At 45.4% G+C, this 132186-nt stretch overlaps 1 protein-coding gene across 1 annotated transcript; it reads right to left on the bottom strand.

Annotated features, from left to right (window-relative positions):
• Positions 1–14195: 14195 nt before the first annotated feature.
• Positions 14196–63701, bottom strand: VANGL1 (VANGL planar cell polarity protein 1). Its single transcript, XM_074318608.2, has 8 exons — positions 63570–63701; positions 54035–54238; positions 45767–45899; positions 41601–42208; positions 24104–24237; positions 22543–22675; positions 21367–21601; positions 14196–16010 (listed from the first exon to the last, which is right to left on the bottom strand). The coding sequence occupies exons 2-8, from the start codon at positions 54103–54105 to the stop codon at positions 15750–15752; spliced, it is 1575 nt and encodes a 524-aa protein (XP_074174709.2). The 5' UTR covers positions 54106–54238; positions 63570–63701; the 3' UTR covers positions 14196–15749.
• Between the last annotated feature and the right edge of the window lie 68485 nt (positions 63702–132186).

Genomic DNA, 132186 nt, shown 5'->3' with positions numbered 1-132186 from the left:
AAAGCGATCTTTGAAGCTAATCTTTCAAATAGCCAAGGAATGTGGTCCATCATGAAAGTGTTCTGTTTCCCAGCCCAGGAAAATCCCCTTCTTTTCAGAGGCGTGAGTAATATGCATGACGTTTAAACCATGTGGTTTTGCTCCTGTGTTAGAAGCACCGAGCATTACGCTGCTGCTGTCTGTAAGTAGCAGTGCTGTTTAGTTATTGGTCTAAAATTTCCTAAGCTGATATTTGTCCAATGTTTGGTCTGTGCCTGGACCACTGTGCTATTGCGTTACATGTATTATCTCATTTAATCCTTGCAAAGCAACGGTCTTAGGAGACAGGTCTTGTTATTATCCCCATTTTACAGATGAAGAAACTGAAGGAGACAGACACCTCAAGGAATTTTCCCAGGTCTCACAAACTCTTTAAAGGAATGTGAATGTAACCCCACTTTTATGCTTTAATCAAGGATTTAACCTACATTACATTCCTTAAATAAAAGGGTCAAAGTTTCCGTTTCTTTTCCCCAGACAATGTCCAAAGATGGACTCAAGTGAATTTCCCATAATCCTTTCTCCTGGTTAAGCCAAGAGGCCCTTTCTCCTTTCATTCTGGAGGCCATAATCAATTTAAACAGTATTGGAAGTGTCAGCTAATTAGAACTGCAAGATCCAGTCATCCCAGCAGGAAAAAATAATTCATTGTGTTACTAAGAACGCACAATCATTTTCAATCTGTTTCTTGAAAAGATCACCTCGTAACGTGAAATGAGCTTGACGTTTCTGTAAAAAGACTGTACGCTGTTCAGGCCCTAGTTTGTATTGCCGGGAAGCCCATACTATTCATACTGTCACCTGTCATAGGTCATTATGACTGACAATCCTGACACTCCCAGACATACACGGCTCTCCTACGTGCTGGTGGGTCCCATGGCTCTATCCCCAAACTTGCTCTCACCAGGTTATCTCAACCCTGCTCTGTGAGCATCAGAATTATAAGCGTATTTTAGAAAACACAGACACCTGTCACCAGCCCATTTTAGGCTGGGGCCTGGCCATCTACATTTTAAAAAGAGTCACTGGGGACTGACCTAAGCCAGGATTGGGAATCATTGCTCTTTCCACTCCCCTGGGTCGTCTCATCCAGCCTGGAGCTTCCAGTGCCATCTGTGTCTAGCCAAACCTCTCCTGAATTCTAAACCGCTCACTGCAACTGTCTCCCCTGGACAATTTCGTCTGGATGTCCCATAGGCACCTCAGATCAACATAACTTTGGGGCTCTATAGGAGCACCCTTAAAAAGTAGCCCTGTTTTCCTGACTGAAATCTGAACCAACTGAGAGAATAGGTCTAAAAGTCAGCAGTCCAAAAATAGCACCATTATCACAGAAAAGCAGTAATTTGGAGGCTAGAGCTGAGGAGAATGAATTTTCTGGTTTCCTGCCCCCAAGTGCAGGCCACCCAAGGGAACTGGATGTGTGGAGAGGACCCAGGCCATTGCCTCTCAGTGGTCAAGGATGGAGAGGGAAGAGAAAAAGGCTGGACTCCCACACACTACCTTCACCCTAAGAAACACGAACAAATAATGGCTGTTACCCACTAACCGGATGAAGATAACTCTCTCCATCTCTGGACAGAAATAAGAGCTGGGCAAAAGGCAAGGTCCTTATTCATAGAAGCAGAGAAATCGGGAAGATGCCTCTCCCTTGGGTAGTGCTCAAGCCAGAAACTTTAGAGCCTTTTCATTGTCCCCTATCCCACATCTAATAGGGGCAAGTCCCATCCTCTTTTCTTCACCCACTCTTACTGTGCACTTGAGGCTTTTACATTCACTCACCTGGGTTACTGCAAGGTTCTGACTGCCCCCTTATCTCCAATCCAGCCTGCACTCTGAAATCAAGTATATATCTCTAAAAGTAATAACTAACCATGTCACACACATGCTTAAAATTCTTCAAGGGCTCTCTATTCCCAATAGGTGTTAAAATTTATTTTAAAGACTAAGAGGACGACAGAGTGAGCTATGAATGAAAAGGTTTTTGACTGCTGAATGCAGAGTCTAGGCTGTGGGGTAGGAGGTTGGAGAGGAGAAATGGGGTAGGTCTTGTAAAACCAAAAGTCCTTGAAGTGTGTCTCCTCCACCTGAGGAATGCAAAGTCTGAATAGTGATGATGATGATGGTACTATCTGGACTCAGGATTAGAAAAGCACTGGACTAGCTGGGGTCTAGTCGCGGACGGGGAGTGTCCAACTTGGAATGATGGCATTCAAAGGTCTCATTTGGGATAATGGCACCCAGATGTTATTTTAGCAGAAGTCAGATCAGCACCACTGGCAACAAGCTAGGGGATCAGGTCCAACTTTGACATGGGGTAAAAACCAATATTCTAAAAATAAATAAATAAAAAATAAAAAGTAAAAAAAAGAACAAAAAAACCCCACCAATATTCTTTGCAAGGCACTGGAGGTCTATGTGAGCTACATTTTGTCTGCCTTACCAGCCTTATCTCTCATGACATCTCTCAACCACCTGCCCCCTTTACTCTTAGAACCTGAAGTTGGTGGATGCTACCTAGCGGCTTAACACCTTCAAGCCCTGGCTCATGCTGTTCCATCTACTGGAATGCCTGTCCTTCCCCACTTGTACGAGCTTCGCTATGTTATTTTTTTATTTATTTTATTTTTTTTAAGATTTTATTGGGGAAGGGGAACAGGACTTTATTGGGGAACAGTGTGCACTTTCAGGACTTTTCTCCAAGTCAAGTTGTTGTCCTTTTCAATCTTAGTTGTGGAGGGTTCTGTTCAGCTTCAAGTTGTTGTTCTTTTCAGTCTTAGTTGTGGAGGGCGCAGCTCAGCTCCAGGTCCAGTTGCCGTTGCTAGTTGCAGGGGGCACAGCCCACCATCCCTTGCGGGAGTTGAACCGGCAACCTTGTGGTTGAGAGGACATACTCCAACCAACTGAGCCATCCGGGAGCTCAGCGGCAGCTCAGCTCAAGGTGCCATGTTCAATTTTAGTTGCAGGGGGCGCTGCCCACCATCCCTTGCGGGAGTCGAGGAATTGAACTGGCAACCTTGTGGTTGAGAGCCTGCGCTCCAACCAACAACTGAGCCATCCGGGAGGCAGCTCAGCTCAAGGTGCCGTGTTCAATCTTAGTTGCAGGGGGCAGAGCCCACCATCCCTTGCGGGACTCGAGGAATTGAACTGGCAACCTTGTGTTTCGGAGCCCACTGGCCCATGTGGGAATCGAACCGGCAGCCTTCGGAGTTAGGAGCACGGAGCTCTAACCGCCTGAGCCACCAGGCCGGCCCTTCGCTATGTTATTTTAAAGGTAAGGTAAGATACACTCGATGACTCTTTTCCAGTCATGCCCCAGGCAAATTGGTCACCTCCTCCAAGGAGCCCTCACTGTACTCCCGGCAGAGTTCTCTTACAGAACCTAGTTTATTGTACATTTACATGTATGTCTGCCTCCCTGTTAGTCTGAAAGCAACCTTAGGGAAAAGACTTGGGCTGATTCTGTTCTATCCTCAGTGCCTAAGTCCTGATAGGTACTTAATAAATCTTGTGTGACTAAATACTCTCTAAGCCCTAGGCAAAGCTAATTTAATAGCTATTAGTACCATTAAGAATATGCTGGTAACTATTAACAGTCAATCTTATTCCAAGAAGTTTTGGCAACCTAGTGTCATCTGTTCAGATTTGCTTAGGATAGCCAATTGCTAAAGAAATAGGAACACAGAATCTCTTGGCTCAGTGAGAAAGTTTTCAATGTGGATATTCTCTTTCCTCAGGTTAGCAAAGTCCCCCAGAAATATAGCCATCATGATAGGAAGCAAAGTGGGGAGGGGATAAGAGCAAAAACGCTAAGTCCCACTCTTTGAGAACAGAATGACCATAGCCACCTAAATTCCAGTTCACTTATTTTAATGCATCTGCAGACCCAAATGTTTGCAAGTTAAAGACCCTTTTGAATTAATCTGGTATTTTATCATTCTGAATTCTTTAGAGCAGTGATAACTGGAATTCTTAATGATAACCCTAGGATTCCATTACATCCCAATGATTCCCCTAAATTAATTACATATGATTAGGTTATGGCCAGTAGTGTTAGCGTTAAGTGTGCTATCATGTTCTCATTCATTCATTCCCTCATTGAAATAGTCTAATCACTGGACCTTTAAAACCTGTTACCACATGAAGATCACAGAAGGCAAAAATGAGTAGGTAAGGGGGAGAGCTGAGCAAGGAGCTAGAAAAGGAAAAATGTTTAGAGCACTTCATGTCAGTTCTACAAATGCATCATCATTTTGTCTGAAATATTATGAGTTCTCAGAGCCTCAGTAATACATTCAGATATAAACACAGAGAGCACACCCAAACATCAAGTAGGTTTGATTCTCCATGTCAACATTAGCCTGTACAGCTAGAAGATGCTTGCAGGACACTTGGACACCAATATGGAAAGACCAAGTCTCTCTTAAAGCAGAGATTGCCCATTCCCACACCACTAATGATGGGCCTTGTTTCCAGCACTGGGTGAGCAGGCCATGGCTATGTCTGATGCCATCCTGATGTTCCTCACTCCACTTCCATAATCTGATAGTTTATCATCTGATAGTCTCAAAACTCTTCTAAAATTCAATAGCTATTCCACTGGTAATGAATTAAAAAGAGGAGAATCTTTGGTTTATGTCTACATGCAGATTTCATCTTTTCTCTAGTAGAGTGTTTATACAGATATAAATTGTGCACATCTTGGCTGATGGCCCAGACAAAGAGCCCATCAGTAATCTATGCAATGAATATCTTCCACTCAATTGCTTTCTCTCACCTCTGTTCATGCCACAGATAAGAATTTGAGGGCTATCGGCACTCTGTACAGGTAAAAAGATCACTGACTGTAGCAGAAAAAAACTCTAATATTTCGTTGTCATACAGTCAAGTTCCCTTTAAATAGACCCATCTAAAATAAGTCATTAATTTAACGTGAATTTCAAAGCTACTCACAAAAACAATCCAATATTCACCCCCCACACAAGCCAGGGTCTGACAGTTTTTCCCCTCCTTACTTGATTCAAAGATCTTTTCTTCACTTGACGATTTACTCAAAAGGCCTCTTTCATTTCCAAGTTTTAGAACCTAATAATTTAATTTTCAGTAATCTTTTCATTTAAAATATTCTCTTGACTGGTCAAGGTGGCAGAGTAGGTAAATGCTGTGCTCACCTCCTCTCAGGACTATATCAATTACAACTAAACCACAGAACAACCATTATTGAGAATCACTTGAAGTCTAGCTGAACCAAAGCCCTGTAACTACAGATACACAGAAGACACCACCTAGAGACTGATACTATGTTTCCCCGAAAATAAGACCTAGCCGGACAATCAGCTCTAATGTGTCTTTCAGAGCAAAAATTAATATAAGACCCAGTATTATATTATATTATACTATATTATATTATACCCGGTCTTACAGTAAAATAAGACTGGGTCTTATATTAATTTTTGCTCTGAAAGACACATTAGAGCTGATTGTCCAGCTAGGTCTTATTTTTTGGGAAACACGGTAGGAGGGGCAGAGACATGGAACCAGCTGGTCCCACCCCACATGTGACCATTAAAAATTGGGAGGGATATCTTGGCTATGGAGGTCCCTCCCCTGAGGAGTGAGGGGTCCCAGCCCCTCCCCAGCCAGCCCACGGTTTCAGTGCTGGGGAGGGTAGTCCCCACAATTTCTGGCTGTGAAAATCAGCAGAGATTGCGGTTGAGTGAGACGGAGGGCGGCCGCTCTTTCAGGTGTTCCTCTTAAAAGAAGTTTTCCCTGAGATTGAATTTACCCACTGATGGATTCACTCACTCTGAGCTGCAGCACTGGGGGAGCAGCTTGAAAGACGACAGGGACTTACAGGGATGAATTGAACTGTCTAGCTTCAGGGTGAAGGCTGGAGCCACAGCTTTCTTCCGGAAGGAGGAGCTGGCGGAAGCCAGTTTTTTTGTTGAGCCCTCCCCCTCCCATGCGTGCAGACGCAGGCAGACGTCATATCTGAGTCTCTACGTTTTTCTGCCCCACCCTAATGAGTCCCTGAGACCACGCCCCACCCAACTTTCTGGCACACCCAACCCACTTCCAGTGGCTTTTCCATATAAATGGCCTGCTGAAGTCTTTCTTAAGATCTTTCAAAGATTCACAAACACCAAACAAGCAGCATCTGGCTTTGGCATATCCCGTACCTCTGGCTGACCACCCCTAAGGCTGGCACTAGCGATAGCAATAGCCAGCCTTGGTTCACAGCTTGGCTTCTCAGGTCACCTCCAAGCACAGTGTGGGAGGCAGCCATCTCTGGATTGCTTTGTGGCTCATGCCAGGTAGCCTCAGGCAGGGCACAAACTGTGGTTGAACTTAGCCTGCAATGGGTCCCCTTCCAGGAGGCCCAGTGGCCAGCTTTGGACTGGGCAGGAGCATCACCTGGCCATCTCTGGGGATGACACACCCAAAGGGCAGACTGGGAATGCACCAAAGCCCCACTAAAGTGAACCCTGCTCTGTAGGGTCAGCCCCTGCACAACAGTTTCTCCACTGTAGTCCCAGCTAGTCCTAACTACCAGTCAGCCTGAAGGTCAATCCCTCCTATTGTTGTGCAAACAATCAAATCTCAACTACAAAAGGAGGGCACACACAACCACACAAGGGACAAACCCAGAGCACCTGGCTCTGGTGACCAGGAAGACTGCACCACTGGGTCCCACAGGATACCTACTACATTAGGCCACTCTACTAAGACCGGAGGCATAACAGTCCTACATAGAAACAAACACAGGGAGGCAGCCAAGATGGGGAGCCAAAGAATCATGTCCCAAATAAAAGAACAGAACAAAGCTCCAGAAAAAGAAGTAAACAAAATGGAGACAAGCAGCCTACCAGATGCAGAGTTCAAAAAAATGGTTATAAGCATGCTCAATGATCTCAGGGAAAACTTCAACAGATAGAAAACATAAAAATGGAGATTGAAAACACATAAAAAAGAAACAGTCAGAAATAAAGAATACAATAACTGAAATGAAGAATACATTACAGGGGATCAACAGTAGATTAATGAAGCAGAGGATCAAATCAACGATTTAGAAGATAAGGTAGCACAAAACAATCAGAACAGCAAAAGAATCCAAAAAAATGAGGAGAGTTTAAGGGGCCTCTGGGACATCAAGTGTACCAACATTCGCATCATAGGGGTTCCAGAAGGAGAAGTGAGCAAGGAATTAAAAACCTATTTGAAGAAATAATGACTGAAAACTTCCCTAGCCTGAAGAAGGAAATAGCTATACAAACCAGGAAGCACAGAGAATCTAAAATGGCAATAACTACATCTCTATCAACAATTACTTTAAATGTAAATGGATTAAAAGCTCCAATCAAAAGACATAGGGTGGCTGAATGGATAAGAAAACAAGACCCTTACATATGCTGCCTACAAGAGACTCACTTCAGATCAAAAGACACACAGAGATTGAAAGTAAAGGGATGGGTAAAAGATACTTCATGAAAATGGAATGAAAAAAAAAAAAAAAAGCTGGGATAGCAGTACTTATACCAGACAAAATAGATTTTAAAACAAAGGCTATAACAAGTGACAAAGAAGGACCCAGTAATCCCACTTCTGGGTAATTATCTGAAGAAACCCAAAATGCTACTTCGAGGGGACATGTGCATCTATATGTTCATTGCAGCACTGTTTACAATGGCCAAGATGTGGCCAAGCCTGGGTGTCTGCCAATGGATGAATGGATAAAGAAGAGGTGGCACATATATACAATGGGATATTGCTCGGCCGTGGAAGGGAATGGGTTCTCACTATCCGCAGTGCGTGGATGGAGCTGGAGGGTATTGTGCTGAGTGAAACATGTCAGACAGAGAAAGACAGATGCAATGTGATTTTGTTTCTGTGTGGAACCTAAAGAACAAAACAAACAAACAAAACATAAACAAACTCATACAGAGAACATTTTGATGGTTGCCAGATGGGAGGAGGGTTGGGAATGGCTGAAAAAGGGGAAGGGATTAAGAAGTACAGATTGGTTGTTATAAAGTAGTCATGGGGTTGTAGAGTATAGCATAAGGAATATAGTCAATAATATTGTAATAAGTATGCATGGTGTCAGAGGGGTATTAGATTTATTGGGGTGGTAGATGGGAGGGCACTGGGGGACAAGGTGAAAAATGTGAAGGCATTAAGAAATACAAATTGGTAGTTACAAAGTAGTCATGGGGATGTAAAGCAAAGCATAGGGAATATAGTCAATAATATGGTAATAACTATGTGTAGTGCCAGGTGGGTACTAGACTAGTTTGGGGGATCACTTCTTAAAAGTATACGAGTATAAATGTGTAACCATTATGCTGTACACCTGAAGTTAATATAAAATAATATTGAATATCAACTGTAATTGAAAAATTTAAAAAGGGAGTGGGGAAGTGAAAGGGCATAAGAGGTCCAAATTTCCAGGTATAAAACAAGTAAGTCATGGGGACGTAATGTACAGCATGGGGAATATAGTCAGTAATATTGTGATAGCGTGGTACGGTGTCAAATGTTGCTGGACTTATCATGGTGGTCACTTCCTCAGGTATCTAAAGGTTGAATACCTATGGTGTACCCCTGAAACTAATATAATATTGTATGTTAGCTATATTTTAATTAAAATCTTTAAAAAAATATTCTCTTGACCATAAAATGATTGCAACCAGTAGTTTTTGTTACAGTGGCGATTCTAGTTTCCCACTCAATCTATCCGAATTGTCTTGGTTTTCATAGAAACTTGACAGGTTGCCTTGAAGAGGGTATGAAAATCATGCAAGAGTGAAAATGTTTCCTAAACGGTAAAACAGTTTAGATGGAAATAATCACATGAAAACAAGATACAACTTGGGATTTCGGTTTATTCTCCAAGTTTTACAGTATAAAAAAATGTAATGTGTAAAATGTTTTACAGTTCATTTGGAGGGGGGACCCAAAAGGGAACACAATGACTTGGATGCCAGGTACACTCTATCTCTCAGAGACACTCTTGTCACTGATGTTACAAACAGAGGAGGTTTCACAGCATAACCTTATCATGTATATAAGCCTACTCGCGCAGATGGTTGCTGCTATAGCCATTCTTCATTTACTTGTTTGCAATGCCCCAGTAGAGCCCACCACCAGTTTGTGCAGGAAATCCCACTCAGACTTGGTCATACACGTAGGGGGATACCCAGGAAAGGCTGGGTAGCAAAACTGGCCCTCCTGGTTACAAAGTGCCATATTGACTAACAAGTGAGAACACAAAAGACCCCAGGCCACAATTTTGCACAAATGGTTATGGCTCCATCAGATAGAGACAAGATGGTTTCGTCACTGAACTTTCTAGGTTGATGTTGGATTCTAAACTCAGAAATGTACAGTTCTTTCAACACAAAAGCGACTGTCAAATAAACATCTCTGAAGAAGACCTGGCCCAGGCCTCTCTGGCCCTCTCACCCGCATCCTTGTAGAGGAAGTGGGTCATCCCCAAGGGACGTTACATTCACCTCCAGGGAGCCAGTACCTACCCCCTGCTCTCATGCTGGCTGGACGCGCTACGTAATACTTAGAAACAACTGCTTGGAAATCCTATTTGGTTAATTGTGTCATAATTTAGGGGTCCCAGAGGAGTTTGCTATTTATTGAAGCCCATAGTGAATCTATTATAAAAATAAGGAATTATCACCACAGTTCGGATTTTCTTGCACTCTCTTTAAAAAAAATCAGAGTGACGATCAACATGAAATGAATACTCCGTGATTTCTATACCTCAGGAGTGCTATTATTTCTATAGCCTGGCCCGTGGAAAGGCAGTGACATGCAACTGTCAAACTTCCACACAACATGAGTCCTCTCACAAATTCCCTGAGCAACATTCTCTGGTCCTCAGAGATGTAACTTCCCTAGGCTTTGGGCGTTGGGGGCGGGGTTAGAAGCTCTTAAATGATAAGCTCCTTCAGAATGAAATTTCATGTCACTAGGGAAAGCTCAGATAAATATAAGCCCAAACAAATCCAGACAACTGTACATTCAAATATGTTTATCCAAATATTCAGTGCCAAAAGAAATACCAAAGACATTCAAGGAAAAAGCCTGGGGGGTTGTCACATTTGTCCCCAAGGCTTAAGAGAGTTTTTATTCCATTAAGACGAGGACGGAACACTGATGTTTTCAAGCTGAGAGAGACATATAAGTTATAGATTCTTAGCGCCATCCTGGAAGATTTCACTGTGCTTCTTCAGGTGTTAGGAATCTGTTATCGTGTTGGGGAAGCTTGAAAACAACCCTTCCAAGAGGTTTATTTCACAGGTGAAACAAATGGGGTTATCTAAGCAGAAATGAGACAAAGGCCTGGTATAAGGGACTCAAAGAGTCCTAAAATCTAATTTTATTCAGTAGTTTTTGATTTCTTATCTACCCTTCGAAACTTGTCCTAATTCCTAATGAGTAGCTGTGCTGAGTGGTATGAGTGCCATCTTTCCTTTCCTGTCTTCCAGTGAAAGCCAACAGCAGGCGAGAAAAAGGTAGTTTATGCACAACTAAACCAAACCTTTAAGACTCTAGAATAGAGAAAAAACAGTGTTTTCAGAGTCCTATTTTGTGTCTGTTCTTTAAAACTCTTGAGGGAAATTGTGAGGGACACCAGTGGATGCAAAGAGCTTGCTGAGAACACGTTGTCGGGGAGGTTGCCCACGGACTCCAGCTCCAAACTGTCCAAGCTGGGTCTGCAGGAAGTCCCTCCCACCCCAAACAGGGACACATGGTGACCTAGCATGGGAAGAGGCTTCCTCAGCTCAGGAAGAGGCCAGGTCAGCCCCTACACCCCTCCCTGTGAGCAAGGCCCAAGGTGCCTACCTGCCTAAGCCAGCAGGGAGGGTCAAAAGCAAAGGCTGGCTGTCGGAGCAACAACAGCTGGGTCTTACAGCAGGTGAGACACAGGCAGGGCTGCTTTTCCTGGGGGGCAGGAGGCATCTCAGGTACTTTTCTTTGAAAATCCTAAGAAATCTGCCAACCTGGTGGAGAAGCTTCCGATGGGACCCCCCTGCGGGGCAAACCCAAAGTGAAAGAGCAGCAGCGATTCCACCTCTAACGAAACACCATCTCAGGTTCTGATCCAAGGTTGTGTCCTCAGGCCCCTCCTCTACATCCCCAAATGCCAAATCACTTAGATCAGACCTCAGGGGACCGAGGTATGGAGGGACTGGAACAAAATATTAGATGTGAAATTCCATTTACCAGCCACGAGACCGTGGGCAAGTCTCTGAGCAACGTTTTCCTCACCTGCCAATTGAGAGAACCCTACCTTAAAGGCCTATAAGGATAACAAGGCTGTCTAGAACAGTACTGAACATACAATGCCTAATAAATATATGTTAGTACCCCTCTCTTCCTTCTTTGGCTAGAATATGCCTTGTCCACAACGTGATCTGAAATCTACATTTTCTGACCATCCACTTGGTGAAAGCTCAATTCGGTGATTTCCATGCAGGGTTTAACTAGCTCAATTCACTACTGCACTGAGTACCATCCAAGAACTGTGCTATGGGAGTAAGAACAATTCATATTTTATTTATAATGGGATACGACCACAAGGTTACATAGCAGTAAATTCACAGTAGTGATCAATTTTTTTTTGGTAACAAGATCCATAAAGCACAAAGCCTACCCAGAAACGCTTAACATCACTTTACAATCACAGGGTCTCTGCTGCAGGGCTATTTAAATATTGTGTTCATATTTCTGTGCTACTTTCAATAATCAACCTTCTTTTTTTTAAATCAAGCTCGACTTTTAAGTTATATCGAGAAATAGACAGTAAGGCTTCCAGGGTAGTGAAGTTGGAGCAGTAATTAGCATAGAACTTGACTGTTCGTTCTCTGTTTCTTGCTATTTGCAGATCAAAGGGTCCTGAGACAACAGTCTAACAGACCTGCCTGCAGGACAGCAGGCTCTCCAGAAGCCATTGACTCCCGGGGAGAAGCCAGCTTAACTGAGGGGAAAGAATAAAGGAGGAGAGGAAAAAGTCACTGGCTTTAGAGTCACCTCCCAAAAGATGGGTGCAATTAGGATACCTCTCAACATACGGCGTACGTAGAAACACACAGACCCTCACACACTCATAGAAACACACAGACCCTCACAGACTCATCCATATAAACACACACGTTATCTATGGAGATACACACTCATCTGCTATAGAAAACACAGATGTTCAGATGTCTAACACATAACCATGCCATCCATCTGGTAATATACCCTTGAGAGGAATGCTCACATATATGAAAACATATAACCACAAGCAAATAGGCACCCGTTTGGGGGAGCCTTACACAGCAGGGATGGGACAGAAGAGAGCAAACCAAGGACTCAATTTTGTTGGTTTCACAGAGTGGCTGTAACACTCCCTCTCCCAGGGGCAGGGGTGAGGAGGGGGAGGGGAATCAATTTCTGTCAGCCCAATAAGCTACAGCTTTATCTAAATACACGCACTCAGAAGTGAAGAGGAGATACAAGAATGAAACATTCGACTACCACTGACTATGGTGACAAGTGGGGAGCACCTCATTCCTTTCCCACACACACACTCACCCCACAACCTCCCCATGGAAAAGGAGGTCCAAGCTCCGGCAATGAGCTGTAACACGGCAAAGACACACACACACACCTTTTACCATTTGCTGTATAAAATTTGTCCTGTCCATAGATTTAGAAAGGAAGGACAGAGAGGGAGAAAAAAAGATGATGATAGTTGGGCAAAAAACTGATGAATTATTTTCTCTAGGGTTTCCTTTATGATCTTTAGCAAAAGTATTACGTTTTTCGACTTAACAGAAAATGTAAAGGATGGCTAGACTACAAAACCTTAAAATCTCTTCCAACTCTCAGAACGCAGACTTAAAGATTCAGTTCATGGATGATTAAAAATGGTCATTCCTTTCAAAAGGACATACTTAAGGACAAACGTTATCTACTGGTTAAAACACTGCCAGGGAAGAGAGCAATCTCAGACATGTATTCCTCATTCCATTCTTCTACTCTCTAACATTTACCATTCACATTTTAATAACTTAGGTTAAAAGTTATAGAAAATCTATAAACATTTAAGGCAAATGAAATCCTGTCTCCTCTAATGTGACCATATCCATACTATATACTCCTAGCCCCAGGGTACAGCTATCCCCTTTTTAAAAGACTAGCTTATTGGTTCCAAGAACTGAAATAAAAATGCACTGTGTTCAATTGTGGGATGCAGCTTTCTGAAACCTTAAACATTTTCATACCATTTACATTATTCCCACTGCACCAGTAACTCAAGCTAGGAAGAGTCTGAACATGCAAAGCCTTTATAAAGATCCTGCATTTTATTTTGGTATTCTTGCAAAAAGGACTCAATACAAAGTCAGTGTAAAAAATACTGGTACTCAATTTAAAACAAACAATAATTTCAGAAAGTCTGACATTATCCTATGCTAAGACTGGGCAAAGGAGAAAGGGGTAGAGAGAAAACATAATCCTGAATTTAAACCTTTCTTCACCCTGCTTGGGGTACACACACCAAAGCAACCAATCCACCTTAACCCCTTCTGGACTGATAACTTACGACAGGGCTGCAAACGCAGGATTTTAGAATGCTGACAAAGAGTGTCATTGTGAACCATATGTAGAGACTTTTATGGCACTTCTACTGCTGTGTTCCTGACGCAGTAGCCTGTGACACATTTAGTCTGGGACATGATAAACTTTATGCAGCTAAAGTCTCATAGACATTTACCATCCCTTGCCCTATCTCCCAAAATATATTTCCTGAGAAAGACATTATCCTAAGGAATGTGCAGTTTGAAGGGACCTACAGGCAAAAACTATAATGAGAGGAACAAAAGCACCATGGTTACATGGTATGTGTTTTTCATCAACGGAACCATGTCGTGAAATAGTACATTTTGGCTCCATGCCACACTGACTGGTTTCCCCTTCCTTCCTAACACATCTTCTTTTTGACCTGAAGGCTGTTGATTCAAGAACACTGTTTACTTTTTCAGGTACAGATGTATCGCAAATACCCAAAGCCAATTCTGGTTTAAAAAATGATACACTTGCACGACCCCACCTGTGGAATGCATAAACCAGTAAGGTGTACAGGAACACAAAGAGCATTTTGACAGTGTCATCCTTTACTAAAGCAAGGAATGGTATCCTAATTACCTGGTTAAAGCAGGAGTGAATACTTTATACAGGTTTGTTGTAGATACAGGAAGGCAAACAGAGGCACAGGGACCCGCCCCAAGGTGTTGGGATGTGGCTCACAACCCAGGCCAGGGGAAAGCCCACAGGAACCAGCTGCATTTAAGAAACAGATCGTGGATGAATCGTTCTGAACCCTAAGACTGGCTCCCTACTCTCCTTTCCCCAAACTCTGCAGTTTGTCCATTCTTTCTCCTCATTTGACCAGACTCTGCAAGTAATTTCAACACCAGGGGCCAAATGCACCCTTCCCTGGTAGTAAGTGGCAGAGGTGACGAGTTGCACAGTGACGGTGGTCAGAAATCAGGGACTGGACAGCACCAGCTGTCACTGCGGTGGGCACTGTTTGGTCTCCCACTGCAGGCAGCTTGCTGTGAAGCTTTGGGAGAGATTAGAGGCTCCAAGATGAACCTGCCAGTCCCAGAGTCAGTGTCAGCCTTCCCCCTGGTCGATGGGGGAAGGAGAAGAGAGTGGGGAGGAGAGGCGGGAGGGGAGGGTTCCCGCTGCAGCCTAAAAGGGACATTCCAGCTGGCTTGCCCTCCCTGTGATCTACCTGGTGGGCACACCATGCTTCCCCACGCAAACAATCGGTGGGACCGCCTGAGGCTATGCAGAGCCCGAGGGCACACGCGCAGAACCAGGTCCCAGGCAGTGCTAGAGAAGGCTGGGCTTTCTGGGCCAGGCGGGCGAGCCAGGGGGCATGAGTGTATGTGTGCATGTGCGCATGCGCACACACTGGGGAAGGTGGGGTGGGTGGAGCCAGCTGCCAATCACAGCAAAGGGCTACCTGCTCCGGCCAATAGGGAAGCAAGGTCAGAAAACAGGGCAGGCGGGTTTTCTCTTTGGGAAAAAAAAAACCAGAATCAAATCATTAGGAGCCATCAACTGATAGTGCACATTTTTTTTTGTTGTGATCTTTCTCTGCAGAACCTAAGGCAACAATGAACCAAGATGAGGCCGGCAATTCCTGAACGGCACGTGGGCGATGTGGAACTGGACACGTACATACACAAACACGTACGTGGACATGTCGTGTCTGGTTTCCTGGACCAGAATAAAGATGTGTCCCCCAGAAGTCTACGAGTGGGTCGCCCAGAAGCAACAGGAGAGTGGGGGTGCTGGACGAAAGGCAGGGTCCACTTGTTGTAAGGCAAGGCTCCCAAGAACCACCAGCTCCGCTTTGGTTACAGCTGTCACAGGAATACCAGGGAACAGATTCTTGAGAAGTCCCGTCCACAACACTCAGATGTCCTCAGTCACTTTTTTCCAGGGCGGACATCCCCTGCTTCCTTCCAAATAAAGTGCAGATGGTCAAAGGACACTGGCCTGTCATCTGCCAGCCTCAGTCAGCAATGAAGAACCATTTAAAACAAAGGCGCCCCTCTGGTATACATATATCTCTCTCTCTATATATATATTCTTCTTTTTTTCTTGTTGTTAATAAAGCCACAAATATAGAACTTTTACACCGACGTCTCAGACTGTAAGCGGAGGACAAATTTGTGAGATTTGGGGTCTATGAATTCTTCCGAGAGCACGATGAATGGAATCTTCTTCACATTGACCACGAGGCTGAAGTCCAAGCATTTAAGGACGAACACGATTCCATCCCGTAACCCGTTCGTCACAGCCTCGTCACTAACGAGTCTCCACTGCGTAGACAGCCAGCGTTCCTTGTCATACTGCAGGGTGGGGCCCGCGCTGAAGTAACGTTCTAGGAAGGCCTGAAAGGAGAGGAGAAAGGCTGTTAGGGGACCGACACCCGGCTCCGAGGGCACTGCTCCCACCCCTTCTTACATCTATGAAAACCACTGTCCCTTTACACCAAGACAGAGCCCAGCTCATCAGGCCAAATTCCCATCAGACCCTCACAGCTGAGTTACAGCTGGGGTGCAAGACTCCCAGACTCCCTCATTCTCCTTTGCCAACTTCCAACCAGAGGGTGAAGATGGCAGTAAGCACAGAGGTGGCTGGTACCAATTTTGGCCCCGAAGCCATCACTGAGGCACCAGCCCACTCCCAGGGCACGGCCCCTGCTTGTACCTGTTTGCAGGTATGCCTCCTCCTACACTGAAAGCTCAGGCCATAGGCTGAGCACGGAGAAGCACCTTGGAAATATGAGCTGAAGAAATAAAGGTATGTACCTGCATGCACAAAAATGCATGCTCAGTCACTTACTGGTTTGTGACTTTGGACAAGTCCTTTAACCTCTCTGTAAGTGGAGAAAAACAGCACCTAACTCACAGGGGCTGTTGTGAAGATGAAACGGTTAACGCTAACCATCTAATGGCACCAGGGAAATCCAACCAATGAGAGCGATGGTTATTTTATGTTGGATCGAGTGTGCACGTGACAAGTCCAAAGGATGGCCAGAACCAAGGGATGGTTCACTTCCCTTCGCAGGAGTTCTCAGATCCAGTCATGCTTAGCTCTTTGGAGTTCTCTCTCTCACACACACACACACACACACCCCGCCCACCCCCTTTGCTGTTTCTCCTGCAGATGTGGTCCCTCAGCAAATTCCTCTTTGCCCTTTAAATCTTCTTAGACCACACCCTGAACCTCTCAAATTAATGAGCCCTCCTCTAAGTGCCTATAATTATTGGCAGGACTCCTGTGTGACATTTCACTTTTTGAACAATGACGGTTGACTTGCTTATCTGCACCCCACACTAGATTTTATTCTCCTGGAGGGCAGGAATTGTTGTTCAATTTGAATTTCCAAGGTGTCTGGCACATTCAAGAAGCTCAATAGTGTGTGTATTATGTCAATAAACATACTGATTTAGCTGAGAGAAAGAATAAGCCAGTGATACAGACAGAAATCACTATGGTTCTGGATAGACAGAGGTCAAGGACAGTTTCTAAGTGGTACCCACTTCCACCCACCTGTCACTGCAGCTCCCAGGTACAGTATCTCTGATCTGTAAGTATACATTTTAAGGCAGAAAGTAGAGTTGTGCCTCTAGGACAAAACACGCTTCTAATATAAAAATGTATTCTAGAGTTGTACACTTGAAACCTATGTAGTTTTGTTGACCATTGTCACCCCAGTAAATTTTAATTAAAAAAAGAAAAAAAAATAGCTCCTATTAATCATAAGGAAAACAAACAACTCAACGAGAGAAATACAATAAGATAATTTATGCAATAGAAAACTAACATAGGAAAGATGTTCTATCATTAATAATTAAAGAAATATTAATTCAAATAATAAAAAATGTATTTTCCAACTCTTAGATGGACAATGATTAAAAAGAACGGTAACACCTAATGCTGTGACGTGTGTGGGGAAATAAAAAGTCTCAGATCCCAGAGGCAAATGTGTAAAACAGTCACACTCCCTAGTAGGACAATCTGGCAGATCTATACCTTTGATCCAGCTGTTCCTTGATTAAAAATTTATCCTTCAGAAATACTTGCACAAATGCACAAAAACATGTAAAAGAGATAGTCACGTCAAGACTGTTTAGGCCAGGGATTGGCACACTTTTCTCTAAATGTAAATATTTTCAGTTTTGCAAGCCATACTCTGTCACAACTACTCAGCTCCACCCCTGGAGAAAGAAAGCAGCCAGAGAAGATATGTAAATAAAAGGGTGTGGCTGCGTTCCAATAATACTGATTAACAAAAACAGCCAATCCTCGGTTTAGACTAATGCAAGATCTTAATCCAAATGTGTATCAATAGGCAATCAGTTAAACAAATCACAAATTTGTATTCAGTGGAATGAGATGCAACTATTAACGGGTATGTTATATCTGTATACTAGCGATCCGAAGTCCTGACATGGAAAAATAGCCAACAGAGAGCTTAGAGTGAGTGCTTCCAAACTATACGTAGGTATGACATCCCATTTTCCCCCCATTTCTGCTTTAAACATACACACACACACACACACACACACACACACACACACACACCCCACTCCCTATTAGTAAGAACTGTTTGGGCTAGGGGAATGAAACTTCACTTTGTACAGAATACTTTTATTTAATGTTTGGATTTTTACACAAACAATATTATTTTTTAATTTTATTAAACTTATTGGGGTGACATTGGTTAATAAAATTATATAGGTTTCACGTGTATAATTCTATAATACATCATCTGGATATTGCATTGTATGTTCACCACCCATAGTCAAATCCCCTTTCATCACTATATATTGGACCCCCTTTATCTTTTTCTACCTCCCCCCACCCGCTTGCCCTCTGGTAACCACCATATTGTTGTCTGTGTCTAGGAGTTTCTGCTTGCTTGTCAGCCTTGTTCGTTTGTTGCTTTCAGTTTTATACCCCACATAAGGGTCAAATCACATGGTTCTCGACTTTTTCCATCTGACTTATTTTGTTTAGCATGATATTCTCAAGATCCATCCATGTTGTCGCAAATGGCAATATTTCAGATCTTTTCTCATGGCTGACTAATATTCCACTGTATATATATATGCCACATCTTCTTTATCTAATCATCTATCCAAGGGCACTTTGGTTGTTTCCAAAAATGAACCCACATACATATATATTGGCAAATAACTTTCGATAAAGGAGACAAAAACATACAATGGAGAAAAGAAAGCCTCTTCAATGAATGGTGCTGGGGAAAACTGGAAAGTCACATGCAAAAGAATGAAACATGATACAAGTGAACTGGCATCTTAAGATGCTTAACCATAGAGCTGGGAAGACTATGGGTGGAGCGGGGCCCCTTGTTAACTCTCTAGTCTTGACTTCCTGTTGAACTCTGTGGTAACTTCCGGGAACGGATGTGAATAAAGGGGGAAGCCATGTTGGGCTCTGGGCCTTGTTCTATGTGGGTGGCCAGACGGGAGAATGGCTGGTGAGTGTGCTCACACTCCTTGGTGGTTCTGTTTCTTTTTTTCTTTTCCTGAAAAAACCGTTGTCTTTTGGTGGATTACCTGGAGAATTATTGGGCCAGTCGACAAACTAGACTGCTATTTGTCTCTATACACAAAAATTAACTCAAAATGGATCAAAGGCCTAAATATAAGACCTGAAACAATAAAATACATAGAAGAAAACATAGGTACGAAACTTATGGACCTTGATCTTGGAGAGGATTTCATGAATTTGACCTCAAAGGCAAGGGAAGTAAAAGCAAAAATAAATAAATGGGACTATATCAAACTTAAAAGCTTCTGCACAGCAAAAGAAACCATCGACAAAACAAAAAGGCAACCAACCAAATGGGAGAAGATATTTGCAAACAACACCTCCGATTAGGGGCTAACATCCAAAATATATAAAGAACGCATATGACTCAACAACAAAAAACAAACAATCCAATTGAAAAATGGGCAGAGGACCTAAACAGACACTTCTCCCAAAAAGACATATAAACGGCCAAAAGACATGAAAAAATGCTCAACTTCACTAGCCATCAGGAAAATGCAAATCAAAACCACAACGAGATACCATCTTACACACCTGTTACAATGGCTATTATTCTCAACAAGACAAGTAATAACAAGTGCTGGAGAGGATGTGGGGAAGAAATGAACCCTCATACATTGCCGGTGGGCATGCAAATTGGTGCAGCCACTATGGAAAACAGCATGGATGTTCCTCAAAAAATTAAGACTAGAATTACCATACGACCCAGCAATCCCTCTTCTGGGTATCTACCTGGACAATTTGAAAACATTTATTTGTAAAGATGCATGTACCCCTATGTTCACTGCAGCACTATTCACCAAGAATATTATTTTTAATTCAGAAAAGTACACATTATTTAAATGAAAAAGAAAACAACTGGGAAACTTCACAAAGTCTTGAAAAAAGGAAAAGAACTGCTTCTGTTCGTGGTACAAGCTATCCCTTTGCACGTGCAGACATACTGTACTTATTTGCAACCACAGTCTCCACACTGTTTTGCATTCTGCTTTTTGAAACTTAATAGTCTAACAAAGATTCGTCCATGTTTCAATCAGTGATATACCATAATTTGTAAGCCACTGTTCTATCTTTAAGTTATTTCCAATTTCGAGTTATTACTGATTATTTTGCAAAAATCTCCTGCATGTATATATCTGACTATGATGAATATTATTTCTAGGCGAGTCAAGGAGTATGAAAAACCTTATGGTTTCTTACTGAATATTTCTGTATTGCTTTCCTCAGGGTTGATTCTGGTTAGTGACAATGTAATCAGCAGTTGTACATGTATAGGACAATGTATGTACACAGGTCCATACTAATATAACAGTAACATAACTAATAATGTTACATGTGTACTATATGCCAAGCTCACTTACTCTCTACCACATGATTTCTATGTCATGTTGCCATATGTAATATAATTCTCACATAACAACCCTGAGGTTGACATTATTATTATCCCCATTTTATAAAAGAGGAAAGAAGTGTAGAGTAACTTACGCAAAGCCACAAACCAATTAAACGGTGGAGCCAGAATTTGAACCCACTTCTGTTTGAAGAAAGGTCATATGCAAAACTCTTACTCTATTTTGCCTCCCTGACCACACCCCTTTATGAGATACAAGGCTGTTTCTTGTAATATCCCTAGAAGTGTACTCATCATACATGAAAAGTCCATTCAGTAAAATGAATTCCACAACATCCAAAAACAAAGAGATGGCATCATTTGTATCGCTAACAATAATAGCCATTTATTCAGTCCTTACCGTACGACAGGCACAGCTTTCAGCACTTCACGTGAATGAATTCAGTTCTCACGACACCCCAATGAGGCATCAGTATCATCCCCAATTTACAGGTTAGGAAACTGCAGCACAGAGCCGTTACGCTACTGGCCCAAGGTCTCCCAGCTAGCTAGCAGAGGACCCAGGTTAGAATGTGCCAACTTGGCTCCAGAACACCCGAGTCCCCCTAACTACTACCTGTACAGTCCTGAAGCTAAATGCTTTCCTCTGCTTGACTCTAGAGGCCTTCAAACGGCATATCTAAAAAAAACAACTGCACCAAAACACTCTAGAAGAAGTGTGAATTGCTCATTCTTACTAGTCAGTGCTTTAGAGAAGCCTCTGACTTTATCCCCCCCACAACGGGACTCCCACACGCGGTGGCAAGGCGCACCTTTGGGGTCATGCTGTTGGTGATGCAGAAGGCCAGGTGCTGTAGGATGCTCTCCATGCTGTGGTAATGCTGCTGCCGCGTGGTTCGCAGGTACTTCTGCAGAGCCCGGGCCATGGAGGGGAAGATGGCCTGGGCGGCCTCCCTGGGGTCCATCACCTCCCCTGGCGCCTTTTGCTGCTCCTCGGCCTGGAGACGCTGGATGTGGATGAAAGCCTCCTCCACCGCAACCACCAGCCTGGGGACAATGAAACATGGTCACCAGGATGGGATGTGTGAATAGAGTCATCCTGGATTTGGAAGGACTCAGGCCCGCCGGCTGTGTCCGAGCCTGCCACCAGCTCCCCCAGAGCTCACATCCTTAGCTGTCACTGCAGATGGTTGGGAGGAGAGGGAGGGAGAGAGAAAGGAAGGCAAAAAGGCAAAAAAAAAACACCAAAAAAAACACACACCGAAAAACAAAACACATGGAACTGGGAAGAAGGAGGCCTGCCTGGGGCCGGGAGATAACTTCTGTTCTCAATCCCACCCCTAACGTGCTTGGGAGACTCGCATCAATCCTTTTCATCTCTACAGTGAAGGGTTAGTGAAAAGCATTCTAAGGTCTCTCAAACTCTGGCTACAAAAGGCTCCGCACGCACTGAGAGGAGGCTGGTGGTGCAGAAGCAGCCTCACCAAGCACCACAGCTGTATCCCCATCCATCCAGCGGCCATGCCAGCAGCCCCTGGGAAAAAGGAAGAAGGTCAGCGCGTATGGTGGAAACCACCTCCGTGCATTTCTGTTAACAGGATCAGACCTTGAAAACCAGCAAGGGCCGGGGGTGGGGGCGTGGGGGGTTGGGGGGTGAGCACTGTAGGATGGGACCTCTCACAGTGCAGGCTCCAGGCCAGCAGCTCAGTGTCAGCTGGGAATTTGTAAGAAACGCACATTCTTGGGCCCAACTCCAGACCTCCTGAATTGTAAGTGACCTTTGTGGGTGGAGCCCGGAGGCTTGTGTGTTGACAAGCCCTCCTGGCGATGACTATGCGTGCGAACGTTTGAGAAGCACTGGAGCAAGATTTACTCCAAAGGCCCAGGCAGGTCATGTGTATAAACGGAAGTTTCATTCTAGCGGTTCAAACACAGAAAGTGTGCGACGGGAGGGTGTTAGTGTGTGTGTGTTGGGGGGGGCAGTATACCTCGCTCTCCGCTTCTTCACCCGCCGCTCATGGTCCGCCTCTTCGTAATACAACTCGTTGTGGCTTGAGTCCCTGCGCCGGGCAGCTGCGGCAATCATGGCCCGGGACTGACCGGTGGCGTTGTTGGTGGGCCCTTTGGGGAAAGGACGGAGGAGGAAGAATAGTTTTCATGTCATGGGGCTGCAAAAGGGGGCTGAACACTAGCACCATAGTCTGTCAGGACCCCCCCTCCCCGCGAAGCACACAACCCCCCAAAGTGGCTTCCCAGGAGGGTGAGTGGGTCCCCTGCTGCACAAGAGGACGACCATGTCCCTAAAGCCCAATCTGATCAGTGTAAATGGAAAAAGAATTCAGAAGGGGATGAAGAATGCTCGACAATTAAAATGGTGGCCACAAGTAACACACCGAGTGTGACGATGGGACTTACCATCCATTATAGAAAGTTTCGGGTTGGCCATAAGGGCAGTCGGAACGTCACGTTTCAGCAACAAGACCACGAGAGAGAATGAGAGGGATGGGAGAACAAGGACGGAAAAAAGGAAAGTCAAGGGGGACACAGTGACGTGACTGCACACAGGAAAATGAGGCATGCTGCAAGGTCACGGCAGCCACAACTTGTGCAGAAAACCAACACTTGAGGACTTGCCTATGGCCCATTTGTTAACACAGACTTGGAACTCCTGGTCTCGTGTCCCTGACCATTGGCCACCTGGACTTCTCAAGAGGACGAGGCCCATCTCATGCTTTCCTATAAATCACCTACGTGGAGAATGACTTGCCTTGGCTAGTGGGAATTTTCACTGTTTTCAGACCCCAGGCAAACTTGACCAATCTTTCAGGATTCCCCAGAGTACACATCTCATTCACCAAAAAACAAAACCGAACAAAAACGGGGAGGGTATTGCCACCCAAAATTGACACCATCTATAAATCACTTGATTTGCTAACAGCGTGATCCTCTCTTCTAGGGTTTGCAGAACTCTTGCCCTGATCAAGCTGCCCAGCAAGAAATGACACCGTGTCCTGTTTCTTGCACTTAACCATCTGATATCCTGAAACAGCTCTGACGTCCCCAGCCTGGCCTCTGGCCTCCTGCCACCCACTCAACTCCAGCTCCCAGCCAGGATTGAGAAATGCCTGTACGTATCTCACCAGATGCCTGAACCACTGAGAGGTTTAGTCTTAACGGTTTTTGGAGAGCTGCGTCTTTGGGTCATTTATCCAAATTTTGAAAAGCAGCCCTTTCCTAATAGTTTTCATTAAGATGTTCCCAGCAGGAGGCAGGAAACACACATCACTATTGTTTTCAATCATAAAACCCCAAAATGAATGAACCTCCCACAGATGTAGACTGTAAATCAACATTCCTCTGCAACTATGTTTGCCGGGGAGAAAAACAAAAGAGAGAGAGAAAGAAAAAAAGAAATTGTTCCGAAATGAGAATGTCCCATAAAGACAAACACCGAGAGGAGGCAGAACCAAATGGACGGTGACGGTTAAGCTAAGTCGGTGCCCACACTGCTCCCTACCCCCAGCACAGACATCATTTCAAGGCACGTACCATCTACGTTGTAGACTTTCAGCCCCGCCATGTGCTTGGTTGCTCGGAATTTGGAGGCTGTTAGGAGACTGGGGTTATAGATGGTGAAATCTTTATAGTAATTTTCCAGAACCACCAAGGCTGCTCGCTGGATACTGAGAAAAGAGGGCAAAATTAATGCAAAGCTTTTTCACTGAATAGTTAGGTCCTAAGTGAAAAACAAAACTCCTTTTGGAGTCAGGTAACATAACCAAGGAACACATCCCATAGGCTACTGGGTTTCACCACACCTTCTGTCTCCAGGATGAGAATTTAAAGATGAAACTACGACCCGTCGTCAAGCGGCTTCTGTGCTCTCTCCCAGGCACATGAACCATATCCCATGTAGCCAATTCTTGAGAAAAGAATATGTCATAACTTAGAATTGTTTAGGGTACCCATAACTTTCCTATTTTTCGGAGTTTATGAAAGAGGAAATGGAGGACCCCAAAATGGTGAAGAGACTTATAGATGGTTGCCGAGCTAACAAGGGAAATAACAAAGTGTGGATCCAGGCTTCTCCAGGTCCTAATGCAACGTACCCCCCATACACCTCACCGCCCTGGTATGAGGGACGCTGGGTTTTTCATTTTCTATAGATCAGAGCTACACCACACAGGGCAGAGCGCACGTGAAAGAAGCCGCTACAGATATGAGCTAACCCTGACTCCTCCTCTTCGTTCCATCCCATCCTGCCCAGGCCAGCTCGATGCCCCAGTGCCCTGCAGCAAACTCTAACCCATCACCTGCTTGGCCCCTCGGAGAGCAGCCCAGGAGCAGAGAAGCGGGAGGAAGGTCTGGGAGGGACGGTGCCCACACTCAGCAAAAGAACTCGCTCTTGGTCTTTGGAGGCAGGACGGGTTTTTACACAGCTCATCTCATTTGTCCCCCCACAATCATTCAAGATAAGAAAACGGAGATTCAAAAATCTATGACCTGCACAGCCGCCTACATGTACTGAACGGCAGGGCTGGGGCTCCAACCTGCACGGACAAACCTCTAACTTGTGTTCTTCCCTGTGACGTGTGGCCTCCGTGGGACAGCATACGTACTGCCACCAACCACCAGTGTGCTAAACTCCATCAAGTGGTTTGTATCTTGCCCTTATGTTTTCCTCCTGGTTCCCTTCTAAGTAGATGAAGTACCAAGGATTATTTACAGTAGCTTGGGCACCATGACGGGGCTGCTTTCAATTCCTAGATGACCCTGCTCCATTCCACGGCTCGCCGAGTGGCGCAGGCATCTGACAGCCCCTAACCTATCAGCAGGACACTTTGCCAACCTGCCCCTCAGCTCCCCTTGGGACGCTGCCCCCAGAGTTTAACACAGAGTCTAAAAAGCGATCTAGAAGTCAGTCAGCTAACCTCCCTGAGACAGAGTCATGGCAAAGCTGTCTTACTTATCCCCGCGCAGTGCCTGGGTCTGTGATCTGCATTCAGCTGGTGTTTAGTATCAACCTAGACATGCACACCCACGGGGGGCTGGGGAAATCTGGAGAGACCAACCTTATATAATGGAAGTATTAGATTCCTAAGAGCAAATCCCCATTTTGAAAGCCCCAGTCATTCAGTTACTTAGTTGCTCACTCATCACTTTCATATTTGAGTACCTACGTCTGCTGAGCCCTAGGAATGCAAAGATAAGATGGAAGGAGCTTCTCCTTAGACAGGTGTACATGGAACAGAAGCCCCGTGACAACTAACTGGAATACACAGGCATGGCGAAGCACACAGAACAGCTTCTGATGGCCCGGGGCTTGGGTGGATGTAGGGACAGCCCCCTGAGGAGGTGAAGTGGTCATTGAGGTGAGCTTTGTGGGTTCCAGATCTTTGCTCACACTGAGAGCCTTGCCCAGTGGATCTCTAGCTCAACACGGCCCCATCTCCTCCCTGCCTGTCTGTCTGGTATCTCAGAAGGGGGCAAATGCGTCTTCACCTCCCACTCCATCCAGAGACTGACCATAGCTCTCTCTCTGCTACACACACAAACACTACCTTCTCCTGCATCTTTACCACTTGGTGCCTGGGGCACTGCTTTGCTGGAGTCCCTGGGCTTGGGGAGACAAGGAGTCACAGAAATAAGTCTCAGTTTATGACACAGATATGCTGGGGTGAAAATATTCCATCCCACGCTCCTATCCTGACATGGAAACAGCTCTAAGCACTTGGGATTCCAGCAGAAAATTATTTCCCTGATGAAAACTTGAAAGTTAAAAGGCAACCCAGAGGTTATTCTCAGGCTTGTCTTCAAAGCAAACCTTCTTGTGGTTGATGGGTTTAGGCTTTTCTGTTCAGCCAGGCCACAAGGAGGGGCCCAGGGGATCACACAAACTCAGCCCCGGCCTGCGAGGCAGGAGAGGCAAGGCTGGAGCTGAGCCTGGCGGCCCTGCTTTCCAACTCTCCACCCCAAATCACAGACCGTGCACTGGGCTGCCCCAAGGAGGGGTGTCTGCCCACGCGGGAGTGCACAGCCCACACCCTCCCACCTGCCAGCACACACAGCCCACCTCACGCTCATCCTTGCTGGCCCTCAGGGACCAGCGTGGGATGCTGCAGGTAACATGGGACAGGAGCCCCAGAAGTGACCTGCGTGCGTCTCCCAGTCTCCCAGAGCTCGAGAACCTTCGCTCAGAAGCACAGAGCAAGGGGGCAAGTTCAGACAGTCTCTCCTCCTCCAGCACCCTCATCTCCACACAGGCACCAGAATGTTCCAGACGCAGCCGTGCACCTGGCTGACCGCCCAGGCTGACCAGTGAACGTGGGAGCTGAAGGACTCTCAGGGAAGTGTGGAAATGCCTCTAAGAGCGGGGCACCTCCTTGCCTACAGAAAACCATCTGGGCCACACTTGACATATCCAGCCATACTGGGGTGTGAGAATCTCCACAGAACTGAAAACAACAAACTGCAATGCCCAACTTAAAAAAAAAAAGGTTGTGAGATTCGGACTAAAATCCAATATGCCTTTCTTCACCTTTTTAAGAGAGTAAACTATGTAATATAGGATGTTAAGTCTTGTTGGTGACTCGGGATGACAACTACGTGCGTTACGGTCTGTGCCACGTGTGGAACACAGTGAAGACGGAAGACCCCACCCTACACTGCGGTCTGAGGACCCGAGGCTGTCTGTTCCCGTCTCCTCTATAATCTCCTTTACTATCAAAGTCATTCCGAGTTGCTGTCAACCTACCTGCCTCAGACACTCCCCTTTCTGTTCTCACACACCCTCCACTCAGGTACAAACAGAGAAAATGGGCTTCGAGAGACCCAAGGAAGGGGCTCTGCTCCCGTGAAGAGGTATCCAGTGCAGCCCAGGAAGTCGTGGCTATTTCAATCCAAAGTCTCCGGTCTTTTTCATTTCTGTTCTGATTCCTGATTCATGCTTTGGACTGGTTGAATTTGTTAGGTAACTGACTTTAGGTTAAAAGTAACATACTACTAATACACCGTTTGGCTTCCCAGTGAAACAACAATTTAGCATCTACTGAGGGGACATCCTGCAGGGTACCCTGGCATCCGCCCAAGTCATGCATGACCCCCAATGCCAGGAGGCAGGATCCTTTTCCTCAGCCAATGTCAAGGTTCCGTATCTTCCTGCCTCTCTTCCTTGGTAAGATACAAGGTCAAAGCAGGACCAGTTTCTTTTAGGACGTCTTTTCCAACTGTTTGGTTGCCAGTGATCTGTCCCTAAACTCACAGCATCGACAGCCACACATGTGACTGGTGACGTCCTCAAGCACGCTAGTCTCCTCCTCAACAAGCCGGTGAAAGTCCCCATACAAGGGACACCGCGTTTGACTTCCCCACTGGTCCGTAATATCCACTGGATCGACTTGCTCACTCAGGAAACCTGAGAATCCCACAGGCATAGGGTCCATTCTCAGCATATATTTCATAAAACCGCAGAATTCGAGAGGCAAAAAGGGCCTCAGAGATGAACAAAAGCAAACCCTTTGACTAGTGCCCAGTCTCCCGACCAGATCATCTCTGAGAAGGCGGATAGGGGTGGAGAGAAAAACCACGGTGGTGAGAAATCTGTTCTCTCTCGTCACCATCATCTTTAGAAACAAAAGGTAGTGACTAAACAAGTCTTAGGCAGATACCCTGTATCATAGGCAGATGAGATCTGATGCACACGTTGGAGGTAAGACCCCACCAGAAACCCCTGGCAAGGAGAACTCTCCCGAGAAGGACACCTCTGAATTCAGTTAATACCCCATTCTATACACCCTCCAATGCTACTGTTCAGGGAAATATCCTTCCACAGACCACAGATATCTGTGGAAAACACACACAAACACAAATCCCAGATATGCATATGGAAAGACAACATGGATAATGGAATATTCAAGATCAGAAGTTCTTGCTGTCACCACTGGGAAAGTAACCCCCTCAACTCTGCTAGGTCCAGGATGGTCCACACTTGAACTCGTGGAAAAGGCAGGGCAGCAACACAGCGACACCAATGTCGGAGGGAATTCAACAGCCCCTTTTAAATCTGAAACTCACTGTTGACCACGTAGCCTCCCGGGCCTGTTTTCTTTTCAGGACAAAGAGGGTGGCATGTGAAATGCTGCACCTTTTGTGTCTAATCAACCACAACACGCTGCTAGTGCCGCTGACAACTGTTATACAACTGCCATGGCAACAGAGAAGAGGGGCTCACCCTTGTGCTCCGTTTCTTAAACAGACTTGGAGAGCACCACCTCCGAAGACAGTTAACATTGAACTTCAGAAAAAAATCCGCAAGAAACATTTTTAAAGGTAAATTCTGAAAAACAAAAACAAACGCAAATGAATGCCTCTCCCAGGCTCCGTGCATTATCTGCTGTGGGAGAAAGTGTGCACCGTGCAAATGCTCCTGGCTTTGACCCCAGAAAACAAGTCTCTTGGCTCTTTCATTTATTCTTTGACCTTGAACAATTCATTTCTCCAAATCTCAGGTTCTTCATCTGCTGGGTGGGGGGGAAAAAAACCAAAAAACATAGAAAACTCTGCTATAACGTAAATGAGCTCCACATTACTTAACTGTATAAAATGTACTGCTGCCAGATTATTGAAATGACTGGGGCAAGCCTGGCCTGTAGGTAGCTAGTCAGATATTCTAGGAACAGGCTGCGAGATCCAAATATACCAGGTTCTGGCAGAGGTCTGGTGTCACCGGTGGCAGTGATCTCCTGAGCTTGAAAATCAATGGGGCAATTCCAAATTCTGTGACTTTCCCAGACTTTTAAAAGTCAGTTGGCATTGAGGCCAGGAAGAATATTGAAAACTCAACCCTCCACTTTTCTGCTTCCCAAGGAGGAACTGCCTGCCTGGTTTAGACCTGTTTTAAAGACTGAATGAGATAATACATTTAAAAGTGAATGCCCCAGAGCAAATGGCTCATAAATGGCAGCGCCTGGAGCTTACATGACCTTGTAGGTTGGGAAAGCTAATCTGTCCCCCATGTGAGCTCGCACCGCATTCCCCATCCAGGACCAGCACGAGGGTACATCACAGGAAGTGAGCCAGGACCGGACCCCTCACATGGCTGTCTATCGGAACTTAAGACTATAAAATTATGGTACTCTCTATTTTAATGCAGTATTTCCTGCCAACGCTCAGCATCCTGAAAATCAAGCCTAGTGATGAGGGAGGCATCCATGATCCACAGAGTAGAAAAAAGCAGTGACCTAAGAGCCAGGAGGTCTGGATTACAGGTCTGCTCCTATGACTTCCACACCTGTCTAAGTCATTTCCCCTTTCTTGGCCTGTTTCTTGGCCCACGACGGAGATAAGACCAACTGTTCCGTGTGGTTGTTGAGACGAGTAAAGGCAATGATGCCAGTGAAAGCATTTATACACCATAAAGAATTATATAAGTATAAAGTACGATCGTGTTTCCAATGAATAGGAACATTTTGCAGCAAGACATGGGTGGGTGGGGGGGCGGTGGGTGGAATATTCATGCAGCCTCTGGGCACAAAAGCATGACCCAACCTCCACTTATACTGAATCACAAAATTCTACTCTCCACCAAATGAAGAGAGTCTTTGTGTTCACCCAAGCAGAGACACAACCATGTTTCCCCGAAAATAAGACCTGGCCGGACAATCAGCTCTAATGCGTCTTTTGGAGCAAAAATTAATATAAGAGCCGGTCTTATCTTACTATAATATAAGACCCAGTATTTATAATATAATATAATATAATATAATATAATATAATATAATATATAATATAATATAATATAAAATAATATAATAGACCGGGTCTTAAATAATATAATATAAGATCAGATCTTATATTAATTTTTGCTCCAAAAGACACATTAGAGCTGATTGTCTGGCTAGGTCTTATTTTCGGAGAAACACGGAAGAATCGAAGAAATCAGAGCCCATCTAGTTCAAACTTGAAGTCCACATACCAATTCTTTTCCTAACATCCCAGACAGGCATCCAGCCTCCGCCTGTAAAGAAAATTCACTCTCACGTGGTGCTGAAATGACCTTTCTTTAAGTTCCACCCACTAATCCACCCACAGCTTCCTTCGAGAACCAAGCCCCTCTCTATTGTGAAAGCCTATCAAATACTTGAAGGAAACAATTGTGGCCATAAACTCCTCTCTTTTAACTCTTATTTTGCAGATAAAAGCACTGAGGCCTTGAAAAGCCTGGTGCACACTCTCCCCAGATGTCTATTTCCCTTTCATTCACTTTCTCCTGGATCTGATTGTCGCGTCTACCATTAAACTAATATATACTATTAAAACCAGAAATAGTAAAGCTTTAGCGCTCATCCAGCCCAAGACCCTTAAAGTATACAGCCTTTAAATTCTTCCAGGGCAGGGAGAAAAGCCTCCCTGACAGGGCCAGGTAGGGAAGCCTCATCCAGTGTCAGCCACTTATTTTCAAATATTAATTTGCTCCCGTTAGTGCTGCCAACAAAATCAGCTTTCTTCATACGTGAAAAACATGAAAGCATTTCTCACATGCTAACGCCCCACGTCAATGCCAGCCACCATTATTCGGATTACCTACCATAGGTAGAGCTGACAGGAAAGTACTAAAGAGACAGTGTTCTCGGCACAGAGCAAAATGTGCAAAGGCCTACTTTCTGGGCGAGTACTCACTACCCTGCAAGCCAACTAAGGATGCTGACTTTCAGAGAAACCCTAATAACCGGCATCCCCAACTCCATCCATAGGCAAACATGAATTATGAGCACCCACCAAGTGCCAAGTGCTGGCATATACATGTGAACCGGACCTCAAGGGGCTCATGCTCCCTTTGGTGGTGACAACAATCAAGTGACTCAGGGGCTGTGATGGAATATGTGACCGGGGGTGGGGGCTAGGGGTTCGGGGGTGCAGGTGACGACCCACAGAGGAGGCAAAGCTGAGTTTCTGAGTTCAGTCTTACAAGATGACTGATGGTCACACCATGACGACAATGGGCTGTAAAGCTCATTCCAGGCAGAGGAAGCAATGAGGGCAGGCACAGGCGGGTGCGAAATAATCCCCCCTAAATGTCTGCAGTGAGAGCAAGAGGGTCTCAGGGCTGAGGCACAGAGCAGCTTGAGAAATCTGTGGAAGTGTGTGGAATAGTGTCTCCCCAAATCCACGTCTACCCTGAACTTCCAAATGTGACCTTGTAGGGTCTTTGCAGATGTAATACCAGTATGATAAGGTCATACTGGTGTCTATAAGAAGAAAGGACGACACACAGAGAAGAAGGCCATGTGACAATGGAGCCGAGGCTGGAGTAACGCAGCTATAAGACAAGGAGCACCAAGGGTTGCCACCAACTGCCAGGAGCTACGAAGAGAAGGCAGGGTCTGTCCCTTGAACCTTCAGAGGGAGCACAGCCCCGTCAACACCTGCAGGTCAGACTTCTCGCCTCCAAAATTGGGAGAATTTGAGCCACCCAGTCTGTGGTCCTTTGCTGCAACAGCCTTAGGAAACCAACACATTTGTATTTAGGGCAAGAATGATGAAGGCAGGTGAAGGTCAAGGCCAGGCTAAGACGAAAGGCTCAGGTGAGAGAGAGAAAAGAAGGCAAATGAGGGTGAGGAGGGAGGGGATGGGACGAGAGCGTGTGTGGGTAGGAGAGAGGGTAAGCCGGCAGGGAAGACCCAAAGGATGCCAACAGTAAAGGCTGTCTGGGTCCCAAGGCCACCCTGCCTCCTACTCTGCAATGTGTGTCTTCTCAGTGGGTGGCTGCAATTTAGGCCTGAACCCAGGGTCTCTGAGAAAACGCTAAAATGCAGAACCCAAAATAAAAGTTGATTCAGCTTTCTGTGAAAACTCCCAACCTGGGAAAGCCAGCTGATGCCCTTGGTTTTATCTGACTGACCTCTCCCCAGAGGAGTCAACAAGACTGCAGGCAAGATGTGTGGGCTTCACTGCACCCTGGCCTTGGAGACAAGCTGACTTGTCTGACGGAGTCAGGATCATTTGCAGCAATACCCACGTCAGTCCCAGAGACGCGAACATAATTAGCCCCTGGACGTTGCAGCCGCCTCCACTGAGAACCCAGCACATGAGTGTCTGTATCTCCTGACCCTCCTGCCTTTTAATTAAAATGTTTGTCTACAGCTGCACATGGAGAGGTGGCTTACACAAGTCCCACACAGATAACAGGCAATGATCACCTTGGAACTTGAGAACAGGAAAGAGAAAAAAGTGGGATCAGCTTGTGTTTAATTGGCTGGTCTGGGGGAGACTGTGGAAAGATCCGGAAGACAGGCTGTATTTTCTGGGACTTTGTCACGACAGAGCAGGAGGGACACACATTGCTGCTTGAGCTCTTGAGACGTGAGGCCCGTCCTGAGAGGCGACCCAGATCAGCGGTTCTCTGCTGCTGGTGACGCCCCAGCCTGCCGGCTCCTCAGCTACACGGAAGCTTCAGGGACCACATTCTTTGAATCAATATTCGCAAGCGGGAAAGTGTGCCTGGCCTAGGCTTTGAATATCGGGCTGCAGACAAGCCCTGCAGGCTGTCCCCACAGAAAGACAGCCAACTGTGCCTAGAAACGACTAGAAGCCGGGAATACACACCCCAACAGCAGGAAGGAGGTAGAATTAACAGGGTCTGATGCTGATGGAATGGTGCCCGCAGTGCCGTCTGGGGGAGCACCCGGGGCCCTTCTCCATGCTCTGCCCTGCCCCCACTCTAAGTTTCTGGTGATAAAGTATAACCCCGGAAAATGGCCTCTCCAGTAACACAAGTAAAATTACTCCAGAGTGTGTGCAGAGGAGACCACTCTTTCAACCAGGACTAGAGCTGGGTCACAGGCACATGCAATGACCTGTTTCTTCCGGTCTCAGGAACTGAACAAGGAAAAGCTGTCATACATGTCATGCCTCTTGGCCGTGAGGCCACGATCTACCAGGAGGTTCTGAGTGTGGTGACAACACGGACAAGACAGCCTCTTTCTGAGCAGATGACCCAGTCACGGCCGGCCGTCGGGCTGACTACCTCTCCCACCGCAGTGATGCTGGCAGACCTCTCACCATGGAGGGACCTACGAGCCCTGCTTCCCCTCCACTGACAAGTCTGGCTGTTGCCACAGTCTGCCTGGAGAGCTCACAGCCCGGCTTCCAGGCCAGCGCACAGACTGTCCCACACCTGCCCTGCCTGCGAGCTCAGCTTCTCAAGGTTTTAAATTACTGTGCTGACTCACACCAGATAAACATCAAAGACAACCGCCTGCCTAAGAAGGAGATTTAGATAGTGACTAAGCACCTCCTGACCCACCCAAGTGGCTGGACTGGCCTTCTCTTATCTGGCCTCACATCTCTCAACACCGGTACCTCTGGCCCTGGGAAGAAAGACAAGAAAACTTTCCACACAATGAGAAGTCTGGAGGCTGAGGGAGACCGGCCTGGCCAGGTGGACCTCTGCTCGCAGAGATTGAACAGAGCTGGGCAGCGGCTTTGCAGGACAGGGAAAGCAGGCCCCTGCCCATCTGCCTTCTTAGGTGTCAGTCTCACACACACTGCATCAGACCACACCCATCAGCATCTCACACTCACTACAACAAACCACATGCACCGGCCCATGGGTGAGTGTGCAGAACACTGGGCCCTGCCTGCAGCGTGGGTCCTTCAGGGAAATCAACAGCACACTGGTTGGGGTAGGGGACCCACTGCCCGGCCACCTGGGGCCCGGCGGGAAGACCATCTATACCAGCTATTTGTCCACGGGCTCCTTCCCCCTCAGTGGCCATGCTGTGTGGGGCTGACTCCTCTCGGCCTCAGGGTGAGGCTTGGGGGCAGACACTGAGCGAGGGAAGCCGTCCCAGCTGTGGCTGCTGCCAGCAGACAGCTGTACAAACATACGGCTGCAGTGTCTAGCACCTTACACTCTCATTAAACCACTTTTAACGGGCTCCACGGGGCCAAAGCACAAATGGCAGCTCTATGCCGGCCTTCAAACACCTCCGCCAGCAAAGCAGATCTGGGCAGACCGTCACACTCTACTCTTTTGCTCTCACTCCTTTTCATCCTTTGCTTTTTATGGAGTGGGGGTAGAGACGGGCAAATATCTTCACTGAAAAGCAGTGAAACAAACATCCATTTCTAAAAATGAAATTGTCTATGAAACCATGATCGTAAATAACATGGCCATTTGAAAACACTGCCCAATCTCACCGCCAAGGGTGTTAGGTCCCCCGAGACAATGGGTGCTAGACCACGAGGAGAGGGGCCCACAGCCCCGCATGACAGCCAAATCTATCAGTGGTGTGATCACGGGCTTGGATATCATTGGACCGAGAACCACAGACGTAAGATTTCAAGGGGAGCTGGATATATCCTGGAATTAATGGAGTAACGTTAATCTCCCCAGGAGACTCTCTCTCTCTCACTTATAACTAGAAAACTAAAGTGCAATCAAGACAAGCAAGGCCGCCATTCAAGTTGAGAGGATGCAGGCATGCACTGGAGAGGGGACAATATGGGCTCTGTTTCATCAGGGTTGAGCTGCACTCATTGATCTCATGGTGTCCTGGGGCTTTGGGGTCAAAAGTCACCAGTGTGTGTAATATGTTCCTGTCTTAGCTCGAGCTGCCATAACAAAATACCATAGACTGAGTGGCTTAAACAACAGAAACTTATTTGCTTACAGTTCTGCAGACTGGAAGTCCAAGATCATGGTTTGGCCAATTCAGTCTCTGGTTTTCTTATGGGCCTGCAAATGGCTGCTTTCCTACTATACCCTCACATGGCTTTTCCTCAATCCATGTGCACAGGGGGAAGAGAGAAAGCGTGCAACCTCTCTGCTATCTCTTCTTATAAAAATGCTCATTTTATCAGATCTATGACTGCATGTAACCTCAATGACTTCTTTAGAAGCCCCATCTCCAAATATAGCCACACTGGGGTTTAGAGCTTCAACCATGCATTTCCCCCCTTCTCTCCCACCCCCAATTCATGTCCTTCTCACATGCAAAATATATTGATTCCATCCCAATGGCCCCAAAGATCTTAACTCATTCCAGTATCAACTCTAAATTGAAAATCAAAAGCCTCATTTAAATAAATATCCTCTATATCATGTATAAATGAGACTCAAGGCCCAATTCATACTGAGGCGAAATTCCTCTCCAGCTGTGAATGTGTGAAACCAAGCAAGTTATGCGCCTCCAAAATACCAAGGTGGATCCGGCACAGGAAAAACCCCACCACTTGAAAAGGGAGGAATGGGAAAAGAGAAAGGGGTGAAGGCTGCCAAACCAGAGACCTTGCAGTGTCCATCCCATCATCAGATCTTCACACTTGAGAATAACCCTCTTTGGTTCAACGCTGCGTCCTAGGGGCCCACTAGGGTGACAGTGTCATTCTTCCCTCTTCTTGAAGGATAATAAATGTTCCTTCATGCCGGACCCACTTTCTCCGTTTCCTTTAGTCCCAGCTGACGGTGTTTCTATAGGCATAATTCCTCTTTATTCTTGGCTTCTACAGAAATGGCTGATTTAATCCCTTGTTCATATCCACACTAATCTCATTATCAAATTATTCCCTAGCCACGCCCTTGGTGCTCCCTTCAGTTCATGCTTCATCATTTTTTTGCAGTCCAGATAAGTTGAGAATCTTCCAAATGGTTTGAATTCCTTTTTGCCTAGCAATTCTTTCTTCAAGTCCTCTCTCTCCTCTAGCATTTTACTAGATGCAATAATAAGGACCCAAGTTGCATCTTCAATATTTTGCTTGGACTAGCTCCTCAGCCAAACAGCCAAATGTCATCACTCATAAGTTCTACCTGCCACGAAACACTAGGACAGGAACACAGTGCAGCCAAGTTCTTTGCCACTTCGTAACAAGGATCCCCTTTTTGTCACTGTCCAGTAACGTGTTCCTCATTTCCACCTATGATTTTTGGCGGGAACACATTCAGCCCACAAGGGTTCCTTTTCAACACGACAATGCTACAATCACACGCAATCATAAATGTCCACTGTTTGAAAAGCAAGCCAAGAATCGTCTCTCCTAAAGCACATGTGAAGAGTAACCAGACCTTTGACAAAAAGGTCCATGGCCAACACCAGTTTATAAGATACTCTTCGTCTCAATGAATGAAGTATGCTTCGAAACCCCGTTAAAACCCGCTAGCTGCATTAGATGCAATGGAGCTTCGGCAAAATGACTATCCTCCCGAATGCGTTACTGTGAACAGACACCTTTCCCAGAGGGCTGGGAGGAGAGTTCTGTCTGCCTGTGTGCTTTCAGTCTCTCTCCTTGCTGACGACTACCAGCTATTACTTTTCACTGATGTTCATGTGCCTCTTTATAGAGCTTTCCCCCACTTGAAAGAGGTTTCTTCTATATTTTTTGAGGGATAGAAAGCAAAAATTAAATCTGTGAGAACTATACGCAAAGGAAGAACGAGCCGACTGTGAGAATGAGGGCCTGAGGTAGCTGCGGGAGTCTGCTGTATCGTAGACGGCAGTGTTCCCCCACCTCGGGCAGTCCTCTCGCCTTAAATCTGGGCTGGGGCTCTGACTTGTTTTAACAAGAGAATTCAGGGCACGTGGTACTGGGCCAGGGCCAGGCCTAAGCCTTAACGGGCCTGGGAGCGTCTACTTTTGTGTTCTTGGGAGCTCTGAGAAGCATAGCTACCCTAGTAAGAAACTACTCCCCAAAGAGGAGGCCCTCTGGGGAGTGCAGGAACTGCAGAAAATGTGGGAAGAGAGAGAAGCCCAGCCCCAGGTGACTCTCCAAATGACGACGACAATCACACAGGGACCACTGGCTGGACCAGCAAAAGAACCTTCTGGCTGAGTCCTGCCCACAGAAAATAATAAAATGTTGTTCTACACTACTAAGTCTGAGGGTGGTTTTATACAGCAAGAGATAAAGGTGGTCTTCTTTGGGACAAGTGACGTATAGAAAGTTAAAAAGGTTTGACCAGACAAAGGCTCAAACCTAGTGCTATGGTTATAACACAGGCCCAGGCTTTGTTTGCTAACTGACTGAATAAAAGAACCAATGGGCAAAGGAATGGCTGCAGAGCTCAAGCCAGCATCTCTGCCCATTCTCTCATTCCCTCCTTTCCAGCCCTGAAGCTATGAGTTCAACGAAGTAGGATAACGTATAGAAAACAGTACCCAGTCTGACACACGGGAAGCACTCAAAAATGCTTATGAGTTCCTTTGCATTCTTAAAGCAGTGACGGGAACACAAACCCATGTATTCAGAGGCACTATGGTGACACAGTTAAGATCATTCTGGAACCAGACAGCCTGGGCTCAAATCCTGGCTCCCACAATCACAAACTGTGGGACACGCTACTGAATTCGCTTGTGCCTCAGTTTCCTCATCTGAGAATGAGGATAAGAGCGCCGACCTCCCAGGGCTGTTAGGATTAAATGATTGTATGTTAAGAGCTTAGAAGGCGACTGGCACGTGGCAGGGACCATGTAACTGGTAAGGTTTTCATTTGTTGTACATCTCGGATCCAGTCAGCAGTGAATTACACTAGCTCTTATGTACCGATATTCACTGCAGTTACCTGTAAAGATTTCGGAACTGGGAAATTATAATTAGGATAATTAAATGTCATTTTTAGTCTCTTTTTTCGTCTGGATTTCTCCCCAAATACAGTCAGAAAAACTTACTAGTCTTTGGTGAAATCCTGGAAAAGAGAGCAACTCATGGTGAGAACAGGGCCAAGAAAAGTGACCCGTGAGATATGTGTGGAGAATTACAAACCAAACACGCTGAGACCCCAGGATACCACAGAGAGCACAGGGGGCAAGGGGTGTGACCCACAGGAAGGGGGTGGTTCCCTGCAGCTCTGCACAGGTCCACCTGCCCCCACGCCTGACAGGGCAGGAGAAATTAATGAGATCCAACATCTGAAAAGCCCTTTGTCATCCCCAAGGCACTGAGCAAAGGTTAGGAAGTCTCTTAATCTACTTATGGATCTCACTTTGTACAACAATACGTAACCTTTTCCATTTCTGAACGTTTTCAAATTAAGCCATGCCTCCATTCCTGACAACGAGGGTGCACGGCAAGGACCTTTTATGAGTGTTAACAAGAAGCAGATTTTCTGTAAGAAACTAAAGAACAGGGATTCTTTTGACAACTCTCAAAAATAGCTCAGTCGATGCACTAAAATCATCTTTGAAAAACAAACAAAAAAAGAACCCACGATCACGCTGCAGCTCAGCCCAAAAAGTTGCTGCCACAGAGAATGCTTTCCATAAAGGGAGAGTGGGCAGCCTGTGATGCCATGTCTTCCCGTCGAGTCTGAGAAGACCTGCTATTCTGACCCCACGACTCACTCTTTTGTCTGTTTCTACACTTCACAAAAGGGCTCAAAAGCTATATTTCTGGCCTAGTGACTCTTCCCGCCACCGCTGGTTTTGGACCAGATTTAGCGCAAGGCTTGGCAGGTGACGGAGCACACACATTGCCAGCAGGGAGAGATGCCAGGCCAGCCCCAGCTCCTGCACACTGGCTGTCACAGGGCGGCTGGCCCTGCCTGAAGGCTCTATTTGTGAATAAAGGTGTCTCTCCCTCCCCAGCCATTTTTTCACCCCATAACCAGGGTTTCCGCGTGACAAAGGGGGCCTTACTGAAGGGAGGGAGATTGGGAAGCAGAGTGCCCTGGAGAGGAGCCGAAAGGAAGATACTAGGACCACCTAGATATGCTCTCCTCCAGGGCTGCTGGAAAGGTGGCACCCTTGGGTCTCCCTGGGTTAGTGGCTTCAGGGTCAGCAAGTAAAGACCGGGCAGTTGTCAGTCATAGTGAGGACCACCATGAGAGGCTGGCGGCCAGCCTGCGGGCCACACAGCACTGCCTCTCCTGCTCAGGTCTACCCCTGGCTGGCAGGGCTATGGGTAAGGTAGCAGGTACCTGTGGCTGTTCTGTCTGTCCCCTCCTTGCGCCCACCCCGATCCAGTCTTAGAGGAAGGAGTCATGGGGGAGCCTTGGAGAGGATGTCAGCCCCATCACCCCACTGCCTAAGGTAAGAAGATGCCCTTCCTTCCCTTTCTTACCTCCGAAGGTGGGACTCACCTACTTGGGATGAGGCCAAAACACAAAACCACTGCGGACCTCACTCATGGCCAGTGTCCTGGCTACTTACCTCTCCAGAGTCCCAAATATCACTCATCTCTACTGGGACCAGAGCCGGGAGCCTGATTTTTCTCCACCCTCTCACCCTTCAGCAAAACCTGTCCAGTCCTGAGACAGACTGCTTCCCACTGGGCTTTGTGGCTGCTACTGCCTGGCCTTCCCTCATTCTCCTGTGTTCCCATGACCCACGCTCACGCATGTGTCAGCAACAGTCCGCTGCACAGCGGAGCGCTGGTCTCCCTCCGAGAGACCGTGAGCCCCAGGAGTTCCGGAACCGAGCTCTGAAGCCACCAACCCTGTGTCTTGGGGCCCCTCCTGGGCTCTACACAGAGCAGACAAGTCTGCCCGTCATTCTCCAAGGTAAAACACAGGGAAGGCAAGCTGTCTGAGACGACTACACAGCTTTGCCTTACTTGCCTTCTCAGCCCCATAGGCTTCTGCAGAGGGGCTGCACAGAGCAGGAGAATCAGACACTGCTTCCCTCCAAGGATAGGCCAGAGCGGCAGCCGCCCTGAATGCTAAACCACCCAGCCCGCGGTGGTACAAGCGGAGCCCAAGAGCGAAAGCGGGTGCGTGCCAACAGTGAGCTGGTTTGGCAGTGAGACCGACTGCAAACCGGGTTGGGCCACCTTCCTGGGCCCCAGCCAGGAATATGACAAAGCCCATTGTTCTGATACGCACTACGGTGCCCTTGCCAATCATCTCGGCTGCTTTACCAGCCAAGAAATCACATCAGTGACGGCTAAGAGCTTACCAGGTGCCAAGCAGGTTACACACATCGGCAGGTATTGCCTGAAGAGGCCAGAGAGCCTCACGTGAGGGCGAAGTCAGGCATCCCAGGTGATTTGCTCACCTGGTGACCATGTGAGTGCCAACCGTGTGCCATGCTCCAGGCCAGGCACTGAGAATGCAATTGGACACAGCCCCTTTTCCCAGGGAGTTCACTGTTTGTGGAAGAAAACAGACAGAAAAATAGGCCAGTAAACACGAAGTGGGAGATGCCTTACCGAGGGCATTATCTCAGGTCCTGCTGCAGGACATCTGGGTGAATCCGAAACGAGGCCAGCCATATTATTTTATACAATTACTTAAATCCCCGAAACCCCCATATCCTCATTTGTAATACAGGGATTGATAATACCTGAATCCAAGGGTTCTGTAAAGACTAAGCCTGACAATCTGTACACAGTGCTCACCTCGGGACGAATAAAAATAAAATGAACTAAGTAAATGATGATGATCTCTCTTCTGGTGAACCACAGAAGAATTAGATTTTATGCATAGATTTAAAGCATGACATCTCAATGTATTTCTGACTTTTTCTCATGCTTACATCTTCAAACCTCAACCCTTACAAGTTTGGTATCTCTAACCTGCACTTGATTCCTCGTCGGAGGGTCACTAGGGTGACCGTGTAATTTTCTGCCCAACCCAAGGCACCTCTGAGAGTGGGGGGTAAAAAGGAACGATTAATAATTCCATTATTAATAATTCCATTAAACCAGATGTACCATTTTGAGCAATTGGAACTCCTGATCACGTGGCCCATCATTCATAGGCCGATTTCAGGGGCAAGGTCAGCAGCCATCACTATGTATCATTTCTTCATCACTATTGGGAGCTGCCAATAACTTTGAGAGGAGGTCCAACTCACCTTCAACCTGGATGAGAGCTAGCATCTGCCCCGCCCCAACCGGAAGTCAGGAAAGTCATGTACATGAACACCCCATACCACACACACACACACACACACACACACACACACACACACACACACAGCTCTTCTCGAAACCTGAAGAGTCCGACCCTTGTCCTGGCACTTGGCACCCGTCATCACCCTTCACTTGCTGAAGACCAGCTGACTTCTAGCAAGACCTGAGTCGTCCCTCCCGCCTCCTCAACGTTCCCCCTTACCTCAGGTGTCCCAAGCTGTAGAACCGGGACTCGCCATCAGTGGAGCGCACCACCTGCAGCGTGAACATGGGCTGCAGCTGTCTGAGCTCCAGCAGGACGATGGCCAGGTAATGGATGAAGAGGAGGGCGTCCACGAGGGAGACTGCGTATTGCACAATGCCCTGGTAATTTCGGTCCCGAGAGTCCAAAATGCGGACCCCGTAAAAAAGCCAATAGGAAACCACAAACAGAAAGATGAGGACCAACAACAGGGCACGAAACACAAACACCCGCGGCACATCAGCCCTCTGCTTGCGGAAAAAGAGGGCCCAGGTCCCGATGAGCAGGATGAGGAGTTTGAATGCCACGGAAATGAAGAGTCCCTCACAGATGGTGCCACAAGGCTCCAGCTCCTCCCACCACAGGATGGGGGGTAGCAGGATGAAGGCGATGGGGGTGAGGAACACTAGAAGTCCGAGCACCGCGGCGATGGTGAGCCCCAGGTAGCGCTTGCAGTCCAGCCCCACACTGTCCTCCATGTCCTTGCTGATCCTGGCAATGTCCTCCTGAGATAAACTGTGCTCCGAGGTGCCCGTGATGGCCGTGGTGGTCTCTCCCCAGTTGTCATCCTGACGGGGAGAAAACAATGAGGATGCAGAGTCACGCACAGCGGGTCCTTTGTACAAGCCGCAAAGCGAGCACGCGGAGACACAGTGGACTCGGAGGGCCCACCCCACCGAAGCAACTCACACATTGGGCTTCCTGGAAAGTGGAAGCTTAACTGGTGAAGTGTAGGAATTTTTAACGTTCACAATGTCCATTGACATTTTTCAAAACGTATCCTCTATTTACCTTTTCAAGCAGAGAAAAGATAATTTAACCTTCCGGTTTGTGTGTGGGGGTGATTTATTACTATGACACTGATTCCCATCCACTGTGTTGGAAATCCGAGAGGCTTGGAGGAGCTGGGGCTATTTGCCCTGCAATAAACAATCCCATTGTTTGTTAGACTATAAGAAATGAGAGCTCACCTATGGCCAAGGAAGAAAACCCTCTGCGTTTTCTTCTCAATTCAAGGCTGGGTTACAAAGCCCAACTTCTGGAAGTGCTCTCCAGTAGCTCTGAAGAGCCAAGGGCATAGTAAGGGAACTTACATTGCTACATGCAAATCAAAGCTTACCTGCAGCTAGGACTCATTGTTTTTAAACCTCCACTATGTTTTTAAGGTCCATTTAATAAATACCAGTGTCAAGCACTCCTTGACAATGTTTCTTAGCGAACAAGCTAAGCACATGTAAGCATCTATGGCCAGGACAGCTCAAACATTCCTCCCAAAACACACGTTCTCATGACAAACTAACCATCAAGGGCATGGAAATGCTAGGAGTAGTATAATGTCTTTCACTTTCTTGCTTTCACTTTCTTGCGTTCTCTCTCTTTTTAAACTTTGAGATACTTTCTAGTTGGAGCAATTAGTCTCTTCATTTAACAAGATCCAGTTGTCAGGATTTTAAACCATTTTGCTATTTCACTGGCAACTCAGACTGCATTCCAAAGCAACAACAGAGCAAGGAGGCCACGGAAAGTCACACGGGGTCCAAAGGTTTTGCCTCAGAGATTTGTGTATATGATACAACTTGAAAAACAACAACAAAACAAAACAGTCAGATGGAGAGGCAAGTTGGATGAAATTAATGTGTAAGACCCCAACTTAAAAAACTCTAGTTGAACAGCTGAATTAGCAAGATGCAGATCTCATAACTGAACAATAACCTCAAATCTAGTGATGAGAAAAATTATGATTATGAAATGTATATGCGAAGTGGCAAGGAGCAGCGGTGGCGGCGACAGTCTTGACCTATGAAGAAATAGTTCTTCAACTTGGAAAGTTACCAGCATCACATACCACGAGAGAAATGACTATTTAAGACAATAGTTAGAAGTAACCGAGACTCGCAACCATTGCGGGTGGAAGTACAAAATGGTACAATCATGCTTGAAAACTGGTCTGGCAGTTTCATACCAATTTAACTATATACTTAACTCTATGGCCCAGCAATTTCACGCCCAGGTTTTTATCCAACATAAATGAAAACACATGGCCACAAAAAGACTTGTACAAGAATGTTCTTAACAGCTTTATGCATAACAGCCAAAAACAGTGCAACCCAAATTTCTGTCCATCAGGAGAACGGATAACAAATTGTGGTATATTCATAGAGTAGAATACTACTCAGTAAAAATGGAAAGGAATGAATTGTGGAAACACACCAAAACATGGATACATCTCAAGATCATTGTGCTGAGTGAAAAAAAGTCCAAAACAAAAGAATATGATTTCAATTATGTTAAATTCTAAAAGAGGCAAAACTAATCTATAGTGATAGAACTCAAAACAGGGCTTGCCTTGCAGAGGTGGGGGTGGGGACAGCAACTGACTGCGAAGAATATGAGAGAATTTTATAGAGTAATAGAAACGCAGTATGTATGTGTTGATTATATGGGTTTATTTGGCTGTTCAAACTTATCAAACTCTACACATTAGATCTGTTTATTTCTCTGGGTAGGAATTTACTTCAATTTTTCTAAAAGGGAAAAAAATCATCATCAGGGGAAAAAATAGCCACAAATTCAAAGACGGACGACTTGCTCCCTAAAATAACTTGCTCTGTAACACTCTTAGTGAAGGCAAATACTGGATTCCATGTTTTGTATTGGGCTCAATATTCAGTTGATAATCAATGCTGAACTAATTACCGCTAGTATCTTGTAGTCATTTTGTTGGTCACAGCAGCACTCTGATTTAGCTACTCACTTTTTTCACTTTGTTCTGAGGAATTCCAAATACAGTCCATCTATCTGCTTATAAATGCAAATCTGTGTGTGTACACACAGATATATGCTTATCCACAGTCCTATATCTTTACAGCTGTGTGTGTATACATCGGTTTATTAGGGGCCAAGGCTGGTCATGGACATATTTCAAGAGCTGTGGAGAGTATGCGAACATGTTTCTGAGTATAGCTCAGATATTTATTTAAATCAGATGGACCCAGAGAGATGAACCCACATACTATTTGTGTGTTTTTTAAAATTAATAAATTGCCAATACAGTTGACCCTTGAACAACGTGGGGGTTAGGTGTGCTCACCGCTGGCACCGTCAAACATCTGCGTATAACCTTTGACTACTCCAAAATTTACCTACTAATAGCCTACTATTGACCAGAAGCAAACAACAGTCAATTAACACACATTTTGTATGTTACACGTAGTACATACTGTTTTCTTATCATAAAGTAAGCTAGAGAAAATGTTATTTAAAAAAAAAAAAAACCCTAAGGAAAATACACGTATAGTACTGTGCTTATTTACTGAAAAAAAAAAAAAAAAAAAATCCACATATAAGTGGACCCGCACAGTTCAAATCCGTGGTGTTCAAGGTCCACTGTATTCAAAAATTTGGGTGATTTCACATAAAATCCTAGTTCCCAGCTTTTCTCAAAACATTGCAAGACCCAAGAACACCGAATTCCTAAGCAATAAGAAGTGTCTGGAGCTGAGGAGTTGCTGTCTCCTTGACAGGGGAAATGCACTCTTTGTGCACAGACCCATCACTCCACGCCACGGCCCTGACACAGAGGTGTCTCACACACCGCTATTCATCCCCAAGCCTGCCTGACACATTTGTGCCCCGTCTTTGTGACCCGGGGTCTATTTCCCTCATCTGTGTTTTCCTATCAGGCATCTACCAGGCAGCCCCTGATTCACCCGGTCTGGGCTGTCCTGACCACCCTGCTCTTCTTTCTTCCCCACACGACTCAGGGTTTCAGGAGGGAGTGTTCTTCCCTTTCTCATCCGGTTCCACTTTGAAAACGCGTCTCCAGAGACGGCAGCCTGTAACTTTTCTGTCCTCTGCCCGGTCATCAGTCTTGCTGGCTTGTTTTTAACACCATTCAAAGCAGGCCTACCACTCACACGTCAGAAGAATCCCCAAACGAGCCAATGGCAGGACAGGCTGTCCTTAGACCAACAAGAAACCACGGGACATAGATAAACTAATTAACATGCTGGAAAAATAAAGATAAAAACCCAGGAGAACCTACTGCAACAAGACTTAGGAAAACATTTACCGAAAGGGGTCTCGATCAAGTGGCAGTGTACTTACAGCCTGCCTTTGGTCCTTACCTGAACTTCCTCTGTCTGAGCAGAATCATTGGCCAACAGGGCCTCTCCAGTGGGAGCTTGAATGGTGACAGATTTTTCTGACCCTCTGCCATCTTTATTCCGGGATGATTTGTGTCTCTCTCTATTTCTTTCCCTGGAGGGAAAAAAACAAAAACAAAAGATAATCAGCTGGCATATTTATGCCATGTTAATGAATTCTCATCAAAATATACTGTAAGTTTCATTTTGAATTCAGGAAAATTACACACACACACACACACACACACACACACACACACACACACGGTGCCAATACCCACCCATTGCACCCCCCTGCAAGGAGTACGATGATTTTTACTCCCTACTTAGTATTTTCTTTCCACCATTCCAGGACCCAAAACAAAGACAGTCTCTCCTCCTCTATCAACAGTGATCATTATTTTTTCAAAGCCTAAAATTGTGAATTTTAGCATTTCTGTAGGTAAGGCACATCTTTATTGTACAATTAGTGCCCGGGTTTGATGATAATTTGCCCAAACATATTTCCTAGTACTTTTTTTAAATTGGGACAACACTGCCAAATATTTAAACCTTGGTCTATCAAAAAAAAAAAAAAAAAAAAAAAAAAAGGAATGAATCTGGGACACATTGTCACCCTATGCCTTTGGACAAAAAGGAAGGAAATTCTAAACCAGCACAGAGAATCTTTCACTTCTCATTCCCACAAACCCAAACTAAAAGTCATTCCCAAAGCTTCTAGCTGTACTCAAAGACACCCACACTAACAAACAAAAGCTAGGACAAACGACACCAAGAGGTATGTGTGTGTGTGTGTGCGCGGGCACGCGTGTGTTTTCAAGCCTCCAGAGGAAAGCAGGCTGCTACATCCTTTGACTCCAAATGAATTTCCTGGGTGGTCTTCCAGGGTGACTGTGAAAGCACCCTGCTGTGAGTCAAACGAGAAATTACAAAGGAAATCAATCACCGTGCAAACCTCAGAGGTCATAACCTGGGCATTAACACCTCTGGGAACTGGCACTCCCACCCCCAACTGTGAACCGTCAACTCAACCAAAGGAGCCCCTCAGGGGCCAGCCATAAGTTCCCTCAACCTCCTGTCCCATCGGCTGGATGTCCTTCCTGCAACCACTAGCCCTCCTTCTCAAGTCTCCCAGGCAGGACAGAGCACTGCACACAGACGGTGGGGATGAACAGTCAGATCTCAGCTCTGCCCCAACGAGATGTGTGGCCTTGCACAAGTTATTCAACCTCTGAAAACTTCCGTTTCCTGATGTGTGAAATGAGGAATAATGATAATACCACAGAGATAATACACGTAGAGAGAGCTCAGTACCGGGCTGTGCCCAATACGAGGTGCGATCAAACAATACTGTGAATGTTTAAATTTAAAAAACAAGTTATTACAGTAGAAGACGCATTGCCACTAATCCCCCTCAAAACACTCCCCCTCACATCAAACACACTTATCCCATCATCTTGCCACTTTCTGAAGCAGTTCTGGAAGTCCTCTTTCGTGAGTGTCTTTAGTTGCGCTGTCGTGGCTGCCTGGACGTCCTGAATCAATTCAAAACGTTTACCTTTCGTGGTCATTTTGACTTTGGGGAAGAGCCAGAAGTTGCACGGTGCCAGAGCTGGCAAGTAAGGTGGATGAGGACAAACTGTAATTTTTTCTTTGACAGAAATTGCCGTATCAGAAGCAACGTATGTGTGACAGAGCCTCACAAAATTTGGTGAATGCTGCTGCCAAGTGCCATCCCACGGAAAGGTAGGAATCTTCAATATAGGAAGTGGCGCTTCGAACCTTAGTAACAGTGTGTGACAAGTTTCAACTTATTCGGTGCGGTCAGTTGGGTGTGACCTACGGTTGAGAAACGGTGTGTTTTCAAGTGTGCAATAAATCATCCTCCATCATGACAACGCTCCATGTCACACACTGCTTCTGGTATATGGCAATTTCTGTCAAATAAAAACATTACAGTGTGTCCTCATCCACCTTATTCACCAGATCTGGCACCGTGCAACTTCTGGCTCTTCTCCAAAGTCAATATGATTCAGGACATCGAGCACCCATGACAGCGCCACTAAAGACACTCATGAAAGGACTTCCAGAACTGCTTCAAAAAGTGGCGCGAACAATGAGATAGGTGTGTTCAAAGTGAATAGGAGTATTTTAAGGGAAATTCATGGCAACGTGTCTTTTACTGAAACAAATTTTTTTTAATTTACGCATTCATCGTATTTTGTTTTATCACATCTTGTACATAGCAGCGATTATTATTGCTATTATTATGAGCAGGGCAAGGAATGCAGAGTATGTGCATCTTGCAGAAAGAGATATACCAGTTCAAGGAACTATCAACACACAATCAAATGCGCTTCCCCTCCATAACACATGTCCTATTAACGCACTACTTAGCTAACAAAACCACAGGCAGATTTCCTGTGGTCAAACTCCTACCTTATCAACAAGTCCCTAGGGTAAGCACTGGCTTATCGAAGAGCAGAGATGCTTTCAGTGACAGCATCTCTAATCTCTATGTAACTTATCATTACAATCTACTGTAAATTATTAGAGTCTAGAAATAGAGGCATTCTGGTCCATCAGGCAACCAGGCAAATAGCCGAGAGATGTGAGATGCATCTATTGCTGCCAATCGCTCCCCACCCCAACTTTTAGAGCTCTTCACTAAGCGCTTTACTATATTAATTTCATTCAATCCTAACAATAACCTCTATAAGCCCAGTATTATTGTCCCCATTTTACAGATAAGGAAACCGAGGCTCGTAGAGGTTAAGTGACTTCCGGAAGTCACAGTAAATGGCAGAGCAGGATCTGAACCCAGGTCTGCTCCCACTGCTTCTATTCACACCCACTAGGCTGCATGGATTGGAGAAGGCACTGGAAGATAATCCTAACGATGGTCGTCACACCCAATACTTGCTAAGCTATTAGTGCTGTGAAATAGGCCTCTGAAGCTACTGCTCAGAGTCACGACTGGGCTGTAACCTTGGATAGCACAAAGTGGTGTGCCCAACACTCTGGGCTGCCAAAGACAACCACTTCAAAAGGAGTCACTGTGAGGAACCATAAACAACGTGGGAGCGCTTTCCACGTGCCAGGCCCGTCTCCAGAGTGAGCTGTTCAGACTAAGTCTAGAACCACTGCTCCCCAGGCCCCACCTCGGTCAGACCCAGCAGCTTCCTCTTCGATTTTGCTGTTGCCACTTTCCCCAACTGTTCTCACATCTATCACCCCCTTTGCCATCAGTCAAGTCACCAGCTCCCCTAACCCATCTATCTACTCACTAGTTTCATGGGTCAAATCCTGTGACAGCACAAATTCCACTGGAAACCAAAAGTCTTTCAGTGAGTTTCAATTCCTAGAGTCTGAACATGCCCAAGGCAGAAATTGAATGGGGAGCCACCCAGGGTTGGGACCAGCCTGTCTAGGACCGGCCACCACTTCAACCCCTGACCCACGCAGCCTGCCTCTTGAAGGGCCCAACAACACCCCCAGGAGAAGCAACAAGTCTGACAAGTCCCCGGTAACATCTGACACAAACCAGATAGGAGACTATTATCTGATAACCCCAGGAAGGTTTCTCATCCCCAAAGCCAGAAACCCTAAATCAGTGCTTCTCAAACCTGCATGTGCAGAAGCCACTGGGGGTGGGGGTGGGGGTGGCGGGTAGGGGTGTAGATTTAAGTACAGACTCACTGACGCCACCCTCAGAGAATTCGTCTGGAAGGGAGGCAACAGGAATCTGTATTTTTTACCAGCACCCCAGGTAATTAGGAGGAAGGTGGTCCAGGAAACAAAGGTGGTCCAGGAGACATTCCCCAGGGCTCTCCCACCCAAATGCTCCTAGCAGTCGGGGGTAGCTGCTGGCCTGATTGCCCGGAAGTCGGCCTGTTTATGAAATGCCCTGTATACAGTAGGGGTTCAATCATGGGAGCCATGAGCATAATACTCAGTTGTACAAGGCTGCAACGTCCAGTGGCTTCTTTATTGAAACAGTATTAAGAGGAAGAGGTTGGAAGAAAGGCTCAGGAATGCAGGGCTCAGGACCGAGAGACACCCAAGCAAGCCAAGCGCCTCCCCTGCACTGTCAGTTGTACTGGTCTGAGTTGTCACAGGAGTGAGAACTGTCACACAGCTTTTATAAAGAGCACTGGTCCTAAATTACTGTCCCAGGCAGGTCTCTGTGCCAGGACTCACTAGAAAAGTCCACCAACCATCCTGCCAGTGGGTGCCTTGCAGTTTGCTGAGCAATGAGCCACAGTATGGCCGCCTCACTGCCACAGGTCCCCCAATGTTCATCCCCACAGGACTAAGAAAGTGCCAAGTGCTCTCTGGAAGAGGGCTCCCCAGTGGTGATGACCACCAGTGTCCAAGAGGACGGAAAGAGGAGACTGGGGAATATGACCAAACCACTGAAAGGGTGTTACAAACACATGCACAGCTGGGTGTCTTTCCAACTCGGCCTAAGAGGAATGGGTCACCTGTGTGCCTTGCTGGGCAGCTGTGTCAGCTGCAGGAATCCTCGTGTCTTTATCTCTGAGTTTGTCTCCACACAACACCTGCCCGTAGGAGTAGAGATAAGTGGTTTGTGAGCGTGTATGTGCATGCAAGAGGGGTGGGCAGAGCAGGCAACGGCATGCCAGCGGCCTGGCACGTGCCTGTACCTGCAAGTGTGTATAAACACATCCACTGAGGCGATTCTAGAGCTGAGCCCTTGGGGGCTGCTGTAAATTCCCTCTCGCCAAAGCCAGAATCCCCATCAATTCCCACACCATTCCCACATACAGTCTGTACACTTGGCATTTCCTGGGAAGATTCTTTAGCTCTGTTTCTGTTGTTTGCTATTTCTATTTGGGGAAAGCTGGCCCCACCGGTTACTCCTCCCTTTCCTTCTCTACCACCACCCACTACCTGCCCTTTCTCTCTGCAGACTGATTGCCCGGGCCTGACAGGCTGCTTCCTCTCGCACTGAGTCCGGTGTGAGGGTTGGGCTACTGCAAACTGACTGTGGGGCAGCCTGGGAACAAAAGCACCAATTCCTTCATTGGATTCCCTACAAAATCTTTACAACAGTATTGATTACATTCCCCAAATTGACTTTCGTATCCCCGTGGCAAATCTTGTGAGGGATATAAACGATAAATGTCTAACTAGTACATTGTTCTGTACCTCTGAAACTAATAAAAAATTTTTTAAAAAAAGCACCAATTCCTCACCCACTCGGGCAGCCCTCTTTCGGACAATGCATTGTAGCATATTAGTCACCTGAGTTATCCTTCATTTCTCTTTTTTGCCCCCTACCAGTCACTCCTGCTGCTCTCCATCCAGCACCCAGCACAGCCCAGAGGAGACCATGGGCTTCCAAAGTGCCCGAAAGTCGGGCTTGAAACCTGCCGAGCGTACCTACCAGCCCTGTACCTGCAGGCAAATAACATTGCCTCTGAGGCTCAGCGTTACCACCTGTTGAGTGGGGGTACCACCTCCCACCGTTCTGCTGTGAGGATGGGGGCTACTGGCTGAGGGTCCGCGCAGGTACTCTCCCAGTGGTCGTGAACACGGCTGGCAGCTGCTGTATGTAACTCCGACAACTGGTGCTCTAACCCCAAAGGTGACACTAGGTCGGCTGAAGCCTATACCATTTTCCCAGCAAGTTAACTGGACACTCTCTGGAGATGGCAGATCTCACAAAACCAGACTAATCAGCTCTTTGTTAGAAAACAGTCACCTGTCATCTGTTTGGAACCCAGCCAGTTCTCCAAGAGTGATCACGGTGTCATCAGGCAGATCGAGTTGGGTGCACTTCGTTATTCCTCCCTGGGTTTGAATTCTACTGAAATTACCAAGAAGCGAGGTCCCGCACCTTTCCGACTATTCCATTCAAATTCCCGACAAATCCCTGAGCAGACTGGCCTTCACAATAGCTTTGGCAGGGAGTATTACTTTCCAGGAGCATTATTGCTTCTTATTGTTTATGCCCCAGCAAAGTACTCCCTGCCACACGCTTCTAAGGATTACAACCTTTGCTCCCCTCACCCCACGGGGCCCTCTGTCAGAGAATTCACCACATAGGGGTGGCTGCTTTTTTCTAAAGAACCACGGAGCTCGCCTATAAATCTTTCATGGCCATCCCTTCACCCAGAGCTTTCCTGAGTAGGCATTCTGTAACCTTCCTTGATTAATTTATTAAAAGTCTCAGCTTGTATTATCACTCACCAAGGACTTTCCACATGGGTCCTGAAAGGCACTAAGAGTTCTGCATGCTGTTTTAATTGAAAGTTATAGTCTCTTAACGTTGCCACAAGGGCACGGCACTCCTGCATCAATTTCTCAGGCCCCCAAGAGGCCTGAGGAAACAGCAAGGCATAGCATGGGTCCCGAAGCATGACAGCCGGACACATATATAGATAAAGGAGGCGAGAGATGGCTCCTACTAAGACTTCTGCAAGGCACCCTCCTTTATTCATCTCCAAACACCAAGAGAACCCCAACTTCTGACGTCTGCCATTGTAGTGTGGAAAAGGGAAGCTTGACCAGCAGTTGCTTTTTTCCAGTTAGGTCCAAAGATTTGGTATTTTTAAAAAGCTGTTTCTGGTCTTCTATAACTAATCTGATATGGTTAGCCACTGGTTGAAGTCTGTGACGACATTTTTATCACCAGAGGGTGTGTGACTTTCTCAGGATTTGGACTCAGGTGTGTGACTCTTGGCACACTTCTTTCTGTTCCCCACGCTGATGAGAAAGGGTTACCTGGCCTCCAGCACAGGCTCATTTATATCTTTTCCCCCAATTTTTATGATTATAACAGCAATACATGAAAATAATGGAAGTTTTTTTTTTTAAAAAAAACAACCCACCCATAACCCTAATAATCCTATGCTCAGAGGCAGACATGGTCAATATGTTAACACTCATCTTATCACAAGAATATATATCTATTATAATGCACAACCTTTTCAGTCCTGTTTGTTATAACATGGCCTCAGGAACAGGTTCTCATGTCACTAACTAATCTTTGCAAGGTTTCTTTTTATACTCTTTGATTCCATTGACATTAATTGCAAAACACACACTTGTAAAAGACTGAACAAGTCCAGAGCGATAAAGTAGAAACGAACGTTCCTATCAGTCACCGTCTCGTGTCCAGTCCCTTCCCTGTGGATGACCACTCCTGGCAGCTGGGAGAATATCCTTCCAGATCGCTTTCTGCCATGTGTACCTCCATATGGGCTTGCAAATAAATAAGTCAGTTACTGCTGTTTTATAAAACATGACGCTCTGCTTTCAGCTGCTTGTATGAGGAACTGTTCAGTCAGGGAGACTCCACTACAGTCACCCTTCCCAGCCCACGCAGGGCTGTGACCACAGGTAGGCCTTCGGGCTGTGGCCAGTTGGGGCCTTTGAATGTGGTGCTGAAATGCCAATAGGATTAATACAGCCACTGGTTAGTGACCTCCTACTACGTGTTGTGTTAAATGCTTTACATGCATAATCTCCTTTAATCCTCTCAACAGTCCCAGAGGAGGGTATGGTTATACCCATTTCACAGATGAGGAGTCTAAGTGGTAGCAGCATTGCAATTTTACCAACTGCATTCTTAACCAGTACATACCCCCTTTTATTCATTCATCCCTTGTTCCTTTACTCACCAGACATCCTGCAGGTGTGCAATAGAGCAGCTGTATGATGACCAGTGAGCACCTGTTCATTTGTAGAGGCCCCCAGCACCCAGGACAGCGTTTTTAAAACCCAGGCTTGTTCAATGGGAAGGCTAGTCCGAGACAACTAAGGTACCAGGCCAACCCCACCACTTCAGTGTATGTGGCAAATGCGAAATGGACAGTGAGTCAGCAGCTTTGAGAGAAAAGCAACACAGGAACACTGAAAACATTTTTTTCATTGACATTCTTGGTAAAGCTTTGGGAGAGCCGTCATCTATCTATGAGAAGTCCTTGGCAATGAAAAACATTTCCACTGCAGGGAGAAACTTTAATTTAAAATCAATCGTGAGACATTAAGGTCGTCAACTCTAATGGCAGCTGTAAAATGTACATTGGTGGTGTAGTGAAGCCCAACGCATGTCACACGTTCTCCGCACCCAGCTTCTCAGGCGTCCCTCGGACTAAACCTCCATCAACAGCCTTGCGACCCACATCACTATTTGAAAAGAGAGTCAAGAACACCCCCCACTCCCGCCTGCCGTGCATGTTTCTCCAAAAGGAAAAGTGGAACGATCCACAGCGTACGTACCCTTGTCTGTGAGATTTTTTCGAGTGACTTGAATAGTAAGAATATCCAGAATATGTAGACTCGGTATCCATAGCAATGGAGACCTTGCACTCGATGAAGGAGCAGGTAGTGTGTCTCCTTAGAGGTAGAGAATGTCACCTACTGGATTCCTACAACCTCAAAGGGTCTGGACATCAAGGAGCCACTCCTCAACAGGAACAGATTCTGGGTAAAGGGGGAAAAAACAGACAAACAAACAAATCAACCTTCAAAGGCAACCGAAAGGGGCTGGGAGGTACCTGACAGCAGCCACCTCCTCTACCTGAATGCTAAACGCTCCACTCATGCAGCGACAAGCTTCCCCAGGTATCTGTGAGAGGGACCGGTAGGTGCCAGGCAAGCCAAACCCCTATCACAGCAGCAGGAGAACCGGAGGGTGTGAGACCTGGCCCTTGGCCATTTCCGGGACACAGCCTCACCCCCCCTGGATTCAGGCTGGAGGAAGTGGCTTCCCTCAGCCCCTAGACACAATGCCCAGCCCCCACTGTCAGTCCTCCAGTTACAAAAACAATTCCCAGGGAAGCAGCTTTTCAGGATTTGCTCACAGTTTCCGAAGGCCAATTGAAAAATAATGAAAAACAACGTTCTCAGTCTCTTTAATCCAAGAACCTGAAGTCCTGAGACTTTATCTTAGGGCACTGCTTTCTTTTTTTTTTAAAGACACAATTCTGACAGCATTGTTTATAAGAGTGAAAGCTAGACATGATCTAAATGCCCTCCGAACGGAGGACTAGGTAAGGAAAACACGGTTTATCCACCCAAAGAAATATCATGTGGCTGTTTAAAATGATAATGACGAAGAATGGAACTTTTTATGAGAATGGTAAATGTAAAATGCAGGCTACAGGGCTGTAGAGACACACTGCGCCTCCATTACAGTTACAACCATATAAAACCACTTATGTCAGGACAAGGATTAGGAGACAACATCAGAAAAAGTAAGCAGGTGATTTATAAGTTGCAGGCTTCTGGGTCTTTTCCCGTATTTTCATTAGATACTGCTTGGCAATAAAAATAAATTGGAAACATTTCCAAGTGCATTCCTGCGCCCCACACACTGAATTTTTACTTCTAGAAAGCGGAGATGCACACGTCATGTCTCATCCTGCACCCCTCACTCCAGACCCGGCCTCTGCCCGACAGGGTCCGTCCTTCCAGAGCCCTTGGACGCTGAAACTGCAAACAGAGCCAGCGAGATACTTGTGAAGAAAAAATAAAGGCCTTGCACATGCCATGCCCCGGCCCCTCCTGGGAGGAGGCCATGGTCCCTGACCCCAGCGACCCCCTGCAAGTCGGAGGGAATTGCCTGAGAACCAGCACACGACACAGGGCATTGCCTCCAATACTGCTTCAGGTGTATTCCACCTCGCCATTCCTTCTGCCTGGACACGAGGTGCATTCGCCTCCGCGGTCTGTGGCCCAGAGCTAGCCTCCCTGGTCCTGGATGTTGTGACTCACCCTTTCCTTTCTCCCTGCCATCAAAGGCCCAAGGGGAGCAGAGGGAGACCTGGGCTCTAGCCAGAGCTCTTCCCTGTCTAGTACAGCCTGGGATAAGCCTCGTAGCTTCGTTTGTCAAATGGGGGGTAAAATGACCAGCCACCATCCTCACCGGGTGGGATCTAAAGATGCAAGTAGATACAGTATCTGGAGCTGAGTTCCAGCTCCCGTTTTACCAGCTTATTAGCTGTGTGACCTCAGTCGATTAAACCTCTCTGAATCCACATCTGTAAGATGTGTCTAACACGGCTGCTGGGAAAGAAATAAGCTACAAAGGTGGACGCTCAGCCCTGGCTCCAGGCACGCTGGGTAAATGAAAGCTGTGGTGTCCTCCTCGTCTTCCTTAGGAAGAGGAAAGCTCTCAGAAAGGAGCAGGGCAGAGTGCCTGTCCTGCCTTCCCACCTGTGGCTCACCTGCAGTCAGAGGGCACTGGGCGGGCATCTCAGCCCATCACTTGCTACTTAGCTGTTACCTGAACAGGACAGGTTCCCCTGGAAGCGTCAGGTGGCTCCTCCTCTTTTAAATGGAAATAAGGTGACCTATTTCACAACTCCTATACTTTCTTCTGCCTTCCACCGCCAAATTCCTGATTGCCCTTTCCAGCCCAGCTTCTAGCTAATTCTGGTTAAATGTTGCTGGGGTGTGTCAGAGGCCGGCGGCCCAGGCCCCACAGACCTGGGCTCAGCCTATTCATGCTTTCTGGCTGTGACAGGGTGGAGCAGATGCTTACCTCTCTGAGCTTCTGTTTCTCCCCCTGTAAAATGAGGCCATTTAATATCATCTCTTCCTAGGGTGGCTGTGAGCACTAAACCAGACTCCCCGTGTAAAGCCTCTGGCACCCGGTAACCCAAGTTTCATTTCATTCCCCTCTCCCCTCTGCCAGGCGACATCATTCTTCATCCTCATTAAAAATGCTGGTCATTCATTAAGGCAACTCCAGGCATGTCCCTCAAAGGAAATCCTGGGTTCCCAAGTGCCCTTTGGGGAAAGGTTTTACCTACCTCTACCAGCTGCCCTTGTCCAGTTTCTCTGCCATAATTCCCACCTATACTTATCAAAGGGGTGGTCAGTATACTCTCCTGCTCCCCCTCTCGATTGTTGTCTGAATTCTCCATCCTTTCCACTGAAACAGCTCTAAGTTGGCCAGTGATGGCCAAGAGCTCAATCCTAAGGTCACCTCCTTACCCTCCCTCCCCTAGACCTTTTTCTTCATCCCATTTATTCATTCATCCACTGCCATGCTGAGTAAGCAGCTAGAGACGCCGCTAAGCAATGCTAGGGGTACAGCAGGGGCACGCACACGGCCTGCCCTCACAGGGCTTCTCCGCTGCCAGTCACTCTGCAATTTGATGGTGCTGCCCCAGCTACTCCGCCCCCAGCGCACCCTCCCCTCTCCCCATCCGGTTACCCCTTAACACTCAACACTCACCTGTTTCTTCTCCATCCATCCATGGATTTACTCTAACATGAGCTCCTTGGAGACAGGAGCTACTGTTTACCTACCCCCGGGATACTGTGAACCTAAGAGGCACCCACAAAATACTTACTAAAAGGATAACGCTCGAGTGAGCATTTCCCACTCAGAGGCCTCTTCTCCACCTGGGGTTATCAGCACCCCCACAACTGCTCTCAGCTACGCTTCCCTGTCTTCCCAATTTCCTCCACCAGGGCTACACCACCATGCCATTGATCCCATGGATGCATTTCAATACTTTCTCTCTCTCTCTCTCTCTCCCCTCTTCGACCCAGTAAATGCCCTCTGTCCTCTGGGGTCCTCCCTTCACTCTCCCAGTTCTCAGCCACCCGCTTCCTCCAGGCTGCATGGACACAGGGCTACACTATTACAAAGCCTGCAGGTGTCCTCATTGAATCCAGTCTGCCCCTTCTTCTATGTCAGTCCTGTTTCTATCAACTCTTGTCGGAGGTCTGAGTGGGAATTAAGAAGCAACAGGAGGCAAACGGAGAACAATCCGGTGTGAACTCATTTTAAAAGCCAGTAGTCTCCCTTATCTGCAGGACACATTCCAAGACCCCCAGTGGATGCCTGAAACCATGGATAGTACTGAACCCTATATACATGATTTTTTTCCTAGACATACATACCTACGATAAAGTTTGATTTATAAATAAGGCACAGTCAGAGATTACCAATAATAATAACTCATATTCATAATAAAGTAGAACAATTATACTGAAATCAGACGTATGCAAATGTGGGCTCTCTCTCTCTCTCTCAAAATCTTATTGTATTGCACTCACACTTCTATTTCTTGCGATGATATAAGATGTTAAAACGCCTACGTGATGAGATGAGATGTGGTAAACGAGACATTATTGAGTAATACAAGGGTTACTTGAACACAAGCACTGCAATACCTAGATAGTCGATCTGATAACCAACACAACTGCTAAGTGACTAACGGTGCTCGGGCGGGGAGCACAGGCGGCGTGGACGTGCTGGACAAAGGGGTGATTCGTTTCCCAGGTGGGATGCAGCGGGACAGCGTGCGATTTCATCACACTACTCAGAACGGGTGTGATTTAAACCTGATGAATTGTTTTTATTTCTGGAATTTCCCATTTAATATTTTTGGACAGTGGTTGCCTCTGGGTAACTGAAACAGAAAAGTTTCCCAAAAAGCGAAACTGTGGATAAGGGGAGATCCCGTAGTTAAGAGGAAAACACATCCTGAAGCTTATCGCTGCAATGCTATATTGACAAGATACTAGTTCCCTTGTATGCATAAGAAATTAGCAGAACTCAGATAAGGTCAGAGGGATGCCTTATCAGGAAGATAATAAAGTAATGAAAAGGAACCAGATTCCCAGGGTCATAAACAGGCTGCTGCACTGGCCTGAATGGGATGGAGTCACGTAAAGGTGTAGGTATGGATCTCGGAATCTGGAGCTGTCTCTCTATCACACCGACCCCTGAGGTGACCCACATTACTTGGGTGCAGCAGGACAGCAGCCAGGGTGATCTTTCAGGTTACAATGTGGATATCACTTCCCTGCTTCAAGCTCTCCCTTTCATGGTGTCCCACTGCACTTTGAATAACACACAAAATCTTTCATTTGGTCTGCAAGGCCCTGCCCACCTCTCCAGTTCCATTCTCCCCCTCCCGCTCCAGGTCCTCTAAGAAACCGTGGCAGAGCCCAGTGTATCTGGATTCTCACTCTTCATACGCCCAGCTTTGCCCGGTTCCTACTCATCCTTCTCAGCGTGAATATTGCTTCTTCCAAGAGGCCGTTCCTGACCCTCCAGTCTAAGTTAGGCCCTTGTACAGCACCCTGCTCTTTTCCTTTCTGTCACAATTTCCAATTATACATTTGTATGATTACTTCAAGTCTGGCTCCCGTATAGACAGTAAGTGCCGTGAGGGCAGGGACCATTTTCATTACGGTCTCTCCAGCTCCTAGAACCTAACAGGCACTCCATAAATGAATGCTGAATGAAGGGTTTTTGTGGCCGGCCTCAAGACGCGGAGGCCACAGGTCCACTGTGGAAGAGGCCTGAGAGGCCGTCTAGTTCACATCTCCAGTTAAGGTGCAGAGACTGGATCCAGCAGCAATGTCAGAAGCACCAAGGGTGGAGCTGAGCTGCTGCTCACACATCAGTCTCACGGGGAGGCATATGTATGTTTCAGGCACACTCTGTAAAAACAGGCGGCCGACTCGTTCGGCTGCTGTCCAAAAACACGCGGACTAGCTGCCTCCCCCACCCTCTTGGGTTTATCCCTCAGAAGCCACAGGCTAACACCAGGACAGGGCTGGAGCTCATCACATCTCATCTCATGAAGGACAGGAGAGCAGTGCTGAGACAGGTACACGGGACACTTTTGTGGGGTAGCATCTTCAGTGCTGGAATTCCCAGGCAAAAATGTCACAGAGAACCTTCTTCACTCCCCTTTATTAAAAGCAAAGATTAGTGGCCGCGACTCTTCCCCTACAATCATGTTCACTCACAAAGTACACCTTACGACTTTAAAAGAACAGTGTTCGGAAAATCATATGAGGGAAGTAATGTATTACGGTAATGACAGTGGTAAACATAAGCTAACCTTTACGAAAAGGAAATTATAAAAACATCAATAGCTCTGCCTAGAGCTATTAAGTAGTTAAGGAACCTCTAGTAAGGAGGGTAGAAAGTTACCTTGCAAGGGGTGCAGACACAGACACACTTTAAAGAGCCATTCCTCTCCTTCGGCAGTGGATGTACTTCTAAGGGAAAGAAGTTTCTGGTGCAAATGTGTTTCTATATACCGTGTACATTACTTGGAATATTTGATTTTTTATCATGTGTAATTCTAAAGGGTTGACGCCATTAATTATTACTTTTGTTATGTTTTGAAGCTAACATGTTTCTCAAGATACCCATGTTTAATTATATGGCACTCAAGGGGAAAATGACAATTTAAATAATTTTGTTGAGGGTCAATGTTTCTTCCACGGAAGAGAAGCAATGAGCGCAAGATCTGGAGTGAGACTGTCACTGTTCAAATCCTGGCTCTGGTACTTCTCAGCTGTGTGACCTCAGATCAAGTTACTTAAACTTTCTGTGCCTGATTCCCTAACTATAACAACAGAATTATATTTTAGTCCATGGTGGCTATCAAGTGAAACAATTCATAATAATTTAGAACATGATACAGACTCACAACTATTGGGCAATATTATTGTGCAGTAAAGTAACATTCCTTCAGTTAGGAAGAATACCTTTATATGGTATATGACTTACATACCATTTTCATTGAACTTGCGTACAGTTTTTTTTGGTTGATGCTAGTCTACCTTTAATGAATACCATTAACTGTAGCTAAGTAATTTAATGATTTCCATTCTGTTCCTTGCAGGCCTCCTTTTACTGTTTCCAGGTTGGAAATGAGCATCACAGAGATCAGAGAAAACCGTATGTGTTTTACTGGGTTTACCTCGGGGTTGGAAGGACCTCGGGGTTGGAAGGGAGGATGGGGAGAACGATGGCAAGGTCTGCAAAACATTTTGCTGAACTTGTTGGTCTATAAATCATAAAACACCATCCAGGTCACTGATGTGGGGATCAGAGAGGACATGTGGCATTTATGACAAACCCCATGAGTCTTGCATTACAACAGAGCTCTTACAAATGAGTGATTCTGGGCCACTATTCCCAAGGAAAGCACAAATGTCAACCTCATTTTACCTGTCTTGCTAATGATCTCAGCTCACCTTCCCAGAATAAGTGCTCTTGGCCCCAGTCATTCACAACCTCTGAAACACCCCGAGCAGCTGCGTGTAGATTTCTGAGAAGCAGTGAATGGTTCACTTGCCTGGGCTTCTATGATGTACATTTGCTTTTAAGTGACCCCCTAGCCCCCTGCTAGATATTTAAGCTTAAAAAAAAAAAAAGATTTCACGGGCACTACCTCCTCTGTAAATCCCACGTTGGCAGGTTCAGTGACTGCTGTCCAGTAAGCAGGATTCAGAAGGACACACTGACGGAGACCGACAGCAGAACATGCATGTGTCTTTTCATCAGGCTTCAGGCGAGACCAAAGTCACTCATACATACATAGTCCAGCCCCAAGCCCACCCAATCCTGTCTTGTCTGCCTTCTGGAGAACGGCATAGCATGAGGCCCAAATCATTTGCCCATACCCAGCCAGTCCCCTAACCACAGCGAGTTCACTTCACAGATAAGAGTATGGTGACAATAATCTCACAGCTTACAGTGAACCAAGTGCTTACTGTGTGTGAGGGACTGTTTTACGTCATTTGCATGTAATATCTCACTTAATCCTCCGAACAAGCCTTATAAGGAAGATGCAATATTAATTTCATGATACAGTTAAAGAAACCAAGGTCACATACCTGGTAAGGGCTGGGCTTAAACTCTGAGAGTCTAATTCCAGAACCTGTGTTCTTAGCTATGGAAAATGTATAGCAACGTAGCAATTACCAGAACTATTTCTTTCCACAAAGGAGGGTGGGCAACAATCGTAAATGGTCCCAAACCACACAGAACCCACAAAGAATTTTGCAGTTTCAACTCCTACTCACAGGTTCAGGGTCCCAAGCATTGTGGGGAGTCCAGCAGAAAAGAAAGGACGCTGAAATATTAATAGATCTAGGTCCTACGAAGCTCACAACCCAAAGGTGGAAACTACCTGCTAAAATACAATGTGATCAGCAACCCAAATACTGCTGAGGCCTAGGGTAGTAACAAACTGGATGTTTGTGTGTGTTAGGGAGACAGAGGGGGCAATCCCTTCGTCACTCAATGCTTGTTTATTCTTCAATAGATCAGGGTGACATGGAACTGTTGCTTGGTAAGGAATTTCTCTTTATGGTTTATGTCGTTCAAATCTGTAAGACAATAAAACTGTGCTGCCTGGCAAACAGTCCTTACGAAGATGCCGTTCTCAAAATTCTTCTCCCATTTTTACCTACAAATTAAGTTGCGACCAAGTTACAGTGCCAACAGGGTAACTGAAAATTTCACGATAGATGTTTCACTAATTATTCTGAGAGACACCAAAGTTTGGGAATACCAAATGCTCACAGATAGGTGAGAAGTGTTATTTCTTTGAACCGTAGGATAAAACAGTTTCTTCCCACAAATCAAAGCCCCAACTATATCACATTGATTTAAATTCAACTCTAAACACTCTAAATTAGTGGTTACATAAAGTGACTAATTACATCTCCCTGGATGCAGACAGTTTCTGCCATCTCACTTAGAGCCTAGGAGCTGTGTAATCAAACAACCCACCTTCAGGAAGGAGAATGCTAATTAGCATTGCTGATGGGTGACACCAGTTACAATATTTCCAGCAACCCTTTAAAATTTATAAACACATCCCTGAAAATGTCAGATTCTTCACAGCCTGCTAGCTTTTGGAATAAGCGTCTAAAAATACATGCATTTCCAACCACAGACCCAGAAAAAAAAGGGGGGGGGTTAACAAAAATGCACGTGCCATTCACACAATCACCATAATAAACTGCTCTAGCATCTCTTAACGAGCAGCTAAAAGAGCTCACAACACCTTCGCGGTGCCGGCTTGATACCTGGTTTGAAGACGTGAAAACTGATCAACAGATTTCTGGGCTCCAAGTCTCACTCCAAGCTCATCTCCCGGCCGCCAGGCCGCGGCTCCGCCCCACTCCTGCCTCTGCCACCGACGCGTTTAAATTTTTATAAAGCTTCACACTCCTCTGGGCGCGTTGCTTGGGGGAGTTCAAAGCCTGCCGTTGGAAATGAGGTCCAGCCCGTGACGAAGCCGCCCCGGCGCGGTGAGATTTCCTCCAACCGGGACCCCTCGGGCAGAGACTCGCCGGCCGCTTTCTGCTCCACCCCGGCGTTTTTTGAAAGTAAACTCCTACCTGCCTGTTGCGCTCTGCGATGCACAACCGGACTCGCCCCCCCGGCTTCCAGGGCCGGCTCAATTTTGGAAGCGAGGTGTGAACACAGGCCAGCTCTGTGCTGGTTTCTGGCCCAGGGCCCTGCGGCGCCGGGCGCTGGCGGTTACGGGGTCGAGCCCCGCGGCAGGGTGAGAACCAGAGTGCGCGCCCGGCTCCCCCGGAGCGCAGGGCGGCCCGGCCCCCGCTCGGCACGGCCGATTCAGCCGCCTGGTGCCTGCAGGAAAGCTCGGCCACTCCCTGCCAGCCGCCGGAACGCACAACCCGAGGGCGCACCCCGAACTGCAGCTAGGGGAGAAGGGGGCGTCCGAGGCGCGGGGAGGGAATGTGGGGACCGCAGGAAGTGGGGTGCGGCGGGGAGCGCAGGGCAGGGGCAGGAGCAGGAGGGGTGCACCTCGCGGGGATGGGCGAGGAGTGGGATCCCGGGAAGCACACACGGGGTGCGCTCCGCAGAACTGGAGGCGGGAGGAGGACGGTGAACCCTGGTCTGAGTCCTGGGGCTGGGGTGAGGGATCCGCGCTGGGGGCGTCTCCCCGCCGAAGATCTGCGCCCCGCGCCCGCCGCCCCGCCGCCGCGCCCGGCCTCTCGCCGGACTCACCTCGGCGCCGGCCGTGCGGGCTCCGCGGCCGCGGTCTCGGCTCGCAGCAGCCCCGGCTCTGCGGCCTGCGCTGGGCTCCTGTAGAGGCAGAACCCCGCCGCCGCCGCCGCTGCACTGCTGCTTTCCGCTTCCTGTCCCGGCGCCGCCCCGCAGCCCGAGCCCAGCCCTGCGAGCCCGGCGCGGCCGCGAGCCAAGAGCAGCGAGCGCGGCCAACCCCACCGCGGGCCCGGCCCACCTGCCGCGGGGGCGGGGCCCGGGCCCGGGAGGCATCTCCCCACCCGGTCATTTCATACACCGGGACACACACACACATACACCACACACACTCACACACACACACTCACACATGGCCAGGAATTGACCCCACTCAGCACCCCAACGTACTTGCACCCTCAAGCTCAAGGCCTCTCTCTCTCTCTCTCTCTCTCTCTCTCTCTCTCTCTCTCTCTCTCTCATCACGCACAAAATCCAAGCCTGTTAACACATGTTCGAGCAGCCCAGGGACTCATCCCCCAACCCCGCGCCCCCACCCCCACACGCTCATATATACACATTCTAAGAACTGGCCAACAAATATCCATCTACACCCACACCTCCACCAGTACGCACACTCACACTTAAACTCGTATGCTGCCCAAGAAACAAATAACCATGCACACCCAGACATCCTACAGGCGCCCACAGCCAACCTTCTCCCTTCCCCTGCCCTAACAGAGCAGTCACTGCCCTGAACCCCAGTCTTTTAGAAACTGTTGGAAGAGCATACCTCTGAAGGCAGGCAGCCCAGGTTCCAATCCTGATTCAAGGAGGTCTGCTTCCATCGGTGAGGCTGCTTCGCTGTCTGAAAAGCCAGAGGGTGGTAACACCAACCTTGCAGGATTGTGGTGAGGACTATGGAAAGTAGCTGGTGCCCAGCAGGCACGGAGTAGTTGTCAACTAACTAGATGAATTGTTGCACCCTTATTCCTTAGTTGTCTTGTGCAGGGAGGGTTGGGGATCCATGTGGAGAGTCTGGAATCTGGTTGGGACCCAAAGCTGCTTGCATGACACAGCTGAGTAGAGGTGGTGTATAAGGAATAGTGTGGGCAGTTGGGGTGGGGAAACACACGCCCACCTGAACTAGCCTTAGTTAAGGAACTTCAGCCTTCAAGGCCCTCACTCTCTCCTCACCACCCCTTCCACTCCCCATTCTCTCTTCCATATATTGCACTTCAGAGGGCATCATATGTGCAATATGCAATCTTCACTCCTCCCCTCCCAGCCCTCCTACCCCACTATACTTCACTGCAGAGCTTTATAAAAACCTGTCTCTTTCATCTTTAAAATGTAGACCCTTCAAAGTTACAGCAGGCCAGGGATTTCTGATTTCAGTTATGATGCTTCTGAATAGCCCCCATGTGACATACAGATCCTAAATTAATTTTCATGGGAAGTGATTCGAATCCAGTTTTCTAAGTCTAATACCTTAACCATGTGGTGCTTTTGTGGGAAAGCGGGGTAGTACAAAATAAATTTGATTTTAAGGTAATAAATTCACCTTTAAATGCCGTCTACTATTCATTTGTATCCAACAATCTCAAGTATTCAAGCTGAGTTGGAAAACTTCTCAGAAACTGAATGATGGTCTGTATAACCTGGAGGGCTGCCTGGCTCCCATTATCTGTCACAAAGTGGAGCAGCCTTATTCAGTTAGCAGTCTTATTGAGCTCTTGCCCAAAGTCAAGTTCTACAGCTTAACCTTGAGCAACAATAAAGGTAATGCTGTGGGCTCCATCTGCCACCCCTTTTGTCTGGCTTATCCATTTGTTCCAAACTTGACCAGGGAGTTGGATCTTCTCTAGACTCCAGCATGACTATACTTTCCACAAATGCATGCATATATTTCCCCCTTCCTGCCCACTCTCACAGCATTCCCAAACCCTAGAATGCTACCCACTAAAATTCTTCCTGTCTACCAAGATCCAACTCAAACGCCGTCTTCCCCAGTTCTCCCAACAAGAAATCAATTTCCTCCCTCACTTGAATTCCCACAGCACTCTGGATTTTTAGATTCACCTTCCTACCTTGCATTGGTCATTTGCATGTCACTCCTCAATAATGTGCCCGCCAATGTCATATCTTGTCTTATTTTCTATCACAGATCTTTCTACATAGTAGTTGCTTTAAAAAATACTGAGCAAATGAATGAAAAACTGAAAAAATACTTAGCAAATGACTATAAAATACCATTGCCCTTGGGGAGTTAATCATCTAACCAGGGAACAATGTCATTGAAAAGTTGTGACACATGCACATAAAAATACTTAACAACAAAAGAGAATATATAAAATGCTAAATGCACTACAGGCACACTTAGAGAAGTTATTTATTCAGCCTCAGGAATTATGAGTAGAACTGAAAACCAGGAGTTAAGTGAGAAAGGCCTCTGATCAACAAAAGAGGTGGTACAATATCCATACCTTAACGTAGATAGACTTCATAAATAAAAGAATCTTTCGTACCCTCACTTAGATGCTGTTTACACTTAGTTTACAAACATTTCTAACAACCTTCATCATCTAATTCCTAAGCCTACTATAGATTAGAAACACATTAAAAGAGAGCAGGAGGTGACATCAGGAGACCCCAGGAACTGCAAAGGGTGTCATTGTGAAGATTGTTTAATTCCAACACTCATGCCCTTTCCTTTTACCAGCTACTTTTCTTGGTGCGCTGTGACATCACAGAATAGCAGTGTCCATAGTGGTGACCCTGACTGCCAAAGGTTAGATGGATATTCTCTATACAATACTCTATTCAAGGAGACAAGGAAGATGTGAAAAAATATTAGAAAAATTTCCATGCAAAATATTTGAAATGTTAAAAAGTGCTGATTCTTTAAAGGGCCATTTTCTGTAAAATCTACGTACGTGTGATATCTGTTTATAGGTTACTAATGCTAGTGATGGGTTATTCATGCCCAAGGAGAGAGTCACAGGGACCTGGCTGGTCAGCATCAAGTTGTCCTCATCTTGAGAAAAGAGAGAAGTGGAATAGACATAGGAGAAGGACAGTGGCTGGAGCAGTGACTGGCTTATCTCAGGTGCTTAATAAATATGAGTTGAATAGATGAGGAAGTAGTATTTCTGTCTGGAGTATTGGCAGGGATGGGAAGAACCGTGTATGAGATATAGTCAAAGGCAGTGAGCAGAGCAGTTAGGCTCAAGATCAGGGCTCATGCTGAGACACAGAAGATTCAAAATTGAGTGGCTAGGATTAGAAGATCGAGAGCTTTGAATCCAACACGAGTGTCTGAACTTTTTTAAACGGGCTAACAATATGACAAAGTATTCATTCATCCAAAAACATGTACTGAGTACCTAATACAAACCAGGCAATGTATTCACTTCCAGAGATACGAAATTAGATAACGTAACATTGATCAGTGATTCAATAATGTATTCAACAAATATTTATGGAGCACTTACCACGTGCCAGTCACTAGTCTAGGCTCCGGGGATCCATCAAAATAGACAAAGCTCCTGCTGGCATAGAGTTTATATTCTAGTGGGAGAGATGCACAGGTGAGCAACACATGCAGTGCATCGATGGTAATAGTGCTAAGGAGAAAACAGAGCAGGACAGGACATGGGGGCAGGGGGAGGGGTGTGTGCCTCACTCTCCTGGAGGAGTTCGTGCTGCCGGGCGAGACTGTTCCTTAAACAAAGCCACACAATCGAATATGAGAGTGCTGTGACTGGCCAGAGGCAAGATGGGAATGCTGGGAGCCCAGAGGGAGAAGAGCCAGCTCAGCATGCAAAAGCAGCATGGCTTCCCCTGGCCGTGACCCTGGGCACAGAACGTGAAGGATGCACATTTGGCAGATAAAGAGGGAGGAAACATTCTGGGCAAAGGCACCGAAGTGTGACAGAGTATGTCCAGGAAACTGTGTGTGACGGCAGAGTGCAGAGCTGGTGAGCTGGTGGAGAGTGGGGGTGGGGGGGTGACACAGGGGTGATAGCTGCGTGGAACTGCAGGTCTGGAGGCATAGGCACTAAAATGCTGCTTGTGTCAGGGGGCAGGACAGGAAGGCACCGAGTGTTGAAGCGGCATGGCTCCTCAGGGTGCCTGACAGCGTTTGGCACAAGGGGAGCAGAAGGGAGAAAGCAGCGCTAGGATGGGTGGGAGAAGGGTGGGCACGACCTGGAAGCAACAGGCAGAAGCCAGAGCTCAGAGGGCTTCTAGGGTGACTTAGAAGTGGGTTTTGTCTGCTAGGCAATAGGGAGCCACTGAAGAGTTTTCATGGAGAGGAATAGACGAGCGGACTTCGCCGTGTGGAGAGTGGCTTTGTGAGGAAAGAGTGAAAGTCGGGAGACCAAACAGGAGGCCGTGGGTCATAGGGAACCCAAAGTGATGAAGGGGCCTGAATTAGTGCAGCCGCAGGCAAATCTCAATCGCAAGTGGGGAACCAGGAGGGAGAAGAAGTTCAGGCAGAAAAGGTAAATTCACTGTTAGGCAAATTGGGATGTGCAAACAATCATAGGTCCCATTTATTGAGCCTTTCTTGTATGCCAGGCACTCTGCTACGTATTTTACATGTTTTATTTATTCCTTGCTACAACCCGTGCTGTGAATATTAGATCATCTACATTTTACAGGGAAGGAAACTCGGGCATCGAGAAGCGATCACACAGCTGCTACATGGTGGGGCCACGTTTGAACCTGGATTGGCTGACCGCAGGCTCCACTTTTGTCCATAAGCTAGATCGCTGTGTGGCAGTGTGAGAGGACGTAGGCCACTGGTGATTAATATTGTTTGGGGAGAGGACACGTGATTGACAGTGCCGAAGAGAAAAGAGAAGAGGTGGGTAGAGAAATACAGACTTTGTGAAGCAAAGAGATAGGACAGGGACGTGTGGAGGTGAGACAGGTGTCATTGCCATTTTGTTTTGACACAGGCTCAAGCCTGTTTATAGGCCAGGGGGAAGAAATCATAAATGTCAACATTTAAGGAAGAAAGGGGGCCAGGTGGAAGGAGCAGTCTTGTAGAGGCAGAGGCAGGTGAGCTCACAGGGTGGGTGTGGGAAGTCAAAGCCATCTTAGTAGTCTTCATGAAGAAGGAGGCAAGATGCTCCAACAGAACCCGAGAGGCCAGGAGATGAAGACAGGCCAGAGAGAGGAAGTGTGTCTGACGGCTTCCCAGGGGTCCTTTGATAATCTGATTGCCACTGGGATGGAAATCGCAGAGAAATGCACATTCTCCAATTTTTTTTTCAAACAATGTGAATGGGCTCACAGATCCTGAAAAGGACCCCAGACACACTGATCTCTACAGTCTATTCTATGTCTAAGAATTACCTTCAACGTCCAAGTGGAAACTTGAAAATGCAGCTGAAACGGGGGGATTTTCTATTAAATAGCAGTGTTGGGCTTGCAAATGTGCTCTGTGAAAAAGCCACCAGGACCTCGGGGAGCTTAACAAACAGCCATGGCCCATGGATCAAGTGCCCTAACTCCCCAGTGGGCCAAAGCCTGGTGTCCCACGCCAGTCTGCAAGTCTGGGCAGGCAGACCCGCTCTCAGGCTGTCATTACCTTGGGGGCTGGGAGGGAACGTAACTTCAGGTATCGCTCAGATCGCAGAAGCAGGATCCACCCAAGTCTTGCACTTCAGCTGTCTTTTATCAGTGAAAAGGATATGAGCCAGGGGCAGAGAGCCTGATGGAGACACCATTCGGTGCACACGGCCTTGGGGCTTCTGGGTGTTCCCAAGGAGACTCCACTTGCCTGGGCAGTGCAAAGGATCACAGTTGGGGCCGATCGTGGGCAGGGCTGGACTGGTTAATCATACCTTCTGGGGCCCGGAAGTCTCTTTAATGTTGTTTTTAATCTATGGAGACGTCATCGGCAATTCATTACCTATTTATGAGAAACACTTGAATAACACCCCCCTGCATCTCGCGTTAAGCTAATTACTTGGAGTAACACCAGGTGGCATTAGTTCCTGAGGGTGAGCCAGCCTCTGGTACCAGGAGCCTGGCTCAGACTCCTGGCTGTGGAGCAGACACAGGCATGGGGAGCAGGCCTCTGGCCCACAGGCTGATCCCCTCGCCCCCTGAGTCACAGAATCCATGGGTACTGCAGAGTGGGGGGCAAGTCTGGGCATAGTAAGACAACACCATGAGCCCATCTTCATGGGCAGGGTTTGCATGAATCGTGCCTGTTAATTTTCTGTATTTCTGATGCTTTGACATCTAGGGCCTTGCTGACCTCCCAGGGGTAGGCGAATCCCTAGAGATAATCAAGACTCACCTGTGAGTGTGCTCATTGTTGCACACCAACCAATCCAGAGCCCCAGCCCCACCCCCTTCTCCATCAGGGCCACCATCCACCTGCCCAAATCACCCCTAAGTCAGGTACCAGACACGTGGAGACAGCCCCTACATCCCAAAACCTGCTGAAATGATTCAAACCAGCCAATCCTAAGCCAGCCTACCCAGGCTTTCCTGTGCCTTCTCACAAGAAACAACAAGAAAGGTCTTGTCTGTGTTTTCCTCCTGCTTTCTCTGCCTCCTGACTAACCCTGGTGCTTCCCTGTGTGGCCCCCCCATGGCACGTCACACCCCCTCTTCTCGGGAACTGTAACAAACTTTCTTTTCAATGACAAATGCCTCCTGTCTGTTGGCTTTATTATAACTGAATAATAACAAAACCTACATTTTAAAACAGGTTGTCTATTGAACCTTTGCTGCTCCGCGAACCCTAAAAGACCAGGCAGAGAAAAGGAATTAATCTTTTTGTGTGTGTTCTTTATTATGAGCCAGGGATTGTAATTAGTCGTTTTTACTCTATTATCTTATTTGATAGTATTTTCTTGGTAACATTATAAAGTAGATATTTTACAAAATCTCAAATAGGTTAAGTGGCTTTTCCAAGGTCACAAGACTAAGGCTGAACCCAGGTCTTCCCGTTCCCAGACAGGACTTTCCCACCACACTGGTCATAGACAATGAATATTTCTTTTCATTGTTTCTTTATTCCTTCTTCCTTTCTCTGGTTAATGATCACTGCCCACCTAATCCTCCACCACTTTTCTTTCTGTCTACATTTCCTTTAAAAAAATTCTTTGGCAATGTTATTTATGTTTTATTTCCCCCTAGGTGAAAAATCTGAAAGACAAATAAATCATAAATTCCAGGAGATAATAAAATTCCTTCTTTTAACCACGAAAGACTTTAAGTGCTGAACTTATAATTATTTTTACATGTTAAGTTCCATAATAAAACATTTTCAAATATGTATTTTGTTTCAAATGTTTTTTAACATTCAAGTATAGTTGGCACACCATATTATATCAGTTTCAGGTAGACAACACAGTGATTCAACATTTGTATATCTTATGATGCTTTTGTTCAAACCCCAGGACCAAGAAAGAGTAACAGGGCCAGATAAGCCCTCCTGTGTAAAATAACTATAAATTCAGACAAAATATATGAAACAACAGGATTCAAGAAATTCATTCAGGCAACAGAAGGTGGAGGAGACAAATTAGGTAATCCGTATAATCACCCCAATTTGCTGCCTAAAGAGAGTTTTCAGGCTGTGGTACAGGAAGGAGGGATGCAAGCAGAATACAGGGGTTTTCCTGCACTGAAGGGGCAGAGCCAGGGTGTACGGAGGCAGAGTAACAGAGATGAGAGAGCTGCAGGTAAAGAGAACTCTAGAAAACTACAGAAGCTCCGCTCAAGTATCCAATTGTGTGTTGTGCAGTGCACGTGTGTGAGGAAAGAATCCCCTCAACGGGTAAAAGGGAACAACACCTAGAACTCACACAGAAAAGTAACTAGTGCCTTTTATAACCAGCCAGGCTGGAAAACCTCATAACCCAAGGGGCACTGGGTAGTGTAATCAGAAAGCTCTTGCTCATTTTTTTTAAAAAGCCCTAGATTAAATGCTGCTCTGGTTGGGCCATACAAAGTTTAAAAGCAAAACCTGGAGTGTCAAACTGCTTCAGAGCAAAGCTCAAGAATATTTATGGAGTACGCAAATATCCAACATCCAACAAAGCAAATGTGCAATGACTAGGACTCTATTTAAAAATTACCAAACATGCAGAGACATAGAAGAACATGACCCATAATGAGGAGGAAAAAAGTCTATCCATTGAAACTCACCAGAACTAATGCAGATGATAGAATTAATGAAAAGGACATTCAAACAACAATTTCACTATATTTCATTACGTTCAAAAAGCTAAAAGGAAGATTAAACATGATAAACAGAGAAATGGAAGATATGAAACAAATCCAAGCTGAGCTTCTAGAGCCAAAAACTACAATGTCTGAAATAAAACAAACAAACAAAACAAAACAAATACGACTGACATATCAGTGAACTTGAAGACATAGCAATAGAAACTAGAAACAAAAATTAAACAGTAAGTTATGGGCAACAGTAAGTATGGGCAACTTCAAGTGGCATAATATACCTCTACTAGGAGTTCCCCAGGAGGGGAGATAGAAAAAAATAAATGAGGAAATAATGGCCTCCAATTTTTCAAATATGATAAAAACTACAAACCTCAAATCCAAGAAGCTCAATGAACTCCAAGCACAAGAAACATGAAGAAAACAACACCAAGACTCATCAACATCAAATTGTTCAAAACTGCACCAAAGAGAAAATTCCTAAAAGCAGCCAGAGAAAAAAAGACACATTACATAAAGTAGAACAAAGGTAAGACTAATAGCAAAGTAATCAGAAACAATTCTTGAGTCTTATATTTTCATGATTTTAACATTCACACAAACTAGATTTGCCTAGTAATTCCCTATAGGAATCCATTGATTGCTCTGTTATGTGTGCACTGGCATTTACTAAAATATGTATGACTTCAAAATTAAAAAAAAAAAAAGTGAAAGAAAAAAGAAACAATGCAAGCATGAAAACAATAGAGTAACAGCTTTAAAATACCAAAAGAAAAAAATTTTTCAACTAAGAATTCTATTCAACAATATACTTCTATATCCAGTGAGAATCTTTTAAAAACGAAAGTAAAATCCAGAAATTTTTAGACTTAAATAGTCTGAAAGAATTCGTCACCACATTTCTTCTGTAATGTCTATCTGTTGTCAATCCCATCCAGTATACTTTTTCATCTCAGACATTATAATTTCCATCCTTAATGTTTCATTTCGTCTGTTTTTATATTGCCCATGTTTTTACTTAAATGTTTGAAAATATAGAAGGCAGTTTTAATAACTATTTTAATGCCCATGTCAGCTAAATTTAATATCTATATTAATTCTGCATCATTCCCAAATGACTGATTGATTTTCCCTTTCATTATGAGTCATATTTTCCTGCTTCTTTGCATGCCTGATAATTTTTTTATTAAATGCTAGACATTGTGGATATTTTTTTTTTTTTTTTTTTTTTTTGAGTGCTGGGTAGTTTTGTATCCTTGAGCCTTGCTCTGGGGTGTGGTTAATTACATGGAAACAGTTTGATCTTTTTAGGTCCACCTTTTAAGATAAGTTATATGGGACCAGTGACATGGTCCCATATATGGGACCATCTAGGGCTAATTGCTTCCCAGGACTGAGGAAGACCTTTCTGAGTATTCTATCCAATGCCCCATAGATTAATTATAAGGTGGGACTAGACAGCATTCCTATTAGTGTAAGTGTCAAATACTTTTCCCTCTAATCCTTTTGAGTAGTTCTTTTCCTCAGTCTGAATAGTTTCCTCACACTCATGCACTCATCAGTACTCTGCAGATGTCTTTTAAGGGACCATCTACAGGTCTCTGAACTTCTCTCTCTGTGTTGCTCTCTCCTTGCAGCACTCACTACTGCAGACTCTAACTCCCTCAGTTTCCCTGGATGCTGAGGAATGTTTCCTTACCTCATGTATCTTCTGGGCTTTCCTGGGTTTGCATTTCCTGAACCACAGTCAGGACCTCTCTCAAGAGAGTAAACCGGTCTCTCCTTGGGTGTACCCGCTCTCTCAGGGGTCACTGTCCTCAGTAGCCTAATGTCAAGTGACCTGAAAACCATTGTTGTGTGCATTATGTCCAGATTTTTTTTTTTTTTTAAAGATTTTATTGGGGAAGGGGAAAAGGACTTTATTGGGGAACAGTGTGCACTTCCAGGACTTTTTTCCAAGTCAAGTTGTTGTCCTTTCAATCTTAGTTGTGGAAGGTGCCGTTCAGCTTCAAGTTGTTGTCCTTTCAGTCTTGGTTGTGGAGGGCGCAGCTCAGCTCCAGGTCCAGTTGCCGATGTTAGTTGTAGGGGGCACAGCCCACCATCCCTTGCGGGAGTTGTGGTTGAGAGGACGCGCTCCAACCAACTGAGCTATCTGGGAGCTCAGCGGCAGCTCAGCTCAAGGTGCTGTGTTCAATTTTAGTTGTACAGGGCACTGCCCTCCATCCGTTGCGGGACTCGAGGAATTGAACTGACAACCTTGTGGTTGAGAACCCACTGGCCCATGTGGGAATCGAACCAGCAGCCTTCGGAGTTAGGAGCATGGAGTTCTGACCGCCTGACCCACCGGGTCGGCCAATTTCCAGATTTTTTTGGTTCAGACATGACGGTAAATCTGGTCACTGTGATTCCATCTTAGTTAAAAGCAGAATGCCTTTTAAAAGTTAAAAGCAGTACCGTTTACATGTAATTTAACTATCAGTGTGCCTGGGTTTACATTGACCACATTGCTAGTTTTTTTCTGTCTGTTTGATTTGTTCTTTTCCTTTTTTTCTCTTCCTGTCTTCATTTGTATTAACTATTTCTTTGTGATTTTATTTTTTATCCATTATCAGTTCATTAATTATACTTTAAAAAAAAAAGACTTTTTCAAAGAGCAATTTTACATTCATGGAAAAATTAAGAGGGTGGTGTGGAAATAACCCATGTACCCCACCCATGCATAGCCTCCCCCATTCTCAACTTCCCCACCAGAGTGGCACATTTGCTAAAATTGAAGAACCTACATAGACACATTATAATCACCCCAAATCCATAGATTATCTTGGGGTTCACTCTTAAGTGCACGTTCTGTGGGTTTGAACAAATGTATAATGACACGTATCCATTATTATAGTACCATATAGCATTTTTACTGCCCTAAAAATCCTCTGTGCTCTGCATATTCATCTCTCGCCCTCCTCAACCTCTGGTAAACACTGATCTTTTTTCACTGTCTCCATAGTTTTGCCTTTTCCAGAATGTCGTATAGTCGGAATCATACAGGAGGTTACATTTTCAAATTGCCTTCTTTCACCTAGTAATGTGCATTTAAGATTCCTCCATGTCTTTTCGTGGCTTGGTAGCTCATTTTTTTCTTAGTGTGGAATAATATTCCATTGGATGGACCACAGTTTAGCCATTCACCTACTTACTGAAGGACACCTTGGTGGCTCCCAAGTTTTGGAAATTATGACTACAGCTGCTATAAACAGCCACGTGCAGGTTTTTGTGTGGAAATAAGCTTTCAGTTCCTTTGGATAAACACAAAGGAGAGTGCCAGGTCGTATGGTAAGAGAATGTTTAGTTTTGTAAGAAACCGCCAAACTATCTCCCCAAGTGGCTGTACCATGTTGCGTTCCCACCAGCAGTGAATGAGAGTTCCTGTAGCTCCCCATCCTCACCAGCATCTGGTGTTGTCAGTGTCCCAGATTTTGGCCATTCTAACAGGTATGTAGAAGGATCTCATTGTTTTAATTTGCATTTCCCTGATGACGTATCATGGGGACCATCTTTTCATGAGCTTGTTTGTCATCTATATGTCTCCTTTGGTGAGGTGTCTGGTAAAGTCTTTGGCCCATTTTTGATTGGATTGTGTTCTTATCGTTGAGGTTTAAGAGTTCTTTGTATATTTTGGATAATAATTCTTTATCAGATGTGTCTTAGGCAAATATATTTTCCCAGTCTGTGGCTTGTCTTCTAATTCTCTTGACATTATTTTTGTTTTGCACATCAGAAGCTTTTAATTTTAATGAAGCTCAGCTTATCAATTGTTTCTTTCACGGATTATGGCTTTGGTGTTGTATCTAGAAAGATGAACATACCGAGGTCATCTAAGTCTTTTCCTGTGTTATCTTCTAGTTTTATAGTTTTACATTTAGGCTTGTAATCCATTTCGAGTTAATTTTTGTGAAGGGTATAAGGTTTGTATCCAGTTTCATTTTTTTGCATGTAGATGTACAGTTGTTCCAGCACCGTTGCTTGCAAACTCTATCTTTGTTCCATTGTATTGCTTTCATCCTTTGACAAAGGCCAGTTGACTGTATTTGTGTGGGTTTCTTTCTGGGCTCTTTATTCTGTTTCGTTGATCTACCCCTTCCCTACTGTGCAGTGTTCTTGATGTCAGTACAGGATTCTGGACCCACGAGATTTCCTGCTCTCCCTGGGGGTAAAGGGTTTGTACTTCTACCTCCTTCCAGCATCAATGGCTCTTTGCCTATGTCCTGGGAGAGGGTTTCCTACCTTCTGAGAAAGATGGGTTTTACTTCTTCTCCCAGAAGCCATGGATCGCTCTCTCTCCATCAGTGGCTTACTGCTTCTGCTTTATCAGAGAAAGGTTCCAGGGAAGTGAGCAGGGCTCTGTGCCTGCCTGCCCTCAGCCATCCATTTTCTTCCTCCTTCCTGTGTCAGAGAGGAGACACTGGTCACTCTCCTGCCCTGCCCCCAGTCTTTCTTGTGAAAGAGGGAGGGCGAGGCTCATGAAGAAGATCTTGCAAGTGAGAGCAAGCTCTCCTTGTGTCGGGAGCCCCCAGCTATTCCAAACTGGCATGCTGACCTGCCCTTGGCCTCTAAGAATGTGTTAACATTTTAGTTTACCTCTTGCTGGCTTGTTTGGCAGCCATGTCTTTCTCCTATGTTCTGTCAGCAGAGAGGCACTGTGTGTCCCACCTCACGTTTGTGGGCCTGTGCCTCCTTGGAAGTTGGTGTACTTGGCTGCCTTGTGAACTCAGATCTCTCATGGGTTCCACAAGCCATAACTTTCTTTGTAGCTTATCTAGCTTTTCCTCATCGTTAGGGTGGGCACAACATTTTTTCCAGCTTTCTTCATCCTGAGAGGAAGCCTCATCCTCTTATCATGGATTCTCTCTTTTTCTCCATGGCCATAAGAGGTGCAGTTCCCACTTTACACACAGGAAACCAACTTTTTGACCGGTTATGTCCTTCGATTGGTCGGTGATGACGCTGGGACCCCTCAACTACCAGAACTGTGTGAGGTCTTCACTGGGAAGAATGAGGAAGGCAGAAGTGGACAATTTGCTGAGCTATATCCTAGGCCAACATAACTTCTGATGCTTATGCGTATGTATGGGTGTTTCAGCCATGGCTGACTTTGAAATGAAAGGGCTTGGTTTCCAGAAGATTCACTAATGAGAGTATCACCACTACCCTGTCGCTCCCTGCCTGAGTATAAAAGCACTTGTTCTTGAATCAAGAGTCAGATTTTACAAAGAAGAAAGCCTGCCGTGGAAGCTCGTTGATCTAAATGGGAGGATGCATTCTAGAGGGTGAATGAGCGTGGCATTTGCCCTTCAGGCTGGTGTGGCGGAGAGGTTGGACACTAACTGAGAGAATGAACGTTCACCAGCCAGTGGTTATGAATGCAGCCCCTTTAGCTTGTAGGACCACCCCATGTAGTCTCAGCTCCTCCACCTGTGTCGACACAGTACTCTAGAAAAAGTGGGCGATGAGACAGGTAAGCAAGTCATATAGAAGAGGGTTCAGACGCATCTCAAACCAGGTAGTAAACATAAGTCAACTTTGCACCCTGCATCTTGAATAGGATCGTTCAGCTGAGATGGTAATTTTGTTGTCCTTGGTTGAGGGAGCAATTTATAAACCCGGGGCAAGAATACAAATAAGTAGAGAGATAATGAAAAAAATACATGCAGAATGCTTTTCAGTGGATTATGCTGTTTGAGATTTATAACAAGTGTCAAGCTCATTCTTCTGCTTTGTGTGTGCTTTGTCTGCTTTCCTATATTTATGATGTTTGAAGTGGTTAAGAGAACCCGAAACACCACATTTACAAGATTGATATATTAATTTACAAAAGGAGCATAATTGCTGAGAATAATTTTGCTTGTTAAGTCTGCCATGACAGGAGTTTCAATTGCCTGGAAGAATCCAATATACCAAATTTGTAATTGTGCTTTCAAACGTCTAAGGGAAGATGATTAATTAAAAATAAGTGCAGTAAATGTTTAAGGATTTAATGTTAAAATTAAGTTAGTTGAACACTGATCAAAGAGCCAGTAGAAACGATTTTTAAAATTCTTTTTAACTGCTTAATTTGTAAATAGAACAAGACGATTCGTAAGTTGTACTTGGAAGTTTAAGACAAATTAGGTTGTAAAAACTATAACTTTAATATATTGCATATTAGATTTAAACATAGCATGAACTATAATTAGTGTTTTCGAAGCACAAAAGCCTCCTTTCCCCGAATGAAAAAAAAAAAAAAGTTATGACCATATTCTCATCGGCCCCCTTCCAGGGTTCCTCCAGGTCCTATTCAACCTTCGTTTTTATTGCTCTTATTAATTTCTGCCAACCTAATGAGTAAAAAATGATATTTTGTTATTGTTTTAATTTACATTTCCATGACTACAGTGAGGTTGAACATCTCTCCATCTTGGACTGGACATTTATGATGGTCTCAGAATTTCTGCTGAAGCCTCAAAGCTGAAAACAGTAGGTGATGAATAGTGCTGTTTTCTAAAGAGAAGCGCTAGACCCATCTCCATGGGATGTGCTCAGGGGCAGCCATGCTGGCCCAGAGGTTTCTCATCCACCCACCATGGGCCTATATAGAGAAAGTGGCAAGTCAGTGAGGAAGGAATGGACCCTAAAAGGGACGGTATAGTGGGGGGAATGCTAGTTTCTCCTTTTCTCCATGTTGGGGGTTCCCTTACTCTCAAGCCCAAAGAATGCTGCTCTTAGAAAATGGGGATGTACTTTACTTGCAAAAAAGAGTGACTGGTATTTTCCCACCCGGCCAATTCTTTACTTGGGGCGTGGGGTTGGGAGGGAAAGGAGTGTTATAGGCATTCCACCACTGGACATAGTAAGGATTCCACTGACAATGATGCTGTAAGTACCCCCTGCCCTTTTGGGGAGCCTTTTGGCAGTGGAGAAACAAACAAAGAAAGGAGTGGCATTGTTGGTAGGGATGGGTGGCCCTAGTTACCAGGAAGAGCTAGAGCCCGTAGCTGCTACACAGTGGACGTACATCCGTAACCCCTGGGAAAGTCGTTCCATGGCCCAACAAGGGCTCCAACCCCTCTGAGATGAGGTCAGAAGCAATACACCATGCAAGTCACCTAGACCCACTGAAGTGTTGGCTGGGTGGAAGGGAAACCTAGAAGGCATGGTGGCGGAGGGACACGATGAGGATAAGTGACAGCTGTGACACCAGCAACAGCAGTGTGCACTCTAGTTTGCTGAATCTTGTATATGGAGTCTGGCCGCGCACTGAAGGCTCTGCGGCAGTTAGCATTTCATGTCAGGCATGGGTCTGAAGGGTGCAAAGCGTGGTTGGTTGTATCAGACTTCTTCCACATCCGGCTTCCCATCTGGTCAGGTCACCTTTTTCACTCTGGCCATTGCTGAGGCATGCAGCTGGGCACAAGGTAAACTGACAGCGTCTGGCCTCAGCTGCGTTGCATCTCTCTAGTTGTCTTCCCTGGGGTTTCTCTGGCACTGCCATGTGATATGCCCACAGAAGCCCGCTCGGCCATTTTCAGACGTGTGCAAACCCAGAAGGAGGAAGGGAGTTACCACTCCGTGGGGAAATCCAGCTGAGTCCTCCAGGGAGCGGAGGCTGAGATGGAGTTAGGAGTGCAAGGGGTTTATTTGGGCATAACTTCTATGAAAGATAAAATGGGAGGGGGGCATAATTGGGGAGGCAAAACCTAGAGAACACAATGCAGATCAGATGTCTGTGAAAGAAAACCCGAGGAAGCAGACTTGGATAAGGAGAGCCTCAAATGGTGAGGCCCCTCTGACAAAGTCTTGACCCAGCAGGGAACCCTGCAACAAGATAGCCCATTAGAGGAGTTCCACATGGGGCAGAAACGGCAAGGTCATAAGACCCCACCATGCTCGCTCATTAATTGGGTGCTGCCCCCGGAAGAGTGTGGCTGGTTCAAAGGTCAAGGCTGGTCCTGCCAGCTCTGCAACTGTAGGCTTCCGGCCAACTGTACTCCTTGCAGCTAAATGGCAAATTCTTGTAGGGAGACCCAAACTGCACACACCCCCATGGCTGCCCTATTAACCAATGGGATTAAATTACATTTCAACCAGTGGATTAAATACTCCCGTTTTCAATCCCAAGGGCAGACAATTCTGCATTCTGCAGAGCTCCACAGAGGGTCTCCTGCAAGACTGAGCCTTGGTTGCCTACAGCAACAATCACCGCCATCATATACCCTTGGCTTGATTTTTCCCTCTTTCCTTTTACCCTTTCCTTAGTCTCTGACTCCGGTTCCCTGAGATTCCTTCTCAGATTATCTATCTGCATGCCAGCCCTGGCCTCAAACTCCACTTTTGTGGGAACCCAGCTAAAACTGCAGGTTTACTGCGTTTCTTAACTCAATGGTGCCCTCTTCTGTTAGTACGGAGAAGTTCAGTTTCTTTAATGAATGGGTGTGTGTGTGTGTGTGTGTGTGTGTGTGTGTGTGTGTGTGGTTATCATTATGATTAACACGCTTCTGATTTTGTGATCCTGTTTCTGGGGCCATTTAAATTCAGATGTTTCTTTCTCCTTTCCTTTCACTAGCAAGCCTCTAGAGAGGCCTCTTTCTTACAAGTTACCATCTCCTTCTAAAGTCCTTAAAGTTCACACTCTCTCTCCAATCTGCTTGGTCTCAAACTTATTATTTCCCTGCTCTGGATGAAAGGGTCTCCTTTGGTGTTATACTGTAGTAGGTATTATTTATCTTCTGCTACTGCTTGGATCTTGTTTCACCTCTCCTCCACAGAGGCCCTGCTGGGTTCAACTCCAGAGAGGGCTCAAAAGCTAGTATGTGTGTGTTAGGTGTAATTGTATTCACTCTCATTGTTCTGTATCATTTTTTTTGTTTTGTTTTTTGGAGTAGCTGCCATTATCCTGTGAGAATCAAAAGTCCCCATTCAATTTTGATTCCACAATCTTATTTCTTTTTGAGTCAGTATTAAAGTTCTAACTAGAAAGGTGTCATTTTTACCTAAGTTTTCAAATATGTCAGCATAGAATTCAATTAAGAGTATTTGCTTATTAGTTTTTACATCTTTGCTATAGTCCCTCCCCCCCGATTACTAATTTGGTGATTTGTAGCTTTTTGGTTTTTTCCTGATCATCTTATCATAGGTTTTTTTGTTGTTGTTTGTTTGTTTTAAGGGTTCCTATTTTCAGTGAAACAACTTTTGGGTTTATTGATCTATAACTTTATCTTTCATTTCATTAACTCCTCTTAACTTTATTATTTCACTCATTATAAATTCCTTGAATTTATGTTTATCTCTCCTCTAACTTCCTGACTGAATGGTTAATTTTCAATTTTTCTTTTTTTTTTTCTGATATAGTGAATGCATAAAGTTCCTCATAGATAGCTGTAGCTACATTCAAAAGTTTTTATATGTACCATTTTCATCCTGATTCAGTTTTAAGTTGTCTTAGCCCAGGTCCCTTAGAAAGCTAAGCCTGAAGCAAATTTAGGATCTTAACACGGTTGGACTGTATAAACCCAGGGCCATGAAGGTGAGAGAAAAGAAGGGAGGTAAGGGAACACGCAAAGAAATGTGATACGATGCCTAATTGTGCCATTTGATACTTCACAGTGAGCCGTGAGAGGGCAACTGGTGCTCAGCAGCTATGTTCACTCAATGTATTGGATTTCTCCAGAAAGGCTGCAAGGAGGGACCTCCCCTCAGAGTAATCTGCAGGAGAGAGAAAGGAGGGCTCATCTTCCCAGCTGCCATTCATCTCTCATTCCCCATCAGTCAAGATTCATGTCGTGGGATACACATTACCCAACATTTGCAGGGTATCATCAGGCCCTTTACTGGCTGCTCAGGAAGTCAGGTCCCACACCTCACAGTGAGGTATTCACTGAAGTCCATGGAAAACTACAGTACCCCAATCCAGGCAGGACGACTAATGGCCCAGACCCTTCAGGAATGACCTTCAGGGTTATTTCACCAGGTAGAGCGGTGACTAGCTGAGCTGCTTGCTAAGGGCAAAAGGAATATGGAATGTGTAGAAGAAGATTATATATATCATATGTAAAATATTGTTTGCCTTCTCTCTTTTATTCCTTATCATGTAACATAAGAAGTATTGACTTTATATAATCGTATTTAAATATTGTTAATTTTACATCATCAATTACAGCTACAGGATATATCAAGGAGAAGAGTACATATCACTCAAGGACTTGACCTCCTCTTCTGGGTTAGGGGTCAGTGCATTTTCAGTCATACACAGGGTAGTCGTATCCTGTTAGGAAGAGTGAGGACCTTCTTACTGTCTTCATTTGGAGAATATGTGGTTTAAGGTGATGTGATGGGTGCCAAATTGACAACGAGTGGACTTGCGATGGTTAACGTTATGTGTCAACTTAACTGGTTCCCAGGATGCCCAGACAGTTCATCAAATATGATTCTAGGTGTTTCTATGAAGGTGTTTTTTTGATGAGTTTAACCTTTAAATCAATAGACTGGGTGAAGCAGATCACCCTCCCTACTATGGGTGGGCCTCATCCAATTAGTTGACCTGAATACAACAAAAATGGCCAATCCCTCCCCCCCCCCAAATAACAGGAGGTTGGGGATGAGGTGCAGAGACTAAAGATTCAGAGGTGACCGTGTTAAATGTGTACGCCTGTTTCTAGAGATATAAAGCAACCAGTCAAAAACGACGAGCCTGAAACTTGGGATATTTTGCTGAAGACACAGATTTAGGAGTGGTCAGCATGTACAGCATACAAGTGTACATGGTTACCCATGACAACAGGACACTCAGAAGATACTGTTCTTCACGAGAGTTGTTCTCAGGGTGGTTCAGAGCCCTCCCTTACAAACACCTGAGATGCTAGTTAGAGAAAACATTCCTGGATTCCTCCCTGCCCCAGACAAACGAAATGAAAACCTCAGGGTGTGAGGCCCAGAACACCTCATTTTAAACAAGCACCGTGAACTCCAACATCTGAGAACCGAGGCACACACTTTCCGTGGAGAATGCGAATCCAACAGGGTGACAGGCGGTTCCTGCGTCACTAGATGGCGCCAAACACATACTCAATCTTCAGTTTTGCCACTTCCTCAGCCAGAAGAAAAAAGGACTTGAAAAAAACTCCGGATTCTTTCAAAGAAATGCTGTATAAGGATTTCTGCCAGCCCTTCCTTACAGAAAAGGAAAGATGATGACAGAGAGCTGACTACATTATCCACACTGGCACTATCAATCACCCCAAGAAAGGTCGGCTCAAAAGAGGCTAAGGATTACTGGCAGGCAGAATTCTCTGCAGATGGCCTGTCTGGAACCACCGTAGTTCTGCCAGGGAAGAAATGGTGGCCATCTCCTAGGACCCAGTCAGGGTCAGGGCTGTGGGGAGCAGGGGTCTGCTCCCTTCCCACCAGCACTCACCGTCAGGGTGTTGTGTGCCCCCCGCAGAGGCAAAGCTTCAAGTTCAGGGTCAGACACAGGTCCTGGGCTGCCCCCTGAGAACAGAGGCTCATCCTGTACCCTTTCTCTCAGAATCAATACTTCCTTCTGCCTTTCCTAGGAGAGCCTATATAAGACCACAAAGGCCTCTAACATCCCGGCTCAAAACCAGTCAGTCCTGCTCCGCTGCCTGTCTCGTGCTCAGAGTCCTGCAAGCCTCTAGCAGAACGAGGAGCCGTCCTTGCATTCCGCTGCCTTCATGCTACACCCTGACGCCTCTTACTCGAGCCCCTTCCACAGCGTTTGACTTGCACTCCACCCCCAGGCTCCCTCCCCTCCCCTCCAGTCTGTCTGTATCCAGCTGTGAGGTCTTAAAGCCCTTACGGTTCACAGTCTCAAGCCTCAGCCTGACACTAAAGACTCTCATCTTCTGGGCCCATTGGTATAAAAGACTATTGGAGCTTTTTGCGTCAGAGTAACATTAATGGAGTGGGGGGTGAAGAACAGACCTGTGGGGCCACTGTGCACCCGAAGAGGGAATACAAGCATATCACAAGCTGAGGAGAGGGAGCAGCTGGTGAGGGTTCGTCAGGGCCCCGTAAGGGAGAGAGGAGACACCCCTGAATAGGGCAACTGAGGAGATTTTCACGACTGAGCGAGGTACAAGGGAATGGGCAGGATTCCAGAAAACCAATGGGAGGTGATTGCAGTAGCGCTAGCAACACAGAGATGACAGCCACTACCATTCCTGGGCCAAAGGTCAAGTGGAGGGGCGGTCACTAGAACCTAGTGGGGAAGCTAGAGCTGTGGGAGAGAGCCAGGACTGGGGGGCCCAGGGGAGTACAGGCCCCTACCTGGCCTTCCTCAGCTCTCTGCCTTCCTGAATCTCCGTTGGGACCTCCCTTTGGCCAAGCCCATTGGGAAACCAGAGAGCAGAGGATCTTTTCGATAGCCCAGGAAGTTAGTCCGGGGCAGAGAGCAGAGTGGAGAAGGCAGAACAGAGATCCTGGAGAACAAGAAGAGAATATCCAGCCTAAGAAGTGGGGGCCAGGAGAGACATACTTTGATGTTCAGCCCTGCACAATTTCACCACTATGGATTGGGACACACACTCGATTTTTGGTGCCATGGCCTAAAATATACTCCACGGCACCAGCCCTAAAATTCACTCCACTGTAGACACTTTGGGCAGGCTCCTTAATGCCTAACATGGGACAATAAGAATGACAACATTTATCTGCCAGGTTTTGTGCAGATTCAAAGAGATAATGTGTGACCTAGTCTTAGCCTGGTCTTGGCCAGGGGAGGTGGGACCCAGGGCAAAGGGTCTCTCCTTCCATGTCCTCACAATAGTGCTCAGAATCCAGAGGGTCTGCTAGAGACTTCTATTCCCATGGCCAGGCCCCCATGGCTTGCAACTGAACCAAAGCAGCCCTCAGCCTGGTCCCCGGGACCCAAGATAAGCATGAGAATTCTCCTGCTGCATTCTCTGGACCAAGGTCAGCTCCAGGCCTGGTCAGACTGGGCTGGGCCCACCCACTTGCCCCCAACCCATTCTTTTAACACACAGGGCAAGGAGCCTCAATTCTGCCTGTCAGACATGGGGAGACTTGAAGCCACTGTGATTATATTCATAACTGATCTGTCCATCCTCCCTCGCCCTGGAGCCCTCCCCTTTCCCGGTCCTGCTCTTTGCGCTCTCAAGGCCCATGGGAACACTCACAAGCCCAGAGTCCAGGCAGTCCTCCTAGGGCCCCAGGCTCCGTGTGGGGACCCGCTCCTGCAATAAGGGGACTTGGCTGGGATCCCAAGGTCAAAGAAACGACCAATTACAAATGAACAGAGACTGGGCTGGACTGGCTCCAAGGCTGTGTAGCTCTGTTGAAGGAAGTCCTGGGGTCATCTGGTCCTTCTCATGCCCAGGTTGGGAGGAAGCTGCATCCCCCACGAGGCCTAGCACCAGCCTTGCGTTTCCACAACCAGTCCACTTCCTGTCACTTTTACAATCTGCTCCCCTCTGCCACAAACCACACGTCTGTCCATTTCCATTGCCCAGCCTGGAGAGGACCACCCCAGAGAGGGAGCGAGAAGTGAGGAGGCAGGGCCCAGAGAGCCTGCCTGCACCCCCTGCACAGGAAGTCTGAAATGGGACCCCAATAGTATCTCCAAATGTGGCCGTTCAGTTAGTACTTTCTTGTTAAAAGCATTAATGTAAAATTTATATGCTCTTTTTATGATCACATTTTGGCATTTTTCCGTTTCTTGAAAAGATAACAGAAGCTTCAAGAAATGGACATAGATGGGGACTTTCTCACACTGAAAGGCTCTGCTCCAGAGGGCAGCGGAGGATCTAAAATGCAGCAGGCCCTTGGTGTAGGTGAGTTCTGGCCGCAGCCCCTCCCAGCCCTCCCTTCTCAGGGAACCCCTTGAGTTGGGGGAAATCCACAGAGCATGTCTTGGTGGCTGAGAAACAGAGTTTGCAGGGCCTGGGCCTGGGGCTGTGTGGGCTCCCCTGCTCCCTCCAGGTGGGTGGGCCAGCCCTTCTCAAACACTCAGGGCCTGGGCTGCAGTCCACCCACGAAGGGCTGTGCCTCACAGCCCAGTGTCTCTGACCTCAACAGCAGCTGCCAAGACCCCCGCACAGAGAGCACGCAGGGGATGCTTCAGCGACGTCTCTGGGCACCAACTCCCAGGCTGGGTGCTGTTACCTGGGGGCACCCGCGTCTCAGAGTCTCAGAAACACACACCCAGCCAGGCAAAAATGGCACACTGTGGACTCTGACCTCCAGAGGCAGAAGCCTTGCAAGCAGAAGCAGCCCCTGAGGTTAAGGGAGAACCACTAGGTCAGCAGCTTTTTAACTCGCTATAATAATACATGAGGGGCTGGGAGTCCTGGAGGGAGGAAGTGATGATAATAACAATATAATAGCGACCATTTACTTCTTGCCAGGAAATGTGCTAAGTTTTTTACAGACATTACCAGCCATTCATAGATAAGGAAACAGAGGGTCCAGAGAGGTAAGGTAACTTGCTGGCTCACTCAAGAGTAAGGGATGGAGCATTTCAGACCAGATCTATCTCCAGCCTGGAAGGATGGGGAGAGGGAAAGAAGAGAGAGGCAGGGAGGGAAGGCATGGTCTGGCAGCAGACCCCCAAAGTGTGCCAATGTGGCTAATAGGTAGCATTATCAAGTACCTAAACCAGACTCTCTCTCCCCTGATTTTAAAATCTAATCTCTCTTGAAATCTCAATTCAGGCACCATCTCTTCTTAGCCGCAAGTCATCTCTTCCTTCCTTCCTTCCTTCATTCATTCATTCATTCATTCAGGCTACTTTCATCTTCTATGTGGTACCAAATGCTGCACTCCACCCTGGGCCTGACCAGGATGATTAAAACTGCAAGTGCTTTGAGACCCTCAGAGGGGGAGTTCTTCTGTCTAGAGAAGGAGCTAGGAGAGGTGCCCTGAGGAGGAGGGGTTTGTGCTGGCCTGGCAGGATCTGGGTTGGTGGGGATCCTTCTGATGGAGAAGTGGCTGTAGGGATTTCAGGGAGAGGGGACCGCCTGCCAGAAAGCCAAACCCAACTCACCGGCAGTACCTATAAACTTAAGTAAATCCCTTTCTTCTCAACGTCCCCTAAATTTGCTAAGGTTCCTGGATTTCCAGGAAGTGACCTTCTTTACCACATATGAGAATGGGACCCTAGAAGCCAGGAACCCAACCCACATTCTCAGTAGCGTTTTGTACGATCTACTTCATAAGTAAAGTCAACCCTTGTTCATCAAAAGTGACTGGTCATACCTGATTCAAGGAGGATCATTGTCAAATGTGAACTCCAGCTAAGGTCGTGGTTGCACGATCCATTTGTCCAATTATATCCTGGTAAGAACCTATGCACGTAACTGTGTCACCACAGAAAGTAAGGAAATTCAGAATTTAGAATTTCTGATTTGGCATTCAGGGATGAGCAGATACCATTTTTAAATGTTTCATTTTAGTTTACAAAAGCAGACTTACTGAACTGATTTGGATTATAGAATGCTTAGGAAGAAAGAGAAAGTACTTTTTTCTATATATGTAAGATAGACCATTGACGTGGTATAACAGTATTCAAAATATGCACAAAAACATCCCTCCTCGGTTCATTCAGTCACATCCGTATAGGGAGGTGTCCTGAGAAAGGAACGGGGTCTCCTTCTGGGTCTCCCGACGCAGCTAGTTGATTGATTGACCCCCAAAAGCACTGAATCATTATCACCAATGAAAATATCCAACTCGCCGAGGAAATTAAGTTCCTATTTTCCATTCATCCCTGTGAGCAGGAACTGGATTCCCTCTGTCAGTGAGCATAGCTCCTTACCCACGACTTTCCCTGCCTGCTCTCCTGTACCTGGCTGATGCCTTGCTCACTTTATAGCCAATTGTCCAGCGCTGTAGAATAGTCTTAAAAGTAGAGGTTTCATATTTGTTCATTGCCAGATTTAGAAAAAACAAACTCCTCCATCTCATCCCTCTAGCAAAGATGCAACAATGAATTTACTTTTAAACATTCTTCATCTAACACTCATGGTCCTACTATGGTGGAAAACGTAATAAACATTAAAGCACCCTTTCCCAAATATGCCAAATCTTATCCCAAACTTATCAGTAAGATCAAATATTTTCAATCCCGGGCAGATGGTCCATTCACTTAGAGCAGTTTCCCATCTTTTTTAACTGCGAGGATCCTTTCAAAATGTCAAACAATTCAGTGGCGCCTCACAAGAGTATCTGACCTTTTAATGAACATTCTGATGACTGAGAAAATGTTATGACCAAAAGCTCTTATGGATTCAGTAACTCTTTTAAATGAATGTACAATGAATTAATCAGTGTTGTAGACTGTCATGGTAGTGGTCTGCAAAGACTCAACCTACTGGTTGAGAGTCCTGTCCCATTGACTCTGGACTTAATTGGGGTGACCTGCTTGGCCAAGAGGACATCAAAAACTTGACCCAAGCAGTGACTGGGTCAGTGCTTGCCCACTGGGGTTTGGCTTCTTGCACACCAGGGGGCATCATGTGAGGAAGCTGGTCTAGCCTCCTTGAGGATGAAAGAGCATCAGGCCAGAGAGAAGCCCAGCTGTCCCAGCTGAGCCATCAGCCCAGTCACCAGCTGACCTGCCAGCTGAATGTAGCCGCAGGAGTGACCCCAGGAAAATCCAGCAGCACCCCCCGGCCAACAAACAGAATCATGAGACTTGACAGACAGCTCATCGCTGTTTTAAGCCATGAAATTTTGAAGTAGTACGTTATGCAGCAATAAATAATCAAAGTACAATGCTATTGACATAATTTGACGTACGCTAGCATATAAATGAATGAGACGGATCATTCATTCATTCTTCTGTTCATTTAATAAATATTTACCAGGGCCTGGCAAATATACGTTGTCCAGACTACCCTCGGGTTTGGTTCTGCATAAGGGTCTACGAACCCTTTGTAACAACCCTGCGGCCCCAGAAAGTCTGAAAATACAGTAGGAAAGGAGGTCCCACATTAGGTTAATATTCTATATGCAGCATTTTCAAAATTAAAAAAAAACTAGGACAGCCTCCTCACTCTCATCCTAGGTCTGTAATGCAAGGCAACCCTTTAATTCTGGTGGTGTGATCACTGGTCTGAAAATAAAGACTGAGTTGTGTTTGTTTTTGTTTTTTTCACCTGCCTGAGCGAATCATTTTTCTTTGCTTTACTCCATGATTATTTGCTGTACCCTGAGTTCTGGTCAAACAGTTTGTCTTTAACAGCTGCTAATCATGTGTGAACGTGGCCCTTCACAATTTTTAAAGTGTTCTTCATTTTCCAAAGGACTTTCATGTACATTATGTCACTAAGCCTTGAAACAATCCAGGGAGGTTGTTGGCTCTGGGCCCCTTGGAGTGAACTTGCGTGAAGAGGGTCAGTGCAAACCTGTCACCACTGTTGGACAAATGGTTTTGAGTGTAGACCTCTCAAGTTGTTGCACATTTTCATAGATACACATTAAAGCTGACATCCTCATAAATGACGTCATAATACAATTCAAAAGGTGACACTCTTGTATCCATAGCATTAATGCTTTTCCACAATGAGAACCTTTAGGTCAATTTCTGTTTTGTTCTCTGGAAGTTGTAATTAAGACAGAAAAAGTTGAATACCTCACATCCTTCATCATATCCCTGAGAAGTTTGGATTTTTCTCTTTTTTGAGGCCCCCGTTCCCCCAGGGATAATTTAGAAAGAAGAATGTGATTCGAAGATTTCCAGATGTTACTTTTCAAGATGTGCCTCAGCATGTGTCTATAAGCCATCTGGTAGCAGCAACCGCTGGATTGGGTCCAAATGTAAATGTTCATTCAGGTAAAGGGGAATCAACAGAAGAGGTTGAACTGATTAGTGGTTTGTCAACTGAATTTGTAATATTGTTTAATCAGCTGTTGAAATGAGCTCTCAGTAACCAAGGCAGGCTTTTGAAATTCTACAGTTAGTTTTCCTTTTTGCTGGAGATGGGCATTCCTCACCTGGATATCCTGGTCAGCAATTATTTGTGTTTAGTCTTAGAGTTTACTTTATTTAAGGGCTCTGAAGCATCCGTGGTGTTGCTTTCATAAATAGTAAAACATCTTTGCATACCCACCCCCTTTCCTGTGAAAGAAAGAACGAACTATCCCTGAAATGTGCTGGGAACAGGGGTAGAAACGTTAGTGGGTCTCTGGGGTGCTGGTAAATGTATATTTTGCTCATCCAGCTTCTGACTCAGGAAACTGAATAAAGCGAGTGGCAACATTCCCACCTCCTCCCCCAGGTCCTGGAATGAAAGATAATATCTCCCAGTCATCTGACTCTGGGACCTCCAACAGGGTAAGAAGATCTCATTAATTCAGCTCCTCTTTTGGGGGGAAGTTTTGATAATTATGGCAGGGGCCGAGGGGAACTTTCCCTAGCTATTAACTAAACTGTAACTCTGCATGTTAACAATGATGACAATTAGTAAAAGGTATTAGAATTAATTTTAAAAATTTTCTGGGAGAATATTCCATTAACAGTATTTTAAAAAGTACTTCCAACCACCTCAAATGCAATGGATTTGCTAATATAAATATGGAAATAAAAACAAACATGTATTAGACATTTACTATGTGCTAGGTATGGTGCTAATTGATTTATATATATTATCTCATTTAATTATCATGTTGAACCTATGAGGTTCTCTTATTAATCCCGATTGTATACATGAGGAAACTGAGTTGTAAGGCATTAAGAAATTTGCCTGGGGTCACAGCTCTGCAAACCATAGCTGAACTGGGATTTGAACTAAACTAGCCTGATATTAGACTCCTGCATTCTTAAATACTTAATCATTTAGTTACACCACTCAATTATTGCTATTCTCTCATTCACTCCCTCATTCATCCAGCAGAAGCTTATTGAGTATTGGAGAGTCACAGTTCAATAACATCTAATCCCCCATTTTAACAAGTTTACAGCCCATGATAAGACTGACAAAGAAATCAGCAATTAAAAGACAGAATGACACATGCAGCTGTAGACACATGCAAAGTGTGCTGTGGGAGCACCGAGGAGGGGGTTTAATCAGAATACAAACAAAGGCTTTGAGAGCAAAAGTCACTTACGGAGGAGTGTGTGGTGGTTATAGAGAGCAGATGGGAAAGGCGTAGGAGGGGTGTTCACAGGCACGAGACAGCTAGCTTCGTGGAGCCCACCTGGACCTCCTGACCTTATTTCCTGGGTGTCATGCAGGGTCTCTGGTCCCACCCCTGGCACCAGAACGCAGGACATGGTGAGGCCAAAACGGAACACCCACGGAGCCGTAGATAGGGGAGTCATACCACTATATTCTCGCTGGCAGCCGGGTTGGAGACAGAGGAAGCAGGAGCTGCAATCTTCTGTCCGCTTCTCTACCAACCAACCAACGCCCCCAGCGTAGCCACGGGAATTATATTAGTGGCTAATGGCTAACAGATAACAGCTGATGGCAACCCAGCCACAGCGGACGGCCATCTGTACAGCTGATGGCCATCTAATAACCGAGCCAGCACCTTTCCACGTGAGGCCGAGAGCCTGGAAACTGCTCTCCGGGACTCTGTCCTCACACTGGGTCTCAGAGTTTTAGTCATCCTTAAATCGTGAGGAGAAATGGAGAGACAGAGGCTGCAGGTGGAGACAGGATCAGACTACGTGTCAGCGGAAATTATTTGAAAAACATGGAGGGTCGATTTGAGAGGAGTAACAGCAGGAATTATCTCTAGATAATCCAGGTCCCTTGTGATGAAGGCCCGAATGAAAGCAGTGGCCATGGGGAGGGAAGAGGGGAGTGGTGACAAAGAGATGGGATCTGCAGGTCTGTCTTGCAGTCTCGTTGTATAAGGAGGCAGAGAGCAAGGGCGGGGGTGTGGAGGGAGAAGTGTGTCTCCCAGGAGTCACTCACTGCTGGCTGGAGCAGCTGTGTGAATGGTGAATGCCTTCCTTCAAGACCAACCTCCTAGGGGCGGAGGAGGTTTGGTGAAAAGGTGATGAATTCAGTTTTGGTCATGGCGGTTTTCAGTTTCTGATGGGGCCGTTAACAAGCTAATATTTCATACAGTGCTTACAGCAGTACGTGCTACATAGTACGTAAGCGTTTGTGGAATAAAAATTGAGTTGCTTGGTGGACAGTTAGATACCAGATATTGTTGTGGAGCTCGGAGGAAAGGTCTGGAGACTCATCAGTATCAAAATGGTGGCGGTCATCATGGGCCTCCCTGAGGGTGCCCAGTGCTGTACAGCATGAGCAGAGCAGAGAGCTGAGGACAAGCCTTGAGGCAGAGGAGGCTAAGAGGGGACAAACAGAGAGGGATGAGGGACAGCAGGAGGAAGGGGTGTTTGGAGGCAAGACAGGAGGGAATGAAAATAATTCCTATTATCAAATGAGGCCAGATAAGGTACAGACCGAAAAGAGTCCATTGGATTCAACTATATGGAGATTGTGGGTGACCTTACTGAGGGCAGTGTTGGTGATGGGGGCAGGGGTAGGCAGCATAAGGAATGAACAAAAGGAGATAAAATGGATGCAGGTAGAAAACTTCATCAGAGTTTAAATGTGGAATGAAGCCAAAGTCTGGATGTAGGTATAGGATTCAGGGAAGTTGGTTAGTTTGTGTTCTTAAGACAGAAGAATCTTGAGCCTCTTTTTGGCTGAGGGTGAGAGAAGATGAAGGGGGACTGATGGGACATGGAGGAAAAGAGCTGGGACCCCGAGGTCAGAGGAGAGATGAGCTATGGTTGGCAGAGGACGACCACAGGGAAGGGAGATGGATGCAAGATAAGCAAGTGGAAGGGCTGGACTCGTGCCTCTTGGACTCGTGATTCAAAGTCTCTCACTCAGTTCTTATCTCTGTGAAAGCACCAGGTACTATTACCACTCCTTCCTTGTGGAAAATGTCCTCACTGGCTTCTGTGACACAAGGAGGGACTGGTTTTCCTCCTCCTTCTCAGAATCAGTCTTTCTTATCTTCTTCTCCTCATGTATTTCTTTTTACCTCCCAGCCCTTGAGTGTCCCCTGAGGAGTCATCCTTGGTGCTAATTTCCTCTATCTCAACATTCTTTCTTTGGACAGTGATATCCACCTGCCAGAGGTTACCCTGTTTCCCTGAAAATAAGACCTAGCTGGACCATCAGCTCTAATGTGTCTTTTGGAGCAAAAATTAATATAAGACCATTCTTATATTGTATTATATTACATAAGACCCAGTCTTACATTATAGTAAAATAAGACCGGGTCTTATATTAATTTTTGCTCCAAAAGATGCATTAGAGCTGATGGTCCGGCCAGGCCTTATTTTTGGGGAAACACGGTAAATCCACTGAATCTCCCCTCCTCAGGTGACTTCTCCTCTTAAATCTATTTTATCTGCCAGTCCAAGATTGGCGCGTTTGAAGAATTCTGATCAGGTCCTTTCCTTGCTCAGAAATCCTTGGTGACCAAATCCCAGCCAACCCTTCCAACCCTACCTCCCACCACTGGAGATGTTCACAATAATTTTGTGAGGCCATTTTTATTCTTTCCCCCATTTTATAGGTGAGGAAAATGAAGCCGCCACATTCCATGATTTTTTTTTTTTTTCAGATTTCAAAATTAGCATATGGCAGAGTGAGAGTGTGATTCCAGTGCTGTGAATTCCAAGATTCTTATGGTATTCCGAGACCCAGCAGTGTCTTTTCCCAGGTAATAAAGGCCAAAGCCCTCAAGAGAGAGCCTCATAGCCCATGGAGCTGGTCATGGGGGGAGGGGTCTGGGTGATCCATAGTATCCTTTGGGTATGTACTTTGCAAAAACAGACCATTGGACCTAGCTGGAGGACCACAGTGTTTCCTGGTTTTACCCCAACATCTCCTGAAATTGCGAGCTTGCGACGTGTAGCATATGGAAACGTCTGATGATCCCCTGTCTGGCCATCAGGTCAGCCTGCACCACGCAGGGGCTTCTCTGATTGCACCAGGGGTGCACTTTGGTGATTTCCGAACGCGGCAAGGAAATCCATCTGCAGTTGGGAGTCAGGTTTTCATAAAGAGTGATTTCTGAATCAGAGCAGACAGTAGACGCTGGACCACATCAAGGAGGAAACAGACTTCCAGGCAGATGTTGACTTGCAGCGTGGGGAAATGCTGACTGATTAGCCAACCGCAGGATGGGCCACGCAGAGCTCCTGAGCTCCTCGCTGGAAGGTGAACCAAGGCAGGCAGGGAGGCACAAAGTGTCAGGAGTTGGGAACATCTGGGGATGCTTAATGGAGAGGAAATGGAGACCTCCCACACAGTAGCACTTTTATGAGCTCTGATTGTACACTAGGGTATAGAAAAAAATAACAGAAACTAGTGCGCTGGTAAATAATAACCTTCTTAATGCACAAAACCTGCCGTTTTTTCTAGTCTTTCCCCTTCAGCAACATGTTTAAAGAGCAAATGATGCTGACCATATCAGTGTGACAGGAAGGGAGCTGAGCATGTGTCTAAACATTGACAGCTCCTGGGAGGCCATGACAAATAGGCAGAGCCTGAACCACTAAGGGGGATGATGGCCCCAAGATTCCTCTGGGAAATCTGCAAAATGTAACTCAGGTCTTTGAGGTTCAAAATCAGCCCATGAGGTGGGAGGGCAAGGAGGGGCCGGAGGGTGAGGAATGAGGGAGAGTGGGAGCCACGCCCCAGTTCATTCACTCATTCTCTCACTTATTCTCTCATTCATTCACTCACTCATGTATTCATTCACTGACTCATTCATTCATTCATGCATTCATTCATTCATTCAGTATAATGGTGAAAATCTGTGCTCTGGAGTCAGGCATATCTGGATTCAAATCCCAGCCCCACCACCTGAGAGCTCTGTGAACAAGTTACTTAGTCTCTGTAGGCTTTAGTTTCCTCATCTGACACAAAGGGGTCTCTGCATCATGGAAATGTTATGAGGGAAAAAATGCAAAGCCCAGTAATATGAGAATACCACCACTGGGGCAGGCACATGATGGGTGACGAGACACATGGCCAAACATTTCTTCTAGGCCTATTTCTTCCTCCCTCCTATTTCCTTTCTTCCCTGTTTCCAATATACAGAAAACCTAATGGATGGAACAAGGGAGAAAGGGAACTCTGTGGTCAGAGAGGAGATGAGAAAATGTGAACACTCTAGAATTTTTTCTGTGCCTGGCACACAGCAGGCACTTGATAGTTGAATAAATAATGTGCCTCCAGGGAGCTAAATTCTTAGAAGAATGGAAATTTTTATCCAGTTTTTTTTTTTTTTTTTTTTTTTTTTTTTTTTTTTTTAGGTTTTTGTTGTTGTTGTTGTTGTTTGGAGTTTTGATTAAAATGGAGTCACCCATTTGGAATTTAGGGTCTCAAACTGGTAGCCAATGGATCAGACAAGTACCTGGCCCAGTGACAAGTATTGTTTAGGCTGCATGGTGTTTTAAAAATTGGAAATTTTCACATAAAAACCTGGATTTCTGGTTTCTCCTGAAAAATGAGAGGATCTGGCAATCCTGGGCCTGCACTGGAGTGTGGTAGAGGGAGGCGGGGTGGAGGCTGCCCCATTCCAGGGGACTTTCCCTCCCTCTCCCCTCCAGCACCCTCTCCCTCCCCACGTATTACAGCCTCCTGCACCTATGGCACCATCATTTTCATGTATTTCCCGAGTAAGCCATGATTTCATTTGATTGTCCTGTCTGTTCTTGAGGTGACCACAGGTGAGGAACGGAGAGGTACGAGGCCTCCTGGCACAGCCCTTTCTCAAACCCATGCTCTCTCCCCCTGCTTGGGTTTCAAGTCTTTCCATCCAGATAAGTTGGCCCTGTGTCAACACCACTGACACCACCCTTCCTTTGTGATTATTCCCCTTCTAGGCAAGAAGAAAATGATTGAATGACAATTATTGTGGCATCTGATACAAGAGCAATTTCCCTCTGGTTAGCGAACCGCAGGATGGAACATAACTGCACATTCTTTGCATGCCTTCAGCGTGAGTGAGAGTGGTCCTAGAACGAAGGCTTTGCTAATTCTGGGGTAGGATATTTAAAAGCGAAGACATGGGGTGGGGGCCTGGAGCATCACAGAGTACAGCGGCTTTCAAGCTTACTTTGTCTTTTAATCAGGGGCACACTTTTATTTTTTCCCCAAATGAAACCAAAGCTTCCCTGGACAGTCCATGCTTGGGTCCCTGGGGGCCCAGAGACCCCCAGGTCTTATCACACTGTGTCTCTTACAGATGAGGAAGCAGAGGTCTGGAGAGGGACAATGGCTTGTCCAAGCTCATGGAGGCAGGAAGTGGCAGTGGACTCAGAAAGGCTTCACCCTGGGCCTGGCTCCCTTTGCCCTCCTGCACGCTGCCATCGGCAGCAGCTCCCAGAGCCGCATAACAGCGGGACCGTTAGTGTGTCACTCAAGCGGGGCAGATGCAGCCTTCACTTTACAGCATCAAGCCGGGCCCTTGAGTGTCCGCCCTTGGGGAAGCATCACTCTGAGTCTCTGGTTTCTGGTCGGTCCAGCCTGAGGACTGCTATTTCTCTGGAGCAGTGGTCCCCAGTGTGGTCCCCCTGATCCTGTGCCGGTCTTCACACTCTTGTGTCGTCCTCTCTCACATTGTGCCAGGTCGGTCTGTGTGACCAAGAGAACATGGCAGAAGTGACAGATGTCATTTCTGAGATTAGGTTAAAACGACATACCAGTTCCTCTCTCTCTCTCTCTCTCTCTCTCTCTCTCTCTCTCTCTCTCTCTCTCTCTCTCCTTCCCACTCTGTTGGGAAGCCGTCTTGTGAGCAGCCCTTTGAAGAGGCTCACAGTGAGAAACTGAAGTCCATTGCCAACAGCCACGTGAGGACACTTTGTAGCATATCCTGAGCCTGAGTCCTGTGTTCAGGGACTGCAGCTCTGGATGACAGTGTGACTGAAATCCAGTGAGAGACACTGAGCCAGAACTACCCAGCCAAACTGTTCCCGGAGACCTGGCGCACAGAAGCCGTGAGATAGTAAATGCTTGCTGTTTTAAGCTGCTAACTTTGGTGTCATTTGTTATATGGCATTAGATAACTAATACACGGCAGCAGTGCAGTGCTGTGTGACGATCAGCCTCCTCGGGGAAACTCTAATATCCAGGCAAAAAACATGAAAGTTTGGCTTCCTGTAGCTAGTTGTAACCTGATAGCCATTTTACCCTTCTTCTTAGTGATTGATCCCTTTATTTTAAGCTGGCGCTTCGGTGACCAAAATAAAGGTGACAATTCTCAGCTTCCTATGCAGCTAGTATGGATGTCCATTGACTAAGTTCTGATAAGTGAGATGTAATCAGAAATTTGGCATGTGAGTTCCAAGAAATGACCTCAAGTGGAGGAGACATGCCCTTTCCTCCTCTTCCTCTCTCTTGCTGGCTGGAATGCAGATGTAATGGCTGAACTCAGGCTGCCGTTTTGGACCAGAAGGTAGAAGCTGTGTGCTAAGGAGAGCACAGCAAGAAAACAGAACAATGCCTGGATCCTTTACATGGCAGAACCCTAAAATAGTCATGGATTGACTACCTCCAGACTTCTTTATGTGAGTGAAAAATAAATTTGTGTCTTGTTTAAACTACTGATATTTGGAGTTTCTCATTACATCTAGCTGAATTTAATCCTAAATAACCGAATACTTAAGGAACAGTGGTTAAAAGTGCAGTCTTTGAAGATGAACAGACCTGAATTCAAATCTTTGAAAGCTTTCTCTTCCACACTTGCTCCCTCCAGTCAGAGTCAACTCCTATGATTTTACCTCTTCACTCTCTCTCAAATTTTTCCAGTTTTTCCCCATCTCCACTACTGCTTCTAAACCAACGTTTCTGTTTTCTGAGATTTGAAATAGCCAACTATCTGGTCATCCATCTGCACTCTTGTCCTTCTTCAATCTGTTCTCCACAAACCACTCAGACGGGTCTTCTTAAGCTATAACCTGGATCGTGTCACTTTGCTAAAACTCATCAATGGCTTTCCATTGATCTAAGGATAAAGACCAAAGTTCTTCGGTCAGGCCTCGCAAGGCCTGACCCCTTTCTTCTTCAGGTTCTTCTGGCCCCATGTCCCTCTCCTTCTGTTCACTGAGGCCTTACTGACCTTCTTTCAATTCCTTCAATAGGCCATGCTGTGTCTTACTACAAGCTTTGCACATACTGGCCCCTTAGCTGAAATTCTCCTCCGTATTCCATACCTTCTTGACCCAACTCATTCCTGGTCACTCTTTGGGTCTCCTAAGAGAAGGCTTCTCTAATGAGAAGACTCATGTCTCTTCCCACTGAACTCTATGAGGATGGGCTTTATGCGTCATTCTTCTCAATATTGTATCCAACACAGGGTCTGGCATACGGCAAGTGCTTAAAAAATGTTTGTTAAATACATTACAAGATGACCTCCCATGTCTAGTTGTATGAATTTGGCACTTAACCTCTCCAAGCCTCAGTTTCATCAGCCCCAAATGGAAGCAATGACAGTGTCTCCCTCACCAGATTCTTGTATTAAATGAGGAAATGCTGGTGAAATGTGCTTCATAACTGTTAGCTGTCGTCATCACTGTCACCATCAAGAGTTCTCACTGACCAAGTACAAGCAAGATGATTAAGCACCCCTGGTTGTGCTGACACCCCGATCTTGAACTTCCAGCCTCCAGAACTGTGAGAAATAAATTTCTCTTTTTTAATAAACTACCCATCTCTGGTATTTGTTATAACAGCCCAAATGGGTTAAGACCGATCAGAGGGTGGTATGCGTGTACAGGGCTCCCCCTCCCTGGGACGTCTGTCTCCCTACTTTCCCCCACTAAATGTTTGTGAAATTCTACCACCACTCCTAAAAAGAAAACTGAAAAAAAAACAAAAAACGAAACCAACCAATCAAAAGCTCAAGACTGCCTCACTCACATGCCCCAACCCATGAGATGGTGAAGGCCTCTTCAAAAGACTCTACCTCTAACTTCTTGATGGGGGGTCAGCCCTAAAATGGAACTTGTATTTGTACTGAGGGACAGTAACTCCCGGAAACACTTTGAGAGACCTGAGGATGTGGGGGCTGCATCCATGTGGAATGTTTACAAGACATCATTTCACATGGGCTACAATTTTCAAGTCATAGCAAAAATCAAGCAGCACAATAATAAAGATAACAGGAGGCCCACTAGCTTTCCAAACAAAGTTGTTATTCAGCTTCCCGATCACACATGTCGAAATCTCCATTCCCTCATAACACTGACATTGCTTGCAGCCCATTACGGGGCCAGGGATTGCTCCCTCCGGAGGCTTAGACAAACAGCCAAGTTCCTTAGGTGAGGGTCATCATCAGATCTGCTTCCCTACCAGATGGTTTCCAACTCCCTGGATGTCATCCCTCCCCCCTCCTGGCCTGCAGCTGGAGTGACCACTCTTGGAGCCAATTTTCCTTTTTGTCTCTTATGAGCCCTGCCCTTGGCAATTCTCCCAAGAAAAGTGAAATGTGATGATGAAATGTAAATTAAAAGTATTTAGAAATGAAAAATCAAGCTGGGAGGCATATAGAAAGTGCTTGATAAGAAGAATGAATGAATGAATGAACGAATGAATGAATGAATTTACCCCATGAGCCAAACACTTTACTACTAAGGAAAAAAAACAACAACTATATTTCAGGGAGTTTTGAAATTTACTCCTCAGTACACCTGCTCCAGAATGAGCTAGTGGGTTTGCTAACACTGCGAGTTTCTGGGTCCTACCTCAGATCCACTCAATCAGAATCTTGGGAGGAATTTGAGTTGGACTTGGCATTGCTAACAAACTCCTCATGGAGTTTCTTGGGTTCATAAAGTTTGAAAAGCAGCGTGCCACAGGCGCTGTAGCCCCAGCGATTCTGAACCAAAGACTATTAGTCAAGGAGTTCTGCCATCATGATTAAGAGCGAGTGGTTCCTTTTCTTGAATAGCGGTCTGGGGAAATATTAACAGATACTCACTTTGGTTTGTGGGATGAGCTAAAGCAAGGAAAAACTGGGAAGAGCCAAAGGACTCATAAAAGCAAGTGCGTGAAATATGCTACTTCACATGTCCACAGTGAAAGAAAACTTTGAGACCGCAATTACCCAGAGAAAAACAGACACTGTTTAACAACGCATTAACATGGCACCTAGTTACTGGTAATTTCCCAGGGACTCTGGGTTTCACATGTGGACAGAAAGCAGTGTCGGTAAAAAAGGCAAGTACAAGTGGGTCCGGAGCAGTGATTTCATACAAAGACAGGAGGATTTTCCAGAACACTTATTCTCCTCAAAATACCAAGTGCCAATTGCAGAGTTCACGTTTAGACTTAGCAGAATATTGTACCAGGTGGAAGGTCTGTACAGACTGTAATTCATGTTTGCTAGTAAAGCCTGTGATGTTACACAGTTAAACTGCAGTAGGTAGAGTGTGCTGCCAATAATTTATCTTCATGAATAAAAGCTCATTGCGGCACCACAAAGGGCTCATCTGTAAGGAGTTACTAGAATCATGTCCTCAAAGGAGAGTCCTTGCCGTTTTCAGAAGCTGTGGGGACAAACTACAAATTCTTACTTGCTGGACAGGAAAGAGTGCCAATGGCCTAACTTCTAGGGAGCAGAACATTGTGGTGTTTCATAAAGGCATTGAGCTCCTACTTAAGCCTCTCTTACCTGTTCTTTTCACTGTCAATTAATTTTCCGTCATGCCTCCCACCGCCACACCTCCCAGCCCTACTCTCTCTTCTGTGCATTTCTCACTTTAGAAAAAAATTTGGGAAACATATCCAGTTTGTCTTCAGGGTCCTTCCCCTTGCCTCTTGGTCTCATTTTCCTGCCTCTCCCCAGGGCTGGAAGCTCTCTTGTTTTCCTTCCATCTTGTACCTTTGTTCATCAAACATGGGCCAGTCCTGGGTATGGGACCTGCCCAGAGCCTGAGACCTGAGTGGCCCACAGCCTGTTCCCTGCTGCTCTCCATGAGGTTCCGTGAGGACAAGGGGCTAAAGCCAGTGACCGAGGACAGCTTAAGACCACCCTCTTTACATGGATAATGTCCAAGTCATGCATGATCTTGGCCATCTAGCAGCACCTCAGCTACTCAACTAATCATGTAAAACAAGTGAACTTCAAAACGGGTCCAAATTAAACCCGTTTCCCCCATCCGAATACCCTCCTAATTCCACTATTGGTCATGGGTGACAGTGTAAGTGGGGGGGATTTGATCTTTGGACCCTCTCTTCTGTATTCTTCTCTCCCTACTCCCTTCCTCTCAGCTCTTAGGAAATTCCTTTTGTACTATCTCCTATTAAATTTATGTTGAGCATTTGTCCCACTTTACCCAGAATAGTCGTAGCTTATGCCTGTCATCTTGGTGTCTCATTTGGGAAGCATCCCCTTTCACCCTTAAAAATGACCCAGTATGAATGATACATTGTGGGGTTAGCCTACTTACAAGGATCTAGAAATCAGTCATTTTACCTCAGTGTGAATTTAAAAGAGTTTTCATGGGCATTTGCACTTTAATCCTGGAAAGTTAGTTACTTCTTGAAAAAAAAATGTAGACATCAGTAGGTAGGATGAATAAGTACTTTGAGGTACACAGGGACAGTTGTTCATTGTGACCTAGAAGCTAGTGAAAAAAAGAATCAACTAATCACAGCACTTACACGGTACTATAATAATTTGTTTATTATATCTGATGTCCCCTCTTCGATGTAGCCCTTGAGGGCAGGGACCACCATGCTTTATTTCTTTCTATATCTAGACAACTGGCATATCATTAAATATTCATTAAATATTAGTTGAATAAATGAATAAAGCAATGATCCAAGGAATGGAGTGAGGGTAGTGGGCAGGGAATGAGTCTATCAAAGTCTGACTAACGTATGTAATAGTCCAATCATCTTGAACTTAAGCAAAGGTTTAAAGGAGGCTTGCCAAGAAGCAATAGCTCTGGGAGGTGTGTTCATAAATAGCAACAAGTCCTTTCTTTCCTACAGGTCCTTAAAGACAAGATGTTATTATAATACCCCTTCATTTTGCACATAGAATACACGAAATAATCATTTGAAATGGTGTTTTAACTCTAATGTAAGAATAATTTGCTTTTCTCAATGGCTATATCAAGACACAAAGAAAGGCCCAGCAATTCCACTTGTGAGTATTTAGCTGAAGAAACCTGAAACACTAATTCGAAAAGACATATGCACCCATATGTTCATTGCAACATTATTTACAATAGCCAAGATACAGAAGTAACTTAAGGGTCCATCAATAGAGGACAGGACACAGAAGAGGTGCTCCATATATATAATGGAATGTGACTTAGCCATAAAAAAGAATGAAATCTTGCCATCTGCAACATCATGGATGGACCTACCGGGTATTATGGTAAGTGAAATAAGTCAGAGAGAAACATATACCATATGTCACTTATATGTGGAATCTAAACAACAAAATAAATGAACAAACAAAACAGAAACAAACTCATAGATCCAGAGAATGTTTTGATGGTTGCCAGATAGGAGGGGAATTGGGGAGCTGGGTGAAAGAGGAGATTGGGTTTAAGAAGTACAAATTGATAGTTACAAAATAGTCATAAGGATTTAAAGTACAGCATAAGGAATATAGTCAATAATACTGTAATAACTATGTAGGGTGTCAGGTGGGTTCTAGATTTATCACGGTGATCACTTTATAAGTTATATAAATGTCTAATCATTGTGTTTTACCTGAAACTAATATAATATTGAATGTCAACTGTAATTGAAAAATAAAAAAATTTATTTAAAAAATATGTTAAAAAAAAGAATAATTTGGTGTTTTCTTATGGGTGAAACATGAAATTGCAAAATATCAATTGCCCATTTAGAGTGAAAACCTATTCAGAACGCCCAAAAGAGTACCTTCCTACCTTCTCCTAGGTGTATTCCTTCTCTCCAGAACAACCATGTGATTTGAATAGGGTTTACCATTTTCTTTTAGATCCCACCCCACAAGCCATAGTGATTGTTTCAGGGTCAGCACCTACCCTAAGCCAGGCCAATCATATCGGCCCTTTCCTCTGCCACAGTTGATTGTTCAGGGCTAGACAAGAACCAAGCCTAGGATGGGCCAACAAGAGCCCTTTCCTGGGGGTAACTTTGAGAGTGTCAGATCTTTGGGGGTAGAGATGTGACCTGTGGACTGACCACACTGCCCCCAGTGAAGAAGGAGCTGTTCTCAGCAGCAGAGGTGAACGCCAACCTGAAGAGCAGCAGAATCAGAATCAGAGATAGCTTGACTGGTGTCCCTGGACCCTTCCTGCAATATGTGAAACCTCCATCTTCCAGAAAGTTCCAACAGGTTTCTGTCATTTGCAACAAGAAGAGGCCTAATTCACTCAGCTTGATGCTCCAAACTCAGCAATTTCAGGTGAGGTTAGTGCTATTCTTGGTATAAAAAGATGATTTTGTTGCATTTTCCTGTGTTATCATTATCCACGCAATCATGAGCATCCAGCTGCTAAAACACATAGCTTTCTATGTAATTCAAGTCCTTGTGAAACCAAACACAAATGACTTATTTTCAAAATTCAGTTTTGTTTGTTTTGAAAAAATGCAGCTTTATTTTTTGTCATCGCCATATTTTATTTTGATGGTTCAGAAATTCACTTTCAATCTTTCAAATGTCTCTTGTCTGCATTAATATATTTCCCAGACGATGTCAGTCAAATTTTCGTCTCTGTTTTTTACATATCTTTTGTCTTCTCGGAACTTCTGCAGCTGGCTGTCTCAGCTCAGCTACTCTACAAAGGAAGATATTCTTTCTTTTTCAAAAATTAAAACAAATACTGCAACTTCTTTGAGTTGCTCCCCTCCTCTCATGGATATCTTAGACCTAGGCCACACGTTTCTGTTTCATTTTGGGTGAAAAAACAGGAGAAAACAAGTAGCGAAATAAATAATACCAATGTGAAGGACATGAATTTTTGGTCTGTCTGCAAGATTAGTATACACTATCAAGTATAGAGACTACCAAGAAAGAACTCAATCTTATGCTGAATGATGAACGAATATTTTCTATAACAAGAGAGATGATTGATACTTCTCTATTTTTCACTTATTGGCTGAATGTAGAGTATTATGATGTGTAGTTCAGGATGCCACACCTGAAAAGTAATATTCCTTAACTGATGAAGGGCCAGGGTCTAGGGAGCTGGAGATCTGAAGTCTGTGACATTTTGAGGAATGAGTGGGAATCTTGAGGATGAGCCAGAAGTGAAAATAAATTGTAGAAAAGTGAATACTATGGTTCTATCAGGTGGAAGAGAGTAAATACTTGTCAAGGATCTCACAGAGGGGATTCGGGCAGAGGGTAAAAATTTATACTTCTAGAATCTTTTCTATTTGCTCTTCAGCTGTGGAAAACACAGCATAGTGAAAAACCACGTACAGACCAAGGCTTGGATCCTAGCTCTGCCTTGTATTATTTATGTAGTTCTGGGCAAGTTTTCAACCTTTGAGAGTCTCTATTTCTTCATCTATTAAAAGAGCAATAATAATATTGAACAACTATGTTTTTGTGAAACTTAAATAGGATAAGGTAAGTATCACCCAAATACCCCCAAGTTATTCATTCAGCCTCCAAGCCCTTGACCCTTTCCTTTTCCAAAGTTAAAAAAAGGCCTCTCTTATATAGATATAGGATGTATACACATCCAAGACTTATAACTCATGGATGAGGCTAGTCCCAGAATGGTAAAGCTGGTTCAGAGGAGTTTAGTAGAGACAGAAATATTTAAAGTCACACAAAGAAAGACTGCTCAAGTAAGATTGCTAAATTAATAACAAACTGGGTAATGATCTATAGGGCAGTAATACTGTATGTAACCTTTGAGGATTATCTTTTCTATGGGTGGAAATATTTTTTCATTTCTATGTGTAGGGGAGGAAAAAATCTTTTCCTCTAGACATCTTAGGTTAACCAGCTGAGGCCCTGTAAATGAAAGTAATCTCACGGGGTGATATGATCATAAATTCCTAACTGGGCAGATCGTGGAGGGTAGTCACACCCAAGGCATATAACTTCTTTAGTAAAAGGCACATCTTTGCCTTAAGCAAGCCCTGTCCATTGTTTCTATGCATCTATGTTAACACACCTTTGAAATGCCTTTTTTCAGACCCCTTAGAAGTGAAACCACCCTCAAGAGAGCACATACTAGGTCAGATAATTAAGTTCGCAAAGTTGTTGCACCAATACTGCTAAACTTTTCTTGATATCGGAGGGATTATTCATTATGAATTTGTACCAAATGGACAAATAGCTAACCAAGTTTACTATTTGGAAGTGCTGAAAAGGCTGAGTGAAAAAGTTAGACAACCTGAACTTTTCGCCAACAATTCATGGGTCTTGCATCATGACAATGTACCAGCTCACATGGCACTGTCTGTGAGGGAGTTTTTAGCCAGTAAATAATTGTATTGGAACACCCTCCCTACTCACCTGATCTGGCCCCCAATGACTTCTTTCTTTACTTGAAGATAAAGGAAATATTGAAAGGAAAATATTTTGATGACATTCAGGACCTCAAGGGTAATACGATGACAGCTCTGATGGCCATTCCAGAAAAAGAGTTCCAAAATTGCTTTGAAGGTGGACTAGGCACTGGTGTCGGTACATAGCTTCCCAAGAGGAGTACTTCAAAGGTGACCGTAGTGATATTCAGCAATGAGGTATGTAGCACTTTTTCTAGGATGAGTTTGCAAACTTAATTGTCCGACCTCGTAATCTTGTTAACTGTCCTGTATTCCGATCCTTGCCCTGTTTTCTCCACCTCCATGTGATCCTCCCTCCTTAATCTCAAATGCACAAAAGAAATGGAAAAGCTGTCATTCTCCAGAGCATTTGAGATCTTGCTTCCTGGCAATTGTGGTCAGACTCAAATAAAAATCTTATAAAAATTCTTTCCAGGTTTGGATGTACTTATGTCGACAATATCTATATATATGTAACCTATTTGTCCTGCTTCTTTTGCCAGGTAATTTCTGATTTCTAGAAAGACTACCCAGAAGTTTATGTTTTTAAACAACTAATACTTCATTAGAATTATACATTCAAAATCCCAGTTCTTGCTTGTTTTTTAAGTTTAATTTGTGAATCTTATTTAGTTATTCACTAAAAAATAGTTGCCAGGCTCTGGTCCAGGTACTGGAGATACATCAGGAAAAAAAAAGCATGAAATATCTGACCCTCATGGAGCTTACACACTAATGGGGGAAAGGCAGAAGATAAACAAAGTAAACAAGTAAATTGTATACAATATTGCAAGGTGATAATTTCTATGAAAACAAATAAAAAAGGGGAAGATAATGCATTTAAATATAGGGTGACAAAGGAAGCTCTGCCATGAAGGTAAATACCTTTATATATTTTATTTTATTATTTTTAGATTTAATTTAAACAACGTTGTTTGCAACCTCTTATTGGCAACACAGAATTTTATTGACTATATTGAATAGCAAAGCTACGCAAATCATAAGCCAAAGCCATGAATAAAAATATAGCTCAAGACACAATTTTATGTTGGACTTTGAAAAAACATTTTCTTTACTGAGACATGATCAGACTCAAAACAGGCCTAGTATTTATATTATGATGCACGTATGTTGCATTCTTGGCTTAGATTTTTTACTTTTCCATCTCACAACTCACCTTCAAACATTGTCATATTGGATAGTCAGCCATATTTGTAAAACAAACCCTAATAATAAATACTTAAAATGAAAAAAATATAAAAAGTACAAAAATTTCACAATACAGTTTACTTGTAACTGACATAACCCACGATTTTCAACGTTTACAACAGTAGTAAAGCAGCAGGGAGGTAACTGAACACATAAAAATTCCTTAGTAAAATGAAAGTTTCCCTCTGATTTGTTTTTACACCCATAGGACTTATTTGCCCTAAGTCAGTAGCCAGAAGGGTGTGAGTGGAAAGTAATTCATGAGGCGGAAGCTGAGGTCAAGAACCTATCATGTTTCCTTCTGTGCAATTCCTAAACCCTGTGTTGCTCAACGGTCAACTGTACTGTTGTAACAAGACAAGTTTCAATAACAACTGACACTTGTAGCAACAGTGGGGTTCTGTGGAAGCCCATTTGAGAAACACTGCTCGGAGGGTTACTGTGAGCGTTAAATGAGTTCATACATGCAAGGGTCTCAAGAAGATTGTCTGTTGCTGAGGGGTAGCTATTACTGCACTGGGAACAAAGGAACTTGCAAACACTAAGACTCAGATATTTGAAGATGGACATTAACACCCTAAATTGTACTATAATAAGGCCGTTGCCTTAATGAAGGCATCGTTGAAGTTCTCTGAGCACACACCGAGGAGCAACACCTAAGTTGGTTCCAGAGAGTTAAGAGACAGTTTTACCTAGGAGATGGCATTTGACTGAAATTTGAAGAATGATTAGGTGTTTTCCAGTTAGACGTCAGAGAGTGAGGGTGCTCTAGACAGAGAAATCACATGGGTAAGTGGTTTCATCACATTGGTAACAGGTGATCATCCAGTGAGGGAAAAATATGCGTTGTGTTTCTACTTAGTCTTCAATTGACACAGGTAATCATTTCCACTTACACTTTTACCTCGATCAGAATGGCTGTAATTTAAAAATGTTTTCTAAGTCCAGCTCCCTGATTGAACTAGGCAATTTGTAAAACCCAAACAAATTTCAGTTTACTGATGAACACATTCAGAAGTGTGTACTTCATAACACTTGGTTGGGGGAAAGGAAAAATAAACAGGAACACAATTCATTTATATTTATTGTTCTTCCCTGTTCCAGACTTAAATGGGCATTCAATAATTTTCTGGGAAACACAGGCACAGGTATGTTTAGGAAGTGATGCCCTCCAAGTATGTTTCAGGAAATTTATTATCATGTTACGTTCCTACTGGGCTTTCAAAAACATTTTCTATTGAACAACTCTGATGCTATTTCGAGCGCAACTTGTTGGGATTTGAAAGCAAATCTTAGCTCTTGAGAAGAATGAGAGAGATTTAAGGAGGTGTGGAGAGAATGCTGAACTAAATCCAAAATCTCTTTATAAATGTATTTGGAAAGAAATAATTCAGCATTGTTTTTAAATCATGAATTCTGGAATGAGGAGCAGACATTGACAAATCATAAAAATGCAGATTTGGCCAAAATTGTCCTTTACTCTTTGAAGGTATTTTTTTTTTGTTGTTGTTGTTGTTTTTTTGTCCATCTTAAGTGAAAACTCTGCTGCTGCCTTGAGCTTGTGAGTTCTTGGGTCGAGTTCTTGCTGTATTTAGAGAACAAGAGTCGCAGCGGAATTCACACTGGAGAACGCAGGCCCCAGGGAGGTGGCCATGAGGTGTGAGTGTCCCTCTCTTCATTAGCTTTAGGCTTGCAAAGGGGGTAGCCAAGACCCTGATGTCCATGGCACCACGATGGGCCCTTGTCAGAGCTCAGGGACAGCATGCCTGTGACAATCCAGGAGCTTCCGGTGCCATCCAAAGGAGTCAGCGGTGGAGGAGGGGCAAGAGATGTTTGGGAATGGTCATTATCTGACTTCCCACAGATTAATCATTTTGTCCAAAGCCCTGAGGACCCCACTGTGAAAAACACTGCACCAGGACGAGGAAATAGAGGAAGAAGAAGGAAGAAGGGTGGGGTGGGAAAGGACAGGGGGTGGGAGAGAAGGCAGCAGTGGGAGAGGCCGACTGGGGGGAAAAGAGCAAAAGGGACAGAGGGATCCTATTGGGTCAGAGGACCTCACTGGGACCACCATTTGCTCATAGCACGTTCTGCCCCTAGGTGGTGCTATGGGGCAAGCAAGTACAGAAAACAACCCTCCCTCAAAGCACAGGGTCCCAGGTTCCCTTCGGTGTCTTTGTATATCTGGGCCTTATGTAGCTCAGTTCCCCCACACAGCCTGAAATGAACCCCTAGAAGCTGCCCTTTGTTCTCTTCTCCTCTCCCTCCATCCTCTATGCTCTTTCTCATCTACTGTGTGCTGTGCTAGGTGCTTTCTGTATATTATATCACGATGCTCACACAAAGCCTGTGAATGAGGCAGCATTATCTGTTTCATGGATGAAACTCTGAGACTCAGATACACGACATAAGAAGCCCAGGTCTCTCAATCAGTAGGTTCACCAGCTGGAGGCAGCGTTCGTATCCAGATCTGTGGCACTGCCGAATCCACGCTCGGGACCGTGGGCAATCTCATGCTTGACTCCCCAGGGCATCTCTGTCTGACTCTGAGCATGGTTGCCGTCATCTTTACTGTGAATTAGCGAGAGGCCAGCCTGTCAGCCATCTGTTGTTCAGTTAATCAACATCCTTTACTGGGTGAACACCATGCTGTGTACAGAGTCCTGCCCTGGGCCTTTGGCAGCAAACATCACAGGTGGCTTCTATGGGAGGGAGGTGGATGCTCTGAGTCATTACTTCCCCCAGGAGGAACCCAAGGTGAGTGCCTTGCTCATTGGTCATCAGTGATGCAGCCGAGTGTCAGTAACCAGAAAAAAAGGGAGGGAGCGTGGAAAAAAGGGAAGAAACAAAATAACTTGGATCATCATTTCTTCTGTTCTGACAATGAAGTCATTTCATTTTCCATTTAGAGTTATACATGGGAAAGCACATGGAAGCAACGGGCTACAGGTCCAAGAAATAGATCCTATTCTCAAATAAGTAGTGTTTAAATCATACAAGACTCAAGATAAAAATCATTCGTCAATATTATTCAGGTGGTAAAAATAATCTCAGACAGATTATTTCTAAGAAATCATTTTAGAAAGAAAGCACGACCTTTCGATTCCATTTTCTAATTTATTTTAAATTAGGAGACAGTGAAAAAAGAAAGAGCGAGAGATAAAAAGAAAACAGAAGCAGAGGAATGAAAAAGGAGAAAGGGAAAGAAAAAGAACAAAAGAGATCACTGGCCTCTAGCCATGCTGATTTCTCCTTCGTATCACTGTGACTTTCCTCCCTACACACATGTGAAAATGAACAGAGAACGAAACTAGAATTCAAAGATGATTCCCACCCCCACATCTTATTGTCCACATATTAACTACACGATCATTTTCACTGCACTTATAAAAATAAAGGTCAGTCAATTATCAATTCAGGCAACAAAATAAAATTAAGGTAACTAGAATATCCACTTTTAAAAAATGTAGAAAGCAGAGATTCCAGTCAAGATGGCGCTGTAGATAAATGCTGTGCTAACCTCTTCTCACAACCACATCATAATTGCAGCTTAACTGCAGAACAACTATCATTGAGAATCACCTGAAGTCTTGCTGAACCAAAGCCCTACAACTAAGGACACACAGAAGAAGCCAATTCGAGACTGGTAGGAGGGGCAGAGACGTGGAACGGGCTGGTCCCACACCCTTGTGTGACCATTAAAAATTGGCAGGGATATCTCAGTTGCAGAGGTTCCCCCCAGGAGGAGCAAGGGGTCCCAGCACTGCACCAGGCTCCCCAGCCAGCGTTCCAGTGCTAGGGAGAGAAGTTCCCACAACTTCTGACTGTGAAAACCAGTGGAGAATGTGGCTGCGTGAGACAGAGGGTGGCTGGAGTCCTAAGCGTTCCTCTTAAAGGGCCTGTGCACAGGCTTACTTGCTGACAGACTCACTCGCTCTGACCTCCAGCGCTGGGGCAGCAGCTCGAAAAGCGACAAGGACATATGGGGAGGAAATGAGTTGACTGGTCTCAAGGTGAGGGCTGGAGGGGCAGCTTTCTCCTGTATGGAGCAGCTGGTAGAAGCCATTTTTCCTTGTTGAGCCCTCCCCCAGCATGCAGGTGCATGCAGCTGCCATATATGATTCTCCATCAAGCTGGCTGACACCCTTGGCTCCACCCTGGTGATTCTGAGACCACACCCCACCCAACTTTCAGGCACACCCAAGACACTTCCTGTGGCTTTTGCATACAAACCGCTTGTCTTGGCTTATGCTGCAGATTTTCCTAAAGTCTCTCAAAGTTTCACAAAACCCAAACAAGCAGCATCTGGCTTCAGCATGTCCTGACCTTTGGTTGAGCAGCCCTAACCCTGGTACTAGCAGCAGCTGGCCTGGGTTCATGGTTTAACCTCTCAAGGCAGCTCCAAGCACAGCACAGGTGGCAGCCATCTGCAGATTGCTGTGTGGCTCATGCCAGGTGGCTCCGAGTAGGACAAAGGCTGGGCTGAACTTTGCCTGCAGGGGATCACCTCCCAGGTGGCTCTGGGGCTGGCACGCCCAGTGTCCAGCTTTGAACCGAGCTGCAGCATCACCTGGTCCCTCCAATGATGACACACCCAAAGGACACCCTGGGCATGCACTGGAGCCCTTCTCCATAGGGTCAGCCCCTCCACAACAGCTCCTTCCCTGTAGTAATGGTCACTCACAACCAATGAGTCCGAGGGTCAATCCCTTCCATTGATGTGCAAACAACAACCAAGGCTCAACTACAACAGGACACACACAAGCCATACAAGGCACACACTTGGAGCACCCAGCTCTAGTGACCAGGAAGGAAACATTTCCTGCTCCACTGGGCCCCGCGGGACACCTACTACATAAGGCCAGTCTACTAAGCCTGAGAGAGATAGCAGCCCTACCTAATATATAGAAGAAACACAAGGAGGCAGCCAAAATGGGGAGACAAAGAACCATGTCCCAAATAAAAGAACAAAACAAAGCTCCAGAAAAAGAAGTAAACAAAATGGAGACAAACAATCTACCAGATGCAGAGTTCCAAACACCAGTTATAAGGATGCTCAATGGTCTCAGGGAGAACTTCAACAAAGAGATAGAAAATATAAAAATGGAGATAGAAAACATAAAAAATAACCAGTCAGAAATAAAGAGTACAATAACTGGAATGAAGACTACATTACAGAGAATCAACAGTAGATTAGATGAAGCAGAGGGTTGAATTAGCAATTTAGAAGATAAGGTACCAGAAAACACCCAAACAGAACAGCAAAAAGAAAAAAGAATAAAAATAAATGAGGACAGCTTTAAGGAGCCACTGGGACAATATCAAGCATACTAACATTTGCATCATGGGGTACCAGAAGGAGAAGAGAGACAGCAAATAATTGAAAACCTATTTGAAGAAATAATGATGGAAAATTTCCCTAACCTGCTGAAGGAAATGGATATTCAAGCCCAGGAAGTGCAGAGAGTCCCAAACAAAGAGGCCACATCAAGACACAGTATAATTAAAATGCCAAAGGTTAAAGACAAAGACAGAACCTTAAAAGCAGCACGAGAAAAGCAGTTACTTACCTACAAGGGAGCTCCCATAAGATTGTCAGCTGATTTCTCAACAGAAACTTTGCAGGTCAGAAGGGATTGGCAGGAAATATTCACCGTGATGAAAAGCAAGGACCTACAACCGAGATCACTCTACCAGCAAAGCTATCATTTAGAATCAAAGGACAGATAAAGAACTTTTCAGACAAGAAAAAGCTAAAGGAGTTCGTCACCACCAATCCAGTATTACAAGGAATGTTAGAGGGACTTCTTCAAGACAGAAAAAAAAAAAGATACAAAATATGAATAATAATAAAATGGCAAAACTACATATCTATCAACAATTATTTTCAATATAAGTGGATTAAATGCTCCAATCAAAAGACAAAGGGTGGCTGAATGGATAAGAAAACAAGACCCACACATATGCTTCCTACAAGAGATTCACTTCAGATCAAAAGATACATAGACTGAAAGTAAACAAAGGTGGGGTAGCAATACTTATACCCAGAAAACAGACTTTGTAAAAAGGCTATAACAAGAGATAATGAAGGATCCAGTAATTCCACTTTTGGGTGTTTTTCCAAAGAAACCCAAACGCCACTTTGAAGGGACATGTTCACCCATACATTCATTGCAGCATTATTTACAGTAGCCAAGCTATGAAGGCAACCTGCCATCCCTGAGTGGATAAAGAAGAGGTGGCATATATATACAATGGAATATGCAATGGAATGAAATCTTGCCATCTGTGACAACATGGATGCTCGTAGAGGGCGCTGTGCTAGTGTAGTAAGTCAGACAGCGAAAGACGAATGTCATATGATTTCACTTATAAGCGGAATCTAAAGAACAAAGTAAACACACAAATGAAACAGAAACAAATAGATACAGAGAACAATTTGATGGTTGCCAGATGGGAGGGGTATTGGGAGTGGGTGAAAAATGGGAAGGGATTAAGAAGTACAGATTGGTTGTTGCACAGTAGTCACGGGAATGTAGGGTGTAGCATAAGGAATATAGTCAATAATATTGTAATAACTATGCATGGTGTCAGATGGGTACTAACTCTATCAGGGTGACAGATGGAAGGGGGGTTAGGGGTAGGCTGGAAAAGGTGAAAGGATTAAGAAGTACAAATTGGAATTTACAAAATAGTCAATGGGATTTAAAGTAAAGCACAGGAAATACAATAATATGGTAACAACTATGTATAGTGCCAGGTGGGTACTAGTTGGAGGATCACTTCTTAAATTATATAAATGTCTCACCAGTATGCTGTACACCTGATGTAATGTACAGCATAGGGAATATAGTCAATAATATTGTGATAGTGTGGTACGGTGTCTTATATGGATGATTGCTGGACTTATATGGTGATCACTTTTTTAGGTATATAAATGTTGAATAACTAAGGTGTACACCGGAAACTAATATAATACTTTAATTAAAAAATTCAAAAAAATTTTTCAAAGAAGTTGAATGAGTTTTGTGTAGCTGAGTAGGTATAGAAGAAAGGAAAGCGTGTTGCCATGTTGGTGGTGGTAGGACAAGAGGACATCTTTGAAAAGTGTCCCGTATGTACCTGGTACTCTACTAAGCGAGTGGCCAGTTACAGAGGAGAATAAGAGAAAAGAATTAAGACAACACACAAATATGAGATGATCTATTGTTAACACGTTTCCTTGCCTAAAAGTTCTTTAGGGTGCATCGCAACCAAGGGCAATTTGTCTTCCATGAGAAAAAGAAGGACCGCTTCTGTTACATCTGGTAAATTCATCTGTTCTTGGGGAAGGTACAGCCAAGTGTCTAAAGAAATGGTCTCCTCTAGGCCCCTCTGTAAGCAGTCTGCATTTTATCAATGGCCTTGACTTCACAGAATGGAGCAGCACGAGAGGCAAGCATCCAAGTGAGTTAGTTTCACACATCTTTGAATCGAGCAGCTGTGAACCATGACTAGGAGGCCCTCAAAATACCTTTGGTCAGAGTGTTAAGATCAATGAAGCAAACAGTTAACTTTACGTGTTAATGCTATTGCAACCTCAATGAGATTTTATCCATGGAGTGATATATTATGGGAGACCAAATTTATTGTCATGCAGAGGAAGTATTTATAAACTTGGCAGAGTCTCATGTGAGAGCAGAACAAAGGCTGCCAAGGAGGTTCATAAATTGAGATGGATGATCTGAAAGTATTTTCCACATATAGCGCATACATATGGTTACATATCCACTGCATGGCCCGGGCTCAGTAGTAAATCATCCTGCACGAATGCTGGTTCTGTTGCTTTTGTGGGCATGCGTGGAATGGGGAGCTTGAATCAGTGTCAGAATTAGAATTGGGATGGCGGAGAAAGCATATCCTGAGGATGTGTATTGGGGAGGGGTGAAAAGAAATAGAAGACTGCAATGAAAGGGAGGTAACAGGGAGGGCAGAAAACCTTTTATGATAAATTGCATGGAGGAGAAGAAAAACCTTGAGCATTAGTCTGGAGGAGAAGGTAGGAGAGGGGATGAATATGACACAGAACAAAGAATAATGGCATTAAGGGACAGGATTCAGTAAGGGTAAAAATGGTCTTGACCAATAGGCACATAGGCCAAATCTCTTCCTGCTGCCTGATTTTGCAAATAAAGTTTTATTGGAACACAACAATACTCATTTGTTTACGAATTGCTTGTACTTGTTTTCATGCTTCAACCTCAGAGTTGAATAGTTATAACAGAGACCACATAACCCTCAAAGCCTAAAATATTTACTATCATGCCCCTTTCAGAAAACACTTGCCAAGCCCCAGACTTGACTATGGAATCTACACCCCTCTCTGCCCCCAAAATATTTCTGACCTCTGCCAGAGTCTATTTGTATCAATGGCAAAGCCTGATTCTGCTCCACAAGGCATCTATTTATTTTTATTTTGTATATGCTTAAAGCTTCGCCAGATTAGACTTGGAAAAGTAAAGGTATGTGGTATAAAAAAATAAAAAGCAGGAGCTTCTAAGAGATAGGAATGCAAGCCCACGAGGCCTCTATCACCGTGTCCCCTGAGGATTGTCTTTTATTAAAGCAGTGGTACACTCTTATGGATTGAAATGTGTCCCCTCAAATTCATATGTTGAAGGCCTAACCCCCAACACCTCAGGATGTGACCTTATTTGAAAATAGGGTCTTTGGAGGTGTAATGAGTTAAGGTGAGGTCATTAGGGTGGACCCCTAATCTAACCTGACTGGTGTTCTTATATAAAGGGGAAATTGGACAAAGACACATACCATTAAGATTAAGGCAGACATGGGGATGAGGCAGCAGAAGCGAAGAAACACCAAAGGTTGCCATCAAACCACCGGAAGCTCAAGAACAGCCATGGAACAGATTCTCCCTCACGGCCCTCAGAAGGAACCAGCCCTGCCGACACCTGGTCTTGTACTTCCAGCCCCCAGAACTGTGACCCAATACATTTCTGTATTTGAGCCGTTTAGTTTAGTGTGCGGTACTTTCTTACAGCAACTCTAGCAAACTTATACACACGTGTACAAAGTTTCCCAAGTAGATTTTCTTTGCTGGTAATGACCATCTCCCAGGTCACCTTTATTCCCAGGGGATACTTCTCACAGAACTCACAAGAACCTAAGGGTCTTTGCTTACTTTCTCTCAGAAAACCCCAAATTGACAGTCAAGCCTTCCAGAATCTGACGTTCAGCTCTAGGGTTGCCTGTTTGCAACAATTCTTCTTTTGCCAAAGATTCCAGAACAGTTACAAGCTTTTTTTCTTTTTTCCTCATGCTTAGGACAAACCAGAAATGCATTATCATTTTTCTATTTCAAACTCATCTTCAGGGTTGACTCATGAGCCATAAGTCATCAACCTGCTCTGAAAATGCCACATCTTTGAGAAGTATGGTCGCCAAAAGGAATATCCCAGATCCCCAGTAGCCCAGGAGTTATAGCCCCTGACCTACGGATCTATATGCACATTGAAATCAGGGTCTTGGCTCAGTTCAGTGTTAAAAGTACTGTGTTTATAGGACCCTCAGGTCATGATCAAATTTTTGTCCTCAAATATTAAACATTCGACTAGTAGTTCACATGTGGGTCAATGAAATTGTTTGACTTTAAAAAGGAGCTCCTTGTACTTAAGTAAAGCCTCTGCTTTAAAATGACAATTTGCCCTGTCATTCCCTTATTTGTTTGTGTGATAAACACGCTAAACATACGTAGCAGTTACCGTCCTAGGCAGCAGGACCACAAAGGAAGACGGTACACTCTGTCCCAAGGCTCTCAGGGTCTGGGGAGGAAGACAGGTCATTCAATCAAGCAGGAGCCCCAGAGAAGCCAGTCTGTGCTCCTCCATCCACGGGGGGATGGAGGTGGACCCCCGAGTCTGCATGAAATGGCGCAGTCCATACAAGGAGTTGGAACAGGCTCTCAGAGTCATGGATGTTTGAGTAGTGAGTGGGAGTTATTCTGATAGAGCTTTCCAGAAAGAAGGCAGCGTTCACATTGTGAGTACCTGCTATATGCCAGCCTGTGTCAATAGAGTCCGTACATTTATATCTGCACCTTGTGACTTTCAGAGAAGGCACTATAAATTTTTAAACATTTTGTTGTAGTAAAATAACCATAACATAAAATTTACAATTTTAACCACTTTTAAGTGTACAGTTCAATACCATTAACGTTGTTGCATAACCACCCCCACCATCCATTTCCAGAACTTTATCTTCCCAAACTGTAACTCTGAACCCATGAAACAATGACTTCTCTCATCGCCTCCCCCCAGCTCCTGGCACTCACCGTTCTACTTTTTGTCTCCATGAATTTGATTATTCTAGGTACTTCCTGTAAGTGTAAGCATCCAATATTTGTCTCTTTGTAACTAACTGGCTTATTTCATTTTGCAAAATGTCTTCCAGGTTCATCCATGCTGTAGCCATGTATCCAGATTTCATTCCTTTCTAAGGTGAATAATTTTCCATTGTGTGTATATTGCATTTTGTTTATCTGTTCATCCAACAATGATTGCTTTCACCTTTAGGCTATTGTGATAAAGCTTTGATGAACATGGGTGTACAATTATCTGTTCGACTTCCTGTTTTCCTTTTTATTTACACCCAGATGTTGAATTGCTGAATCACATGGCAATTCTGGGATTGCTTGGGACAACCTGGACACCAAGGTTTAATTTTTTTGAAGAACTGCTATCATGTTTTTCACAGAGGCTCCACCATTTTATATTCCTACCTGCAGTGCACAGGGTTCCAATTTCTCCCCGTCTTTGGGCACACTTGTAATTTTCTTTCTTTTTGTTTGTGTGTGTGTGTGTTTTTGTTGTTGTTGTTGTTAATGGCTCTTCTAACGGCTGGGGAGTGGTATTGCATTGGGCTGAGAGAAAGAGACTGTTATCATCTGTATTTTTATCAGGTGAGGAAACTAAGGTTTCTTTGACTCTGGCAGAGGTCAGAAATATTTTTGGGAACTTGCCCAAGGTCATCTGGCCAGTACATGGCAGGACCAGAATGTGAATCAGACTGCATCCCCCTCTGGCGCTGTGTTCTTAAGCACGATACCAGATTGTTCAGTGGGGAGAAGACACCCCCAGGAGTTTGGGGAACGTCAACAGAGGAATGGGTGGAGAGGAGTCTGTACAATACAAGTACGCAGGGGCCGACTCCTAAAGACCTTTGTGTTTTTTCCTGGAAAATGTTTTAGTTCTTATGAGCGACTTGGAGACATAAAATGCATATGGTAATCATATTAATCTAAGGATAAAGAAAAGGAAACACGAGATGAGCCGATTAAAAAAAAAACAACCCAAATCTACGTTTCTCAGAAATGCAATCAGAATGGCTGTAGGTTAAGGCCTAATGTAAGGAATAACTTATTTTTCCATCAGAGTCCAACTGAAAATAACCAAGAATAATAAGATGTTGGCTTCACATTTTTCCATGTGTACAGAGCATGGATATTTTGGGGCATCTTATGGAAAATATAACCTCAAGGGTTAAAGGAGCATTTATCAGGCATCTCAGTGAATTCCTATAAGGCATCTGTGCTTGGACAAGGCAAAGCCCCCAGCTCCCCGTCCTGAACGACGGACCCACAAGGAAGGAAGGACCCCACTGTACACTTTGGGGTTCAGATTGTCCAGACCTGCCCAGACAGTATGCACCGAGGCGTGGGGGAGGAGAGGCGGGTCTCTGTAGAGGACGGGCCAGAGCCAGCTGGTCAGGAGAGAGGGTGGACTTGGGGAACTTGAGCCGTGGATTTGGGAGGAGACATTTGCTAGACCCATATTGCTACCAGGCATCTCGACCAGCACAGTGGCCAAACATAATGTCCCCTAAAAAGGTGGGGAAGTTTGGCTATACATGGAGAGACAGAGGAATAGCAGCTGAGGGTGAAGAAACGAATAAATGGGGGTGCAGTGAGGCAGACCCTATATTACACGAATGCTTTGAAAGAGACTCAGAGCAAGAAATGATGTTATCTCTTAGCTCAATTATACCAGATGCCTGGAAGGGTAAAGCCAAATACGGATGAGACCACTCCTGCTTTTGGAGCCTGTCAAGATCAAATGGAAGGCTGGTCATGGGATGCGATGATGAACTGGGGGACTCTTGTAATGTGTCAGCATCTTTTTCTCAGGTCACATCTACATACTGTGAAACAGCATAACACTGGCCTTGCTGGTAAGGTGGTAATGCCAATCTTGGTGCTCGGATGTATTGGGAAATGAACTAAGCCTCTTTTTCTTATCCTACACTGGCTCCGCCAAATCTGAGGCATAGAAAAAGGAGCGTGGCTAAAGGCCAGGGGGGCGGATGCTGTGTAGTGAAGAATTAACTTTACCTAAAGGGAGGCCTGGCCTTTATCCCATGCGCCTGGAGATGAACTGTAAAGCCTTGGAATTTCTGCCTGATTGGAGTGTCTCCCCATCCCCGTGGGTCTGAGTCATTTTCAGGACTGCGATTTCTTTCTATCGTTATCTGCATCTAGATATTTGGTGGGGAGAAGAGCTGACAGTGAAAACTCCTTTGATTCCAAACCAGCAGGATCATGGACTGACTAGAACAGGGAGAGGCTGCTGATTTGTTTGGGGTGAAAGGGGCTCAGTGTGTATGCTCCTGGGGGCGGGTGGGGTCAGAAGGGTGGGGAGAGGGTTGGTTAAGGGGAGGAGAAAAGAAGAGGATTGGCACCGATAGTCTTTGTCACGTAAGAACCATATTCTGAGCCGCTGGCCCTCCGTGGAGGGAGGATGCCTTGCTATGCCTCGTCCCAGACACTGGATTTGGGGACCCCAGGGCCTCAAGGGCACCATCCCAGAGATTCAGGACCCTATGGACACACCCAGGCATCTAGGGTGTAGATGGCCAGAGCCCTTCCTCTTGGGACCTTTACCTCCTATGAATGCTCAGGTGAAAAAAGGCCAAGAAGGAAGAAGAAAGGTAGAGGGAGTGTGAGGTGGCTTCTGAGCAGGGGAGGGAGGGCAGAGCTCACTGAAAAGCCTGCCGGGATGCTGCCCGTGTCCCAGCTGGTCCAAGGTCCTGCCAGTCCGGTCTCGAAGAAGCATTAAGTCAAATTGTATGAACTTGACATTTCGGGGACTCAGTTTTTCCGTTTATCAAATTTGAGTGTGAGGTTGGACTGTTTGGCACTGAGATTGTCTGATTTGGTTTCATACAATTCTGGCCACTGTGCCTGAAGAGTTGGGACAAGAGCGAGCAGATTGGGGTGAGCTGGGGTGTCCTGGGGGCTGTGGCCTCTGAACAGGATGGGGAGGGGACATCAGATTGGGGTGGGAACTGCAGAAGCCCAGTAACTCACAAAAATCTCACCTCTCCCTTTGGCTTCTGAGCATGTGAGAGAGGGGGGTTTGTGATAATGACCGTAGAAGCTCCAGAGAAACTGTGTGGAGACTGGAAGAAGCATAGGGCATGCTATGTAAGGAAGGGGGAAAGGAATTTGAGTTTTCTTAGTCTCTGGAAATGAAGAGACGTAGGGAGAACGCCAACAGAATTTTTAAGCCCACAAACAATAGAAAATGTTTCTTATCTGTCATGAGGTGAAAACAAAAGAAAGTGGATTTGCTCTGCTGCTGGGGGATTAGGTCACTCACAGGAAGAGTTTGGATGCAGGGAAGAGACAGCTGAGGATAACCGGGTGTGGGAAATGGGGATGTGGAAATACACCTCAGCGTATTTGACATTAGTAGATACAATGACAATAATAGTAGCTGTCACCTGTTACACCCAGATCTGACTGGTACTATGATGCTGCTCAGCTGTATGTTATTCTCTTAGTCTATGAATATGTATTGAACGCCTGCTATGCTCCAGGCGCTGAGCTAGATTCAGGGGCGACAGTGATGAGCAAAAATAACTCTATTTCCCCAGTGCTCTGCACGGGGTAAGGTGGGGTCTCAGGCTGCTACTGGGTGAGTCAGAAATAAATTAAACATGTAAGTGCATCCGTATAATGTACATGAGGAGACACAAATGTCACCAGAAGGTAAAAGAGGCACATCTGGTAGACGCTCTCCAGGATATTAGACTCCCTCCAGGATGTTAGGAAAGCTCACTCTTTGTTACCTTTTCTTATTCCCATTTCACTGAGGGTGATACAGGGGCTCAGAGAGGTTTCTGGCCCGAGATTGTGCAGCAAAGAATGGACAGAGCTAATATCCACATCTACCCTGGTCTATGTGATCCCAAGGGCTTTTCTCTCAACCACCTGACTCTGGAAACATCCCAGCTTGGAGGCTGAAGGTGAGTCAGAGCCTGTGGGAATGAAGGGGCTTATGTCTGAGCAGCAGGGTCTGGCCTGGTGGCCTGGTGGGCCCCATGTCCTAATGAACAGACTAGCCCCATGGCCCCAAGCCAGGAGCCACTTCCTTTGTCACCAGGTGCTGTGCCGAAGGCCAGGATGAGCCACTGGGAGCCCAGAAGCGGGCATGCCAAGGGAAAGGAAATCCACAGAGCATGGCTGGAGATACTTGCGGGGCTAAGTGTGGGTAGGAATGTCCACTGAAGTTCAAAGGGAGGAGATGTCCTCGTACAGAGCTGCCCAACAGAAATATAATGCAAAGCACATGTGCAATTTCACATTTTCTGGTAGCCACATTAGTAAGTGTGAAAAGAAACTGGTAAAATTCACTTTGATAATGCATTTTATTTAAACGAATGTATCCAAAATAGAATAACGACCACATGTAATCCATAAGAGGAATTATAAATGAGCTCTTGTACATTCTGTTTCGGTAGTGAGTCTTTGAAATCCAGTGTGTACTTTTCAATGACAGCAAACTCCTGCCAAGATCAGCCATGTGCCAAGTGCTCAGAGCCACGTGTGTGTGGTCGGTGGCTTGGGTACTGGATAGCGCGGTCCGAGAGGTAATCACCACCTCCCCCACTCCTCCTTCAGATCTGGGGATGGACACTCGCCCTCTCGGCTTCAGGAAGTCAAAACCCAATATCACAGGCAGCCTTTAGCCTTTTGTCCTCCCACCACCTGCCCTCACCCCCACCTCCCTGGTCTGACCAGACTCCCCTCAGCTGCTGCTGGGGCCTCTGAGCTGCACGACATGGGAGCTGGAAGATCATGACATCGGGTCAGAGTGGGGGAGAAAGCACACTGAGTCGTGAGTCTGGAATGAAAAGTAAGCTGGTGGCCCGACGGTGGCCACGGCCAGTGGAACAGTGGGCTTGGGACATGGGTGTGGGAGCGAGGTGGTCAGGAGCTCACAGCCCGCCTTGCGTGTCTGTCATCCTTCCCTGGGCTTTACTGCTTCTGTCCAGCACCCTGTTGTCTGGTTACCTTTGGTCCCCCTTTCAGTGCAGCTGGCTTTCATCTTTGGCCAGCCTGGCTGTCTTTGTTTCTTTCGTCTGAAGGTCCAGAGAGGAAGGTTTTATTTTCAGCGACTTCATTCATTCCAGCTTGAGCGCAGGGTGTGTTTATTATGAAATGGCTGCCCTCAGCCTTAGGGTAATACTCCCTCCCCGACTCCCCTAAACCCCACTCCTTGACCCCCACTGGTGTGCACCTCCTTGTGACATGCCTGCTTTCCAGGACACCCTCCAGGCCCATGGGGGAGGAGGAGGTGACCTGGTGCCACCCCTCCAAGTCCTAGGGCAAGATGGGGTCTCTGCTTTTCTCCTGACCTAGGTGGGAGGGGGTGTGATTCTTCGGGACAATCATGGGTCTCTCTCCTCACCCTGCAATGCCATCTTGGGTCCCACCCCAGTCCCCAGACACCATGCCCTTAGAAAGCGAGTGGGCAGGAGAGTTTAGTTTGGTCTGATCTTTAGGGTGGAATCAAGTGAAATACTAATACAATTTATATATATATATGTATGTGTGTATATACATATATACTCACACATATATTTCATATATATAATGTATATATACATATACAATGTATATATGTACATATACATATATAATGTATATATGCATATATGTATATGTATGTATAATGTATATATGTATATACATACCATGTTTCCCTGAAAATAAGACCTAGCTGGACCACCAGCTCTAATGTGTCTTTTGGAGCAAAAATTAATATAATACCCGATCTTATTTTACTATAATATAAGACCGGGTATTATATCATATTACATTATATTATATTAGACCCAGTCTTATATTAATTTTTGCTCCAAAAGACGCATTAGAGCTGATGGTCTAGCAAGGTCTTATTTTCGGGCAAACAGGGTATATATGTGTGTGTGTGTATATATATATATATATATATATACACTATACGTATATATATATGCATATATATCCATATATACACACAATGTATATATGTATGTATAATATATATGTATATATAATGTGTATATATATATATGAGTATATAATGTATTTCATATATATATAGGAGGTACCACAAAAATATATACACATGACTTGTATTCATCTTTTCTTATCAGTATAGATTATTATATTTTTAATACAGCTTTTTATTCTTAAAATGTACATACATATTTTTGGCACCCTTTATGTGTGCGTGTGTGTATATTTCAACTATAATGCTTTTATAATTATTTAACTAAAAACATTGTGCATGTGCTCAATTATATATGGCCCTGTAACACTGCGTTGTTCACTATACGTATTATGTTACTATACATGGTTGATACATTATACAAAAAACTACCAGCAATTTGTAAATTGCAGTTCATGCTTTTGTACCCTGGGCTAGTTCCCACGGAAGGGTTTGTTCTGGCTTTCTGCTCAGGTAAGTTGTGATTCTCTATATCCATCTGTCTGTCTTCCTAATTTGGGGGAGGCAACACTTTGATATATGCAACATTAACCCCATCATATAGGTGAGGAAACTGGGAGTCAGAAAGGTCAGTTGCTGAAGGTCACAGAGGGAGGTCAAGTAGGACTTGAACCCCAGTGTTAGTCCCGAGCTCGTGACCTTCACAGATGGCTTAATCTCCCGGGACCTGTTTCTGAAGCAGACAATCTCCAATAGTCAAAGGATTCATAAGCCTAGGCTTTAAAATTGGGCAGACCTGGTTTCAAATCTCCACTGCCTTGCTGCCTGTATGACATCTGACAAGGTCCAGAGAGCATCTGTTTCTCTATTTGTTAGAGCTTTAATAAGTTGTCATCAGACATAACAAGATTGAGACAATATGTGGCACAGTGGGGACACATGTTGACAATCAATGGTGATTGAGATTGCTGTTACTACTTTTTTTTAACTTATTTTGCCTTTTAGGGTTATCCATGCTTTGTGATTATTTCCCCATGTACATCTAAAGCTCTGCAGGGCTTTCTTTTCCTAGCTCCCAATTCTTCAAACTCTCATCCGAATTCATGAGCTTTTATAGAGCCCCCCTGTGTCAATGCTGTAGAACTGGGTGCTTTCAGGAGTGCAAGTGGGAAAGGGACCGGAAGTTGGGACTTTTTTTTTTTTTTTTATTGCGTATGACAGAAAATATGATTCAAACAAATTTAAGCAAAAAACGTCTCTGAGTACAAAAGTGGATTTGGCTTCAGACTGCCTGATCCAGGCTCAAACAATATAGGCATCACCTGGTGTCTGTCTGTCTGTCTGTCTCGCTCAGCTTCCTTTGCTCTGTGTTAGCTCAATTCACACATAAGCTCTCTCCCAGGATGGCAAAGCAGTGGGGAATCCAATTCTACTTCTCTTTAGATTCATGTCCTGGGAAAAAGTGAAAGACTCCCTTAAGAGTCCCAGGATTTGCTTTGGGCCATCTGAATCGAGTGCCCCAGCCCCAGTGCTGAGTCCAAGGACAGCGGTGTGTTGTTGGACTTACAGAAGTGGGTCCTACCTGAACAACTGGACTGAGAGGGAGGGAGGGGCCCCTCTACAAGGAATCAGGGTGGGCCTTCAAAAGGGAATGGATGGGGGACAGCACAAATAGCAAAAGGTTGATAATGCGAGTGTACTGTCTGCCTTTCAGATACGTAGAGTCTAGAGCAGAGGTCAGCAAACCTCTTCTGGAAAGGGCCAGATCATAAATGTTTTAGGCTTTGTGGGCCAAGTAGCCTCTACTCAACTCTGCCCTCATCATGAGAAACAGCCATAGACAATTCGTAAACAAATGAGGGTGGCTGCGTCCCAGCAAAACTGTACATATGGACACTGGAAGGAAAACAAAGTTTGCCTGTGACCTCAGTTCTTTTGGATCTAAGAAAAGTTGTTGATTTCCCATTTGTTCATCTTTTCTTCTTGTTGTATGAACAGGAGTCATGACTTCCAAGCTCCTTATGTCTTGGATCAGAAACCAGAAGTCTCAGCATTTTTTTTTCTTTCTTTCTTCCTTTCTCTCTCTCTCTTTCTTTTTCCTTCCTTCCCTTCCTTTCCTTTTCTTTTTAAAAAAGCAACAAACATTTCTTTTTTTTTTCTCTCACAATTGTGGTTTGGCTGGGATGTTTCTTGGTCTGGACAACGTTGAGTGGGGCGGCTGATTTTTGGATGGCTTCACTCCCATGTTGGAAGTTTGGCTGGTCTAGGAGGTCTCAGCGAGATGACTCATCTTGTTCCATCGTCCAGGAGGCTAGCCTGGGCTTTTTCATATGACCGTAATAGGGAGCCAGCAGGAAGCGAGCAAGCTCCAATGCACAGCCACTTTCTTCACCTCTGTTTGTGCCATATCTCCTACTGTTCCATTGGCTAAAACAGGTCATATGGCCAAGTCCCACCATCCTTCCCCCTGGCTTAGTGTGGCACAAAGGCACAGTCTGGAGAAAACTCCCGGTTGTGGGGTGGAGGGAGGAGACATGGAGACAAGCCAGGCCAACTAAGGGGAAAGCCACTCTGCTGGAAGAGTCCTCCTCTGGCCACCCTCTGTCCTCTCCTGCACAGGGCTGGCACCCATCCTCCAGTCTGCCTCAGGGAATCTCACTAGTTAGTCACCATCTCTATAGAGAGAAGCCTTCCTTTAAGAGGCGGGATCTCTTCCTGCCCACCCAGAAAAGTACCTGTAGAGAAGGGGCCCTTTTCTATCTCCTTGTTTTCTCTTCAGCATCTCAATCACAAGCGTCCTCTCATTATTTTTGTCTGGAACCCAGCTCTGTCCGACAGAATTATTATACGTCTGCACTGGCCACCAGCCACACATGACCATGGAACACTTAAAATGTGGCTGATGCAATATTTTTTCATTTTATTTAAAGTAAGTCTAAACAGTCACGTGTGGCTAGCGGCTACCCTACTATTGTATGTCAAAATGTAATTGAAAAATATAGCACAGGAGATGATGTGGGGGCGGCTGTCCACTTAAGGTCATGGAGCCCAGCATGTTGGAGCTGGAAAGGGTACTGACCTTTCCTTTTGCCGTAAGGAAATAAAAGGAACATGGAGAATCAGTAAGGAAACAAGATGGGGATCCGGGTTCCACATCCCAGGCCATTGCTGTTGGCTTTGTGCAGACACTGCCGAGGGCTCCTGCCTGTGGGAATGCTGCCCGAGGGGACCGTTGGGCCCCGCCTGGCCCCAAGAGGCTGAAATTCTAGAGGTACAGGGTTGCAGGGGTCTGGTTCAACTGCATTTAGTAATCAAATGAAGGGTAAGCAGCTCCCTTGAAGAGGGACAGCTTCTGTGTCTTCAGATGGATGTTGCCTTCTCACTCCTCAAGCTAACCATCCCCCTGCAGACAGCCCAGGTGGGAGTAGGAGAAAAGACTTCAGCCTGTTGAGCCCAAAGTCCCTGAGATGGCAGGTGGCAGTGTGTATATCTGTGTCCTTGTACACGGGGCCCCATACAGGGTATGTCAAGCTGTGTACCTGGGACAGTATAACTGCAGGTGGTAAAGGCGAAAGCCCCCAGGACCTGAATTAGACAGGCTGCTTCTAGTTTTAGTTCTTCAATACTTTCACAAGCATTCTTTCTTTTTTCTAATTACACTTGACGTACAATATTATATTAATTTCAGGTGAACAGCATAGTGGCTAGACATTTATATAACTTACAAAGTGATCCCCCGATAAAGCCCATAATATCCATCTGACACCATACATAGTTAGTACAGTATCATTGACTATATTCCTTATGCTGTATTTTACATCACGTGACTGTTTTTATAACTGGCAAATTGCACATCTGAATCTCTTCCTCTTTTTCACCCACTCCTCCAACCCTCTTCCCATCTGGCAACCATCAAAATGCAAGTGTCTGTCACTCCCTTGGCCTCTGTTTTCCCATGTGTAAAATGGGAGTATCAGTCAGATCTCTGGCATTCTATGATTTTAGAGATGGTGGCTTAGACTGCCTGTGGGGGAATCTGCAGTGACTAAGAAGCTGGTTGAGGGTTTTGCAGTACACCAGAGGCAGGGCTGGCTAGCTCAGCAGCCCAGAGCCTGGGCTTGGGGCTGACTCCCATGAGCTGGTAGCATCTTTCTGACCCATAGCCTACTGCCACAGCATTAGCCTTGGTCCTCGAGGGGCTGGAGGCGGCACAGGGCTGGCTGTCTGCAAAGTTCGCATCTGCAGTTGTTTAAAGAACTCCACCTGAGCCCTGCTGACAATGGATGGATAGCATCATCCCCTGCATGACAGAGTCTGCACGCCAGTGTTTGTGTACAGTTTGTCATTCTGTGTCACATGATCATACAGCTGTCCCTCTCTTTGTTCCAAACCCTAGTGAACCCAGGTGCAATGGGGTTGTGAACATGACATCTTTATTCTTTATCCTCAAAACAGGAAAGAGCCAGTGTTGGGGGGCCTGATGAGTGTCCAGGGGCAGCTTCACACCTGGTGTCCTGTGCCCAGCAGCCATCTATAGCCGTACCCTCCTGTTCTTCCCCATTCCATCCACACCAGACCTCCAACACATTTTGGCCATTCAGTCACCAAATCCATCATGGATTATGCCCTTCTGGATGCAGCACTGTGCTGGACACCAGGCAAACAGGGCACCAGGTACAGCACTGCCTCCACGAGCTTAGTCTGGGGAGATCCAAGATGGTGGAGTAGATAAACACTGTGCCTGCCTCCTTACGCAACACATTAAAATTACCACTAAATTATAGAACAACCTGAACAATCAATCTGAAGTCTAGCTGAACAGAAGCCCTAGAACTGAAAATATAAAGAAACCACGGCAAGACTGGTAGGAGGGGAGGAGACACAGAACAGACTCCAAACTTCCCTATGGCGGTTAAGAATCAGGAGGGATATCTCGGCCATGGAGGTTCCCTCCAGAGGAGCGAAGGACCCCAGACCTCCCCCTCTGGCAAACCAGGCCTTCCAGCCTAGAGTACTGGTGCCAGGAAGAGGAACCCCACAACATCTGGCTGTAAAAAGCAGTGAGGATTCCAACAATTTGTGTGGGACAGAGGCTGTGGGAAACCCAGACGTCCTCTTAAACGGCCCACGCACAGACTCACTCGCTCGTAGGCTCTCATCTTGGGCTCCAGCAGAGGGACTCAGGGGGCCTCGGAGAATACGAGGGGCAGACTGAGGTGTGTGTCTTCAGGGGAAGGACTGCAGGACAGTTGGCATTTTCCCAGTGAGGCGTCCTCCTTCTAGGCAGCTGGCAGGTGGGAGCCATCTTTCCTGTGTTGAGCCCACCCCCACAGGCCAAATCTGAATCAGATTTGCCTGTTGAGCTCAGCTGCTCTGCCCTCCTGACTCACCTGGGACCCTGCCCCACCCAACTCCTGCACAGCTGGAGGCACTTTGATCACGAGCAACCAGCCCCTCCTGCATTGCACTCTTTCCTGGAAAGCTGTCGGAGTCCATAGGCCCCAGAGGGGCTGTAACTGGCCTCGGTGTGCTCTGGGACTTTTGCTAAGTTGCTCCAGGCTCAGCACAGTTACCAAACCACAGTCTATGTTAACCTGGTGACTGCAACTCTTCCCACTCTAATGACTCCTTGCGGCCCTACCTCACACAACTTGCATACCGCACAAGGATTTATCAGTGGCTGAAACTTAAGGGAGCCGGCAGATGACAGCAGGCCTCTGGGTGTCCTGGCTTTTTGCAGAGTTACCCGGTAGTGGTGGCAGCCATCCTCAGTTCATAGCGTGGCCTCTCCCACGCGTCTCCAGGTTTAGCACAGGCAGTGAACAATTGTAGATTGCTTTGTAGCTCCTATCAGGTAGTCCCTGGCCAGTCACAGGCAGTGGCTGACCTGGGCCTGCACCAGAGTCCCTTGCAAGAGGACCCAGAACCAAAATACTTGGATGTTTGCTTCAGACCACAGCAGAGCACCACCCAATTAGTACCGCAAGTAGCACACACAAAGGGTGGTCTCAACAGGAACCAGAATCCACTGGGGTGAATCCCACTCAGTGGGGTAAGCCTCCCACACAGCAGCCCATAAGCTGTGGACCTGGCTAAATTCCATAGCCAGTCAACCTGAGGGTCAATCCCATCCACTGATGTGCCAATAGCAATCAAGTCTCAACTATAACAAGAGGGCACTCCTGGAGAACCCAGCTCAGGTGACCAGGGAGGCTGTGCCACTGGGCCCCACAGGACACCTACTACATAAAGCCACCAGCAAGACTGGGAGACATAGCAGATCTACCTAATACATAGAAACAAGAACAGAGAGGCAGCCAAATTGAGGAAAAAAAGAAATGAAAGAACTCCAGAAAAAGAACTAAACAAAATAGAGGTAAGCAACCTACCAGAGACAGAGTTCAAAACAATGGTTATAAGAGTGATCAAGGAACTTCAACAAATAGATAGCAAGCATAAAAAAGGACATAGAAACCAAAAAAAAGAACCAGTCAGAGGTGAAGAATACAATAACCAAAATGAAGAATGTACTAGAAGGAATCACCAGCAGACTAGATGAAGCAGAGGATCAAATGAGAGATTTGGAAGACAAGGTAGCAGAAAACACCTAATTGAAACAGCAAAAAGAAAAGAGAATCCAAAAAAATGAGGATAGTTTAAGAGACCTCTGGGACAACATCAAGTGTAACAACATTTGCATCATGGAGGGTACCAGAAGGAAAAGAGAGAAAACAAGGGAATGAGAACCTATTTGAAGAAATAATGACTGAAAACTTTCCAAACTGGTGAAGGAAATAGACATACAAGTCCAGGAAGTACAGAGAGTTCCAAACAGGATGAACCCAAACAGGCCCACACTTAGACACATTACAGTTAAAATGGCAAAGGTTAAAGGTAAAGAGAGAATCCTAAAAGCAGCAAGAGAAAGGCAATTAGTAACTTACAAGGGAGCTCCCATAAGACTGTCAGCTGATTTCTCAACAGAAACTTTGCAGGCCAGAAGGGATTGGCAGGAAATATTCAATGTGATGAAAAGTAAGGACATACAAACAAGAGTAATCTAACCAGCAAGGCTATCATTTAAAATCGAAGGACAGAAAGGGCTTCCCAGAGAAGAAAAAAGTTAAAGGAGTTCCTCAGCACCAGACCAGTATTACAAGGAATATTAGAAGGACTTTTGTAAGACAGAAAAAAAATGAAGATTATGAATAATAAAACAGCAATAACTACATATCTATCAAAAATCACTTTCAATGTAAGCAGATTAAATGCTCCAATCAAAAGACATAGGAGGGCTGAATGGATAAGAAAACAAGACCTTTACATATGCTGCCCACAAGAGACTCTCTTCAGATTGAAAGACACACAGAGACAGAAAGGAAAGGGATGAAAAAAGATATTTCATGAAAATGGAAATGAAAAAAAAAACAAAAAAAAACAACCCGAAAAAGCTGCGGTAGCAATACTTATACCAGACAAAGTGAATTTTAAAACAAAGGCTATAAGAAGAGAAAATCAAGGACTCAGTAATCCCACTTCTGGGTATTTATCTGAAGAAACCCAAAATGTTACTTCAAGGGGACATGTGCATCCATACATTCATTATAGCATTGTCTACAATGGCCAAGATGTGGAGGCAGCCTGGGTGGCTGACTATGGAAGAATGAATAAAGAGGAGGTGGTACGTGTCTACAATGAAATATTGCCTGGCCACGGAAGGGAATGGGTTATTGCCACCTGCAGCAACATGGATGGACCTGGAGGGTGTTATGCTAAGTAGAGTATATCAGACAGAGACAGACAGATGCAATGTGATTTCACTAATATGTGGAATCTAAGAACAAAATGAACAAACAAAATAGAAGCAAGCTCATAGATACAGAAAACATTTTGATGGTTGCCAGATGGGAGGAGGTTTGGGAGTGAGTAAAAAAGGGGCAGGGATTAAGAAGTACATATTGGTTGTTACAAAGTAGTCATGGGGATGTAGGGTATTGCATAAGGAATATAGTCAATAATATTGTAATAACTATGTATGGTATCAGATGGGTCCTAGATTTTTGGGGTGATATATGGGAGGGGTTGGGGGACAGAGGAAAAAGATGAAGGCATTAAAAAGTACAAATTAGTAGTTACAAAACAGTCATGGGGATGTAATGTACAGCATAGGGAATATAGTCAATAATATTGATAGTGTGTTACGGTGTCAGATTGTTGCCGGACTTATCATGGTGATCACTTCTTTAGGTCTATAAGTGTTGACTAACTATGGTGTACCCCTGAAACTAATTTAATATTGTATGCTGGCTATATTTTAATAAAAATCTTTAAAAAAAGAAAAAGAAAAAAGAGCTTAGTCTCCCAGCAGAACTTCTGATCCCAGAGAAGGTATTTAACTTCTCTAAGCCCGGTGAGTATAAAAAGGAATAAGAATATTCCCAGTGAAGGGTTACTGGATGCGTGTGATGAGAAAACGGAGGCAAATGATTTGCACCCTTCGCTGCACACAGGCGTCACCTGGAGAGCTTTACAAGCCACTGACGCCCTGGGTGCCACCCTGGAGGTTCTGATGTAGTAGGTACGGGAAGCAGCCTGGGTTCTGGAACTTCTAAAATTTCCCCGGGTGACTTTAACATGCAGCCAAGTTTGAGAAACACTGGTCTAGCATGTCTGCCTAATGCCTTGTCCCTTTGCAAGGCCCCTGCCCACCCTTCTTTCCTGTCAGCGAAGGGCCAACTTGAGCCTTGCCTGTAATACATGCTCTGCCCCCATGAGCGTGTGGGCTCTGCCTCCGAGGTGCAAGGAGATGTCTAGGAGTGTGGGCACCTGCTTCCAGTCTGGCACACTGGGGGAAGTGACAAAGGGAGCCACTTGACATATGAATGCAGGGGTCCCTCAGGCAGACACGAGCCCAGTGACTGTGGCTTGGTTCCGGAAAGGGCACAGTGCCCTCCCTCTCTGGGGGAGCAAGTCCCACACGGGAAAAGTATGTGAGAGGTGAGGAGGGGAAAGCCTGAAATGGCCTCATTTGGTCCTGATGTGGCCCGTGGCGATTTCAGGGCCTGGACTGGGTGGTGGCCTCACCCCACCCTTATTCCGCTGTGGCTTCTGTGACTTCTTTTCATGGGTACTCAGTCCCTTAGGCTCAGTCTCTGTGAGTGGCCTCAGGGAGCTGGTGGGACCCAAGTGCATCACTCCTCACAGAGCCAAGTGACAGACCTCACAGATGTCCTCTAGGAGGCCACGGTTAGACAGACAGACAGACAGACAGACAGACAGACAGACAGACAGACAGACAGACAGACAGGCTGATGGAGCACCACCAGGCTGCATAGCTTTTCTGAGTGAGGGCCGTGCTGGTTGTCAGCATGCCGCAGGGGAGGACGGGTAAGACGTGAGGAGGGGGGAGAGGTGCTGCCCCTCCCTCAGCTTGGTGTTTCCCACTGTCTC

The sequence above is a fragment of the Rhinolophus sinicus genome, chromosome 7, assembly GCF_057876585.1.
Source record: "Rhinolophus sinicus isolate RSI-liver-muscle chromosome 7, RSI-T2T, whole genome shotgun sequence".
NCBI classification, from domain to species: Eukaryota; Metazoa; Chordata; class Mammalia; order Chiroptera; family Rhinolophidae; genus Rhinolophus; species Rhinolophus sinicus.
The sequence above is the reverse complement of the archived record's forward strand: the minus strand, read 5'-3'. Positions and strand labels throughout refer to the sequence as shown.

Bases quoted from the DNA above. Each gene is read 5' to 3' on its own strand.
- VANGL1 (XM_074318608.2), bottom strand. From the start codon at position 54,105: ATGGATACCGAGTCTACATATTCTGGATATTCTTACTATTCAAGTCAC. The intron at 21,602-22,542 runs GTATACTGCCCC...CATTGTCCCCAG, and splicing joins GTGAAGAAGCGGAGAGCGAG to GCTGGTGGTTGCGGTGGAGG. The intron at 16,011-21,366 runs GTGCGCCTTGCC...CTCTCCTTTCAG, and splicing joins CCAACAGCATGACCCCAAAG to GCCTTCCTAGAACGTTACTT.